This window comes from Neofelis nebulosa, chromosome 12, assembly GCF_028018385.1.
Source record: "Neofelis nebulosa isolate mNeoNeb1 chromosome 12, mNeoNeb1.pri, whole genome shotgun sequence".
In the NCBI taxonomy this organism is placed as follows: Eukaryota; Metazoa; Chordata; class Mammalia; order Carnivora; family Felidae; genus Neofelis; species Neofelis nebulosa.
This window is the reverse complement of record NC_080793.1, coordinates 39,975,510-40,119,688: the sequence shown is the minus strand read 5'-3', so window position 1 is coordinate 40,119,688 and position 144,179 is coordinate 39,975,510. Positions and strand designations below refer to the sequence as shown.

The 144,179-nt window shown below is 42.0% G+C and overlaps 1 protein-coding gene and 1 long non-coding RNA gene across 2 annotated transcripts; one reads left to right on the top strand and one right to left on the bottom strand.

The window, feature by feature from the left end:
* Positions 1-65,137: 65,137 nt before the first annotated feature.
* Positions 65,138-73,887, bottom strand: LOC131491797 (uncharacterized). The gene is made up of 3 exons (XR_009251645.1): positions 73,727-73,887; positions 72,250-72,408; positions 65,138-66,350 (listed from the first exon to the last, which is right to left on the bottom strand). It is a non-coding gene; the product is annotated as an uncharacterized LOC131491797 (long non-coding RNA).
* Positions 73,888-73,938: 51 nt separating this feature from the next.
* Positions 73,939-140,115, top strand: ACO1 (aconitase 1). Its single transcript, XM_058695146.1, has 21 exons — positions 73,939-74,095; positions 98,725-98,843; positions 99,874-100,042; positions 101,328-101,465; positions 108,608-108,677; positions 108,804-108,987; positions 109,459-109,598; positions 113,052-113,223; positions 116,362-116,462; positions 117,410-117,526; positions 118,658-118,817; positions 120,996-121,131; positions 122,456-122,540; positions 123,317-123,473; positions 125,141-125,265; positions 127,302-127,406; positions 128,098-128,240; positions 131,074-131,221; positions 135,458-135,580; positions 138,138-138,323; positions 139,260-140,115. The coding sequence occupies exons 2-21, from the start codon at positions 98,747-98,749 to the stop codon at positions 139,371-139,373; spliced, it is 2,670 nt and encodes an 889-aa protein (XP_058551129.1). The 5' UTR covers positions 73,939-74,095; positions 98,725-98,746; the 3' UTR covers positions 139,374-140,115.
* The last annotated feature ends 4,064 nt before the right edge of the window (positions 140,116-144,179 follow it).

Sequence of the window (144,179 nt, the reverse complement as noted above, 5' to 3'; positions counted from 1 at the left end):
TTCTTTCTAAAATGCAGTCGATTATATTTTAATGTAGATAATGTAATGAATTTAATGTGAATGAAAAAATTGCTAACCTTTAAGTGAACATATTTATCCATGCAATTATACATCATTCTATCCTTCAGTATCATAACCAAAACTTAAGTGATGCCTTTTTTTTTTAGTGATGTCTTCTTTAACTGAGAATATAAAGATGTTTCTGGTTTATTTGTAGCCATTTTCAGTTCTGCATTTTTCTGTTTTTAAAACCTATGCTCAAGAGCTTAACTTTCTCAGCAATTTCAGTTGTTGTTGTTTTTTTAAATGTTTGTTTATTTTTGAGAGAGAGAGAGCACAAGCAGGGGAGGGACAGAGACAGACACAGAATCCGAAGTAGGCTCCAGGCTCTGAGCTGTCAGCACAGAACCCAACATGGGACCAGAGCCCGACCTGGGGCCAGGGCCCAATGTGGGGCTCGAACCCACGAACCATAAGATCATGACCGGAGCCGAAGTCGGACGCTTAACTGACCGAGCCACCCAGGCGCCACCGCAATTGCAGTTTTGACAAACTCTTGAGCATTCAGGACTGCTGCATATGGTAATACACTGGTTATGTATTGACAGCCTTAGAAAATATCATTCATACAGATCATAAGGGCATGTGTAAAAATACCACACACCCTTAAATGAATCACGTATTGCTGGAAACAAATCTGCTCTTCATAAAAGCTACCAGACCTGGTGTAGATAAATGTTCAACCCCCTGGGATCAATGTCTGTATGATGTATAAATTGGTTAGGCCAACCTCTCTTCACTTTGAAGATTTTGATTTCTTCAAGAACATAGGGCTAGCTGAGATTTTAATGAAACGTTGTTTGAAACCATAAATATAATTATTTTACACTGCTGAAAGAGACAACAAGGAAGATGTGTGGACTTGAGTATGGTTTTAGAGACACATGTGTTTGTTTGGATGTTCTACTGTTGAGAGACCAGTAAATAGTCCAAAGCAACACTAAAGTCCTATCTTTGGTTTCTAAGTTGCACATATCATGATTCAAAGTTCAATCCACCTGAAAGAAAGATTTCCTACAAAGTAATATTAAATCACTCTCCTTACAAATTTGTTTTTAAATATAACACATTTAACTAATCACAAAATATTACATGCTCATTGCAAACAATTTTGGAGAGAATAGTGAGCATATTTTTAAAAGACCATCAAAATCACACATGCTATTACCATCCAGAGATAACCTCTTTAAATACTTTGCTGTATTTCTTCCCAGCTTTCTTCAAATGACATTGTGTGTATATATAATTTTTTCCACAAGTTCAAAATTATCCAGTTATATACTTATTCTGAATTTTAACATCATTAACATATTAAATACCTTCAAAAATATCACTTTTAATGATTGCATATTAGCATATTATCAGATGTTTTGGTTGCTTTTAATTTTTGACTATTATAAATAATGTGATGAATATCTTTTACATAAATCTTTGATCCCTAAAATTTTCAAGGAACCTATTAAAGACTTTGTCACACACTGTCAGTTTCCTTCCACAAAGTTCATGCCGATATAAACTCTAACCAGAAGAGCACAAAGACATTTGTTCTCTCACATTCTTGCCAACAATGGATTTTTAAAAATGTTTCTACCAACAAAATCAGATTCTCAAAGAGATATCTATACATACACATTCATTGCAACATTATTCACATTAGCCAAGATATGGAAACAACCTAAATGCCTTCCAAGGGATGCATGAATAAAGAAAATGAGTATAATGAAACATTATTCAGCCATGTAAAAAAAGGAAATCGTGCCTTTTGCAACAACATGGATAAATGTGGAGGGCATTATGCTAAGTGACATAAGCCAGAGAAAGACAAATACTCTATGGTATCATTTATATGTAGAATCTTAAAAAAAAAAAAAGCCAATTTCATAGAAACAGAATAGAATGATGGTTGCCAGAAACTGACAGGAGGATGATATGAAGAGATCTAAGTTAAAGGTACAAACTTTGGTGACTATATTCAAGAGCATGGTATTGTTTACTTGAAAGTTCCTGAGAGTATGCAGCCACTCTGGAAAACAGTGTGGAGGTTCCTCAAAAAATTAAAAATAGATCTACCCTATGACCCAGCAATAGCACTGCTAGGAATTTACCCAAGGGATACTGGAGTGCTGATGCATAGGGGCACTTGTACCCCAATGTTTATAGTAGCACTTTCAACAGTAGCCAAATTGTGAAAAGAGCCTAAATGTCCATCAACTGACGAATGGATGGATAAAGAAGTTGTAGTTTATATATACAATGGAATACTACTTGGCAATGAGAAAGAATGAAATATGGCCTTTTGTAGCAACATGGGTGGAACTGGAGAGTGTTATGCTTAGTGAAATAAGTCATACAGAGAAAGACAGATACCATATGTTTTCACTCTTATGTGGATCCTGAGAAATTTAACAGAAGACCATGGGGGACAGGAAGGGGGAAAAAAAGTTAGAGAGGGAGGGAGGCAAACCATAAGAGACTCTTAAATACTGAGAATAAACTGAGGGTTGATCGGGGATGGGAGGGAGGGGAAAGTGGGTGATGGCATTGAGGAGGGCACCTGTTAGGATGAGCACTGGGTGTTGTATGGAAACCAATTTTACAATAAACTTCATATTAAAAAAAAAGAAAGAAAGAAAGAAAGAAAGTTCCTGAGAGATCTTAATTGTTGTTATCACAAAAAGAAAAAGTATGAAGCGTTAACTATGTGACGTGATCATGTATCAATCAGTTTGATATTGTAATTATTCCACAGTGTATATGTATATCAATCATCATGTTGTATACTTTAAATATGCAATTAAATTTGTCAAATATTTCTCAATAAAGCTGGGGGAAATATTTCTATCACTCAGTTGATATTTACTGTATACCTGCAATGGGCCAGACCCTGGCTATGGCTTCAAGAAATGTAGTCTAATAGAAGAAACAAAATCACAAATGAGTGAAAGAATTGATAAACAAGTGAATAAATATAACATATTATGTTAAAATAAGAATGCAAAATGAGTTTTGGCTAAGAAAAGGTGAGGGAACTGCCTGAGAGGAAAAAAAAAACCAACCTGTGTTATAGCATGCAGTTACATAGCTCAGCTGAGAACTTCTCCCTTGAAAATATCTTCTAGATATTAATATGTATTGCTGATACCTATTATTTTAAATGTCACCCTGCTGAGGGGGCGCCTGGGTAGCTCAGTCGGTTGATCATCAGACTCTTGGTTTTGGCTCAGGTCATGATATCACAGTTTGTGAGTTCAGGCTCCACATTGGGTTCTGTGTTGACAATGCAGAGCCTGCTTGAGATTCTCTCTCTCTCCCTCTCTCTCTGCCCCTCCCCCACTGACTCACTCTGTCTTTCTCTCAAAAATAAACTTTAAAAAAAAGTTTTTAATTTTTTTTAACACATTCATTTTTGAGAGAGAAAGAGAGAGACAGAGCTTGAATGGGGGAGGGGCAGAGAGAGAGGGAAACACAGAATCAGAAGCAGGCTCCAGGCCCTGAGCTGTCAGCACACAGCCCAACATGGGGCTCAAACTCACGGGCCACGAGATCATGCCCAGAACCAAAGTCAGACGTTTAATTGAGTCACCCAGGCGCCCCCCCAAAAAAATTTTTTAAATGTCATCATACTGAGGAAGACCAGGCATACAGTTTCCAAAAGTTGGCCAACCACTGAGTGGATGCCAAACAGAACTTTAATCAATACCTTGTGCAGCCAAGAAAAAAGAATCTTAAGAATCCTGGGCTGGACGCAAAAACCTGTGACAAGTGTATGGATAGCAAATTTAAATATGGCCCAGTGGGTCACTTTCTGCTTTTCAGAGGCAGCCTTTTTTTTTTTTTTTTTTTAGACAGAGAGAGAGAGCAAGCATGAATGGGGGAGAAAGGCAAAGGGAGAGAGAGAGTATCTTAAGCAGGATGCACGCTCAGTGCAGAGCCCAATGCAGGGCTGGATTCCACGACCTTGGGATCACGACCTGAGACAAAATCAAGAGTTGGATGCTCAACCAAGCCATCCAGGCGCCCCTAAAAGGCATCCGTTAAAAAGAGGAAAAGAGGGGCACCTGGGTGGCTCAGTTGGTTAAGCATCTGACTCTTGATCTTGCAATTTGTGGGATCCAGCCCCACATTGCACTCACTGCTGTCACCACAGAGCCTGCTTTGGATCCCCTGTCTCGGTCTTTCTGCCTCTCCCCCGCCCATGCTGTGTCTCTCAAAAATAAATAAACATTTTTTAGAAAGGGAAAAAAAGAAAAAGAGAAAACACCTATTTAAAAAAAAAGAGTGAAAAGGACATGATGAATATTTTTTGATGAAAGTCACCGCCATTTTTGTAATCCTTCTAAAATCAGGAAAAATGTATTTAATTTGGAAATAATGCAGGCATACTAATATCTAAAATTTCAATGCACCTTAGGAATTTAACTACAAAACTTTGTGTAAGTTGAGGAAGGGCATGAGGCTCAAATCAGCAAGGCTCTCAAGTATAGAGCAGTAAATGTGGCCAAAAACGTTCAAAGAAAACACAGAGCAAAACTAAATGGAATAAAAATGAACTTAAAACACTGCCAAAATACAAAATTAAGCTTCCTTGTTCTCTCATTTTGCGGTTAATTTATCCCATTACAACCCTCTGACCTATAATTTACCATCAATTTCACTGTCAGGATTTTCACTGTTCTTTTAATAGTCCCTCAGTTGTATATATATGTGAACCTGACGGCATAAGTGACCTAGAGAGCAGCAAAAACAAAAACAAAAACACATTAAACCTAGAGTGATGCATTCCTGGAACTCTCTATAATTCCTCCCAATATTTAGAAGTGCTTGTGTTTGAATAATCCTGCTCTGGGCTATTGTTCAAGTAACAAACAGCAAAAATCTAGACATTCAAGGATAAGACTCTCAGATGATGTGTCTTTGCTTTAAGATTCAGTGTTCTGTACCTGTGGCAAATCACCTCACCTTTTTTAAGCCTATAAAATGTGTATTACCAAAATAATACTTAATCTCCAGAGTTGTGAAAATTAAATATGGTCTGTAAAAAAATTATAGCATATAGCACAACAGAGTAGTAGTGACACAATACAATTGTTTTTACTGTAATAATTACTTAACTATTATGCTTACAAAACAATTTCTAGTTTTCTTATATTTCATAGTGATCTCTTATTGAAATATCTGAGGAATTTTGATCATTCAGACCTTGCTTTGCCCAAATCCAAACCTTGAAAACTACAATTCTCTCCTCATGTCCACTTAGTTTCTAATAGTACATGATATTCCAAGTTCTAATGTTTCTGATTCCTCTTCTTAAGTGCATTAACCTCAATAAGGTTCATGAAATGCAAGTGAGAACACATACATTTATAGCCTGTAGAAATAGGTCATTTTCAAATGTATTACTCAGGAAGAATTTTTTGCTCTGAAGAAGTAGAGAAGGGGAGGAAGAAGGAAAAGGTGTGTCAAAAACCACAGGCACATGACCATCTCTGACGGGCAGGGTAACCATCCACTCGGACCAATGTTGACTCTGTCTTCTCTTCAGGACAGTAGAGTAAGTAAGAGAGCTTGTTGTGTAAGGATAAGGGCCTCTGGCTACAGAGTCTGGCTCGGCGATGGCATTCCCACAGTGCCTATCCTGATAATTAGGCAAGTGATAGGAAATTCTGTTTTAATTGTAAAGATGATGTCACTCTGCCTGATTGTTACCTACAGCTTTCTTTTCTTTTTTTTCCTGAAGCTTTCTAAAATGTGGAACACAGCAGAAAATCTAGAGCACTAAAATGAGGGAGGGAATGAGAGACTCTTGCAGATAGCACCAAACTCTGGAACCGAAGTTTACAGAAGCCCTCGTAGGAACCTTACGTCTAAGAAGCCATAAGCTTCTCAGTCACAATGAAAAGAGGCAAGATTCCAGAGGAAATCAAATAGTCAAATTTGTCTGAAGAGTGTTTTAAGGAATGGCCAAAACACAATATGTATTTGGGGACTAACTAAAATTCCTGGACCCAGGCTTTACTTATGTCCTTCTTCGCTTTGTTTTTCCCCATAGATTCTCAACCCAGAGAAACAGGGTAAGACCAGAAAGTCAGAGAGAGCAAAACTCCATTTCACTGCAGGATCTTATGCTCCGTGGAAGTCTGAAAGCCTGAGTCCCTAATTGGAAGTATAATCTGAGTCTCCTTCACAGCAAAACAGTTCCACTTGGGACAGCTTTCTTTCTAAGTCTGTCTTGCCAAATGAACTTAACCCAAAGAGATGTATTTGCTTACTATTCTCTTGGACAAACAGATTGTCGGTGTGCTTTGGCATTCTCAAATAGTAACCCTCATTATTTTTTCTGTTGTTATCCACAAACTTTGACATCTTCCTGTGAGTAGCATTATACATGTAATTCATCAAAGCTTCAGTTCCAACATAAATTCCTCAAACACACCTCGCTTGTGAAGTATCCTCACTGGCTTTCTTCTGTTATATCCCTCTGAGTTAACTTCCAGCTGACAGACCAAGATTTTTTTTCTTTTCTGTAATCATTAATCTTCACTGAAAAGCTGTTCAAATGCCTTCCAACAGCTTCAGGGGCAGAGCCTCCTGCTGGCACTAGTAACTCTCATAAATATTATTGGGATTGTGCATGTACATCAGGGAGAGATTTTTAACCCAAGAGAACATGAAAAGAACACCAGCAGGCTCATTCTGAGCTAGTATGAGTTGTGCAACTGAGCACAGTAGAGGATGCATGCAGGAAATTAGCCAGCAATTGAAAGGGCGAACAGGTGTTCCACGCAGCCTCTGCTTCTAGCGAGCAGTAAGAATGTCACACTTTATTGTATATTATTATTACCTATTATTACATCTTATCTCCTCCAGTAAATGACAAACTCCCTGTAAGAAGCATCTTTGTGTTATCAATGAAGTATTTCACAGATCGGCATTCCGATGTTTGCTGAATAAGTGAACTGGATGAGTGGATAGATAAGATAGGTGGATGGGTGAATAGCTTGTGAATTAAAGCTTATATTATTCACATATCAAAAAAGAATAGTCTCCAGCAAGAACATACTCCCCAATATCAGGATGAGTAAAATATTCCAAGCCTCTTTTAAAAGAACTATGACATTATTTGTGTTGTGTGTGTGTGTGTGTGTGTGCACACGTGTGTGCATATGGGGGACTATTTCTCAGAGCTACCCACATAGTTTTTGTGCCTGTTTTAGAAATTAAAACCACGACTGTGCTTTGAAAAAAATCTTGATGCTAGCTGTCTGGGCAGGTACTAAAGCCTTAGGAGCATCTTCTAAAGAAATACTGCCTGTAGAAACTAGTGAAGAAAGGGGCACTTGGGTGGCTCAGTCGGTTAAGCTTCCTACTCCTAATTTTGGCTTTGATCTCACAGTTCCTGGTATTAAGCCCAGCATGGGGCTCCTCACTGACAGCATGGAGCCTCCTTGGGATTCTCTCTCTCCCTCTCTCTCTGCCCCTCCCCCCTCAAAATAAATAAACATTTTTTAAAAATTAAAAAAAAAAAGGGACACCTGGGTGGCTCAGTCGGTTAAGTGTCTGACTTCAGCTCAAGTCATAATCTCAGTTTCTGAGTTTGAGCCCCACATCAGGCTCTCTATGTCAGTGCAGAGCCTGCTTTGGACCCTCTGTTCTTCTCTCTATATGCCCCTCCCCACTCACATGCTGTCGCTGTCTCTCTCTCTCTCTCTCAAAAATAAATAAACATTTTTAAAAATTTTTAATGTTTACAAAATTAACAAAAAAGAAATTAGTGAGGGAAGATGATGATATGGAAAAAGAAACATCTTTTTAAAGAATCATTTTAACAAACTGGGTCAAAAGGAATCTATAATATACTCCTTAAAAATTATAATTAAGTTAATGCTCGGAACATTAATGTACGAGCTAGAGAAGGGATAAAGCTCTTGTGGTAAAGAGATTATGAATATAGAGTTGTGGAATTAAGTTTGCCACATTTAAATATTCTTGTAAGAATCATATTCCAACAGAGTGCCAAAGTGCTTCTTCTACTTTCTTATTTCAATTTTATTCTCAGCAAGCTGGCCAGGTGAGCTTGCTGGTCTGTGATGATTCTCTATAAACTTACATAGTGACAAGCAACTCTGAGCACCATTTAAAACCTTATGCAAATTCTAGTCTCTTCCCCAGATATTGAAACTATCTGACAGAAAATTTAAAATAACTCTGATCAATTTGTTAAAAGGTCTAATTGAAAAGGTGGTAGATGGAGCACCTGAGTGGCTCAGTTGTTTAAGCATCTGACTCTGGCTTTCAGTTCAGGTTATGATATCATGGTTTGTGGGTTCAGGCCCCACATCAGGCTTTGTGCTGACAGTGAGAAGCCTGCTTGAGATTCTCTCTTCTCTCCCTCTCTCTCTCTCCACATCCCCTTCTCCCACTCTCTTTCTCTCAAAAACAAACTTTTAAAAAAAGAAAAAGAATCACTAAAAAAAAAAAAAGGGGTAGACATCCAAGTTCAGAGGGATAATTTCATCAGAGAGATGCTACAAATAAATAAAACAGTAATAAAGATAAAGATTGCTTTCAACTGTTCATCAGTACCCTCAATACAGCTGAGGAAAGAATAAGTAGACTTGAGGAAATGTCAACAGCCATTACCCAAACTGAAACCTAGCAAGAAAAAAATGATGAAAAACCATTTTTTAATTTAAATAATTTTTTAAATATGAAAAAAATTTAGAACATCCAAGAGCTGTGGAACAATATTCCAAAAGAAGAGAGAGAGAAAGGGCCAGGAAAATATAGTTAAAAAAATAAAAGCTAAGAAAAAATGATAATAATGGCTAAGAGTTTCCCAAATTAATGATAGTCATGACACAACAGATCTAAGAAGTCCAGAGTACAGCAAGCATGATAAATACAAATATATATATATATATTATATTCAAACTGCTAAGAACGATGACAATGAAATTCCTGAAGACAGCAGATATAAAAGAAACATTATATACAAAGGGAGAAAAACAAAAATACAGCAAATTTACCATCAGAAACATCCAAACTAAAAGACAATACCATTAAATTGATGAAAGAGAAACTGTCAACCTAGAATTCTACATCCAACAAAAATACCATTTAATAGGGAAGGAAAAATAAATACTTTTCACACAAAAACTGAGGAAATTTATTGCCAGCATATCTAGTCTACAAGAAATGTTGAAGTACCTCAGACATAAATAATACATTGGGCTTAAAACTAAATGTACAAAAAAAAAAAAAACCCCAAGAATTTTTAAGAATGGAATAAATGACAGGGCACCTAGGTGGCTCAGTCGGTTAAGCGTTCGACTCTTGGTTTCAGCTCAGGTCGTGATCTCACAGTTTGTGAGTTCGAGCTCCACATAGGGCTCCCTGCTTGGGATTCTCTCTCTCTCTCTCTCTCTCTCTCTGGCTCTCCTCCATTTGTACTCTCTCTCTCTCTCTCAAATATATTATTATATATATATTATTATATATTATATATTATATATATTATATATTGGGTCATATATACATATATATATATATATATATATATATATATATAAGCTTTAAAACTTTTAAAAAGAATGGAATAAATGAAGGTAAAATTAACCATTTCTTTTATTCAATCTAAAAAATAGTAACACTGCATTCTGTTTATAGCGTATGATAAAGTAAAACATATGACACAAAGGATGAGAAGGAGGAATTGAAAATATACAGTTGGAAGGTCCTTACTCCACACATGAAGCAGTATAGTATCATTTGAAGATACTATTAGTTAAATACGTACATTATAAGCCCTAGGTTTAATAAAACAAATTTCCAAAGAAGTATAAGTAATAAGTCAACAGAGGAGATAAAATAGAATCACAAAAATTTTCTAGGCAGAAAAGGTGGGAGAGCAAAGAACAGATAGAAGAAATGGAAAATAGCTAAAAACACAATAGATCTGAATCCAACCATATAAATAATCACATTAAATGTGGATGATTCAAGAAAAACAGTTACAACACAACAATTTTCAGATGGGGCAAAAGAGCAAGACCCAAATATATGCTGTCTTTCAGAAATCTACTTTATCTATGGAGAAAGACAAACTGTGCAAACATTATATAAATGAAAGCTGGAGTAATTATGTTAATATCAGACAAAGTAAACCTCAACAAAAATAAGACTGGGGATGAAATAGGACATTATATAGATGGTCAATCCTCCAAGAATAAATAGTAACTTATGTATGCACCAAACAACAGAGTTTTAAATATATTAGCAAAAAACTGATGGGACTGAAAGAGGAAATTAACAAAACCACAGTTACAGTTGAAAACTTCAATATTCCCCTCAGTAATGGATAGAACAACACCAAAATCATTAAGAATTACAGAAGAAGTGAACAACATTATCAATCAACTAAATCTAACCAATATATAGAAACACCACCCAACATCAGCAAAATATAGTTTCTTTTCAACTGTACATAGAACATCATATTCTTTTTTTTTAATGTTTACTTATTTATTTTTGAGAGAGAGAGAGCACGCAAGCAGGGGAGGGACAGAGAGAGAGGGTGAGAGAGAATCCCAAGCAGGCTCCATGCTGTCAATAGAGCCCAACACAGGGCTTGACCCCACAAATCATGAGATCATAACCTGAGCCAAAATAAAGAGTGAGATGCTTAACTGACTGAGCCACCCAGGTGCCCCACTTAGATCATAATCTAAGCCTTAAAATAACTTCAACAAATTTAGAAGAACAGAAATCATACAAAGCCTTATTATCACCAAAAGAGAGTGGAAATCTAATCTCCCCATTCAGTCTTTGCCGACTGGGGTGGCAGGGAATCTGTTTTTCCATATTTGGTTGGAGTAAGGTGGTTATTATCAAAAAGTTTTCTGTCTTGCTAAATTGCCTTTTTCCTAGTTATTTAGCTAGAGAGAACAGGCTTTTCATTTGTGCCCAATTGTCTTTCCCAGATGCAGGCTTCTTCAGCACCCAATCTGGGATATATGGGAGGCAAAAAGGAATCTCAGGAAATACAGCACTATGTCATTCTTTGGGCTCTAAGGTCCCTAAACAGTCTGCCCTTTTCTCTCCACCTTTTAGAGTATTTTTCTTATTTTTTAGGACAATTGTAGCATATTGTATTATATTGTATTATATTTATATTATATTATATTATATTATATTATATTATATTATATTATATTATATTATATTCATTATAAAAAGAGAAGATAAAGAGACCTAAATGGAGTTAAGGCTTCTATACTTCATTTGAACTACAAAAATGTTGACAACAGTAGATTGTGATAATTTAAGTAAGCATAACTTCAATCACTAAAAAATCTGCACAAAGAGATGTACTCAAAAACACTATATCTGAATAAAAATGAAATCAAAATTAAAAAATATAAAATATATTCAAGTAACTCACTAAAATGCAGGAAAAAGTAAACAGAGGAAAAAAACAGAAAAATAATCAAGGGGCAGGCTAAAGCACTAATATATCAAAATTGCATTAAACATAAATAGTCTAAATACAGAATTAAAAAACAAAGACTGGCAGAATGCATAAAAATGAAAATGGCCCAACTCTGAGCTATCTAAAAGCTCACTTCATTTAAAACTGATTAAACACAAAATGATAGAGGGATGCCTGGGTGGATCAGTCAGTTAAGTGTCCTACTCTTGGTTTTAGCTCAGGTCATGATCTCACAGTTTGTGAATTTGAGTCCTGATTTCTGCTCTGGCTGATAGTGTGGAGCCTGCTTGGGATTCTGTCTCACCCTCTCTCTGCCCCTCCACCCCCCTCCCTCTCTCTCAAAGTAAATAAATAAACTTGAAACACAAAATGATGGGAAAAGATATGCCAAGCATTAAGCAAAGAAAGTAAGAGTGCCTGTATTACTATCAGATAAAATAGGCTTCAGAGCAAAGAAAGTTACCAGGGACAAAGAGGGACAGTACATGATGACAGTCCACCAAAGAGATACAATAATCCTAAATGTGTATGCACCAAAAAATAGAGCTGCAAAATAAGTGAAACAAGAAGTGGCAGAACTAAAAGGAGAAATAAAGCAATCCACAATTTTAGTGGGAAACTTCAAAACTCTTCTTCTCTCAAAAACTGATAGAACTACTACACAGACAATCAGCAAGGACAGGGAAGAACTTAACAGCACCATAGACTAACAGGATCTAACTGACATTTATAAAACATACCACACAGCAACAGCAGAATATATATTTTTTCAAGTAAATGAGGACATAGACATGCATGGAGGCATCTGCTATACCCATTACACTTTCTCTCTTTGACCTTTTTCCAACAGAAAAAGTAATAAATACTTGCTAATTATAACCAGTGAAGTAATACAATACAATGTCATACAAAGATTAATCCAGGGGCGCCTGGGTGGCTCAGTTAAGCGTCCGACTTCAGGTCAAGAGATGATCTCACAGTTCGTGGGTTCGAGCCCCCGTCGGGTTCTGTGCTGACAGCTCAGAGCCTGGAGCCTGCTTCAGATTCTGTGTCTCCCTCTCTCTCTGCCCCTTCCCTGCTCGTGCTCTGTCTCTGTCTCTCTCTCTCAAAAATAAAATAAAAACATTTTTAAAAAATTAAGATTAATCATGGCTGACCCACTCCTCCACAATTCCAGCTTGCATTGTGGGTATGAAACATCTATAATCCGCTGAAAAAAATGAATCATCTCGACAGCTCCTACAGCAGCAAAGAGAATGAAGGACTCAGTAGAGCATACTGATCAAAAGTCCAAACTTTAGCATTCTACCTACCATGCTGGAGTCCCTCTCCTAAAACTTACTGGCTGCAGCTGAGATTTATGAATCCCCAGGTTCTCTAAGCCTCCTTTTCCTCAACTGTATAATGTGGATAAGAAGAGCAGCTACATTACAGGCATTCTTTTTTCTCTCAGGACCACACCATCTCTCACATCTGTTTCTCTCTGTTCTTTTCTTCCCTCTGCAGACCAGAAAAAACAAAATGGGGAGAAACTTGCCATATGCATGGTAAAGTTTTAACGTCCTTACTACATAAATTTCAGTAAGAAAAAAAATTGAATAGGGCAATAAAAACACTAAGAAAGAATATTAATAGGCAATTCACACACAAAAAATTGAAAGGGCCAAAAAAAAGGTATGAAAGCCTCACTTTTACTCAGATAACTAAAAGAAAAACTCAAATGGGCAAAAAAAACTCACCCTAGTGACCAAAGAATTGAAATTTAAAAGTATATGTCATTTTTACTCATAAAATTAGCAAAAATAAAATAAAAGTAGTATTAAGAATTCAGCATAATTTACATTTGTTTAGAACCACTGATCACTGATAGTGATTAAATCACCGATAGTGATATAAACTTTCTACAAGAATTTGGCAACATCTACTACAAACCTTTAAAGTAGTCATCACCCTTCTTGATATTTATACATTATTTGTACTTACTTTAGGAAGCTATTATGCTGCAGAACACATCAGAGATTCACATAAAGATTTATAAGAAGATACCAAGTTTTAGCTATAATCTACTGAAAAACTAGAAACCTAACATTATTTTTTTTAAGCTTATTTATTTATTTTGAGAGAGAGAGAGCCCGCACAGGGGAGGGGCAGACAATCTCAAGCAGGCTCCATGTTGTCAGCGCAGAGCCCAAAGTGGGGCTCAAACCCACAAACCATGAGATCATCACCTGAGCCCAAATCAGGAGTTGGACACTTAACCAACTGGGCCACTCAGGCACCCTTAGAAACCTAAATTTATAAGGAAAGCGATGATAAAATTAATTGTGATATGTGCATATATCATAACAGCCATTAAAATCATGTTTTCTAAAATTATCTCATGATAGGAGTAAATGAATATAATATAATGTTAAGACAAAAGCAGTATAGAAACCATACATATAATACATATGTTAAAAAGAAGTATATATAATATATATATATATATACACACATGTATATATATATACACATATATACATATATACATACATATATACACGTATATATACATATATATGTATATGTATATATATGTATATATATATGTACACACACATATATATATGTATATATATATATAGTGCCCTCCCTCAGAAACTAGCACAGTGCTGATACAAAATAGGAATGCCCAAATGTTAAATTTAACAAAGCGATTGCTTTTGTAACCAAAGAAACTTTAGTGAATTTTATTCTCAGTTATAATTTATTCAAGGAATAATTATTTTATGTAAGTGGCATTATAATTGATTGAGCCTAATTGAGCATTTCTCGGGTATTTCCAGAATTTCACATAAGTTTAAAATCATAAAAGAAGACACTATTACAGGGCACCTGGGTAGCTCAGTCAGTTGAGCGTCCTACTTTGGCTCAGGTCATGATCTCATGGTTTGTGAGTTCAAGCCCCACGTCGCGCTCTGTGCTGACAGCTCGGGGCCTGGAGCCTGCCTCGGATTCTGTCTCCCTCTCTCTCTCTCTCTCTCTCTGCTCCTCCCCTGCTCACACTCTGTCTCTCTCTCTCTCAAAAATAAATAAAGATTTTAAAAAATTAAAAAAAGAAGACACTGTTAACATTATAATAAATTAGAGGTTATGTTTTTTATTTCATTTTATTTTATGTTATTTAAAAATTTTAATACTTATTTATTTTTGAGAGAGAGAGAGAGAGAGAGCCCTCCGAAGTCAGAGGATTAACTGACTGAGCCATCCAGGTGCCCCAGAGATTGTGTTTTAAATATTCTTATTTTATATATTAGCTCTCATTCCAAAAAGAACTTTAGGTGACCTAAATAAAAACATACAATAACAGTTGTTTATATTTATCAAGTGCTTATTAAATGTCAGGTTTTCTTCTAACAACCCCATCATTCTCCCAATTTCACAAATGAAGAAACCGAGGCACAGTGCTTAGGAAAATATACAAGATCACACACCTGATAGGGGCACCTGGGTGGCTCAGTCAGTTAAGCGTCCGACTTCAGCTCAGGTCATGATCTCATGGTCCATGAGTTCGAGCCCTACATCAGGCTCTGTGCTGTTAGTTCAGAGCCTGGAGCCTGCTTTGGATTCTGTGTCTCCCTCGGTCTCTGCCCCTCCCCCACTCATGCTCTGTCTCTCTCTGTGTCTCAATAAATGTTTAAAAAAAATTTTTTTAATAAAAAAAAGATCACACACCCGATAAACGGATGAGTTAGGATTGAACTCAGACCCTCTGGCTCCAAAACCCACAGTCTGGGGACTGCAGAACTGCCTTGGTACACGAAGACACTGACACCGTCAGAATCAGCTACATTCTGATTTTTAACACCCGAGGTGATTTCTTCATATTCTATATCCAACCATTAAGTACAATGAATGAATTGAAGCACGAATCACACTGACCAAGGACTGAGGTGGACAATGTCTGGATTTTGAGCCCACCCCTCTTTCAACCCTTAACTTCTCTCCTTGTTGTAGCCATTTTCCCAAAACAATACCTATATCCTCATGTCCTCCTTGCCTTCCACCCCAACCACATTTATGAACAGGAAAGAATCATGAAGCTTATTCATTCTCAGGTATGAAATAACTGATATGACGTTGTTACCCCTGCCAAGGAATTAGGAATTTTTTTTAATGTTTATTTATATTTATTTTGAGAGAGAGAGAGTGTATGTGGGAATGGGAGCAAGGGAGGGGCAGAGAGAAAGGGAGGGAGAGAGTCCCAAGCAGGCTCCATGCTGTCAACAAGGAGCCCGACTTGGGGCTCAAACACACAAACTGTGAGATCACTACATGAGCCGAAATCAAGAGTCAGACGCTTAACCAACTGAGCCACCCAGGCACTGTGGAATGTGGATTTTTAACAAGAAATAGAGTCTTAAATCAAAAGACAAAACCTCTAACAGTGAGGGCTTCAAAGATTGACAAGGCCATGAAAGAGACAGTTGGGATATAGAGAATTTCTGGTACCACTAAAATTATATCCATAAAGGGACTGTCTGGACCTCTGAAAATAGCATGAGCTCGGGAGTCTACCATTTTCTAGCTGTGTGAACTTAGGAAATGTAATTAATTGGGCCTCTTTTTTTAAAAAAAATTTTTAATATAATTTATTGTCAAGTTGGCTAACATACTGTGTATACAGTCTGCTCTTGGTTTTTTCCCATGATTCATCGCTTACATATACAACACCCAGAGCTCATCCCTACAAGTGCCCTCCTCAATGCCCATCACCCATTTTCCCTTCTCCCCCCATTTTTTAATTTTTGAAGGACAGCATAGTACCTGCTTTCTAGGGATGTGACAAGATTTAGTGATAATGTATCTAAATTAGCACCCATAGTCTCTAGCGTAGGGTTAATGCTCCATAAATTATTGGTACTGATATTTAGTATTCATTTTGGCAATAGTATAAGTATTATCATTAGTGACATTAATTAACATTAATGAAAAGTACTGAAGCTAGCATCTAGATTTGAACTTTAGCTCTGCCACCTACTAGCCTTGTAAGCCTGCAAATAATACGTAATCAACCCAGACCCTGTTGGGAGAGGCAGTCCCCATGGGCCCTGAGCACCCTGCATGTTTTTGCTGGGTACGCTGAGAATGTAAGGCTCTTGTGGCTCTTTATGGGGCCCATTTCTCAGGGTTGTTTTTGCAGCCAGCAACCTTGAAGGATAAAGCAGTGTTTCCACTCAAAGAGTAGGCTTCCTTAGCGCTCACTGTGAGAACAATAAATTCTTCTTCTATAACACAACCCACTGCACATGCAGCGTCCACCTAGAGCCATCTATGTCATCCCATGGGGCTTGGAGGGCAAGGGGCGGTGGAGCCAACCCCATGCTTTCACTGTTTGCTGTGTTGCCTTTGCCTCTGACCTGGGTTTTTATGTCTGGTGCCAGCATCCAGAGAACAGTAACAGGCTGGCTTGTCTTCTTACACATATGGTAAAATCTCAGCGCCTTCAGAAATCATGAAAGCCTCTTAGTTTTCTCGTTTCCCACAGAAGAACAGCATCACCTGCCCTATCTCCCTCAAAGAACTATCAGAAAAGCTGAACGAAATATATATTCATGCACAGTGTCAATTTTTATGTAAGCTGAGAGACCAGCGGAACACAAGTGACTGCGGATCATAAGGGGACCCGTATGTGACAGCAATGAGAGACTCTCATAACATAGTTAATTTATTATATTGTGAATTCCAAGTCAGCAAGTGTCTATATTTTGCAGGCTCTATCTTGAAAGCATTCGCTGTGATTTTGGTACCAAGAGATACCAGATACTGAAAACAATGGCGTGTAAGTGATGCACTCCTGTGCATGTGTGTGACTAAACCTTCTGGTAAGTCATTAACTGAAACAAAGACAAGTCTCCAAAACATCAGCTTTCCTCTGTTGAGATATCATCATCCCTCCTTATTGTAGTTTTGATGTAATGACTCACATTTTCATTTTTCACTTACTTAGATGACCTTTATACTGTGGGGATTCACCACTAGTTTCTATAGGTACTTGGTCTTTTTCTTCAGGACTAAAAACCATGGAGAATCACAGAGAGAGTCAGATTTTCCCTGCTCCTCCTACCTCATGTGCATCAAGACCAAAGAAAAACACATCTGCTCTGAAACTTACTGCCAACTACAAAGAACTAATGAAAACCAGAGCCTCTGAACAGTACAATGCTAGTTACAGTCTGTATCTATCAAGCAATTCCTGGATGTGCAATGACCCATATGCTGAAACCTTCACATGGCCAGATGGGCGCTGCCCAAATTCAGAGAACCACTGAGGATCATTCAAAATCTCCATAACTAGTACCCTTGACATTTACCAAACCAGAAACTAAACCTGGCCCATGTGAAAAGTGATTAAGTGAAAATCATGAACACAGCTTTAATATTTCATAAGAAGCCTCTAATTCAAGGACAGCCTTTTGTTTCAACAGTAAACCAAAATGATCAGAAACCCATATGCATATGAGCATGATGAATGTTTTATTAATAACAAGTGGCCCAAATTGAGATCCAAACATATCTATCTGTAAATGTCAGATGAACTAGTGGGAGGCCCAAAGGAACTAATTTGCATGAATCTGTTTGTAAGTGACTAGGGTTTTTGGGGTTGTGGGGTTTTTTGCCTTGTCTTGTTTTTTGGTTTGGACTAATCAAAGACGGAGGTTCTGTGTGGCACTTTAAAGAAATCTGAGAAACGGACAAGAGAATATAGTACATGCCTCTCCCCTTTGCCACCGGACCCATGAGCACAGGCGGGACCGGCTTGTGAAGCACGGGGATATATCAGAGCATAAAGACCATAGCTTTGATTCCAAGCGACAGAATGAAACCTTAAAACATACAGTCTCCCTGGCAATCAGAAACTGTGTTCAATAGCTTTTGTTGCTGTTACACTAACCCTTTAACTGTGTGCCTGGTCTATTTGCTCTGGTTCAGTGATCCTAGACAACAGACTTTAATGTGAAAAACAGGTAAATAGCTCAGCAATACTAGCTGAACACTGTAACAGTTTCTCTGAGGTTTGAGGGCATTCTTTGCAACCTGCATTTTCTCATAATAATAGCCAATCAAGGGAGTGGAGGAAATGGAGGAAGAAAGGTGAGAGAAAGAGAATGAGAGAGACTGAGCAGGATCTAAGAACTCAAAATTCTTTAAGTACTGTTTTTCAGTTAGTCTTCCTGATTTTTTTTTCATTTCTGTTGTTTTCCTTTTTTAAACACTGATAAAATCCTACATAATTTTCTTTTTATGTAATTGCTCTCTTCCTAACCATAACAATGCCTGTGCTTCTGGTTTGGGTCACTACACCTCAGACACACACAGGCGCATCCTTCTCTTGGTCTTTTCAGGACTGCGGCACTGACCCAGGAGCCCTCTCCCGCCCAAGAGATGTGCATATTCTCAGCAGATCAACCGCCCGGAAGTGAGGAGGGCAAGGTCATGCCCCTCAGTGTCATGGGCCCTTGGAAAATGTGGACATTCCCACTGCAACCTGCAGTCTGATCCAGACAGACTGACCCTTGTAACACAGGAACCAGGAGCTCCTGGAGACACTCAGTTCCACAGCAGATTAGTCTGGAATAAAGGCTCAAACTTTCAACAACAAACTGCAGAGAGGAAGGAGACCATTGGACACAGTTAAGGCAGGCACTGCTTTGTTCTCCAGGGGAGTTTTCAGTAGGATGCATACACGTCGCACTTGCAACCATTTATAAAACTTGTAGCACGGCTGCCTTGGTGGTCAGAAGTCTGTAGTCACGGACTTGTTGCTTTAATTATGTTTTGTCACTGACATCACTCATCTGTTACACACCAGTATAATTCCAAACTCGACTGCAAACCGCCACTCCCAGGACTATGAGATGTGGTAAAATCCTCAGGTCAGCCTCCACAGGCTGAACCATTTCAAGGCAGATGCCACTTGTTTCTTCTTTTTTTTTTCTTTTAATTTTTATTTTGATGTTATTACTTATTTTTGAGACAGAAAGAAAGCACGAGCTGGGGAGGGGCAGGGAAAGAGGCAAACAAGAACCAAAGTGGGCTCCACGCCAACATTACAGAGCCCGACGCAGGGCTCAAACTCACAAGCCATGACATCATGGCCTGAGCCAAAGCCGAACCCTTAGCCGACTGAGCCACCCAGGTGCCTCTCACTTGTCTCTTCTTAGTGAGGGAGCTTGTAGTTGTCTCCCATGTGTTTCTGAATAATGTTCCTCCTGACACCTCCCTGAATCCTCCATTCAACTGCCGCTGGCACTCAGGGAAAGTGATGCTTGGTGCCATCCATGGAATGTCTTTTCCACCAAAGGTGAGTAAAAGAGACCGATGTTCTCCATACCTTACCCCTGCCATAATTCCCTGTATTCTGCTTTATCTACTTTAATACCACCCTCTGAAAAAAAAAATCTCCTAAATATGACAATCTTTGTCCTAGGTTTATGTCTTTTTTTTAATTAAATGTACATCTTGCCTCCCATGTTTTAGTATTCTAGTACCCTTGAGTAGCAAGGGTCATAAATTATAGCCAATAACATTAGAGAAGCTGGGCTCTAGTCTGGGCCCTGCCACCTTCCAGGTGGGTGATACTGGGCAATAATTTCTATCTCAAGGTGCTCACCTATATGGGGTAATTATCCTACCTCAAAGGCAGTCGTCAGATTATCTGTTATATTGTCAAATTCCCTCAGACCCTACAGAAGTCCTCTAATTGAACACATCTGGGACTAGAAGTTCATAGGTTAATCAAAAAAAGCCATAAATATGGAGAAATCTTATGAATTAATAATATATACTGTGGTAAGCAGAACAGTTGGCCTCCCAAAGATGTTCGCATCCTAATTTCCAGAACTTGTAAGTATGTTGTTATGTGACCAAGAGGAATCAAGATGGCAGAAGGAATTAAGATTGTTAATCAGATGATCTTAACATGGGAAGATTATCCTGGATTATCCCAGTGGACCCAATGTAATCACAAGCGTCCTTAAAAGTGGGAGTGGGAAGAGTGCCTAGGTGGCTCAGTTGGTTGAGTGTCCAACTTCAGCTCAGGTCATGATCTCATGGTCCGTGAGTTCAAGCCCCACGTCAGGCTCTGTGCTGACAGCTCAGAGCCTGAAGCCTGCTTCAGATTCTATGTCCCTCTCTCTCTGTCTCTCTCTGCCCTCCCCTTCTTGCGCTCTCTCTCACTCTCAAAAAAATAGAATAAACACTAAAAAAAAAAAAAGTGGGAGTGGGAAGCAAAAGAGGAAAACCAAAGAGGTGAAAGCACGAGAAGGATTCAGCCTCGCATTCCTGTCTTTGAAGATGGCCACAAACCCAGTAGTATAGAAGTCCCATAAAAGATGTAAAAGGAAGAGAAATGGATTCTCCCCTAGACCTTCCACAAGGAAGGCACCCCTGCTGACACTTTGATTTCAGCCCAGTGAGACACATTTTGGATGTGTCAATCACAGACCTTTAAGATAATATATTTGTGCTGTTTCAAGTCTCTATGTTGTGTACTTTGTCACAGCAGCAAAAAGAAACTAATACATATTAGTAACATTTCAGATTAAAACATGTAATTGTTCATTCACCTGCCAATCTTTTGATTTGACTATATATCAGAGATAAGAGTTACACAAAGTCCTTTTTTATTAAATAACATTCATATATTTGGCTACAATTTCCATTTTGGTTTCTTAAAATGAAGCAGGTATCTGCTAAAAGACTGTATCCAAATATAAAACTAACTCTTACAACTCATTCAGATGATAAAAAACAAACCAACAGAAAAAAGGCAAAAAAGTAGACATTTCACAAAAGAAGTTATAGGAGTAACCAAAGAGCATGGGACAAGATGCTCGACATCATTAGTCATCAGAAAAATGCAAATTAAAATCACAGTGAGATAAACTGCACACCACTAAAATAACTAAAATTTAAAATATTAAGTACTGTCAAGGATTAGAGTTTCCATTACACTGCATTTTTATTTTTATTTTTATCTTTAGCTTTTTAAAAATTTCTTTTTAAATAGCTTTTTAAAAAGTAGGGGGCTCCTGGATGGCTCAGTTGGTTAAGTGTATGACTTCAGCTCAAGTCATGATCTCACAGTTTGTGACTTTGAGCCCCGTGTCAGGCTGTGTGCTGACAGCTCAGAGCCTGGGGCCTGCTTCCAGAATCTGTGACTCCCACACTCTCTCTGCCCCTCCCCTACTCATGCTGTCTGTCTGTGTCTCTCAAAAAATAAATAAACGTTAAAAAAAAATTTTTTTTTAATTTTTTAAGTAGGCTCTAGGCCCATCGTGGGGCTTGAACTCATGACCCCAAGATCGAGAGTCACACCCTCCATCCAGGACCCCCTCTGCAGCATTTTTTTTTTTAATTTTTTTTTAACGTTTTTTATTTATTTTTGAGACAGAGAGAGACAGAACATGAACGGGGGAGGAGCAGAGAGAGAGGGAGACACAGAATCGGAAGCAGGCTCCAGGCTCTGAGCCATCAGCCCAGAGCCCGACGCGGGGCTCGAACTCACGGACCGCGAGATCGTGACCTGAGCTGAAGTCGGCCGCTCAACCGACTGAGCCACCCAGGCGCCCCAGCAGCATTTTAAATAACATATTTTGGGGCGCCTGGGTGGCGCAGTCGGTTAAGCGTCCGACTTCAGCCAGGTCACGATCTCGCGGTCCGTGAGTTCGAGCCCCGCGTCAGGCTCTGGGCTGATGGCTCGGAGCCTGGAGCCTGTTTCCGATTCTGTGTCTCCCTCTCTCTCTGCCCCTCCCCCGTTCATGCTCTGTCTCTCTCTGTCCCAAAAAAAATAAAAAAAAATAAAAAAAAATAAAAAAAATAAAAAAAATAAAAAAAAAAACATTGAAAAAAAATAAATAACATATTTTGTTATCTATTCTTAGAAGTTTCAGCAATGGTTCAGCTGACTCTACAACTTACTCAAGAAGCAAACTGATGGATTTTCCAAGAGAAAATTGATATATATTTTTAAGACTAAAGTTATCTTTAAGATGTATATTCAAAGTAGGGCGCCTGGGTGGCCCAGTCAGTTAAGCATCTGACTTCAGCTCAGGTCATGATCTCCAGGCTCTGTGCTAACAGCTCAGAGCCTGGAGCCTGGTTCAGATTCTGTGTCTCCTTTTCTCTCTGCCCCTCCTCTGCTCATGCTCTGTCTTGCTCTGTCTCTCAAAAATAAATAAATGTTTTTAAAAAAATGTTTTTTTAAAAAATATGTATATTCAAATAAAAATAGATCCGATGAGCATGAAATTTCTTTCCCATAATAGTATTTCAGGAAACAAAGTAGCAATATCAATAGAGTCTCAAGGAAAGAATATTGTGACCCAGAATTACTGTTCATGTGAAAGGAAAAAAAAGAAACCAGTGAAGAAATGGCAGTGAGCCATGTAACAGGAAGGAAGAGGACGAAGAAGAAGGGGAGAAGGAGGAGGTAAGAGAGGGAGGGAGGGAGGAGAGAAAGCAATGAAGGAAGGAAAAAGTGAGGGAAGAAGGGAAGGCGGAAACATATTGCTTTGAATATATTTAATTAAATAGGACATGTATCAAAAATAATCCTTGAGGGGCGCCTGGGTGGCGCAGTCGGTTAAGCGTCTGACTTCAGCCAGGTCACGATCTCGCGGTCCGTGAGTTCGAGCCCCGCGTCAGGCTCTGGGCTGATGGCTCAGAGCCTAGAGCCTGGAGCCTGTTTCTGATTCTGTGTCTCCCTCTCTCTCTGCCCCTCCCCCATTCATGCTCTGTCTCTCTCTGTCCCAAAAATAAATTAAAAAAAAAATAATAATAATCCTTGAGAAAAGGAAATGTGACCAAAAATTCAGTAATAATTACGTGGATCTAAAAGATTATAGGGGTACCTGGGTGGCTCAGTTGGTTAAGTGCCTGACTCTTGATTTCAGCTCAGGTCATGATCTCACAGTTCGTGAGATCAAGCCCCACATTGGGCTCTGTTGCTGACGGCGCAGAGCCTGCCTGGGATTCTCTCTCTCCCTCTCTCTTCCCCTCCCCCCACTCTCTTTCTTTCCCTCTCTCTCATAGTAATTAAACATTAAAAAAAATAAAAATAAATAAAATACTACATATGTTTTAGGGGCATCTGGGTGGCTCAGTTGGTTAAGCTTCTGACTCTTGATTCCAGCTCAGGTCATGATCTCGTGGTTCATAGTTCATAGTCTCAAGCCCCACGTTGGGCTCTGCACTGAGAGCACAGAGCCTGGTTGGGTTTCTCTCTGTCTCTCTCTGCCCCTCCCCTGCTTACATGCATTCTCTCTTCTTCTCTCTCAAAATAAATAAACTTAAAAAAATTAAATTAAATAAAATAGTACATAGTTTTCAGACCTTAGGATATAATTAACGATGTGAGAGGAGAAAGTAAAAGCACACTAAAAGTTCTCAGCTTTTACTCTCTGTCATATGTGAAATGTTATAAAATTTCCAAAAATTGAGGACTTTGATACAATGATATGTTATATAGTCATTAAAAGTATGTAGTTCTGATTAAAGATAGCACAATAAACCCATTTCCCTCAGGTCACATGGACCAGACATGGTTCCCATGCCCAAACCTGGGCCCATTTGCAAAGACCAATCGTGAGGCATTCTGGGTTGGGAGTGAGGCTGACCTTCTTGGAGAACAAGAGGGCTTTACTAGCCCCACATCATGGTTCTGTTTTCAGGAAAGAAAAGATGGAAGGATTGGCTGTTTAGAAACCAGTGGTTAGTGTCAATGTCCTCCAGCCCAAGATCACAAGGAACACACCCAAAGCTGAATGAGCTAAGTTTAGCGCTCATTGCAGTGAGGGAGAAGGCACGGCATAGGGGACCGCGGGGCATCTCAGTAAGAAAGAGTGAGAAAGGACTAATTACAGAAGTTACCCAAGGGCTAGGTGATTTGGGGGAGGGCTAAAGGCAGCAGGGTTCACAATGGATTGGATGCTACCAGGAAACGAGGGCAACTCTAGCCTTGTTGTCCTAGTAAATCTGACCTATCAGGCAAGCGATATAAACCAAAGCCAGAGCTGTGATAGCCACTCATATTAGCCAGGAAAGGAGGATGTTCAGTACTTTTGTGGTTTGTTTTTGTCTGTACTTGGAAAATGATCAAGTTCTCTCATGTATGTTTTCTCTCATTTCACCGTGGTCACAGAATTCCCTTGTGTGACGTGGATAGATGTTCGGTGAGGTCATTTGTGTCCAACAGGAGAACACTGTGGCCTCATTGTTCAGTGTCCTGCCAGTCCCTGAATGTCAGGAGTGCCTTGCCTCCTTTTCCACAGTTTTATCCAAATGGTGGGGTTGAGGGGAGAGCTAATCCTGATGCCATTATTTGTACCTAATACTTTTGGTGCTGTTCCATATGACCAGTAAGAGGCACAAATGTGGCAAGATTTCAGTAACAACTATTTCAGTTTACATAGTTTGTATGTAAACTAATGAAACAGTTCATTTTCTCTGTGTGGGAAAATGACCCCCTCCCACCCCTCGGTTCCCCTAGAGCACCACTAGGGCGTTTCTGTTTGCAATAAACATATAGGGTTTTATTTACTTGGTCCTCCCTAACACTCACAAATATTGATTTATATCAGTTGGTTTATTTAACCGGCAAACAAAAGAAAGCTTCCCCAAATGAACATCTCTAAGCCAAGTTTCTGGCCGGAGAGAATATGCTTCCCTTTCAGTTATAATTCTCTCCCAACAAGGTACTATCAGGGGAAGCCTAAGAAACAGCATGTGCCACTCAGCTCATTGTGGCTTTAGATCAAGCCTCAGCTGTAACCAGAGCTGAGTTACAAAATACAGACACCAATGGAAACAAAAGGTTCCATTTCCACTGGAAAGAGTAGCTTCCAGATCTCGGTGGGCAACAAAGAGAAAAGAATACTTCTCAGAAATTGAACATGAGGCTTTTTCTCTCTCCGGTTTACCTTCAGAGCGCTGCCATTCTGAGTTTTCCACCCATTTGAACCTTCTCAGCTCAAGGAAGACAAAATAAGACTAAACTGGCAATCGTTGAGTCAGACAAATAAATCGGGCAACTATCTTCTACAGTCTCCTAAGTGGGACACAAAAGACAGCCAGAGACACAAGTCAGGCTAGCGTGCCTCTGGGGAGCTAGAGAGCCCCAAAACCAGGAAAGAGTTGGATCTCGGCTGTGCCTGCCCACCCAAAAGAGCAGAGACAGCCAGTAGGCAAAGCTCACTTGTCTGAGGATGTGTTTTGTGGAACAAGCGAAAGTTGGAGAAATCACTCTCCTCAGATTTCCATCCTTTTCCCATTCCCTGCCACCTGCACTATCATAGGCTTCTCTAACCCGGGTCAGTTGGTCAGAGAGGCCCTTCCTTCTGGTTTCCAGGACAGGATTCCATGACAGAGCCTTCCAGGAGAAACTTCACAAGAGGTTGAGCCCCGCTTTGTTTGTCAGCAGGAATCCCACCACCTCCCCCCCACCCCCACCAGCCCCTGACAACAGGAATACCTGATGACCCATTTACAACCCTGGGTCTAATGCAGCAGGGGTCTAATGAAGAAAACATGTGACTCTTCATCCAGGGTCATGAGTTCAAACCCTACATTGGGCCTAGAGCTTACTCTAAACAAAAACAAAAACAAAACAAAACAAAAATTGCTACAAATCTCAAGGTAGTGCCTGATCCTGACCCTGTCACCCAGGCACTTAGGATCTGCCCTGGGCCAGGTGGTAGACCCCGTAGTCACAGCTTCCCTTCTGTCCTCTCTACCCCACCCCATCCCTTGCCCTGTGTAGGGACCAAGGGCAGTACCCCAAAGGCCACTTTGGCATGAAGATTATTTTGAATTAAAAGCAATCAAAAGCCAACAAATTCAGAAGAAGCTCTTTATCTCCCCTTCAACTAACAAAAAAGAATTTAGACAGAAGACATTCCTGAGGAAGAGAACTATCACTATAGACAACTATATTATAATATGAACTAGGTATAGTAGACAGGGAGGAACCTAGTGAGGCTTGTTTCATCAAAGTCCTCTGTGTCCTGTCATTTCCAAGCAGCCCAGCAAACACTTGGTTACCATTTATTCTTTTTCATCTTCCTGTGAGTTGCACTCCTTCCCTTTGAAGTCTCAGACCCCTATCCCCTTCTCCTTAGTTCAGAATGACATAAATACCTCATTTTGCCTGCCTTTCTAATTTCATGTCTGTGTGGCTTCCTCATATATACAAAATTAAATTTTATTTTCTCCTATTAATCTGTCTCATGTTAATTTGATTGTTAGTCCAGCTAAAAGGACCTTCACGGACAGAGGAAATTCTTCCTCTCAACACCTGAAGCATTGATCCAGACTCTGGGACATGACTTTTTCCTTGATTTTCCTGCCTTACACTCCCACTGTTCCCTAAGACCACCTGAGCCCAAGGAAGCCTGATTAAGACCCAAAGATCATGCCAGCCTCTTCTGGGAGACTGGGTACTATCTCAGCTCCCTGCCTCTGGCTAAGCACCTAGTTTAAACTGACCTTTCCTGACCCCTTCCAAAGCCAAACCTGTCACATTTATTCTGACCTGAACCTGAGGTCTCACACCCCTCTATTCTTCATAATATTCTGTACTGATTGGTAAACAATAAAAATCAGATTCACAGTCTCAGCTATACAAACCTCAAACTAATGAGGTGATATAATCATGTCACAGTGAAAAAAGGATATGGGGTACATGTAACAAGAAATCATTTGCTGTAACAAGTCTGAGCCCAGTTTCTACCCAATGTTGGTTGTGTAGGTGGCCCTTGACAAACGGGGAGCACGTACACATAAAATCAAATGCCTGCCTGGAAAATATCTGCATGTCAATCATGTGATTAATCAACTCCGCATCACGGCCACATTATATATGTCATTTTATATGTTAAAGTTTAAAAAATGCGGACCCTTCTAATGTGCAGTCTCTCCCGTCCTCTGCTGAGTGGTAAATCATGGTTCCAGGAGCTTGCACTTCCTCTCCCTCCCCCTTTCTCCTGGAGGGTTCTGAGGGTTACGCATTTGCCCTTCAGCAGTGATGAATGGAGTGTTGTGCCAATGCTGGGCGCCACCATTATTCATGTCCCCATCCTCTGTCCAGGCCTTTAATTGCAGCATGGTGCAAGTAGAAGCAAAAACTGTATTACAGAGGAAAACTTTCATCTTCCTGATTATAATAGCTGACAAAAGGCAGGCTCTTCTATTAATCTTGGGCACCTTCCACCAGAGGGGCATCCATTCACTCACCAGATTCATGCAGGACCCATATCGAGCCAGCATCACACGCAAACAGAAGATGTGGCTCTTGGGACCCATAACTTCAGCCAGAAGAAGCCGAGCTGATAATCATATCACTCTGTGGTCACATCCTTAATCGGCCTATTATGGGGCATAAATTAAGAATTTTACCGGAGAGAATCTAGGTCTCAGAATTCCTGACTGCAGGGACCCAGATGAGCTCTGCTGAATAAAAAGTTTTCCAGCATATTCTAGCTCTCTCACTGCAGCCTATTATAATCCAGTTCACGCTTATTCAGAAATGCCCTGGATTCGTCAGAGTCCTCTCTTTCCTCCCTTTTTAGTTCTTAAAGCAATATTCAAAAGACGGTATTCAGCTACACAAATCATATCTAAAGGATATTGGCCAAAGATCTATTGTTCCATATGTATAATTATAGTGATTTTTTGTCATAATTAACAAAGAGACAGACAAGTGGCAAGCCCATCAGACCACAATAAAAGCATCAATTTGGGGGGCGCCTGGGTGGCTCAGTCAGTCAGTTAAGCATTGGACTTCGGCTCAGGTCATGATCTCACCTTTCATGAGTTCGAACCCCACATAGGGCTCTGTGCTGACAGCTCGGAGCCTCGAGCCTGCTTCAGATTCTGTGTCTCCCACACTCTCTCTGCCCCTCCCCTGCTCATGCTCGCTCTCTCTCTCTCTCTCTCTCTCTCTGTCGAAAATAAGTAAACATTAAAAAAAATTTTCAAAAATGAATAAATGTTTAAAAAGTTTTTAATAAAAAATGAAAAGCATCAATTTGGGTTACAAGACAGTCCATTACTGTAGTTGATCATGGTTTCTATGAAGTCTTGGAGCCACAAAGGTTGTAGTGTCAGGAACTGACCATTTTCAGACAACAAGCCCCTTTTCTCAAGAGCTAAAGATAAATCTTTTCCTTTGGTATGTGGGACAAAATTGGCTATGCCACCTCATGGTGGGACACAAAAAGAGGCAGTCAGAAGAGGTGCCCAGGGGCTCCTGGGTGGCTCAGTAGGTCGAGCGTCTGACTTCGGCTCAGGTCATGATCTTATGGTTCGTGGGTTCAAGCACCATGTCAAGCTTTGCACTGACAAGCAGAGAGGCTGCTTTGGATTCTGTGTCTCCCTCTCCCTCTACCCCTCTCCACTCTCTCGCTCTTTCTCTCAAAAATAAATAAACATTAAAAAATTTTTAAAATGGGCGCCTGGGTGGCTCAGTCGGTTAAGCATCCGACTTCAGCTCAGGTCATGATCTCATAGTTTGTGAGTTCCAGCACCGCATCAGGCTCTGTGCTGACAGCTCAGAGCCTGGAGCCTGGAGCTTCAGATACTGTGTCTCCCTCTCTCTCTGCCCCTCCTCCTCTCTCTCTCTCTCTCTCTCTCTCTCCAAAAATAAACATTAAAAATTTTTTTTAAAGATTAAAAGAAAAAAAGAAGGGTGCCCGTTGGTGGAAAGTGCCAATTTTGAACACTTTGAACAGTGGCTTCTTATTCTATCCTTGCAATCTCCTTTTTTATAGAAGCTATAGCACGTGCCTGCATGCGTGTGTGTGTGTGTGTGTGTGTGTGTGTAGAGACAGAGAAAAAAAGTTAAAACAAACTTTAGAGAGTTTCTATCCCTTGCCAAGCATCTCACAGTCTAGTCAAGGAGATGGACAAAAATTGCACTAATTGCAAAACAGCATATTACACTTTATGATGGAAAGGTCGTGCGGGCACCAAGGAGGGAGTGGTAAACGCTGTCAGGTGAAGGCAGAGAAGACTTCATGGAAAAGGTGATGAATAAACTGACTCCTGAAGAATGAGTAGGAATTTCCAGATTCCTTATGGGGTCAAGGCCATTTCTGCTTAGCTTGGGTAAGCGGTTCTCAAACTTTAGTCTGCAAGTTTATTAAAGCACAGATGGCTGAGCCTCACCAGCAGAGTTTCTGATTGAATAGGTCTGAAGTGGTCTCACAAATTTGCATTTCTAACAAGCTCACAAGTGATGCTAATGCTGAGAACTGGGGCTTAGGTGCAGGGTGAGGAGCAGAAGTGGAGAAAGATACGCTGGAAAATAGGCATGGCCTGGATCATAAGGGATCCTGGGGTCCACAGGGAGACCAATCACTCTCTGGACAGTAAAGACCCACTGACACGTGTTAAGCCACAGACTGGAGTAACTGTAATTGTGTTTTCAGAGGTCACCTTTGGTGCAGGTGTACAGGAACAGGGTGGTTATAACTGGGTCTCACTCAGGAAATGAAGTTAGAACAAAAGCCCCAGGGAGTGATAGGAACATCTAGGAAGGATGTGAGGTTACTTTATGTGAAAATGAGAACACTCGCCTGGTCTCCTGAGCTCTCCTCTCAAAGCAGGGAAATAAATCAACTGTCTCCTTTGCATCTAGAAACTCTTATTCTTTTTCATCCCTTATTAAAATATGCATGATGTATCTTCTGGGAATGGACACACAGATTTCAGTATCATTTACTTAACTGCCATAGTTTGTTAATTCTTTTTTTCCAAGAAATAAAAGGAAACATCCTTGTTTACTGAAGTCAGAGTATCCTGGTGGGTCTTTCACATGCACCTCTGTTACCTACAAAGCCCTGGGTTAAGGGTGCCTGGGAGATGAAAAGGGTAGGGTTAGGGGAGCCTTTGTGTTTCCAGTTTGGGCAGAAGATGACCAGAAAAGGTTGGAGCAGCACAGACTAGCCATGTAGAGGAGGCGGGGGCGGGGGCCGGTGGCAGTGGCAGAAATACCAAAGGTTGGTGCACCTGCAGGGAATAAAATGAGGGTTTCCAGGAAGCCCCAGAAGTATTTGGTAGGCGACTGACTTTCTTCTAGAATATGTTGGATGGAGGAAATATACAATATTAGCAGTAACATTAAAAAAGCTAACATTTATTGATGCTTACTGTCTTAGCCTGGGTTCCCCCTAAAGCAGAGCATGAAACAAAGGCTCACCTGATGGTGGTTTGGGAATCGGGATATGAGAAAGCAGGGGTGCAGCACAGGGAAGTAGCTTGGGAGTAGAAAAAGCCAGTCCCAGCTTCGGATAGAACTGACCCCTGCCGTGGGCCGCCGCTCACTTGACTCACAGGACCTCCCGAGAAGATTTTTTTTTTAATTTTTTTTAACACTTATTCATTTTTGAGAGACAGAGTATGAGTCGGGGAGGGGCAGAGAGACACAGAATCAGAAGCAGGCTCTAGGCTCTGAGCTGTCAGCACAAGGCCCAACGCGGGCTCGAACTCACGAACTGGGAGATCATGACCTGAGCTGAAGTCAGATGCTCAACCGACTGAGCCACCCAAGTTCCCCTAAACCTCCCAATAAGCTTTATGAAATGCTTATCAAATGTCTGTCCAGGTAAGAAAAGGGGCAGGTTTCATTCAGGCATTGGCCATCTTCCCCCAGTGGTCAAGGGCTGGCCTGCAAGACATTATTAAACCCCTTGAACTTCTGAGTCACACACACAGGAGCACCCACTGCAAGTATCAGAGAAGCCTGGGCAGAAAGTGGGAGTGCTGAGGGGCTGTCAGCCTGCACCTGCACCCAGTGGGTGAGGCCTATGTGGAGCTGGTCACCACACAGCAGCATCGGGGGTGAGGCTGAGAGCCTACGTGATGGAACGTGAGTGTCCAGTACACTGGTGATGGGCCAGGTCCAGGGCTAAGGGCCTCACATGCATTCTTTCATTTAACCCATAAGACAACCCTGTAAGGCAGGCATTGCTATCCCCACAGTACAGGTGAGGAAATGAGGGTTAGAGACTCAAGACGGTTAGCAAAGTTAGTCAGGCGTGAACTCAAATCTACTTCTGGCTTCAGAGGTCATGCTTTCCCACAATATTAGGCTGTATCCAACACATTCAGCTGGATGGTAACTCGGAAAGTCAGTTTAGGAAGCCATATCAACAATCTTTAAAATGCTTATTAATTGCATTTCTATCCTAGAAATACGACTTAAGGAAATCATCAGAAATGTGCACAAAGAATGATGTTTACCCCAGTCTTATTTATAATGAGATAGGTACATGTATGTGTACATGTGTGTATATGTATATATATGAGTATCATGCAATTATTTAAAATGACTATGAAAGAATATAATCCAGTAAAGAGAAAAAATATAGCCCACAGAACATATGTCATGAGCTTAACAACATAGAAAACATAAAAATATAGAGAAAAAACAGAAAGGAAAAGTAAAAAATGTGAAAGTAGGTAGTAAGATCATGTTAAAACTTTTTTCTTTCTACTTCTCATAGTTTTTAAGTTTTCCACCAAAAAACAAAACAAAAACAAAAACAAAAACCTATTATTTTGCATTGAGGAGGGCACTTGTTGGGATGAGCACTGGGTGTTGTATGTAAGCGATGAATCATGGGAATCTACTCCCAAAACCAAGAGCACACTATATACACTGTATATTAGCTAACTTGACGATACATTAAATAATTTAAAAACCCCTATTACCTTTGGGATAATTGGCATTTTTTATTTTATTTTAATAGGCAGTGGGGGGAGTGACTGCTACCCACCAGTGGTTCACCCCCAAGGGCTCTAGGTCACCTTCCAGGACCAGCGGGGTTGGGTTGTCTGTCCATCCTGCAAGTTTGCTGTCCCTGAGGAAGAAAGGGTCCTTTGTAGCTGAGAGAAGGTTTTGTGTGCTTTACAAATAATCTCCTTCAAAACCTTCTGCTTGGAGCCTAGACCTGTATCTCCACTCCCGGGCTCCAGAGATATCTCTGTCACCCAAGGCTGGGCACCACCGCAGCCTGGGCACCACCGCAGCCTGGGCACCACCGCAGCCTGGGCACCACCGCAGCCTGGGCACCACCGCAGCCTGGGCTCTGCTCTAATAAGTCGTGGAATGCTTGTGTCCGAGATCTTAACTGGGGGCAGCCCTCCTGAAATGAGCTCTGTCCCAGGTGAGGACAGAACTGTTTCTGTGGCATTCCCTGAAGTCCAGGAGTCCTCCTGGTGGAAGAAGATGGGAATGTGGGACGGGAAAAGGGCTCGGGACCTGCACCTTCCTACCCTTTACTAATATCTCTAGTGCTAGTTTTACTTTCACACCCTGGCCAGCCCAGTCTCCCTCACTCCCAATGGAGAGAGAGATTCTTACACCAATACGATTTCCCACTTCTGAGTCTGCCAATTAAGTCCCTCCCTTCTCTTTGCTTTTTTTAGGGATACAGGTGACCCTTGCTACATTTTACTCATAATTGCCGTGTGGCCACTTCCATTATTATTTTGTTTGTGGAGTCTTATTCCCTCTGCTTACCTCCTAGAAATAAGTCCTGGAGACCCAAAACTAGAAGACTACATGCTCAGAATGGTCATGGCCCAGTGCTTCACAGTGATGTCTCAAAAGCCCACATGGTTCCCTTTTGTTCTTTACTAAATAATCTGGGCTATGTCAGGGAAAACAGTTGCTTGGTCAGGTGTCCAATGGAGGAGACAAGGCTGTAAATTCTGGCTATCACCCGAAGCATATCTGCAGTTCTATCTTTCTCTACATTATCAGACATCAAAAGATACTCTGACTAGAGAATCATTTGGAAGAAATCTTGAAACCAATCATTTGCTAGTTCAGTGGAGGTACAGCATATTTTAAACAGCATTTCTGTGTCTACAGGATTTCACACATTATGAGGCCCATGTTCCCCAAGGAGATGTGAGATCAATCTACCCAGCATCCTTTCCAGTAATATGATGGTAAATATTTCACAATTAGTTTTCCAGGGGGGGCAAAAAGCCCTGATTTGTATCACTTGCCAATTTTCAGGGTGTAAATACTCCTAGTAAGGCCATTTCAAATCACCAATAATTTTAAAACTGGCCCATAAAAATCCTTGAGACTTAACATTCAGCTCTCAGAAGCTGGTTTGAGCCACTTCAACAGACCACTGGACAGGCACGTGACTTAGACCCTGTAAACAGATGCACCTGCATGAAATGAGCTTTGAAGAGAAAAATACTAGGAAGCAGTCTCCACATGGACTCTATCTTTTTGCAATGTGGCAGAGGAAGTGCCCTGTTGTGGAGTGTGGAAGCCTGGTTGTGGTGTCCAGTCCGAGCACCAGCAGTGTGAGCTGCTGTGTCTGTTCCCATGGCACCGGCCCTAGGGTCGGCCCTGGAGCAGACCTGAGGTGCACCTGAGTGTTGTTCCTGACTTCATGGCCTCCTGGCTCACCTACAGGTTCTGTGAACTTGCTCATCTCCTTTAATAAATCTCTTTTATGGTTTGCCTGAATAGAGTGAATTCTCGTATTTGCAAATATGAGCCCTAGCTGCTTCTGTTTGAGGCAGAGATAGATTCTTGGAAGCGTAATTAAATATCGCTTCCATTACATCTGTCTTCAGAGTTTATGATTTTCCCCGTCGGGGTGAATTCAGGTTTCATTCGATCCCCTGTACTCCCATTGATGGCAATCGTGGACAGAAACCTCAAACTCGGATTACTCAACAGCTCCTGATGCAAGAAAGGTGCGGCTTTACTGTTCAATGAAGCATCTAATAAGAAGGCCTTGCTCTCCCAGAAAGCCTCAGGGAGAGGGAGGGATAATTCCTTTGACCTCAGCAGTGCCAGCTCTCACATTCACCAAAGACACTGTGGAAAACTCTCTGAAGAGCAACACAGGAACCATGCAATTATCCACTACGTACATTTTGATAACCGCTCCCAAATCATTGATTCATCAAACTTTACCTTAGATATTATTCTAGCACTTTAGGAACCTCCCACCTCCAAGGCACCTTCAATTCTTGCTAAAAATTATATATGCCTTGCCAGACCTCCTGAAGACCAGGAATTTACATTTTCAACTTGTCCTTAAAATTTCTGAGAGCCAAACTTATTTATGATCAGTATCACACAAAAAAAGGGCAACTCCCCCACCAAAGAAAAGAAAAAAAAAAAGAAAAAAATATATATATATATATGTTTAAAAGTTTAACAGAAAATCCTAGGTATACAATACAGATTACATCTTTAGACATTCACGCATAACATTATCATGAAATGATTAATAAATAAATTTTAACCCATAGTTTCAGGCCAATAAAGTTCTCCAAAATGCCTCACGTGTGTGAAGAGAAGCTGAGTGGAACCCAGTGCATTTCCTGGAAGTCACCACCCTCCCCCAACTTTTTCTCCATATCTACAGACCTCCTGTCTCCCGTGGTAGTTTCCAAAAGAGAACTCTACCCAGCAGTTTTGAAATTCTGCTGCTTCTCATCATGCCTGAAAGATATTGTGGAGTTAAAAATAACAACAGCTGAGCTTGAAGGTCTGTTTACAAAACACCAGGCTAAGCACTTTGAATGGATTATTTCACTTAATCCTCACAGCTCTGTGGTGTAGGCACAGTCATTATCCTCATTATATAGATGAGGAAACTAGACACAAGCAAATTGTCCAAGTTCTCAGGAAGGTAATGGCAAAGGGAGGATATGAACTGTGGGAATCTAACTCCAGAGTCTATACTCTTTTTTTTATTATTATTTATTTTCAATGTTTATTTATTTTTGAGAGAGAGACAGTGCAAGCTGGGGAGGAGCAGAGAAACAGAGGCAGAGGATCCAAAGCAGGCTCTGCACTGTCAGCAAAGAGCCCAACACAGGGCTCAAACCCACGAAATGCGAGATCACGACCTGAGCTGAAATCAGATGCCCAACCGACTGAGCCACCCAGGTGCTCCTGGAGTCTATATTCTTAAGGACTGCACCACACTAATAGTAGCTGACAGTGGTCAGATCAAAGACAAGCCAAGCAGTCTTAAGAAAGAAGAACAAAGCAGGAGATATCACGCTCCCTGATTTCAAACTTTACTATAAAACTATAGTACTCAAAACAGTGTAGTACTGGCATAAAAATAGATACAAAGATCAACAGAATAGAATACAGAATCCAGAAATAAACCCAGCTTATGTGGCCAATTAATCTTCAACAAAGGAGGTAAGAATATACAGTGGGGAAAAGACAGTCTCTTCATTAAATAGTGTTGGAAAAACTGGACAACTATACTCAAAAGAATGAAACTGGACCATCTTCTTACACTGTACACAAAATAATGTAAGTAAATGTAAGACTAGAAACCATAAAAATCCTAGAAGTAAACATAGGCAGTAAGCCCTTTGACATCTAAGCAGTATTATTCTGGATCTGTCTCCTCAAACAAAGGAAACAAAGGACTACAGCTAGGTATATCAACTAGGACTACATCAAACTAAAAAGCTTTTGCACAGCAAAGGAAACCATCAACAACACGAAAAGGCAAACTACTGAATGGGAGAAGATATTTGTAAATGATATAATCAATAAGGGGTTAATAACCAAAATGCATAAAGAACTCACATAAGTCAATATCAAAAAAAACAAACAATCCAGGCACCTGGGTGGCTCCATCAGTTAAGCATTTGGCTCTTTACATTTCAACTCAGGTCATGATCCCAGGGTTGTGGGATCAAGCCCTATGTCAGGCTCCATGCTCAGTGTGGGATTCTCTTTCTCCCTCTCTCTGTGCCCCTACCCTGATCATATGCACACACTCTCTCTCTTTCAAAATAAGCTTTAAAAAAAAAAATCCAATTAAAAAATGCTCAGAGGACCCAAATAAACATTTTTCCAAAGAAGACACACAGATATCCAACAGACATATGAAAAGATGCTCAACATCACTCATCATCAGGGAAATACAAATCAAACCACAATGAGATGTCACCTTATATCTATCAGAGTATTCTGGCTATTATCAAAAATATAAGAAATAACAATTGCTGGTGAAAATGTGAAGAAAAAGGAACCCTCCAGCACTGTTGGTGGAAATGCAAAATGAGGGCAGCAACTATGGAAAACAGTATGGAGATTCCTCAAAAAATTAAATACAGAACTACCATATAACCCAGCAATTCTACTTCTGGGTATTTGTCAAAAGAAAGTGAAAAATCCTAATTCAGAAAGATATATGCACCCCTATGTTTACTGCAGCAATATTTACAATAGTCAAAATATGGAAACAACCTAAGTGTCCATCTATAGAAGAATGGATAAGGAAGATAAAATATACTTACACACGCGCACACACACACACACACACACACAGGAATATTACTCAACCATAAAAAGGAATGAAATCTTACCATTTGCAACAACATAGATAGACCTAGTAGGTATTATGATCAGTGAAATAAAGGCAGAGAAAGACAAATACCATATGATTTCATTTATTTGTAGACTCTAAAAAACAAACAAATGAACAAACAAAACAGAAGCAGACTCATAGATACAGAGAATAATCTGAGAGTTGCCAGAGAGGAGGGGGTAGGAAGATGGGTGAAATAGAAGAAGGAGATTAAAAGGCACAAACTTCCAGTTATAACATAAATAAGACACAGGGATACAATGTACAGCTTTAAGAATATAGGTAACAATGGCAGCTTTATACGGCGACGGATGGCAGCTAAGTTCACAATGTTGATCACTTCATAATGTATCTGAATGCTGAGCCACTATGTTGTATATCTGAAACTAATATAATATTGGGGCTTTTTTAGTTTCAAGTTTTTATTTAAATTCCTGTTATTTCACAAAAACAAATATTACATGTCAACTACACTTCAATAAAAAAAGAAAGAAAGAAAAAGACAGAGGTGGGACGCTGGGGAATGACAAGTGCTGCAAGGAAGCTGCTTAGTGTACACAAAAGGACCTCCCAGAATGTCCAAGGCTTGCAGAAAATCTTGAAGGGTTTTACAGGGGCTGGGTGTCCTCATTAGCTAGTGAGGACTAGTCTGTGACACAGGGATGGGAGCAGCAATTGTGACCCCACTCACAGTTTGTGGCCCGAAGAGTCAGTAAAGTGGCTACAGTTCTTGCTACAGAGAACAGATTCTGTCATTGTCATCTGATCCATTTGTTGTCTTTGTTATAAAAGCCAGGTGTAAGAATACCTTCTAGGGTTTCTGCTGAAAAGCGTTGACCCGGGGTGCTCACTGAAGCAGTCCCAGACTCAATTCCACCTCCTCCAATGTCTTGCTTTTCAGGTTTCACAGGAACTAAAACCCTTCCCTTGAATCGGCAGCACAGACCTGGGCTCAAATCCTAACTCTACCACACAAGGTCCACCACCTCAGGCAAGTTAATTGACCTCTCTGAACCTGGTTTTTCATCTGTAAGAAATTGATGAACATTCTTAACTCACGAGAATGAGCATGAGAATTAAATGAAAACAGCATTTAGCAAAGGTCCTGGCTACGAGCAAACGTTCAATAAATAGTAATTACTTGGACCATCACACAAGCGCACACTTCTTCCCAAATCATTTATTCATTAATTCCTTTATACACAAGTCCCTTCAACAAACACTTCTGAATTCTGTACTTTTGCTTTTTGTACACACATATCAACGGGACGTGGATAGATGGAGGGTGTGGGTATGTGTTATCAGGCCTGTGCTTACTTCCTTTGCAAAAGCAGTATCTGGAAGGTATAACGCCCACAGTGCAGTCTGTGTTCAGACAGACATGGACTGCAGTCAGGCCTAGGGCATCCAGGGAAGCAAGCTATCTCTTCTTTTGCATTCCCTACCTTTTCTCTCCAAACAGCAAGAACAGGGTTTCTTTTCACATGGGAATAAATGAAATGCAGAAAGTTTTGCTTCCATTCACAGCCTCCCTCCCATCCCTCTGCCATCTGAGCACTGACTGCCTGGCTCTCTGTGTGTCTCCACACTGTGCTATATTGAGACCCTGCCTGTAATAGAGAGAAGTAAATCAAGTCCATATTCAAAAGCCACACTGAAGAGCAAAACAAACTCAGACACAAGACTGTGCCCATTCTGATGAACAAGGACCGCCAGCCTGGTGGGCGAAGGTAAGACTGAATGATGCCTGTACATAGATTTCATTTTCTGCCTTTCCCCCAGGGCCTCTTAGCTTGGCTTTTTTCATGTATATTTTTGACATTTATTCATAGGGATAAATGGACTGTTTGATCTTTCTGGATTTCCCTTTCAGTGACTAACCAAGACAGGAAAATATAGAAATACATAATTTCGAGCCCTCAAACCACTGGTTGCATCTGCAAAGATGCAGATAAGAAATGAATACTCTCTTCTTTGACCAATATTTATCATGTCTTCTACAGCTTGCTGCAAGCTCCCTGCCCTCAGATTTCATGGACTACAGCAGGGCTTTGCAGCCTCAGTACTATTTGGGGAGGGATCATTCTTTGCTGTGGAGAACTGTCCTGTGCATCGCACGATCTGGGCAATATCTATAGTCTCTACTACTCACTGACGCCATAGCACTCTCGACCAGAGCTGTGCCAACCGAACTATCTGCAAACGTTGCCAAAATGTCTCCTGGGGGACAAACCCCCCCTCACCCCGGTTGAGAACCACAGGACCAGAGAGACATGTAAATGAATACCTATCATGAAATGAGAAGGCGGTGACTGGCAGAAACGTGTCAAGTGCTACAGAAAGAGAAACTCCTTCCACCAGGAAAAATAAGGAAAACAGGAGACGACAGCTGAAGCTGAGCTTAGAGCTTTCGTTGTCAGAAGTAACTCCCCATTTTGAACTCAGATTCGCCTTCTGACACCACTACCATCCTTTGGTCTAGATTCTCTCATTCGATACAAAAACGATTTGCCTATACAAGTATTTGCCAGCTCGCATGATACTGTCTGGGTTTGCTCTCTGGTCTTAAAGGAGAATTCCCGGGAATGGGGTGGAAAATCACCGGTGGAGCCTCAGCCATGGTCCATGAAGACAGGAGGGCAAAGAAGAATGCAGATCCTGGGAGACAACCTGAGGAAACAAAAGCGTATCATCTATCACTAAGCATAAGCATCTATGTTTACTTTAAAAACAAAAGTCCGGACAAGAACTTCAATGATCCTTTGCAACTACATGGATGGAACCGGAGGGTATTATGCTGGATGAAATCAGTCAGAGAAAGACAAATATCATGACTTCATTTATATGAGAACTTTAAGAGACAAAACGGATGAACATAAGGGAAGGGAAGCAAAAATCATATAAAAACAGGGAGGGGGACAAACATAAGAGACTGTTAAATATAGAGAACAAACAGAGGGTTACTGGAGGGGTGGTGGGAGGGGGGATGGGCTAAATGGGTAAGGGGCACTAAGGAATCCACTCCTGAAATCACTGTTGCACACTATATGCTAACTACCTTGGATATAAATTTTAAAAAACAGTAATAATAAAAATTTTTAAAAAGAACTTCAATGATCCGATACATTTCTCTACTATGAAATGAAACAAAAGTGAGCTCTAGCTGTTGAGTTTTCTGAAACATCATGAGTTTAAGCTAGTGAATTCAACACTCAGAAACCCTACACATGTGGCCAGTGCTGCTTGCAGTGATGTTCCCTTTGCTCTCCTTCCATGTTGTAACTGTTTGCTCCTCTTGAAGCTAAAAGAAGTTCCAGATGAAATGGCAGGTGCTTAGATACTCACTGCCAGATGCCATTCACAGCAAGCAGCCCCACAGCCACATTGTCCCATGTGAGCAAATTTGTGTGGGTGCACAGGAGCCCATTTAATTGACTTTTAATGCTGATAAATCCACAAAGTAAACATGGAGGGACTGGAGGGAGGCACTCCAAATAATGGAGCACGAACCTCTAAAGATCCACTCATGTCAAAATTCACTTTTTCAGAACTCCACAAATCAAAGGCTCACAATGATCCAAGAAGTATTTATTGAAGTACTGAATCTGGGTAAAAAGGGTGAGCTTCATGGTATTTGAACTTGCCTATCACAACCCTACTTTGAATCAGAAAGTTTGCACCGTTATTTGTTGAACAAATGGATGCAGTTTGCTCTGGCTGATTAAGCATCAGTTGGGCTATAAGATGGCTGAAAAATCTGCATTAACAGCAAAGCGACAATTTCACCATCCACAAACCCAGCTTTGGCAGTTACGTTTCCTTCCACTAAGAGAATTGACACAGCAATTTTTCTTGTGGCCTAATGGAGCTCACGTAGATCCTAGGAGATGACTTTAATAAGGAGATAATCTGAGGGGCACCTGGGTGGCTCAGTCGGCTATGCATCTGACTGCGGCTCAGGTCATGATATTGCAGTTTGTGAGTTCAAGCCCCACGTTGGGCTCTGGGCTGACAGCTCTGGAGCCTGGATCCTGCTTCGGATTCTGTGTTTCCCTCTCTCTCTGCCTCCCCCCTGCTCACACTCTGTCTCTCTCTCTCAAAAATGAACATTAAATTTTTTTTAAAAAAATAATGTGATAATCTGAAAGCTTAAGGTTAACACCACACGTACTGACTGCTTTGTAAATTCTTGACGTGCTATCATCACTAGTTTCACTAGAAAATGTGTCCATGGGCTTTTGACTGGGCTTCTGCCACTGAGCTTAGAATTATAAAATAAGAGTTGCAGGGGAAGCAACAAATAACTCTCCTCTGTAACTACTACTTCTGCTGGGATGTAAACCCTACACCCGAATGAAAAAAACAAACGTTAAATTGCCTACAACTGTTAGTTGTAGTGATTCAGGACTTTTCACACTTTTTTCTTTTTTTTTTTTTCCAATTCTTTTGCCAAGAGTATAAGTCCCTCTTACATTATCTCTGACTACATTGGTTGCCATGGTTTTCTAGCTTTCACTACTTCTGGAAATAAATAACCCATTAGATGTATGTCATTGTTAATTTGTCTCTTTGTATCAGACAGATAGGTGATTTGTAGCCTGGATATCAGCACTAGTTATCCTGAGTCTCTCTTAGTGAAAAGTTGGCACCAGAATGTTTTAGCAAAATATATAATACCCCGACTTCCGTTTAGGAGATCTGTCCTCATGAAAAGGTGAGTATTGTTTCTTAGTAGTGAGTCAATCTTGCTTGCTTCTATTGTTACTAAAGATAATTTATTTTATTAATAACGTTTTGTACATTTTCTGTACTATCTTATGTCCAGGCCCCCTTTTTTATAGACACTGTAAAAATTAAAATTAGCCTCAACTGTTTCAAAACATCACAAATTCCAAAGTGATAGACTCCAAATGAATGTTTAAAAAAAAAATTACATGAAAATGATTATTACAGAATATCTGGGTGGTTTTTTTGTACCTTCTGAACTGTTTTTACTCATGACACTTCTGACATCAAATATATGGGTTTGTTTTTTTTTTTCCCCACACCAACCAACTCTCCAAATCTCCAGACACCAACTGGTTGCCTACAACTCAATTCAGTCTTGACATGGTCTGGAGTCCACTCCTGTCTGGAATTAGAAGAGATCCCACAGGCGAAGGGTTCAGCCCCATAAGACTACCCCCCACTTCAAATGCCAATCACAAGAAATGTCAGGGCCTTCCTATACTTTTGACTGACCAGCTATAAATCAGAGGTCCCCATGACCCCCTCATCAGTGTCAAAGATGATTTGCTAGAACAGCTCACAAAACTCAGGAAAACAGTTTACTATTACTGGTTCATGATTTTCAAAATGCAACTCTGAAACGGCCAAATGGAAGACATGCATAGGACAAGGTATGGGGTGAGCAGCGCAGAGCCCCCTCCAGGCATACTGCCACCCTCCCAACACCTCCAATGTGTTCACCAACCCAGAAGTTTTCTGAACCTCGTGTTTTGGAGGTGTTTATGGAGGTTTTATTAAGCTGGCATGACTGACGAAATCACTGGCCATTGCTGAGCCCCTCTCTCCTTCCCAGAGGTCAGGGGATGAGTATGAAATTTCCAACATTCACCACACCTTGGTCTTTCTGGCAACCAACCTCCACCCCGAAGCTATCTTGGGAGCCCAGCCATCAGCCATCTCATCAGCATACAAAAAAGACACTCTTATCATGCCAAAGATTCCAAGGGTCTTAGAAGTTCTTGTGTCAGGAAGGAGGGAATAAGACTAACATATAACATAAGATGTTTTTATCATCCCTATCACTCAAGAAATTCTAAGTTTTAGGAGCTCTGTACCAGAAACTGGGGACAAAGACAGATGTATCTATCTATCTATCTATCTATCTATCTATCTATCTATCTATGGAGAGAGAGAGAGAGAGAGGGAGAGAGATCTTATTATTTCATGGTATCACAGAGGTACATCAATTCTTTCAAGTTGCAGAGATAATCAGTCTACAATTTGGTGGGTATGAGTCTCCCAAATGACCTCAGCCCCACGCAGTCCAGGATCCAAAGAGAATTCAGCATGAAAAAATATGGTTTTGTACCCACTAGCAAGAAAGGAAGATGGGGCAAAAGTTAATCTCCCAAGGGGCTAGGTCCTATTTCTCGTCAAAAGTAACTCAGAAGCTCCTAAATCAAGACCATATTCCCTTTTGGTGTCATGAAGAACTTTGTACAAAACCTTGATGTTGGGACTTCCCATACATCCACCCGCCCCACCTACACCATCTCTAGCTCAGTGGCACCCTTGACACGTAATACTTGTTAGTGGCTTTAGGCCCTCATCCTTGCACTATCAGCACATACCACAGAAAGCTCTCAATTGTGTTGAAATAAACAGGACTGAAGTTATTTGTTAAATGAGCTGTTTATGCACAAGCCTGTAATCATAACAACTTGAATGCAGAGTGAGACATCTGAGGGAACAATAGGTCATTGTGCCTGTCCCAGGCTAAACCCAGTCAGTCTGACAAAAAAAAAAAAAGAATAGCAGAGCTGAGGGGAATGGCCAAGAATCAGAACCTTCAGGGAGGTCACATACACCTAGGCCACTGGCCAATCCAGAGAGAGTTCAAGAGGCAACAACACACATTAAGATTATTTGCCTTCCCCATTGGCTTGGGACATAGCCTTGATTTCCAATGTTCCCTGAATCTGTTTATTCTTTGATTCAACATTCAGCAAGTCCATATGCAAAACCGCCTTCTGAGAGATACAGGGATAACTAAGGCTTTCTAGAGCCCACAGAGATCCTCTGGAGATGGACATAAGTAGCCACAACACAAAATCAAATGGGCAGAGGTCATAAGAGGGACACAAATGAAGTTCTCCTTGATAAGAGATCTGTTAATAACCATCTTCCAACCTGATTTTCATGAAAGAAGTTCTTTCTCACTTGTGACTTTCTGAATATATCTGCACAGAAGAAAGGAATTATGAAGGCTGCTCAGACTGGTCCCTCCCCAGTCAACTCCACTCATCGTTAGGTCTCAACTTATAAGTCACTTCCTCCAAAATATCTTCTTCGATCCTTCCTAGGTCCCTGCTACATTCTCCAAGGTCCATAGGATTTTCCTAATCATATACTTAATATTATGCTTAATTATTTGCTTAATTTTCTGTCCCTATAATTAGATTAAATTCCATGAAAGGAGAGCTGCGCCCTGTATCTCTGCTCAGGGTTTGGTGCACAGTAGGCATGCAGTGAACATTTTATACACATTTATCAATCAATCAACACATAGCACATTTAAAAAGCCTCAGCAAAAATCAAAGGGGAGGAACACTGAGCAGCAAAACTGCTCAGCAATCTAACTGGACATGAAAATGGATTAATGCAAACTTTTAACACAAAATATAGAATTATAGACTATAGGCCCTGCCCCTCATGCATGGAAAGAGGTTCAATGGTGCTGGCAATAAATCACAGATCGTTTGAAACCAAAAATTATTCAACATTTTTTTTTATCCCTACCTACCATTAGTTTCCCACACACACACACACACACAATACTTTTTTTTTTTTTTAATTTTTTTCAACGTTTTTTATTTATTTTTGGGACAGAGAGAGACAGAGCATGAGCGGGGGAGGGTCAGAGAGAGAGGGAGACACAGATCAGAAACAGGCTCCAGGCTCTGAGCCATCAGCCCAGAGCCCGACGCGGGGCTCGAACTCACAGACTGCAAGATCGTGACCTGGCTGAAGTCGGACGCTTAACCGACTGCGCCACCCAGGCGCCCCTCACACAATACTTTTTAATAGAACCACTAATAAATTCGGAGGAGAAACCATGCTCTGACTTTCATCTCCTCCTTCTTCTGCCTTCCACCTTCTGGGAGGCTTGAGAGAGAGACAATAGCCAGAAGAAGAAGGAATAAAGAGAATGAATAATCCCTGTGCTTCAGGTTTTAGCTGTCAGTCTCTCACTAAGGATCAGAATCCTGCCCAAGATCTGAAGAACCTGGGGTTCTGGCATTCAGGGTTCTGTATCCCCAGTCCTGGACCCTCTGCTCAGGAAGCTTCCACATAAAGGCTGCCTCTCCACCTAAGAACAAGGCTGCCAGGGGATGTCAGGTCCAGCCAGCATCCATCAGCATCACTGAGTGTCATACATACCTGGACAGCCACTGAATGTGACCCTGAGCAGGCAAATTAGCACTGGGATGCAAAAAAAAAAAAAAACCAACCTGTGCTGCACTTTTCAATGAAAATGCTCCCGTTTGATCTCTATAAGGAACAGTGCTTTTCTACAAGCCTGTCACTGCATGTGATGCCTCTATTACATACACAGCCTCTGGCAACATGGACAAGGCTGAATCCCTGCCCAAAATCAAAATGTGCCAAGGCAGATCAAAACATGAAGCAGGGCTTAAGTTGAGGGGGAGAGCAATTCACGAGCACAGACATCTAACTCTTAACTCTTTCTTTGCTTCTATCCTTAGTTTCCATTTGGACTGTGGATACCACAATACCACCCTCCTCCCTGCTCCTCAAACCCATATCACCACCAAAAATCACCCAGATTCCACAACATCATACAATGCATTCATTGGATTCTAGCAGAGAGGCAATGGAAACACAACATGACATCTTCCATTTCCAAACAGAGCCCAAGGAAAGCATTGCCCCATTGACAAATGCTTGCTTTCAGGCGCTCCCGCTATCCCCAGGTGGTTCATATGCACACCCAGTGGGAGACCGGCACTTTCCAGTCTAGAACAGCTGTTCCACTGAGCCACCCCCAGAAGGATGCCTCAACCAAAAGCCAATTTTTTATGGCAATGCCCACTGATTAATAAAGCATGTGCAAAGAGACAGCCCTCCAAATAATTAGCCTTCCTTTTGCAGATCTTGGGAAGTCATGCCCGATCCAAGCCTGCCTGCAATTCTGGCTCCTTAACCAGCACAGTTGTGAGCAAATAAGAGCTTTTGTTATAAACTTCAGGTGTCTTCGCTAAAGCACAGGTGAGAAATGTAGGACAGAGTAACTTCCAGCTCTTACCAGAATGCAAACATGCTTCTCTCTTGAAGCTGGAAGGTACCAGTGGGGTGGCCATAATGCTCCTAACTAAAATGAAACCACATTTGGGGAGGAGTGAGAACAAGGACTGATGTTAGACCTTCCTGAATCTATATTTGAGGAGACATGAGAAAAAGGACTGACAATGAACCTTGTTGGGATTGATTCTTGCAGACGTTTAAGGAATAATGGGATTTTTTTTACTACAAAAGGAATTAATGTTCACTGTAGAAATACAGACAAGCATGGGAAGAAAAATAAATTAGTGATAATCCACTTTCTAAAAGTAATCACTATTAAGATTTTACTGTAATTCCTTTCTTCCACGCATGAGTGTATGTGTGTATGTGTATTTTTTGTTGTGAGTACTATTTTGTAACTGGTGTTTTTACTTAATAAAAACTACTATGTTAATTTTTTGCACAATTTTTAAATGTTGTTTTATTTATTTATTTTTGAAAAAGAGCATGAGTGGGGGAGAGGTAGAGAGAGGAGAGGAGGACAGAGGATCTGAGGCAGGCTCTGTGCTGACAGCAGTGAGCTGTATGTGGGGCTCGAACTCATGAACCATTAGATCATGACCTGAGCCGAAGTCAGACACTCAACCAATTGACCCACTCAGGTGCCCTGTTCGTTTTTTAAAGACCACAGGGGCGCCTGGGTGGCTCAGTCGGTTGAGCGTCTGACTTCGGCTCCAGTCGTGATCTCACAGTCTGTGAGTTCGAGCCCCGCGTCGGGCTCTGTGCTGACAGCTCAGAGCCTGGAGCCTGCTTTGGATTCTGTGTCTCCCCTGCTTGCGATCTGTCTGACTCTGTCTCAAAAATAAAAAAATTTAAAAAAAAAACATTAAAAAAAAAATTAAAAAAAAAAGACCACATTTATGGGTACTAAAAATAGCTCACATTTATTAAACCAGGAACACTACTGTATTATCTCTTGCTAAAAGACAAACTGAGGCATATTAAAAACTTTAAGAGTTTATTTGAGCAAAAAATCAGTTCAAATTGAACAGCACTAAACAGAAAGTGGACAGGAGTTCACCAACAGGAGCCAAAGGAAAGACTTATATGCATAGAGAAAATGCAGAAACAAAGTAAAGGAGTTATTGATTGGCTACACCTTGAAGCCTGGCTGGCTATTTGGGACTGGTTGTCCTCAGCATTTTGATTTCATAACTGAGGCATTTACAGACTTAGATTTTGGTTTGCTTGCAGAGGGTTAGAACCACATCAGTCTAATGGTCTCCTTGTTTATTTAACCTAACATTCTTAATCTTCACAAGGACTCTCTGAGTTGGATACTATTAGATTTTGCCATTTTTTTAGAAGTTTTATTTATTTGTTTTGTAAGGGAGCATGCATGAGCAGGGGAGGGGCAGAGAGAGGGGGAAAGGGAGAATTCCAAGCAGGCTCAGGTTGTTAGTGCATAGCCCGACTCAGGGCTCGATCCCACGAACCGTGAGATCATGACCTGAGCTGAAAGCAGGAGCTGGACGCTTAACTGACCGAGCCAGTCAGGCACCCCAGATTTTACCATTTTTCAATGAGGATACAGAGATGTAGAAATAAGACAGGTGGTGTCTCTTGTCTGCTCCTCCTTTCCTTCTCCTCTTGCCCTTATTCCATCCTCACATCAAGAGACAGAGACAGCTTCCGGTGCCTTCTCACAGCTCCACAAAACCAGCTAGATGAGGCCATGTGGAAATAGGTCACCAGAGAGATCTTCCAGGACCATCTCTGCCAGGGCAAAGCAGACCTCCAGGAAACTCAGCCGTCAGACTTCCAATGACAGCTTCCTGAAGGCTCTCTGCCCTGCTTCCACCCAGTGTGGGACCTGGACTCAGTTTAATACAAGCGGGGAAGACACACAGCACCAATTTCTATGCGTGTTCTTTCTGGCTTTTTAGCTCTTGTTTTGAATTATTTTATCTCTTGTTTTGATTTCTTTGTCTTCTGTTTCTCTTCTCTTTCACTCTATTTTCATTAGCGCTTATGTCTTTGAAAGACAACTTTTGTTTCCTTTGTTCACTGCACCTCTCCCCCAGCTCACCCCAGTCCCCTCCACCAAGCAAGGGTTTCTCAGCTTCAGTTCTATAGATCTCACTCTGGTCGAAGAGGTCCCCTTCCTTTTTCCCTTGGTTTAGCATGCTCAGTCAAGGCTGCTTCTGGTACCTGCTTCTGGAGAAGCCAATGACACCAAAATGGACAGATCACTGTTCCAGTGTAATAAAGAGATGGTGGGAAATTATCCCACCAGGAAGAAACTGCTAGCTGCGCGCACACACACACACACACACACACACAAGCACACACTCCCCTGACCAAGTGAAAGCTGTTTCCCTTACTTTGAATTTATCTGCATCTTTCCAGCTCTCATTTGTTCCGATGCAACCCAACCCAATGTGATGTTATTACACTAAAGGGTCTTTCCTAGAGCCTCTCAGTCAGCATTTTGCTTCACAACAGGTTATATTTCACAAATGCAAATATAAGTAATGTGTGCAGAAAGATTACAATGCACCCTACAGGTACCATCTGGAGTCTGTTCTGCTTAGCTTTCCAACAAAGGCCGAGGTATTCTAAGACATTTCACTGCAGTCCAACCTGCTACCTAGAAACCAGGCTGCCTAATTTCACTTGTCACCAATAACTCAGGTTTAGGAGTCAAAGCACTGCAAGCAGTTTAGAGTGAGGGGAGGGAGGCAGTCTAAATGCAATTCATTTTCCTTTCTGGGCTGACTCTCCAGCCAAGCATTAGGGAGCACTTGTTTTTCACTTTGATTATATTCCCTTACCATTCCAGGGTCTTCAGCTCCTCCCATCCCTTCTCTGTGCCCTGCTGCCCCCCCCTTTTATATATGCATACACACACACACACACACACACACACACACACACACACACGAAAATCTACACCTAAGATTACAAGGACTTTCAAAATGTACTCACTGATAGGAACCAAGTGCTGCTTATAATGGGTTTTTTGTTGTTGTTGTTGATGTTGTTGTTATTTTTACTATAATAGAAAACAGAGAAGAGAATTAAAGACAGATAGAGCTTATAATAAGGACAAATCCCTATGTAGCTGCTGAGACTCGACCACTGAAAATCTCCTAAGAGGCCTGGCAGCCTCCATGGGACTCATCTCAAAGGTTTGATGCATTAGGGTCCTGAATTATTGGCAGCATCTCCTGAAAATAATGAAGGATCCAAGAATGCAGACTGTGCTATTCACTGGGTCTGCTTTCTAGAAGTATATCCAATCCTGACCTATCCTCTAATGGTAACGTTGGGGAGCTATTTCATAGACATTAGTGTTGCAGTGAACAGTGAAGAGGCTCCCATCTGAATAATGTCAGATCAAAATTGTGTTGCTGCTTCACCTCAACACACAGTCTCCAACTCCAGGCAAAATGATAGTGGCACAACTCTGCTTTGCGTCGAGCTAGGAAAGAATCTGCATGATTTTTTCAAGGATGACAGAAACATCCAGAATACGTCAGGACACAAATATCTCACTGAAGACAGAGTGCACAGGATTAAGACAAAGTCTACAGAGAAATCAGAAGAATCATTGATTTGGGAAGCTTTCAAGCAGGTAGGAGCAAGAGGCAAGGCTTTAAATAGCTACTGCTGGCTATAAAAATAAGTGAACTGTAAATTCTTCTGACTGGAGGTTTCCTAAAACAGCAGAAATAGAAGTATTCCTAAAATCCTAATACAGGGAAAGTCACTCAAAGAAATACTTCTTAAGGGAATTGATGCATTAAGAGGAAGCATTTGCAGACTAAAAGCCACATAATACACAGGGGTTGCATCCTGACAGGATACTTGTTAAAAGAATCCATTTGCGGCTCCAATATTGAGGGTCAGTAATTTCTCAGAAAAAGGTTAATGGAAACAAAACAGAATTCAGGGCGCATTCTCCCAATCAGTGTGCAGAAGTATAAGCAAAAGTACACCCTTAGCATACCCTCAGGCTATAGAAAGCAAAATTACTGCAACATTCTATTTTGTAGAATGTGCAATCAATACCATGAAGAAGAGAGGGAGGCCAGATGTAGGGGGACACTTGTGTGTGTGATTAGGCAGGTGGACAAAATCACCCTGTCACTTCCAGAGAGGCTGCAGTGATGCCCTTTTTGAAGGCAGAGAGAACGAATGTGAATAAACCAAGTGGTGACTGGATGGAGCTAAAGAAACTTTCTCAAACCAGCTTCCAGCCCCAGAAGCTACTCCAAAAAATTTATAAACATGTCACAGATGAACAGAGATTAGGGAAAGCTGATGGAGAATGAAGCCATGAAACCTAATGGCTGTGGTCCATATCTTCCCTCCTGGAAAGAAAGGGAAACGTGATCTGAGCCACAGTATTCTAGAAAGGTTGGGATGGGGGAGTCTGGCTTGGCTTTCATGGTATAAAGCAGCAGTGTTCTTCTCTGGAACATCACAAACAATGAAAGTACCAACAGAACAAGAGAAGGATCAAGCTAGAGAAGATGCGAAGAGAGTCTAGAATCACCAACAGGACACAGGAACATTGAACACAGAGGTTTGGAACAGGATGAATAAGCAAATATGAGGCTAGAGGGAACCCTTCCAGAAGGGGATATCAAAGTTAACCCGTGTCCAAGGACTTTTGAAAAAGACACCACTGCATTCAAGAGGCCATATGGATATCCACACAAGTCAGCCACAGCAGATAATCTGTGTCCTTTGGCTAAGGGTGGTGCAGGTGCAGGCTGACCATGCATGGCTTTCACCACCTGCTAGGCTCAGGGCCAAGTGTTCTGCATGCAACATGTTATTCAGTCTTCCCAGCAGTCTCCCATCCTCATCAAACCCCTCAGTCAGAGAAATAACATCCACAGAGAATTGATGGATTCTGGATTGTATCCTTCTGTTAAACTAAACAATCAGAAAGCTACACTACAAGGGATGTTTTGGGATACATGGTGCTCACCCTCCACCTTCCACCTCAAATTCCTTTAATTAAATCATGCTGTGGGACTACCCATCAGCTGACACTGTAAGCAGTAGTCCTGTGAAAAATATCACCGGGTTAATGTAAGGGTATTACCTATTGGATTACACAGTATCCCCTTCATGAGTCCCCAAGAAACACAACTCCTGACCTTAGTATTAAGGATTATTATAGTTTCCCTAGCACAGGGCATGCTTTTACTTTATAGACACTGGGCCATGCAACTAATCCTGTTTGCTGACTTGCATGGGCTGCTAGGAAGCTCCAGGCCAGATTTGTGGCTCAACTCAAGGCATGCTATTCCTCTAACTTCATTCCATTCTTTCTTGCTCCACTTTTCAAATATTTATGCTTATCTTTTTATCCTATAAAATTATATACATTTTTTAAAACCCAGTTTGTACAAGATCGGGTATAAACACATACATACATACATACATACATACATACATACATACATATATACATTCACGTGTACAGATCTAAAAGTGCTATGGCCAAATTGCAAAAACAGTGCAAGTACTATGAGGTTCATGTACATATAATTGAAATTAGAGAAAATCCTGTCCCCTGCTAAAAGTATTTCTTATTAAAATTTATAAGTAACCCAGTTCTCCTGCTTCACATTTTTATTGAGCAAATCCATTTTCAACTTGCCAGAAACCTGAATTTCTTTAGTCATCATAGAGGAGCCAAGCCTCCTGATTTATATGGAACAATCTCTCCATCTATTGGCACAATTTAATATTGCAGATGATATCTTGAAATCAAACATTCCCTTATTACTTTATGTGGATTTTGTTTCCTTCATTAAGTCTCTCAAAAAGTTTCCACTGTCAATAGTTAAATTCATCTCCCCTGCATTAAGCTCTTTGCCTGCCAGAATTAATAAACCTATAGAAATTAAAATCACAGCATTATCACTGAGCTGAGAGGCTTCCTGGATCACAATCTTCAACTCCTAAAGGAGGTCAGGCCAAATTTTCCAAAATAAGATATAAAAGAATGAAGAAGTATTATGCATATATTTAATATAAACCATTTTAGGATGTGATCATCATTTTAAAGTCACGTTTAACGGTTGAGTGAAAGGTTGGACATGCCAACATTTTAATCCTCATTTGGAATAGCTCATAGGAGACCAAACATATGGGCATCCAAATGTGCCGATCAGATTTAAAAGTCTGTATCATAGACTGATATTGACTTGAGACAGAACCAGTCTCACCATTCCTTGCCCACCAGCGAATACCTACCTTTGAGTAAATCCCTTCACCTGACAAGGCAATCCCACTCGTTAACAAAATACATCACCCTTGAAGTGTTTTTAAAGCATAAAATGTTCTCAAAAGTCTCTGTGATATTGCAATCTCTCTATGACTCTATATATCTGCAGTGCATTTATTTTTATGTACATCTCTCGTATTACTACCCTACAGATCTAAGCTTAAAACCCAGTCTTCCACTTATACAAAGCATGTAGCCTTGAGTTAGTTTAACCTCCACGACCTTCTTTCCTTATGTATATGCGAAAATAATACCAATTACCTGCTGGTGAGGATTAAAAAAGATAATTTAAAAAAATATATGTGGCACTCAGCAGACACTAAATAAATGGTAGATTTTAGTAGTTGTTGCAGGAGAAGAAAGGGCTTTGTCACATTTTTCCCCTAAGTCCCTTAACAATTCAGTACTTTTCAAATTGAATCTCTGGCCTGAAGAAACAACTTTAAGAGGATCTGAAAGCAGAGAGGTTCACCAACAGCAAGAAATAAGGGCCTTAATGAAAACTCTGAAGGAAGGAAGAAGCAAATGGAAGTAGAATGAAAAATAAGAGCAGAAATCAGTAAAACAGCACACAGGAAATCAATAGAGAAAATCAGCAAAACCCAAAGTTGGCTCTTGGAAAAAAATTCAAAAAAATTGGTAAGTCTCTAGCCAAGGTAACTAAGCAAAAAAAGAGAGAAGACACAAATTACTAATATCAGAAATGGAAGATGGGACATCACTCTAGATCTCACAGAAATTGAAAAGAGGTCTCACAGACCTAAATGTAAAATCAAAACTATAAAACTCCTAAAAGATAACATAGGAGAAAACCTAGATGCCCTTAGGGATGGCAATGATTTTTAAAATACAAAACCAAAGACTTCCTCAATGAAATTAAGAATTGATAAACTGGACTTGATTAAAATTAAAAACTTCTGTTCTGTAAAAGACAATCTCAAGAGAATGAGAATATACACCACAAACTAGGAGAAAATATTTGCAAAAGACGCAATTTATAGAGGTCTTGTTATTCAAAATATACAAAGAACACTTAAAACTCAATGATAAAACTCAATAAACAATCTGATTAAAAATGAGCAAGACCTAAGAGACACTTCACCAAAGAAGAAATACAAATTGACAAGTAAGCACAGGAAAGATGTTCAATATCATATGTTATTGGGGAAATGCACATTTGCACAACAATGAAGTAACAATACTTATCTATTAAAATGACTAAAAGCCAGAACAGTGACAACACCAAATGCTGGAGAGGATATGGAGCAAGAGCAATTCTCATTCATTACTGATGGGAATGCAAAATAGTACAGCCACTTGGAAGACAGTTTGCGATTTCTTACAAAACTAAATATATATTCTTTCACAAAATCTAGCAGCTGCACTGCTTGGTGTTTACCCAAATGAAATGAAAACTTATGTCCACACAAAAACCTGCATACAGATGTTTAAAGCAGCTTTATTCATAACTGCCAAAACTTAGAAGCAACCAACTTGTCCTTCAATAGGAGAATGATGAATTAAACTGTGGTACATCCAGACAGTGGAATACTACTCAGCACTAAAAGGAAAAGAGCTATCAAGCCATGAAATGACATGGAGGAAACTTAAATGCATATTACTTCATGAAAGAAGCTGATCTCAAAAGGCTGTATGCTTTCAAATACATAGCATTCACAGAAAGGCAAAACTCTGGACACAGTTAAAGAATCAGTGGTTGCCAGGGATTAGGGGAGAGAGAGTGATGAATAGGCATAGCACAGAAAACTTTTCACTTGCCTTTCCACATAAATTTTAGAATCGGCTTATTAATTTGTACAAAAAAAAATCCTGCTGGATTTTATTGGTTTTGCATTGGATCTCTAGTTCAATTTGAATAGAATTGACATTTTAACAAGTATGAGATTTCAAATCCTTGAACATAGTATCGTTGCCCATTTATTCAGCTCTTTCCTTGATTATATTCATCAGTGTTTGGTAGTTTTAGCATATAGATCCTATCCATATTTTTTGAGATTTATACCTATGTTTTGTATAATTTTTGTGCTATTGCATATAGTACTCATCTTTAATTTCAACTTCCAATTGTTCATTGTTAATACATAAAAATGTAATTGAATTTTATATATTTACCTTCTATTCTAAAATCCTGCTAAACTGGGGTGCCTGGGTAGCTCAGTCAGTTGAATGTTCGACTCTTGATTTCAGGCCAGGTCATGATCCCAGGGTCATGGGATCAAATACTCTGTCAGGCTCCATGCTGAGCATGCAGCCTGCCTAAGATTCTCTCTCTCCCTCTGCCCCTCTCCCCCACTCATGCACTTTCTCTCTAAATAAAATATTTAAAATAATAATAATAAAAATACAATCCTGCTAAACTTACTTGTTAGTTCTAGTAATCTTTTTGCAGATTCTTTGAGATTTTCTATATAGTTGTTCATGTCAGCTGCAAACAGATTATAGTTTTATTTGACTTTACGGTTTGTATGCCCTTTATCTTTTTGGACCCAGAACAAAACTGAATGGAAGTAATGACAGGGGACACTCTTGCCTTTTTTCTGACCTTACAGGGAAAGCATTCAGTCTTTCACCATTAAGTGTGATGTTTCACTTAGCATAATATTTCAAGATTTGTCCATGGTGTAGCATGTATCAGTATTTCATTCTCCAAACAAATGGATTTATGGATTGGAAGAATCGACATTGTTAAAATAGCCATATTACTGAAAGTGATCTATGAACTCAATGTAATCCCTACCAAAATTCCAATGGCATTTTTCACAGAAATAGAAAAAGCAATCTTAAAATTCATATGGAACCACACAAAAAAACTCCAAATAGCCAAAGCAGTCTTGAAAAAGAACAACAATGTTGGCAGTATTACACTTCCTCATTTGAAACTACATTACAAAGCTAGAGTAATAATAACAGCATAGTACTAGCTAATCTGACACTTTAAAAATTTCAGATTTTCAGCTTTTGCCTTATCTCCTTAACAGCATATAATGACTATCTCAGTGCTTTATACTTTCAGACCATCCATGCCAGCAATTTTTTTTTTCTTTCCTGCTACTGAAATGTGTGGCATCTGGTTTCAACTATAATTTTGATCAAGGCTAAATCAGGAATATTTTGGTCTTATAATTATATTTACAAATTAATATTCAAGAATATACACTTCTAATGAGTATCAATTTCTCTCATTAAGTTAACAAAAAAAAATTATTGGTAGTATCCAGCATTGTGATGGATCCCAAAAGACAGTTATTCTGTCTCAGCCAGTGGAAATTTGACCTAATACAAGTTTTCTAAAGAATGATTTGGGGGGCACCTGGGTGGCTCAGTCGGTTAAGCATCCGACTTCATTCAGCTCAGGTCAGGATCTCGCGGTCCGTGAGTTCAAGCTCCGCATCAGGCTCTGTGCTGACAGCTCAGAGCCTGGAGCCTGCTTCCGATTCTGTGTCTCCCTCTCTCTCTCTGACCCTCCCCCGTTCATGCTCTGTCTCTCTCTGTCTCAAAAATAAATAAACGTTAAAAAAAATATTTAAAAAAAAAAGAATGATTTGGGAACATATTTTAAAAGTTTTCAAAGTGTGCAAACCTTCAACCCAGCAATTCTTCTTATAGGAATTTGTGCTAAGAAAATAATTAGATATTTAGTCAACATTTTATGCATAAAAATGTTCATCTGTTCATAAGGGAAAATAAGAAATTTTTTAAATCACTAAACATGGGAAATGGTCAAGGGTTAAATAAAATACAATCTATTTGTGTGATATAATATTATGCAATACAAAAATCATGCTTTCAATTCAGTTTCAATGACCTGAGAAAAGTTTCTAATGTTATGTTTTGAAAAAAAAAAAAAAAAATGCAACATATAAAAAACAGCTACTATGCACTCCCTACTTATTGAGGTAAGCCGGAGACTGATAAAATGAAACATATTAACAGTGATAACTCACCATGGGTGATAGGATTACGGGCAGTTTTTAATGGAGTGTGTGTGTTTGTGTGTGTGTGTACGCACACATCTAAGTATATTTTCAAAGTTTTTGGCTGCGAACATGTTTTACTTTTATACGATGGTGAAAGTGATGTACAGAAGTGTTCTTAATTTGACCTCTATTTAAACCACTTCTTTATTTTACTGCACAGCGATAAATGTCTCCTTCAAGAATACCTCATTTTGTTTTCTCCAAAAGTTGCAAAAACAACTTAGATAATGAGCAGTTTATTTGCAGTAATAATGTATTGGCACTACTTAGGGAACTAGTTCACAGAACTTTTCCCTATGGCAAAACAAAAATGTCATACACAGAGGTATTACAGTGTTTATGCTAACTCTGGCATTTTATACGCTTGAGCTCATTATTATTCTCATTAATTTTGTGATTGTTAATAGCACTGCTATTTATATGATGACTTAACCTTTACAAATTTATATCAAAGATTTCAAAACTCAATGGAGAATGTGTCTAGAATGTAAGAGGATGTATCTCTGAATGATTTTCCCCAGTGGGGAGCATATTTTGATCCTTAATGTATTTAAATAATTGGGACGCCTAACTATAGAAAAATTGAGAAACACTATTTTATCAGTAAAAGTATGAAAATTGGAAATGATTAACTGGCTTTCATAAAAATACGTATGAATGTCAAAAATATATATGAAATGAAAACAACCCAAGGGAGTATTTTCTACATGTTCCCTTTTGTGAAGGTGATTTTCAAATAAGCAAAGAATATGAACCTTTTAACAAAGAACCCTTATTTTAAAGCAAAAGCTATCCTAGGCTTAAATCTGAGCAAGACAAACTGAAAAATTCAACAGGATAAAAATATGGAAGATCCTCTATTTTAATTGTTAGGAATGCAGTGAGGACCCCGCTGTTCACTTTTGCCAACAGATGGTTTAGGCAGTCTTGCAGTCATTTTATCCCTGGTCACAGAGTTGTTCTGTGTCAGCTGTGTTTCTGTACAGTTGTCAAGTGTTTTACAAGCATTGTTAAAGCCATTGTATATGATGAGCATAAAAGCAGTAGGAACCATTATATCTTCCATCTTTTTCTATACTTTAGAAGAGTTCATAAAGCATGATAATTACCTGTTGTTGAAAAGTAGAATCTGAAGGCAAAAATGTAAAAGTCTAACAAAATACCAGATCTGTTGCTGAGCCCGTGGGGAAACAGGCCCTCCATGGGAGAAATGCGTAATGGGGCCTCCACACCTACAGACAGTTGACCAGCAGAGATTATAACCTTGCTGCCTCTCAGTTCCTCTCTTACTCTGCTCGCTGATGCTGGGCCAGGCTTCTCAAGCCACCTTTCAGGCTCTAAGTCAGGATGTATGGCTAGGGGCACCAGAGGGAGTCTGAGAGGCTGGAGGAGGAGGCTAGAAGGGACTGGGCTCCTTCCTGCCTGTATGGGGGGTGGGGGTGGGGGGCTTCCTGTTTGCTTGCAGTTCCCAGGAGACTGCGCTGCGATGCTTTTCACCCTGACAGCACCAGTACCTTCCCAAGTGGCAGCCAAATACAGTTTTCAGTTTTCCCCATAGTTGCAAACTCCTATCTCCCATAGAAACATCAGAATCAGGGGCACCTGGGTGGCTCAGTCGGTTGAGCGTCCGACTTCGGCTCAGGTCATGATCTCACAGCTCGTGAGTTTGAGCCCCGTGTCGGGCTCTGTGCTGACAGCTCAGAGCCTGGAGCCTGCTTCGGATTCTGTGCCTCCCTGTCTGCCCCAAGCCACTCGCATTCTGTCTCCATCTCTCTCAAAAATAAACATTAAAAAAAAAAAAAACTAAAAAAAAAAAGAAACATCAGAATCAGCTGGCTACCGCCTTCTTCAAGATCCGGGCCCTGTTTCAAACTCAGAACCACAGCACCAGGGAAGCAGCACCACCTCCACAGAGGTCTGAGTTGCCATTCCATGGGATCCCTCCTCAAAGTTTCCTCAGCCGAGGACTAGTACAGGCTTCCAACATCTGCTGCCTTTTTGATTCCCTGAAGTTCTCTTTTTACCCTTTCAGCGATTTAATTAACCCCATACCTAGTGAACAATTCTTTATATTAAATTCCATCGGTTGAAATAACTGATGTGGTTTGTTTCCACACTTGACCTCATCTTTGAGTCAGTTTGGGCTCTATAACAAGTTACCATAGACTAAGTGGTTTAAACAACAAGCATTTAGCTCTCACAGTTCTAGAGCCTGGAAGTCCAAGATGAAGTCAGTCAGTCCTGAGAAGGACCTCCTTCTAGGCTGCAGTCTGCTGACATTGCATCCTCGAGTGACAGAGAGAGCTCAAGCTACCTCTCCAGCTCCACCCTCTCCAGTCACCTCCCAAAGGTCCACTTCCAACTACCATCACATTTGGTGGGGAGGCCAGGGGTCATCAAGATTTCAACATATGAATTTGGAAGGACACATTCAGTCCACTGCACACCCTAACTCACACAGTCAAGAGTTTGGCAATATGTAGAAAATTGACATGGACTCACCCTTTGACCCATCAATACCACGACTGGTTCTCCAAGCAAAAAGACATAGGGTCTAGGATTTTCTTTGAAGTGCTATTTGTAACAGCAAAGATTGGAAACAAAAATGTCTATCAATGGTACATGCACATAACAGAGTATTATAAAGTCATAAAAAGGAATGGGAAAAGTCTCCATATACTGCTACAGGGTCATTTCCATGAGAAGTGGTTAGGCAAAAAAAAAAAAAAAAAAAAAAAAAAAAAAAATTTGTTTTAAAAAACTATGGAGGAGAGGAGAGAGGCACCTGGCTGGCTCAGTCAGTTAAGCATCTGACTCTTGATTTCATGATTTCATGATTCGTGAGATCGAGCCCCATGTCAGGCTCTGAGCTGACAGCACTGAGCCTGCTTGGGATTCTCCTGCTCTTCCTCTCTCTCTGCCCCTCCCCAGTGCACATACTCTCCCTCTCCCTCTCTCTCTCTCTCAAAATAAATAAATAAACTTAAAAAAAAAATGGGGAGAAAACATGCATATGACACTTCTATTTACCTATAAAAGAAAAATATAAAAGCATATTCACCCATTTGCTTTTGTTAAATTAGGGACACCTGGGTGGCTCAGTTGGTTGGGTGACCAACTTCGGCTCAGGTCATGATCTCGCAGTTTGTGAGTTCGAGCCCTGCATGGGGCTCTGTGCTGACAGCTCAGAGCCTGGAGCCTGCTTCGGATTCTGTGTCTCCTCCTCTCTCTACCCCTCCCCTGCTCACAGTCTGTGTCTGTCTCTCAATAATAAATAAACATTAAAAAAAAAAAAAAGGAAAAAAAAAAGAATGTAGGGGCACCTGGGTGGCTCAGTCAGTTAACCATCTGACTTCAGCTCAGGTCATGATCTCACAGTTCATGAGTTCAAGCCCTGCATCTGCCTCTGTGCTGACTGCTCAGAGCCTGGAGCCTGATTCAGATTCTGCATCCACCTCTCTCTGTTCCTCCCCCACTCGCGCTCTGTCTCTGTCTCTCTCTCTCTCAAAAATAAACAAACATTGAAAAAAAATGTTTTTTAACAATGTAATAGACACCACTTACTCCCCCTCAGGTTTCTCTCAGGAATTTGACAAAAGACTTGACTTAAAACAAGTAGAACATAAAACGTATGACCCACAAGGAAAGGTATGGCCATAGACAACCCCTCATACAATGGAAACAAGCCAGTCAAAAAGAAATGACTAGGCAATAGAGTTACCTAGCCACTAAGGGTCAGATCTGAGAAGGAGGGAAGGAAAGGGACAGACCAAAACCCTGTAAAACAAAGTCCCTTGCTTATAGTCGTTGGCATTCACTTTGGAATGCCCCCTCTCTGTAAAGAGAGCTTTCCTACTATTCTTACTTTCTGATCTTACATTCTAATAAACTTTTGCCTGCTACTCATTTTATTTTGTGTCCACCCTTTCATTCTTCGAAGCAGCAAGACAAGGAATCCCAGGCATTAAGGTAAAAAAAATCCTCCAACGGTAGGAAAGAATAGATTGAAGAAGATTGAGATAGAAGCTAGACTTCTCAAAATATACCTTGTTTTATAGATTTGACTTTGAAAGGTTCTGGTACCAATTCCAACGTGTGTGTGTGTGTGTGTGTGTGTGTGTGTGTGTGTGTGGTAGTTGGGGAGGGGTTTCCCACACCATTAAGCAATTCTCAGACAGCACCTGGGTGTCCCACAATTTAACTCGATTCTGACACTAACAACCCGGAGATAGCATCAAATCTCACAGGTTAAGGGCTCAGTCCTACAACACTTCCCCCACCCCGCCCCCATTTCAGAGGCCAGTCACAAGTCCAGGTTGTGACCTGTGCTTCTGACTGACTGGTCATATGTACTGGAGGTTCCAACAACCCCCTTCTTAGATTCAATTAATTTGCCAGAGCACACAGAACTCAGAGAAACATTTTACTTTCTAGATCACCAATTGATTACAAAAGGATATAACTCAAGAAGAGCCAGATGCAATAAAGCATAGAGCAAGGTATGGGGAAAGGGTGCAAAAGCTTCCATGCTCTCTCCAGATGCACCACTCTCCTCAAATCTCCACATGTTCACCGAGTCTGAAGCTCTCCAAACCCTGTCCTTTGGAGTGTGAGTTTTACAGAGGCTACATTACATAGACACTGCTGATTAAATCACTGGTGACAATTGATTCAACCTCCAGTCCCTCCCTTCCCAGGCCTGAAAGTTCCAACCCTAATCACATGGTTGGCTCCTCTGGCAACCAGCCCCCATCCTGAGATGCTTTCCAAAAGCTGCCTCGTTAATGTAACAAAAGACACCTTTATTGCTCTTATCATTCAGTAAATTCCAAGGGTTTTAGTTGCTCTGTGCCAAAACTGAACAAGGACCAAATGCATATTCCTCATCTCAAATCACAATATTACAACTTTGAAACAAAAAATAATTTGCATAATCATAAATCATACTCTTAACTAAAATTGACATTTTTTAATGATGTATTTTATAAACAAACAAAAACGCCATCCACTGAAAAGGCATTGTTTCTACAATGCCAACCCCACAGCCAGAATCACCCATAGGGTGCAGATTATGTCTCTAAATACCATTTTCCAGTAACAGGTACAAGGTTCTAGATCTGAAACAGAAAATATACAAAGTGAATGAGGAATCTCCTATTATACCAGAAAGCAAGAAAGATATCAAACACAGCTAGGTTATGTCAAAAAGACTCAGGAGCCAACTTGAAGATATTCTATTAGAACATCTTCATTTCCAACCCCTAATGATTAATGAGTCTAGGAAATGATCATCAAGGCCTACTAACATCATAAAAAACAAAAAAGAGAGACAACCAGATGTTACATACTTCCTAATAAAAGTATACAATATCATCTATGAAGTATTCTTGTGCAAAACACACAAGCATAATGTAATCAAGCTTCAATATACATGTACCTATGTGCAGGAGATAGAAGAACATATTAAATGGAGTGCAATTAGCAAAATCCAGGTGGTAGAACACCACAGGACAATTATTTCAACAAATAAATTGCAAGAAGAAAAGAGAATGTGTAAATTAACAGAAAAGATAGCAGGTGAAACTTAAACAAACAAATTGTTTTTATAAGACAATTGGGGAAATATGAATACAGGTGGCATATTATATATTTTGGGATTATTTTACTGTTTACTATGTCAATATAATAATATTGTGGTTACATTTTTAAAACAATTTATGATTCAAGAATGAAATTGTATAAGGCCAGGTATTTGCTTCCAAATTATCAGGTGTGGGGAAGAATTGGGTGAGGATACAGTAAAAACAATATTGTCCAAGGGGTACCTGGATTGCTCAGTTGGTTGAACATCTGACTCTTGATTTTGGTTCAGCTAATGACCCCAGGGTCATGGGATCCAGCCTTGCATCAGGCTCCACACTCAGCGTGGAGCCTGCTTGAGATTCTCTCTCTCTCTCTCTCTCTCTCTCTCTGCCCCTCTCCCCCACTTGCATGCTATCTCTCTCTCTAAAATAAAAAAACAAAACCAAAAAAAAATCCAATATTGCCCAGGACTTTATAATTGTAGGGTCTGGGACATAGGTATATGGGGGTTCATTACATAATTCTTTTTACTTTTTCATATGTTTATATTTTCCATAATAAAAAGTCTACTTAAAATGCAAAATCATCTGAGTTAACATTTTCGGATGTAATTCTTTGATAACTTTTCCTATTACTTGCATTTTCATTTCTTCTAGAGTCAACTTTTGGTAGTTTATAAGTAATGCTGTGAACAAAAAAATTATTCATTAGCATTTTTCTTAGAGAATAAAATAAATAGATACATTCTTTAGAGTGTAAGACTATAGGCAAACCGGACTATGGGAAGAACAATCGTGCCCGATTAAAAAAAAAAAAAAGTTGAGGAATTTCTTGGTTACATCTGAAAGAAATGAGGGGAGAGAGAAGAAAGAGAGTAGGAACAGGAAGGAGAAAGGCAGCAGACGGCTATGCAAGGTGTGATTAAATCCAATGAACACAAATATAGTCTTGATAATAACATCGAACGTGCAGTGAGCATTCACAATGTGCCACTTTTCAAAGCACAGTACACATATTAGCGCATTCAATTTTCATTACAACCCGATGAAGTAAGTATTGTTATTACCACTGCTTTCAAAATGAGGAAACTGAGGCCCAGAGAAGGTCAAGCTTTTCCCCACGTTGACAGAACTAGTAAACACTGGAGTCAGGATTAAAACCCAGAACGAAAGGCAATATGGCTACCGGGCCTGCACTCTTTAGCCATTACTCTTCAGGGCAGAGTTGAGAAAACTGCCCACAGGCCAAGCACAACCAGTAGCCTGTTTCTGTACCTTTTTTTTCCCCCAGGGGGCTGCCCTGCTTAGGGCCGCCGCAGGCCGGCTGCAGGGGTAAGAGTGGCAGCCGCAGGTGCCCGCCGAGCCCTCCGCGCCTGGCCGGGGGCTCACCTGCGACAGGGAGACCATCCGCACGACCGCTGGTAGCCTTCGAAGCTCTAGGTGGCTGTCAGCTGCCGGTAGGCCCTGGAAGCCAGAGGTTGCACCGCCCAGAAGGCCCAGGAGGAAACCGCGGGAAGGTAGGCCCCGCCCTGTGCCGCCAGCCGCCCCGCCCACCGTAATCCAGCCCGGGGCGCAGGGCAGGTAACTCTCACGCATGAGGAGGGGGCGCTTCTCCTGCATCCAGCATCTCGTCTCCCAGGGCAGCCATAAGCACAGCCTCCCCCTCTCCCCCCAACATACATCTTGAGAGCTAAATGTTTTGGGGGTTTTAAAAGGTTGTAAGACAAGAAAAGAAGGATGAGAAGGAGTAGTGTATGTGTTCACAGAGACTAAAATATTTGCTATCTAACCCATTACAGAAAAACTGACCAATCCTTTCTGTGCTCTCAGCGGTTTCCGTGAGCACACATGGAAAGGGGGTTATATTGCCCCCTGTTAGATGTTGCTGGGAAAATAAGGACAGCCCCCGTGGATGCAGGAGTGTGGATACTTAGAAAACTATGAAGCAGCCACAAAATCTCAAAGCATGAGCAGGTTCTGGGATTGTCACAAGCAAATAGAAGTGGCATTTGAACGAAAGTCAACCAAAATCTCTGAGGGGGGGAAGGTAGAACTGATATAGATTGTATATATATTGGCCAGAAACTTTCTCTTTATGAGTTTCAAAATTATTTGCATAGAATACTTTATGTATTGTATTAAATTATTTTAACATCTATATTTGTAGTTATGTATCTCAATAAGTATTTACACATTTTAACTCATTTGTTAATTTGTCAGAGATTAGTATATTTTATTTATTTTGGTGCAGTTCTCACAAGTAGTCAATTACATATATTAAATAATTCATTAATATTTTATGTTACTAATTTATATTTTCTTTAGTTCTTTTTCCTAATTTCTTTTTTTGTTTTAATAACTACAGAACTGAAGATTTATTTGCCACTATATAGAGCTTTAGTTACATTCAAAATATTTCGGGGGTGGGGGAGAGAGAGACTTGTGATGCTTTTTTAAAAATTATTATTAATGGAGGAGCATCTGGGTGGCTCATTCAGTTAAGTGTCCAACTCTTGATTTGGGCTCAGGTCATGATCTCACAGTTCATGAGCTCGAACTCCACATGGGGCTCTGTTGTGTCAGCACAGAGTCTGCTTGGGAATTCTCTCTCTCTCTTTCTCTCAAAATAAATAAGTAAGCCTTAAAAAAATTATTATTAATGGAGCAATATTTTCTCAAAATAGCTCTTTAGAAGTATAAATAAAACAAATATACTAGACCATAAAACAAAGCAGATTCCAGCAATGATTTTAAAACAGATTATATTACAAATGAAATTCTATAATTGTATATATGTGCTGCAGAGTAATTGGGAATGGGAGGCAGATATAGAAGTAACAAGATCAGCCATGAGTTGATCATTGTTGAAGCCAAGTGATGTCTATATGGGGGCTCATTATACCAGTCTCTCTAATTTTGTAAATGGCTGACATTATTCATAATTTTAGATATTTAAAATAAAGCTTAAAAAGGGACTACATAGAGAAGTTCCAAATTTCAAGCTTGGCAAAATTTGGGGCAGTTGCAAGACAAGTTTAACAAACAGATTTTTTTTCTCAATGTGAAAACAAAGCTACACAACTAAATTTGTGCCTGGTGATTTCAATCAAATATCAAAGCATCCCCCACTCCCCACAAAACAATATAGATACTGTCAGGGTCTGGGATTTTACTCCTATTACAAGGTACTAAGATCCTGTTATCATTTTATAAATACTGGAAAAAGACACAAGACTCGTAAATCACAGAAGAGGACTTTATTACTCATGACACAACAAGCAGCATGAGCCTTATCCCAGATCCCATGGGGGTAACATAGAGGGGCCCAGAAGGATATAATACATACAATGAGTTTGTATTGCTAACAAGGAACACACTTGGGAATCTACTGTTTTTATAATAAGTGGTAAAAAAGCCTGTACTTTGAACCCACATGTACCTATGACCCAGCCTCAACAATTACAAATTTTTAGATGATATGGTTCACCTACACTCTCACTCAATTCTTCACACACACACCCAATAATTTAGAAGCAAACATATGACTTGATATAACTTCAACCCTCACAGTGTTCACTATAAACACAACCCAGAGAAATGGCATTAGGAAAGAATAGTCAGGAAGGAACTTGAATTCTTGGCATACCTAGCAAAAATGTGCAGGGATGTTCAGGACCTGTGGAAGATTGTTTTCCCCATCAATCCACCTATTGCCCCTACCTGTCTTGGCTTCTAGCAAACTCTCACAAAAGTATGTCACTCTATTGGCCATTCTGATTACTTTAACCAACAGAGGCTAGAACTAAATTTCTCACACAAGGCTACTATCATCGGGACTCCAAACAACAAGATGAAATTAACCTCAAGTATTGACCTCAAATATGCCTTCCAGAGTCCTGAACCCAGGTGACTATCCCAGGGAAGACCAGAGGACTCTATTTCAGACAGTCAGGATGTAGTCTAGCCTAAGGCCCATCCATTATTCATTTCACTAACCTGCTGATCTTTGGTGTCATTGCCAATAATTACAGGAGGCAATAGATGAGCCAAAAAACAACCTCTATCCCTAATGGAGAGAGATTCCTTGGCCCATTTCTAGCCACATACAAGCATATAACCCAAGTAGGCACAGGTCACTCCTAACAGGATTTGTCATTAAACTTGATTTGGATCAACATTGCTACATTAGCTTGGTTAAGTCACACGGGCAGTGTCACTGAATGGTTGTAATTTCCTTTTCTATATGTGGCATATCCCTCTCAAGCATCAGAGAAGCACGTGATTTTGTAACAGAATGAAGTGAGGTTGTGCCAGTCCATGTGTTTGTACCTGTCTGCAGGGGCTCCATGTTGAGAGCTGCTATTGACGCACAGGCACAGCAGTATCATTTATGATCAGCCACATGCACATCCTGTCAACTGCATTTGCTGTTTGACTTGAGTGATGGTGTTCGATCTAGGCAACAAAGAGAATATTTATGGCCTCTTCCCTTGTATATCTGTAGTCTCAGATGTTCCTACCACAGGTGCCAGGGGTGTTTAATCCATCAGTCTATAGTCTTCCAAGGGGTGGACCAGATAACAGACCAGGCCGCTAAATCATGGCTACTATCCCAAGAGTCAGTAAAAAATATGTTTCATCATAGGGAATATTGGCCAGAGTTATGAAAATGGCCTTGAGTTCTATGCAGTGAGTGAATAACAATGCCAATTTTCAGTATGGCATATACGGAGCAGCAGTTGAACAGCTCCAGCCTCCCCTCTCCCCTAACAGGTTTGAACTTAGCCAGACCATCAGTGAACCAGGCCCCAGCATTAAGGTGCACCTCTGTGAACTAAGGACACCATTGAGCCAGTGGCTTTACTTCAGGTGGTATCATGTGAGTATAGTTTCCCCAAAGCAACAGCTACCACTTTTTCATATAAACTGAGATGCTGCTAGGGCCAGGCTACTTGGTCCTTAAATACCCAATTTCCAAGTGCGGAAAAACTTTCCAATTTGACAAGTGAGATATATTGGGCCTTTTCCTTATTGGTTGTCAAGCGTGAGTTAACCGACCCAAAATGGAGACCTCAGGCTGCGGAGTCACAGGTCTTTATAGGTCTTTTTTTTTCTTTTTTTAAAATATAATTTATTGTCAAATTGGCTTACATACAACACCCAGTGCTCATTCAGTTTCTCAAGATCCACATGAGTGAAAACATATGACATCTGTCCTTCTCTGACTGACTTATTTCACTCAGCATAATACCTTCCAGTTCCTTCCACATTGCTGTAAGCAGCAGGATTTCATTCTTCTCGTTGCCAAGTAGTATTCCACTGTATATATAAACCACAATTTCTTTATCCATTCATCAGCTGATGGACATTTAGGCTCTTTCCATAATTTGGCTATTGTTGAAAGAGCTTCTATAAACACTGGGGTACACATGCCCCTATGCATCAGCACTCCTGTATCCCTCGGGTAAATTCCCAGCAGTGCTATTTCTGGGTCGTAGGTAGTTCTGTTTTTAATTTTTTGAGGCCCCTCCACACTTTTTTCCAGAGCAGCTACACCAGTTTGCATTCCCACCAACAGTGCAGGAGGGTTCCTGTTTCTTTTTCGACAAGAGCTCGGCAACAGGTCAACAGCTGCGTCTACTTCCCAAACCCCAGCTTTTTTAAAAGAGGTGCACTTGGTGCCTGGGTCGGCAGGTGGCGATGTTGTACTAGGGAATTGCCTTTCTGACTTGTGCAATAGCGGTCTAAAGCTGTGATTTCCTTTTCTTCTCAGATTTTATATTCTTTTTGCTAGACCGCCAGTAAGAAGACAGAGATTACCTCTCTACCACAGTCTTCGAATAGAAGAATCCCTTCTGGACTTCGTAAGTATTCACAATGCAAGCACGTACAACATAAATATCAGTTATACGTTCGACAATGAAAGACAGTAGTACATTGAATCAGCCCAAAAAGCCCGCCCAACCAGGTCACTTTAATTTTCCTTCTTCACAGAAAAAGTTGCCCAAACCCCATCAGTTGATTTTTGGATGCTCCCCCCACCCCCAGCCCCCAGTAAGGATCCCAATCTTGGCAGTACTAACGTTTTGGGTAGGATCATTGTTTGGGGAAGGCATCCTGTGCACTGTAGGATATTTACGGCATCCCTGCTCCTATCCACTAAATGCCAGTAGAACACACCCTCCCTCTTTTAGTCGTGACCATCAAAGATATCTCTAGACATTGTCAAATGTCTTAGGGTCGGAAGGGGGGACTAAATCACCCTGGCTGAGGACTACTACACTATGGGAACATGGACCAATGGATTAAGAAGCCTAATAGGCATATAAAGGGAAGTCCAGAAGGTAAGGGGATGCAGATAGGAGAGGAGGAAGACAGGCTTTGGAGGATGGCTTGTTTTTAAATCCTTGGTCTCCTCAGAACAGTCTTGGTACCAGTTTCCTTGCTCATATTATGCAGCTTCCTCCACAGTCCTCAGTGCCTTCAGCTACCCTTGCATCCAGCACCCCAACCCCCTCCACTGAGCAGAATTGTAACCTGGGCAATTATGCACAACAGAGCTAAAAATATTTGAGCTTCCCCCTTCTTGAAGTTCCCCAAGCATACTCAGCTTTTTCCTGAAAGCAGCTGAAGTTGGGAAATGGGGGAGGGGAAGGGTCAGGAGGTGCAGAGGGACAGAGCAATTCCTTGTCCATAAACGAGGCCTTGCATCAACTTCCAGTTTCAAGCCCACAGCTTGGGCTCATCCAAATCAACACTTGTTTTTGATCCACTTAAGTTTCTATCTCCATATTGTTGACAGCATTTATTTAAACTTTGGGGATTCCTTGACTCAGCAGCTACAGCCACTTTTGGCCACCCCACTGTCATATAACATCCCTTTCTCATTCTACTCTCGAGGAGAGTGAGCACAACCAAAACATCGTTTGGGTAAATTGTTTCAAGCCTGTTTCTTATCACTTAGCTTCTAAATATACATTAACAGGACGGCAGTGGAGGACACTTACTGTGCCCCTTGATCACCACTTGGGTAAAAGCATTTGCTACTAGATCCTGGAAGTCCTCTCTTGCCCACTAACATAACCCATAGGGTCTTCCAGAAAGGATTGTCTCTGCCAGCATCCCATCACGTCACCAAAAGTATCAGCAACTAAGATTTTACCGTACACAAGCTAATAAATAAGCCTCTTACTGTTTCATGGATGTTGGCAGAAGACACAAGATTCTTGGGTCAGAGATAAAGTATTTTATTACTCATACACAGCAAGTAGCATGAAAATAATGTCACATTGGTTCCCTGTGGGGACAACAGGTAGAGGGCCCAGGTGGACGCTATGCATACAGTGAGTCTGCTTTGTAGCTTAGGAAAAATGAGTTTGGGGAACACACTGCTTTTATAGTGACTATAAGACGGGTCAAAAAGAAATACCTGGAATGAAGGACAAAGTGACTAATGGGTGGAAAAGAATGAAGAGAGCACAAGGGCATAGGAGCCGTAGTAAGATTTTTAAATAGTAGTTAATCTAACCCATGAAAGCAGTCTCCTCATAAACTGGAAACAGAAATGAGCCCAACTAGTGACAAATTTGCTGTTTTTCTAACTCTCATTTGTTGATGTTACCAAACCATTTTCTTGGAAAAAAAAAAAAAAAATCAAGTCAGGAGCAGCAGCTTCAGAACAATGACATTACTGCCCCCAACTTCCAATATTTCCATCCCCCACGATGAGGAGCATCTTTACCGATGTGTGCCTAAACTACAGGGCTGCATCAGGGGTTTTTTATACTATGATTAGGGAGAAGAAGCCCTGAAAATAAGTGAATAAGGAATTCTAGACGGTGATAGACCAAAGTTCTCTCCTAGAACACTGATGTTCCTCTTCTTTTCTGCAGAGAATAAATGATTTATAGCCTCAGAATATCCCATGATTTCACTTAAATAAAATTCTACATCATTGCATCGAGGTTAAAAGCACCAGCTCTGGAGTTATATCACCCTTAGTTCAAACCCCAGCATCACCATTTGCCAGTTGAAGTGTTAGAATCATCCTGAATCTCACTTTCCTTATCTGTGGAATGGTAAGAATGTCACCAGCCTCAAAGGGTTGTTGTGAAGATTCAATGGGACATTTGATCACATTTGGCTTTTATCACTATTTAGGTTGGGGGGCGGTGGCAGTGTTAACTATAAAACAGATGGCCAGCGGGTCTGGGGAAAGCAGCTCAAGGATTCAGGCACTTGGGCGGTAAGAAAAGAAGCACAAACATTAAGTACAGGAGAGGCGTGGAAGGGGGTACCAGTTGGATACTTGGGACGGAGGGCGAAGATGAAGTTAAGCACTGACTTTCCTTATTATCAATATATAGCATTTTTTAAAGGAACAGAAAACATTTATTTCAAACTTCCTCTAGTATGAGGAAGACACATTCAGCAATGAACGTAGGTATTCTAGAGTGCCCTCAAGCATTTCAGGAAGGACCACCTTATGCTTCACTCATTGCCAGATGTTCCCCTCTGTACTGTGCTAGAGAACACTGAACAGAGTGTAATGGAGGAGGGGGGCAGAAAGAAAGTGACAGTAAGAGTCAAGAAACTCATACTGAGCACCTGCCATGTGCCAGGTTCCAGGTTAGGGGTGATGAACAAAGTGACGTGGTCTCGCCCTATGGAGCATGTATCTCCAGGTAGCAGCTCCCTGGTGCCAATCTGTGGGCCTGCTGGAGCTGCATCACCTGTAGAACTTAAATTCCTCAGACTCTGAGCACAGATCCTACCCCTCACCTAATTAATCAGACATTCTAGGAGGTGGGGAACACCAGAAGCAGTATTCTTAATAGGTGCTCTCTGTGATTCCAAGAAACACTCAGTTTGGAACCACCACTAGTGTTTCTCAAAAGGTGGTCAGACTGTCAAACTCAGTCTCTCCAGGAGAACAGCATATGAATGTGCTCTCAGACCGCCTTTCTCTGACACCATTTCTTTTTTCTTAAATAATATGTGTGCAAGGGGCACCTGGGTGGCTCAGTCGGTTGAGCATCCGAGTTCGGCTCAGGTCATGATCTCACAGTTCATGAGTTCAAGCCCCACGTTGGGCTCTGTGCTGACAGCTCAGAGGCTGGAGTCTGCTTCGGATTCTGTGTCTCCCTCTCTCTGCCCCTTCCCTGCTCACGCTCTGTCTCTCTGTCTCTCAAAAAAATGAATAAACATTAAAAAAATTTTTTTAAATAATATGTGTGTGAGTGCATTATAAATTGGAAAGCATGATACAAAGTTAATTGGGTACAGTTTTTAGGACCTTTCTATACCAAGGAAGTCCAGTTTATACAAGTAACTGAAGTCAGTGTGAACTACAATAAGGCATTCCCCGGAGCATAACAGGTCTCTGACCACATCTTCATGGTTCTACTTATAGTAGCAGAAACTTCTGGCAGTGAGGCTACTAGAATAGTGCAGTCACCTCAACTGAAAGTCCTTCTGCCACTGGCCCCTGGAGTGATCTGCGGTGCCTGAGCAGCTCCACAACTGGCTGGCTGGCTTCCTCTCACAAGGTCCATAAGGTTTATACATTCCTCTAGACCTCTCGCAGAGTCTTTTGTACCATGGCAGAATGTTTATCAGGTGGGCCCTGTATAAGCATAGTAATATGGTTCTAAAGCCCTTAAATGTTTAGCTTTTGCAACACACCATAAGACCCAAATTCAAGATGTGAGATTCAGAGTGAGGAAGAAACTGGATGGGAAGGAGGGGATAGACTGATGGTTAGAAAAGATGATGAATTCTCATTTTAGATGTGAAGAATAGCAGGTGTCTTTGGAATATCCAGGTGGTGAGACTCCACAAATGGCTGGAAATAAAACATGTGGAGACCTGAAGAGAGTTAAGAACAGTGACAGAGACCTAGCAGGCTTCAGCTACAGGTAACAGGGAGTCTGCACAGAGAAAATAAATGTATAAAAGCTCATCAGCATATGGAATCACATGTAAAGGGAGAGGAGAAAAAGTATAGTGAAAGAGCCTAAGAAAGAGAGATCAAAGAGAGGTGATGAGAGCAGAGGGCTCTAAAGCCAAAAGGAGGTTAAAATTTCAAGGAAAGACTAGTCACCAGTGTCAAGTAACACAGAGCAGTCAGTGAGGACAAGAACAGAGGACAGGCCAGTGGATTTGCATGTCACTGGTGACTTTCTAGAGGGGAACAAAGCCGAGTGATGTGGGTACTACAGGTTTCTCATGCTTTCTCAAAGTAGACTGTTCCTATGAAACCAAAATGGCAGAAAGCAAAGAACCAATTACCATTAATTTCTGTGGTCAGCATTCCCAGACCCAAAATACAGCTTCTCTTAAGCTTTTCCAATACCTTAGGACACATCTTACTAATGAATGCACCAAATAAATCCAGATACAAGCACAGATGCTCACAGACACAGTCCAAAGCTACAGCGGCTTGATGCTGAGGTGCTGAGCGTAGTTCGCAGGAAAGGAGCTTGATGGGGCCCCTCTCATCTGGAACAGCTTGCTGCAAAATAAACACTGAATGTTATTTTCACTTTTCATCTTTTTTGTAACAGCAAAAATCCTCTTCAGATTTCTTTCAGTTAGCGAAAACAGGTACTAAGGTAGGTCTTTCATAAAATCAAAGTGGCAGAACACCAACTCTTAAATGTGTTTCCTTCATGGTTTTGACCAGTGTTTATTAATAAATTCCAGTTCCCTTTAGAGTTTTGATTTCATTATTTTCTGCCAAGGATTATCAGTTATTGTGTTATATGCCTGTTATCATTGAACATTATCACCTAACTTCCAAAGGTTTTCTATTATTATTATTTTTCAGAGTTTGTGGTGAACCTCTGGCATGGGATAGACACTCAAGGAAAATTTGTTCAAAGAATGTGCAAAGGAAGAATGAATGAATGCGAATTTAGAAAGTGTGTGGAAAGAAAGTCTTTTCCCATATTGGAAATATAGTAAATATCTCATTTTTCAAAGTTAAACACAACCCTTTATATTTAAAAACTAGATATAATTAAGGATAGCTTGTATCCTAGAATAGTATAATGAGAAAAGTATGGACTTGGGAAACAGACAGGCATGAGGACTGAATCCCAGCTATAGCATTTTGTATCTGCAAAATGGGGTAATATTTTTCACTTCACAGGACAGATGGCAGAGTTGATTAAGATATTGAAAGATCCAATCATACGGCCCTACACAGAGGAACAGAATGGTAACTAACTGGTACCAATGGGAATTAGTATTAGCTATTAGCTATTCATCTTATAAGCTGTTTATTCAGATACTCAAGATAGAAAACTACAGTAGTTTTCCATATAAATCGGCAGGAAAACCTCACCACCTTGGATCTAGAAAGATTGAATCACTTCTTTCTAGTCAGCTTTGCTAGAGAGGGTGCAACTCGAATCACCCAACAAAAGCAGGTCTGGTGAAGAAGGTCCATTCAGCGTCAACTCTCGGCCATTTCTCTCATTTCTAACCGGTGAACAGCCTGCATTATAAATCGTTGTCACACGTTAAAAAAAATTTTTTTTTACAGCAGAAACTGCATTCATAACCATGGAAACGTCGAAGTCCTATTATATTTCAGCGTGGTTCCGAGGCCCACTTGGCACGCTTTGCAAGGAATTAAGGCGGGAGTAGAGGTCGGTGGTGGGCACAAGGGGGTGAGAGGGGCTGGCGGTGGGGACAGGGGCCAAGTGACCACACGTACTGGAGCAGCTGAAGAACGAAAACTCTCCCTTTATGGCCAAATCATTTTTTAACAACTACATTTCTTCCCCACCCCTTCCTGGCGCGAGCCGGACAGTCACACCCTATACCTCAAAGCGAGCGAAAGTCACTCTGCTCCCAGGACCGGGCCCGCCGAAGTGGTACGGGCCCGTGCACGCGTCCGCCTGCTTCCTGCGGCTGGGCCCTTAGCCTCCGCCCCCTCCCGCCAGGGGCGAAGTCTCTCCAGCCGGGCGGGGCGGGGCAGCCGGGAGAGACTCCGCCCCACCTCTCGGGCCGCTACCCGCCGCGCCGGGGCCCCGCGCCCCCCGCCCCGCCCCTGCTCCGCCCATCAGCGGGTGGCCCCGGGGGACGCAGGGGGAGGGGCGCGGAGGTGGCTGCCCCTAGATCCACGCAGAGCTCGGGTGCGTGCCCCGCACTTGACGCCTGCCCACGCTCAGATCCCGGCCGTGCACTTAGCGGTGAGTATCGGCCCGGAGGGACGGATGTCCCGGGGAAGGAGCGCCGGCCCCCCTCTTCCCGGAGGCAGACGGCGCGAGCCTCTTCCGAGGCGCGTGGAGCGGCCACGGGCTGGGTAGAGGCCGGGGAAGGCCCGGGGGAGAATCGGGGACGGACTGGCTCCTGGGGACTGACCTCTCCGCCTTGTCTGCAGCCTGTGCCGCGCGGGGGACAGGGTTCAGGGACTGGAAATGGCTCTCCTCGTCTCTCTGCCTCGGCTGTGCACGCCGCCGGAGAGTCCTCACAGAGGTTGTGCGGGCCTCGCTGGGAGTCCTAGTCCAGGCTCTAAGGCCGGCCGAACTGGAGAATCCTCACCCCAAGGAGGGTGTGCGTTCCTCACTGGGGAGTCCTAACCCCAAGAAGGGTGTGCGGGTCTCACCAGAGAGTTCTCACCGCGCCCGGGTTTGCAGGATAGGGAAATCCACAGCTGGCAGATTGGGGAATCCACACCAAGTAATAAGGGGAAAATGGGGTGAGATGGAAGGGTTCGGCACAGAGCCTGCCCTAATGAATTCAGAGATCCAGGAAGGAGAATGGGCTGCCTTTCTTAATTCAGCCAGATATCTGAACGGCACGTCTTTCCTGCAACGTACTTAACATACATAAATAACCCTCCTCAGAAGCCTGAGGACGAGGGGTGGGCGGGGGATGGGCAGCCTCTTGGACAGCTGTTCTCAAACTTTTGAGGGGGCTCAAAAACCCCTTTACACTTAAAAACTAGCATACTAAGCTTTCGTTTATGTGGGTTATATCTTTTGATATTTACTATATATATAAAACAGAAAGTTTTACTATGTTTAATTGATTTTTTTTTAAATAGTGGACCTATTTATATTAACAGAATTTTATTTTCTAAAATAGAATGTTACTGATAAGAGTGGCATTGTTTTATAGTTTTGCAGTCTCTTTAATGTCAGGTTTAATAGAAGTCAGCTGGATTCTTATATCCGCTTCTGCACTCAAGTCTGATGCACTGTCACATCTTGTAGCCTCTGGAAAACTCCACTGTATACTCCTGAACACGTGACAGAGGAAAAGGCCAATTGCCTTTTGGTATTATTATGAAAGTTGTTTTGACCTTGTGGATTCCTAGAGTTCCTGCACCACACTTTGAGAGCCACTGGTGTAGGAAATGCTCTGGAGGCTTTAATCATTGGTCCTGCTTCTTGTTTGGCACGTTTGCTCTAAATGGAAACACATACAGCACCCCATGCATGGACAGTGTTAACCTCTGGTATTTGGGACCAAACTTGACCTCACTGTGGCAATTTTTAGTAGTAGGTCTCCGCATAAGAGATGATGAGTCCCAGTGGCCTCCTGAAAATGCAGCAAGGTTCACAGATGGCTAGTTGTTCCTGTGCCCCAAGAGCTGATTTGTCTGTGCATCCAGATTGCGGCAGTGATGTGGCAAATAGGACCTGTGGGTTCAGCCAAATGCCCATGGGGAGCCTGTGCCAAGTGTGTAGGGGTTTGTGTGAGAGTTACCAAGTAGTCAAAAAGTCATTTCCAGAGAACACTGCCTTCCTTTCTGCCATGTTCACTGCTGTTTTTAGCTGTGTAGCCTTATTGGAATATCATGATAACCCAATTGTGGCATTCATTCACTTTCCACTTTCAGAGATGTGCCACCTTGAGTGGCCCTTCCTCAGCTCCTACCAGAAAGCAATGTCCTGCATCGTGGTGTGTGGTAGGTGGGATCCCTCACTGGATTTTTCCTTGGCTTTATGCTCTGTCAGAACAAGTTCCAGATAGAAATTACATGCATATATACATCAAAGGAAGACAGTTCTCTAACTCTGTCCTCCCTTTTGCTCCTCCATCCACAGAGCTTCTCCTGCTCTGATGAAGCAGCTTGGATACTGCAGCTTATAGTTTAGAAATGTTGCAAGCAGGGATGCTTGGGTGGCTCAGCCGGTTAATCGTCTGGCTCTTGGTTTCAGCTCAGGTCATGATCTCATGGTTTGTGGGTTCACACCCCACATTGGGCTCTGCAGACCGCGTGGAGCCTGCTTGGGATTCTCTGTCTCCCTCTTTCCCTGCTTGCTCTCTATCTCAATCTCAAAAAAATAAACTAAAAAAGAAATGTTGCAAGCATACGAGCATGTTGCATCTCTTGTTGCCCTGGCCACAGATGGGAGAAGGGAATGGGATCTAACCTCTGCATACCTGCCATGTTCTTGGAGTAAAGCTCCACTTTGATGGTGGGGTGTCATTCCTTTATCCCTTGAGCACATATTTATGGACTGTCTACTTACCAAGTGCCCAGTTCTATACTGGACACTGGGGAAAATAGCACAAACAGGCAGTCCCTCTCTTTCTGGAGTTTACAGTCTGGTAGCCTCAGCATCTGCTGGTTAATTGAGACAGGCCACTGTCAAGTGTTCGCATGAAACCTGGTCTTGTGTGAAGAACACTACCTCTCCCTGATGTGAGCTTCAAAGCACATGCTGAAGAAGCCTGAGCCCCAAATTGTGAAGATAATGATAAAAACCAACATTTATTACCATGGGCCTGGCAAAGAACTTCCTTTGCCTTCCTTCCTCTACTCTTCCTTTTATGAAGGACATAACTCCCTGTGAAGCAGCCAGACTCTACTGGGAAATGATTTCCAGCCTGGTTCCAGTCCCTGGGCCAACCTTGGGCAAGACACTGTCTCTGGGCCTCAGTGTCTTCATCTTTAAAGTAGGCGGTTGAGGGGTGCCTGGGTGGCTCAGTCGATTAAGTGTCCAACTTCAGCTCAGGCACATCATGATCTTACAGTTCGTGGGTTCGAGCCCCGCATCAGGCTCTGTGCTGACAGCTCAGAGTCTGGAGCCTGCTTCAGATTCTGTGTGTGTCTCTCTCTGCCCCTCCACAACTCTCTCTCTCTCTCTCTCAAAAATAAATAAACATTAAAAATTTAAATAAAAAAATAAAGTACGTTTGGGCCACTGATGTCCTGAGGAACCAGTCGTTTGCTGGAGCTAGTTTGCACTAGCATTTGTGGCCATCTCTTCCCAATTCTGTGTTCAGTGACATCACATTTTTTAGCTTGAGGTAAGCCATTATGGAACTATTGACACCATGGAGATCAGCAAATGGTATAATCCAGGGCTCCCCTGTGGCCGAGAGCAAGTGATTAAACGTTTACCAGCACACCATTGCTACTGTCAGAGCCAGGGCACTTTTTTTTTGTTTGTACAATTGACCCTTGAACAACATGGAGGTTAGGGGGACTGACCCCTCCTACGCAGTAGAAAATCCAAGTAAAACTTTTAACTCCCCAAACACTTAACTATTAATAGCCTAGTGCTGACCAGAAGCCTTACCAATAGCATAAATAATTAATGCATAATTTTGTGTGTTACATTAATTATATGCTGTATTCTTATAATAAAGCTAGAGAAAAAAAAATGTTAAGAAAACCGTAAGGAAAATGCATATATTTTACTGAGAACATTTACTTTATTGAGAACAATTTGTAGATAAGTGGACCCATGCAGTTCAAACCCTTGTTGTTCAAGGGTCATCTGTATTTAAAAAAAAAAAAAACAACAACTCTTCAGCCTGGACAAAGACACTAAATATGGAGTATGTGATTCAATTCCTCCAGAACTTTTGGTAGGGAAAAAACAATCTGTTTTTTACCCTATTCTAGAATGTGAGTCAGCAAACGTTTCTGTAAGGAGGCAGAGTATTTTAGGTTTTGTGGGTTCTACAGTCTCTTACTACTCAGCTCTGCTGTTGTAATGTGAAACAGCTGAAGACAGTATGCAAACAAATGGGCACAGCTGGGTTCCAATAAAACTTTACTCACAAATACAGGTACTAGGCCATAGTTTGCAGACCCATCTCAGAATGTCAGAACAGGAGCCATGCTTCAAGGAGGTAATTTCATGGAAAAGGATATTCTTTAGGACTATATCCATGAAGAGCAGAGACTTGATACTCTAAGACAGATATAGCTGGAAGTGGCAACTGCAAAGGATTTGGAATCAATCGAGAAAGAATCCATAGTAGGTTGTTTAAAGCCAAGTATGTTCACGTTTTGAGGACACAGCCATGTATGGTGAGTAGGGGAAGGTGTTTTTATTCCCAACTGCCATTCAGAAGCTGTCTCAGTCTAAGCCAGCATGTGAATTTTGGGTGTTGTTATGCAAAAATCAGTAGTGCATCTAATAGGTATTCTGATTCCAGGGAGAAGGACAAAAGTAATGTTTAAAAAAAGGAAGGAAAATCCTCATTATATGTGTTTATATTTTATATACTGTATATATACATTATATATATGTATACCTACATACATGCATATTTGTATGTCTGTATACCTAAGGTATGTGGCTGTGCTATTACTTTTCCATGTATTTTTTAAATGCTAATTTTTGAGAAGGCAAGCATGCATGCATATGTTGGGGAAGGGGGGATGGGTAGACAGAGATGGGGAGAGAGAATCCCAAGCAGCCTCCGTGTTGTCAGCACAAAGCCCGACGTGGGGCTCGAACCAACAAACCATGACCTCATGACCTGAGCTGAAGTCGAAAGTCCAACTGACTGAACCACCCAGGTGCCCCTGCTCGTCCATGTATTTAAAATAGGTAATGTTTGGAAGTACCTGTAGCTAGTTCTTGGCAGTGAAATGGGGTAGAAGAAAGCTGGGAACTTTTACTTATTACTCTTTGTAATACTATGTGTATGCGTACCCTTCAACATTCATGTATGTATTCATGCTTTTCCAACCTAAAAATAAAACAAAAAAACTAAGATCCCAAAACCTATATTTTTTAAAGGAAAACAGGACTATTTCTCTGGTGACCATGTTACTACCACCCTTTCTCCCCCAATAAAACAAATTATTTTGGGGCACCTGGGTGGCTCAGTTGGTTGAGCCTCCGATTTCAGCTTAGGTCTTGATCTCATGGTTTTTGGGTTAGAGCCCCGCATCAGACTTGCTCTCAGCACAGAGCCTGCTCCAGATCTTCTGCCCTGCCCCCCCTGCTCACCCTCACTCTCAAAAATAAAACATTAAAAAAAATTGTTAACATATTATTTTAATTGTCACATCACAATTCTGAACTAGTATATATACTAGTGTATATTAGTTCAAAATAATATTGGGAAAGAGGACTTTCAGAGCAAAACATTTTATTAAATGGTATTTTTTTTTAACCCCCTATCCAAGGTTACAAGTACCAGTGTTCCTTAGTGGACTCTTACGCAGCCCTTAAACTAGTGCTGTAAAATGTTGTTTCATGAGATGCCATGAAGTACAGTTTTTACATTTAAAACCGTGTTCCCCACGAATATTTTCCTGTGATCCTGTTTTTATGAGGAGAGAAAGCAGGTGCACGTATACGTGGGTGAACACACCCACGGACAAAGGCAAAGGGTTTGCCAAATGCTGAGTAGTTTTCTCTTGGTGATGGGGTACCACTGATTTTTTACTTTTCTTCACTTTGCTTATCAGTATTTCTAGCAAGTATTAAACAGGTATTAAATTTTAAAAATTTTTTAATTTTTTTTTTTACTTTTGAGAGAGAGAGAGAACATGAGCATGGAAGGAGCAGAGAGAGAGGGAGACAAAGAATCCAAAGCAGGCTCCACACTCTGAGCTGTCAGCACAGAGCCCGACTCAGGGCTCAAACTTACAAACTGTGAGATCATGACCTGAGCTGAGGTCGGAGGCTTAACCCAGGTGCCCTAAGTATTAAATTTGATATAAGCATTAAAATTGAACAACCGTTACATTTGATATGACCAAAAATAATCACCCAGTTACTTAATACAAAGGGACAACACAGTTGCCTTCATTTTTCTTAGACTGAGTTACTCCTTACTTGCCTAGCAGCAGCTGCCTCTCCCTTTCTGCCAGTGAGAAGTAGAGGAACAAGTATGGAGCAAAAGGTGTGGAGAACCAAAAAAGGGTAGCTGATAGACCTTAGTCACATGGTGCCTTGTCTGCTTCCCTGGGGAGCAGCTCCAACCTCAGCCCTTTCTTCTCCCTCCAGCTGACCCAGAGGTCAGAAAGGTCATAGGAATCTCACCGTCACCTGAAAAGCCATCAGCTGACCATTTCCCTAGGTTGATCGGCTTGCATTTCTTGCTTAGCTGTTTTTCAATGCAACATGTCAAACATAGACCTGGAGAGTATAAATCCCCAGCTTCAACAGTTATGAACATTAACATTTGGCCTATCTTTCCCCCAAATTCACTTCCTTTTTTTCCCCCTATTCCAGGAGATAGCATCTTATTTTCAACTGTATAAATTAACAAAAAATTATTCTTTGTTGGGTCTTTTTAGTAAAAAGCATGCACTGGTGCTGTAGCAAAAATCTCTACATTCTGCCCTAATGTCAGCCCAACTGAACAACTGTGCAGTCCTTGAATGCTTGCTGTGTTGTCCTGCTTCACTGCTTTTGCATTTGATCTCCTCTCTGCCTACGAGTCTAAATCAGCCTTCCCTCATTCCTTCTCCCAATTCTCTATAAAGCCTTTCTTGATTCCCCTGGTTATAGCTGTGTCTTTTCTGTGACCTTCCTTATAACGCTTATCATGTTACTGTTACTTGTGTGCTTATCTTAGTCTCCTTGTTAGATAGTACTCATCTTATAAAACTCTTATAAAACAGGGAGTGTTTTCCTTATCTCCCTTTCTTCTGTGGTACTTAGCAAAGCTTAATGCAGAGAAGTTGCTCGGAAATACATATGCTAAGTTAATTTGAATTGAGTTCATTAAAGAAAATTTTTTATTATAAAAGAGATGCACCACATTCAAAGGAAAATGTTCAGAGATGGCCTAGGACCGAGAACTTTTCATCTCACCTGCAAGGATTTTAAAAGAGTTTAAAGAATTGTGATGAAAAGAATCCTCCATTTGAACCAATATGAAAAGGCAACTTTTTATGAGGAAGATAATTTTTCTTTGTAATCTGTTGTCATTTTTTTTCACATATATATCTGGAGGCTGTAGCTCTTCTCTGATTTTATTTTATTAATGTTTGTTTATTTTTGAGAGAGAGCATGCATGAGTGGGGGAGGGGCAGAGAGATAGGGACAGAGGATCCAAAGTGGGCTCTGTGCTTAAAGCAGATGCGGGGCTTGATGTCACAAACCATGAAATCATGACCTGAGCAGAAGTCCGACATTCAGCTGAACCACCCAGGAGCCCCTCTTCTCTGATTTTAGAATGCTTTTTTACCCCACTAATTAAGAGTGAGTCTGATTATGTTTTAGAATATCCATTGTGTTTTAAGATACAGATTTAAGGAGCCCACAGGTGGCTTAGCTGATTTGGCTCAGGTCATGATCTCATGGCTCACCTTGTGAGTTTGAGCTCAGAGCCTGATCTGTCTCCATCTTTCTCTGCCCCTCTCCCGCTTGGGTTTTCTCTCTCTCTCTCTCTCTCTCTCTCTCTCTCTCTCTCTCTCTAAATATATAAATAAACGTTAAAAAAAGAAGATGTAGATTTAAACCTTCAGTAAAAGAAATGGGCTACTTTTAGGACCCACGCGCCCCGTGAAGTAAGTTGATAGCAATCTCACGGATAATGGTAGCTCACAGGTATAGAGTTCCAATGTACACTGTGCTTTCACCTATTCCCTTGTTTTATTATCACAGCAGCCCTCGTGAACTGGGCACAGCAGTGCAGGGCAGGTATTATTACCTTAAATCTGCAAAGAAGTAAACTCCGGTTTAGGGAGATGGAGTGAATCTTGCCTGTGGTAAAAAGTGGCGACTCTGATTTTAAATGTGTATTGGAAACCATAGGACTTTGGGATTGGGTGCTGCAAACATGCAAAAGTAAGAAACTGTCTTTTTCAGTACTATATGTCTTTGGGGGACAGACCAAGTTTTGGAGGTTAAGTATGGATCCCTTAATGCCATAGAACCACCAGAGTGATCTCATACTTTCGGAACCAATCATTTCTCAGATTCCTCTTCTGCCTTAGTGGTTTGTTGTAAAAGTCAATCCACCTTCTATTGAATTAGCGCGGCTGTTGTGCGTGAATGCTGGTGTGGTTTTCATTCCCTTTTCTTGACTTGAAGAGAGCTCTGGACAAGCCCATATTTGGATAGTGTGACTTGCCTGGGCTGTTGCTCAAATAAACGTGTATGGAGGACTTATTCCTTATCCTCATCATCCTTTTACAACCATTATTGTAAAATTACAAAGCACAGTACACACTGTAGCGTAGTTCATGAAGAAGGGGTGCCAGTCTAAGATTGTCCTCCTGCACGATCAAGGAAAAACAAGAAGTGAATACATCATTGCTGACGGTCTGTTATATGCAAGAGCTGTGCTAGAACAGTCATGCCAAAAGTACAGTTCTGTACTCGTGGTGGCATAAAGACCAGCCGCGGGTTTGGTTTTAAGGGTGGTATGTTTCATAAAACCCCTTATTTGCTCAGTTAAGAATCAGTTGCATTTTAAATGCTGGTTTGGCTGTGTTACTGACATCAACGTATCCTTTCAAAGTTACCTATCATGCAGATTTTGCCAAAATCAGGGATATTTTAGGGGAAATAGAGGTTGACTAGTCTTAACATATGTACCTTCGAGTGTGAAATTTGTTTTAATACGAGATTACATTTTTTAAATCCAGTTGGTTAATTTGGGTTTTTGTATAAGGAGTGACTGTAAGTTCTATCACCTATGCTGCCTACTGGGAGGAGACATGGAGATAGAATCAGCCCTGGCATCACAGGGCCTGAGTTGAACTCCCAGCTTGGCCACTGACCAAGCCACAAGGCCTCGGCAGGTTACTTAACCCCTCCAACCCTCAATCTTGCCAACTGTAAAGTGGGATGGTGATGCCTTTCTCACAGGGTTGCTGATGGACCACATTAGACAACATGGCTGAGGTGCCTGGTACCCCACAGGCACTCTGCACATGTCACTGGGCTGTAGTGCTCATGGATTGATGTAGCGTTCATGGCACGATGCCTACACATTGCTGCCGTTCTTCTGAACTCTTGTCCCAGCCCCGAGCTCCTGAGCTCCAGATCCACCTATGCAACTGCTTGCTGGATGTCTTCATCCCAAGGTCACTGTAGCCAAAACCAGCATCTTGGCTCCAGTCTTGGTCATTGGCTCTGCCATTTTGTACAAATGAGGCACATAGGAGCTATCCTAGACCCCTTCTTCATTTCTCACCCTCAGTCCATTCTGTTTTTTTTTTGAAATGGTAGAACAGTGTTTATTTGTAGATGCCATGCTTACCTCAGTTGAAAATCATACAGAATCCACACAAACTATCAGAACTAATGAGGATAGCAAAATTTCAGGATAAGGGCCAAATAAAAATAATTCAGTTGTATTTCTGTATGCTAATGACAAACAACCAGAAATTGAAACATATTTATTTTTTGTGTTTTTAAATATTTATTTATTTTGAGAGAGCGAGTACACATGAGCATGAGTGGGGGCAGAGCAGAGAGAGAATCTCAAGCACATTCCAGGCATTATGACCTGAGTCAAAACCCAGGTGCCCCTTAAGTTGTGTTTTTTTTTTTCTTTTTTTAAAATTTTTTAATGTTTTTTTTTGAAACCATTTTATTTAATTTATTTTTTAAATTTACATCCAAGTTAGCATATAGTGCAACAGTGATTTCAGGAGTAGATTCCTTAGTGCCCCTTACCCATTTAGCCCATCCCCCCTTCCACAACCCCTCCAATAACCTTCTGTTTGTTTCCATGTTTAAGAGTCTTTTATGTTCTTTCCCCCTCCCTGTTTTTATATTATTTTAGCTTTCCTTCTGTTCATCTGTTTTGTATCTTAAAGTCCTTGTATGAGTGAAGTCATGTATTTGTCTTTCTCTGACTAATTTCGCTTAGCATAATACCTTCTAGTTCCATCCACGTAGTTGTAAATGGCAAGATTTCATTCTTTTTGATTGCCAAGTAATACTCCATTGTATATGTATACCACATCTTTATCCATTCATCCATTGATGGACATTTGGACTCTTTCCACACTTTGGCTATTGTCGATAGTGCTGCTATAAACATTGGGGTGCATGTGCCCCTTCAAAACAGCACACCTGTATCCCTTGGATAAATGCCTAGTAGTGCAATTGCTGGGTCGTAGGGTAGTTCTATTTTTAGTTTTTGAGGAACCTCCATGCTGTTTTCAAGAGTGGCTGCACCAGTTTGCATTCCCGCCAGCACTGCAAAAGAGAGCCTCTTTCTCTGCGTCCTCACCAACATCTGTTGTTGCCTGAGTTGTTAATGTTAGCCATTCTGACAGGTGTGAGGTGGTATCTCATTGTGGTTTTGATTTGTATTTCCCTGATGATGAGTGATGTTGAGCGTTTTTTCATGTGTCATTTGGCCATCTGGATGTCTTCTTTGGAGAAGTGTCTATTCATGTCTTTTGCCCATTTCTTCACTGGAGTACTTGTTTTTTGGGTGTTGAGTTTGGTAAGTTCTGTATAGATTTTGGATACTAACCCTTTATCTGACATGTTGTTTGCAAATATCTCCTCCCATTCCATTGGTTGCCTTTTAGTTTTGCTGATTATTTCCTTCACCGTGCAGAAGCATTTTATTTTGATGAGGTCCCCATAGTTCATTTTTGCTTTTGTTTCCCTTGCCTCTGGAGACGTGTTAAGAAGTTGCTGCAGCCAGGGTCACAGAGGTTTTTGCCTGCTTTCTCCTTGAGGATTTTGATGACTTCCTGTCTTATGTTTAGGTTTTTCATCCATTTTGAGTTTATTTTTGTGTATGGTATAGGAAAGTGGTCCAGGTTCATTTTTCGGCATGTCACTGTCCAGTTTTCCCAGCACCATTTGCTGAAGAGACCGTGTTTATTCCATTGGATATTCTTTCCTGCTTTGTCAAAGATTAGTTGGCCATACGTTTGTGGGCCCATTTCTGGGTTCTCTATTCTGTTCCATTGACCTAAGTGTCTGTTTTTTGTGCCAGTACCATACTGTCTTCATGGTAACAGCTTTGTAATACAGTTTGAATTCCGTCCATTCTGCTTTCTTAATTCTCACTGAGATATATTGCCTCTGACCTCTCTTTCTGACTATAACCTGCCTCCCCAACACCAGTCCACCATCCTTCTCCTGAGGCAGTCCCCCAGACTACCAGAGTGATCTCAGAAAATCAAATCAGGTCTTGAAGCATCCAGACTAGAATTCTTTAATGGTGCCCCTGTCTTCAGGATAAATCTGAACCTTTTTGTGAAGCCCCTTGTGGTGGGGACCCTGCCCCCTTCCTTTCCCTCCTCACTTAGCTCTGCCCACATACCTCCTGTACTTCATCCACCTGGGCCTGCTTTATGATTTCCACAGGGTCACACTTCCATGCCTTTGTGTGCTGTGTTCTCTGCCCCAAATATACTTTCATTGACTCCCTCCATTCGTGAAGTTCTGGTTTTGCCTGTCCCTGGAGGTCTTCATGCCCCGCCTCCCAGGCTGGATTAGCTGTTCTCCCAAGAGGTTTCTTTATCACCATTCACCACTGCTGTAGCATGGATCTTATGATATTGTCATTAATTCCTCCTGTCCAGTCTATGTGTGACTGAAGAGCAATGGGGACTGTGTTCCTTTATCCCTGTTGCCTATAAATGTCAAATGTATGGGGGCGCCTGGGTGGCTCAGTCGGTTAAGCGTCCAACTTCAGCTCGGGTCACGATCTCGCGGTCCATGAGTTCAAGCCCCGCGTCGGGCTCTGGGCTGATGGCTCAGAGCCTGGAGCCTGCTTCCAATTCTGTGTCTCCCTTTCTCTCTGCCCCTCTCCCGTTCATGCTCTGTCTCTCTCTGTCTCAAAAATAAATAAACGTTAAAAAAAATTTAAAAAAAAAATGTCAAATGTATGAATGAATTTACATCCTGTCTCTTAGACAATCCAGAGAGGCCCAGGTGCCAAATATGTCTAATGCTATTTTATTGTTATGTCTTTGATGCCATGAAAGGGCATTTGCACATAGATGCCATGCCACTCTCTGGGCCACTGAGATAGGGTGAAGGCTTAGCTGCTTAAGAGGTAGGCTTTAGAGTGTGATGGACTTGATTTTGAGTTCCAGCTCCCCCTTTCAATACACCTGATATTTAGCTTCGGTTTCCAGCTCTGAACCACATCACTGAACTGCTCTGGGGAAAGAATGTGATGGTCAGAAAACAGGAGCATCGGGTCATCCTGACAGTTGTCTTTCTTTTGGAAAATCAATAAATATATGGGTTTATACCTCAAGCTTCTGAGAACTCTGTTAGCATGAGTCATCATTCTTAAGTCCAGTTCTGAGGTGAGTGAGGGTTGATGACCTCAGAAACTTGGGAAATTCATGGAGATAAATGCTGCCCTCTTGAGACCCTGGCAGCCTGACACCCTGCCTCTTGTAGCGACACTCTTTCTTTCTAGTTCCTAAAATTTGAGTTAGAAAAGTTCATTACCAAACATCTATACAATTTGTTCAGAAGCTTGAGGAAATCATGCAGCTTTTCTTAAAGAATGGATATCAACTAGGCCTGCCCCATAATGCTTTTAAAAACACAGTGGTCTGCCCCTACCCCGCTCCTCTCGCCTCAAAAGTTAGATGCAATAGGGGGTCGCCTGGGTGGCTCAGTCAGTTAAGCGTTCGACTTAGGCTCAGGTCATGATCTCATGGTTTGAGCCCCAAGTCCGGCTCTGTGCTGACAACTCAGAGCCTGGAGCCTGCTTCGGATTCTGTGTATTCCTTTCTCTCTCTGCTCCTCCCTCACTCATGCTCATTTGCTCCCTCTCTCTCTCTCTCTTTCTCTCAAAAATAAATAAACCTTAAAAAAAAATTTTTGTAAGTTAGATGCTATAGGACTTGGTTCTGCAAAATGTCACTTTTGGGGTGTCTGCAGGTGTCATTTTTGAAGCCCCACTGATAACTGTGGGTTACTGCAGGGTAGGAGACCCACATTCCAAGAAGAGGCTGAAGACTGACCTTTATGAGGAGAGGATGAGATCAGGAGCAGAGGGCTGGGTCAGGACGCCTGGGGGGCCCTGCCCTGCTTCTTCCTTTCTGACCAAATGTTTTATGACCCCACGATGACTTTCCTGGAAGTATAAATTCTGAAGTTGACAAGCCCTTTTGTGAAACTGCTTCTATTAGACCACAGTGATATCAAAAATTAAAACTATTTCTGTTCTTTTGAGTTTGTGCTACAGCAGTTAATTTAAAATGAACTTAAAGAATGTGTCAGGTAAGCCTTCCTCCTTAGGAATTACATATGATGTTGTGCTGTCTTCACCAGCAAGCCTAGAACTGGGAGTCTTGACAAGGCACAGGGGCTATTCCCTCAGACAGTGCAGTGGCCATGGCCCCTGTCCCCCAAATCCTGTCTGTTGCCTTTGGCAGTGGTTGTGTATGTCTGCTGAGTGAGTCATGATCATCTTAATGATACATCCTAAAAATTTCCAGTGTTACTTAATAATGAAGTTCAAGGAAACAGAAGGGTTAGATTTCAGGAAGCTAGCTACTTTTTAAATGTAATCTAGTATTTTCACATTATGACTTAATTTCATATCAGACTTTAACAAATTCCAGTGTTGGGAATCTACAGTTAATTTAAACCAAGCGTAAAGCTAGGACAGTACTTTGTAGTTTGTCTTCAGTCACGGTCCCTACAGTGGCCAAGTCTGCTGCCTCCCCACCATGTCTCCTTTTCTGCCCTCATTCACCTTGCCCTGGCCTCCTTGCCTTCCTCAGACCCGCCTCAGGGCCTTTGCACATCCTGCCTATCCACAGAGCTGGTCACCATCTGACATTCTGTTTGTATATCATTTAGCTGTGTACTCTGTCTCCCTCCTCATGGAAGCACCACACAGGCAGGGCCTTTGTCAGTTTTTTACTGGGTGTATCCCCAGTGCCTAAAACAGTTCCTGGCACATATTAGATGGTTAATATAAATGTGTGTTGAATACATGAATAATGAAGCATAGAATTTTTTTCACTCAGAAGGGACTTTTTAGGATCATCAACTAAACTTACGTTACAGGTTAGGAAACTGAGTCACAGAAAGGTTATATGGCTCATTCAAAATGGAACTCAATCATTTCAAAACTGTGACAGCTCTTTTTAAAAATCTAGGAATATATGTGGAGCCTTCTGGGCAGTTGTCCGATGATATGGAAGAATAAGTGAAAATAGACTGCTTATTTAAAAATTTGGCAAAAACAGGGGCACCTGGGTGGTTCAGTCAGTCGAGTATCTAACTTCGGCTCAAGTCATGATCTGCAGTTCATGAGTTCAAAACCCACGTCGGGCCCTGTGCTGACAGCTCAGAGCCTGGAGCCTGCCTTGGATTCTGTGTCTCCCTCTTTCTCTGTCCCTCTCCACTAGCACTCTGTCTCTCTCTATCTCTCTCAAAAAATAAACGTTGAAAAAATGTTTTAATTTAGTAAGGAAATAAAAATAAAAAAGACAAGCAAATTGTGTGATGGCAAAACTTTCTGACACAGAAGCAATCTTATTCATGTTTACAGACAAGGGTGCACGTTGCATATAATTATTGCTCAAGAAAAATGGGCTGATGGATTTGGTTATATTGTTGCACAACAATTCCTTTCTGCAAGACCCTCCTTCTGCACTACCTCTTTCTTTGTTTACATTCTGTCCCAAAATAGATTGTTGCTCTTAGGGCTTCTTATTCAAAATTCTTTCCAAGTACCCCATTTAAGAGATTTCTATGGGTAGTTTTTGTTTTTGTTTTTTTAGGTGACCTGGTCTCTGGGAAAATCCGGAGATATTTAGTTATTCCAGTTGTCCAGATGTAGTTACATCAAAGAAAGCAAAGAGCTAATCTTTCTAGTTCTCTACTTTGTGAAAAAATCCACTTGACAAGCCATGGTGGTTTGCTGGCCTGGGTGGTTCTGACCTCAGTCTTATTTATGCTTACATAGACATCCTTGGAATCTCGGCTTTTGACAAAAAGTTGTTTATAAGTAGCATGATATTTAGATACACAACAGTCAGTTTGGGAGTGGGACCAATTAATTTCTCTTTAAACAGAAAATAAATGAAGCATTGCTAATCCTTATAGTGAACTGAAATGAACTCTAGAGATGCAGTGACTTGACTTTGACTTCAGAGTTGGGACCCGTGAAAATTCAGAATGGGTGTATTTAGGAAAATGTGAGGAGGGGAGAGATGGGAAAACCACATGAAATACAGAAGAAACCTCTTTCTGTTGTCTGGATGGATTTTAAAAGCCCACCCCTGTGTGCCTTTAGATATCCTAAATAATGTGGAGCGTGTGTTGTCTGTACTTTATCCATCACTCTCCACTAATCTCTTGGAAACTCTTTGAAACTATACAAGCTCTCCTGGAAACTGATAGGCACACTCCCCACCCTCCAGAACTAAACAAAACCTCTGTCCTCCCCACCCCATTACTGGCAGGGGTCCCGCTGCTCAGGCTCACTCCTCTCCCCTGCTGGTTGATTGTGGGGCCCATTCATACTGCCCCTCTTTCCCTATCCTAAAACAACCTAAAAAGATTCAACTCTGATAACAGAAGCAGCTAAATCTTGGATTTCTATACTCCAGAGTCTGGAAAGTGACTTGAAGAGGTGCATCTTACTGGATCTGATCACTAGCATTTAGCTAAAGTCAGTCGACCTCTTCGCGCATTTCTGCAAATCTGGCTGTGCCAAATGAGCATCACGGTGTGGTGTTCTGCAGGGTGTATGGTCCGAGATGTTCCTCTGGCAAGAGTGATGGGTCAGCAGTGTGCTGCCCGTGCTCTGTGTTCAGTGTCCTAAAACCCACTTGCAAGATTGCTGCCTGGGCTTTGGAAGTTCAGTCTGGGTAACAGAGAGCAAAGCTCACTGAACCAAATGGGGGTTTGCCCATGATTTAAGCTAATGGGGCCTCTTACCTTGCTATAACCAGCTAGGTTCAGGATGCACCTCGGCATGGGGTCAGACTGTACATCAGACCTTAGAGCTGCCCAAAGATTTTAGGGGTCCCAGAGCCAAGTCTTATCCACACTAAGAGCTCAGTGAAGTCCTCCTCCAAGGAGAACATTTGGTCACCAAAGGCCATCTGGGTATCACTCAGTTTGGTCTGTGTCTGGCAGACTGACACTTTACAAAAGAAGAAATTCAGGTGTCAAAGAGACAGATGAAAAAGTGTCCACCTTCACTGGCAATTAAAGATACGCCCAAGATTAGCTTTTTAATCTTTCCATTTGGCAAAGAATTATGTTGCCTAGTTGAGGCACCTCCATTCACTGCCTCAGAGAAGGGTCATAAATTGGCACGGCCTTTCCCAGGCCACGTGGTGATGTTTAACACAATGGAGACATGCAAATCCTTTCACTCAGCTGTCCTACTTCTAGGGACCAGAAGCTAGGAATTTATATTAAGGAAATGGATTGAGGACCTACTCAAAGAAGTGTGTACAAAGGTTGCAGCATTGTTTGCCTGTTAATACCTGGAAACTAAGTATTTTACTAATGGGAGATTCAAGTAAATTGTTGTATATCTAAATGATAGATTTTTATGGTGTAATTAAAAATGATATAAAATATCACCTGATAGCCCGATAAAGATATATTGCTGAGTGAGAAAAGGCAATTTGCAAAACACTGTGAGGTCTAATCCATTTTTTAAAGAAACCTAAATACATTTATTTCTTTTTTTTCCAATATTTTTTAATGTTTATTTTGAGAGAGAGAGACAGAGTGCGAGTGGGGGAGGGGCAGAGAGAGGGATACACAGAATCTGAAGGAGGTTCCAGGCTCTGAGCTGTCAGCACAGAGCCCATCGTGGGGCTCGAACTCACAAACCATGAGATGGTGACCTGAGGCAAAGTCGGACGCTCAACTGACTGAGCCACCCAGGCGCCCCAAAATCCAAATACCTTTAAAAGTCATGTTAGATGAAACTCCAAACCATGGTATTACAGGTGACTTTTATTTTCTTCTTTTTGTTTATCTGCACTTTGTAATATTTCTGCAATGATCATCTTTTACTTAGTGTAATATTTTTGAAGTTCTCACCAGCCTAGAAGATATGGTTCTGCAGCAAGTTTGGTCTCCTGCTGGGATTGCAGGACAGTAGGGTGATGGGGAGAAGGGGGGCTGGAGGAGGGCTGAGGAGGGTGGTGAGAAGGAAGGGGTCCAGCTTGGATTCATACTTGTGACCTGTATGACATATGCAACTGTCATACTGATCTGTCTGATGTTAAATGTGAACCATTTACAAATTCTTGAGTGAACCGTTTCACTGCATCGTTGGACAACAAGGACGTAGTTTGGAGGAGCAGAGTGCGTTTATCTAAAGAGTAATAGTCACAAATTTACTTTTAAATAAATCCTCATCAGACATTATTAAAGAAAGAACCGTATGTTGTGGTTTCAGGAACTTTATGAAGTGTTCTAGCTTCCTTTCAAAAGATAGTTTCTATTTAAACATTTATCTACTTAAGGATAATCAATGTTGACTTTATTTTAGATCTTTTTCTATTCATTTCTATATATGATGGTATGTGTGTGTGTGAATGAATATATACTAATAGTCTTGAAGTTTTTAAATTAGATTCTCATATATATATAATTCAACTTTTTCTGTTTCATTTCTATTAATGTGAGTCTTTGCTCACATTTCTTATGTTGAATCTGAGTAAGGAATTGTATGTTTGATATTTATATCAATAAAATTTATTTGCCCTTACTTGTCTGCCTCTCTTAGAAAAAAAAAAAACTAGTTACCCAGGGTAGATTATGAAAAACTTAACTCTAAGTTGTTTTCCCAAAGTTCAGCTGCCAGTCAGTTCTCTGGTATTTTGCACCACATGGACGGCTCAGTCAGTGATTAGAGAACTAACTCACAAAAGTGCCAGAAGACTGTGATGTGCCTAAGTGGTACTTTTTTAAACTTTACTTTTGGAGGATTTTGAGCATACTTTTTATCCCTGCCAGAAATTTGCATTTCATTGGAGAGAAAATCAGCTGTATCTTCTTCCTTGGTCTACCACTCATAAATCTAGTGATCCCACTTTGCTCCTGGGGACCTCTGTCTCCTGGTCAGGAAAATGCTATGGCATCTCTAAGTTCTCTCCAGAAGGCTCAACATTCTCTGATTCTGTCTCATCACCTGCATAGCATCTAGGGCCAGGTGTCCCAAGGGCATGGTGGGGGATGGGTTAATGCCACGCCACATATGCACAAAAAGGTGGTGCCTCTCTGAGTCCCCTGCAGGTGTCCAAAATTGAGACCAAAGGTTGGTTGGCAGCAAGACTGTGGTTGGGGAGGAACCCCAGCTCTGAACTGCCTGCACCTATTTTGCCAAGAGCATGGTTCATTTGTTAAATTAGATCTGTCTGCCTATGCCTAATGTTTAGTGTTTTTAGTAATTTGCTTTAAAAATCTGGTGTTCAGTACTCTTTCCCCAACCTCTCCTGTCCCGGCACAAGATGTACCTGAGGGGATCATGACAATGTACAAGTCACCCAGCTGGTATTTCAGGATGGGTTAGCTTTGAAACACACTGTTTCTCAACTGAATAATTCTCTTCATTTTAAGAGTGTGAGCTAAGTGTAGAGAAGGGTTTCAAGTACAGTGCAAGTGTCTGTCTTTAAATTCCTTTTGTATAAGAACTGTTCATGCGTCCTACTTGATTCACACACCGGGGCCAATGTTCAGCGGTCCTACGGTCCTGAACACAAGGTTCATGAAGCACAAGTTCTGAATGAGCTCTAACATCACTGCTTAAAAGATATCATTTCCCTTTCTTAACTTTCTTTTTCTTCTTTTTAATTTGTTTTCTCTTTTCCTCTATGCAATACTATCTTACTCTGTGGAGCAGAAAAGGTAGCACCCATGCTTATTTCCATGACAGTAACCCTCACCCTTCCAAAAAGAAAAAAACTAGGATAACACTCCACCCGCTCCCCAAAAAAATCCACAACAACTCTCTCTGTTCACTCCTCCCTTTTATTAGTATTGAATGGGAATTAGGTGAGGGGCGCCTGGGTGGCGCAGTCGGTTGGGCGTCCGACTTCAGCCAGGTCACGATCTCGCGGTCCGTGAGTTCGAGCCCCGCGTCAGGATCTGGGCTGATGGCTCAGAGCCTGGAGCCTGTTTCCGATTCTGTGTCTCCCTCTCTCTCTGCCCCTCCCCCATTCATGCTCTGTCTCTCTCTGTCCCAAAAATAAATAAAAAATGTTGAAAAAAAATTAAAAAAAAAAATGGGAATTAGGTGAAACAGAAAAAAGGCAGGAACAAAACAGAGGGAAGGGAGGATGGCAGATATGAAAAGAAGGGAGTTGAAATGGTGGGGGTCTGTGCTTCCTGTGCATGTGGGAAGTAGGCAGCGCTCCCTGGCCAGCTGGTGGGGTTTCTAGATGAAACCCAGACCTCGGGGAGTCTGCAGGATTTGCAGTAATACTTGAGGTTTGAGGATGGGATACGAGTCTGGCCAGGGGAAGGCAGACCTAGGAGGCATTTATGATGCCTAGATTCTACTTTGGATCTGGACTGTTCCCAAGCCAAAGGTCTTTCCCTTCTACCCTCCTTGGAACACAGTTGTTTTTGGCTTTCTCTTGGGACTGCTAAAGCATTGGGAGCTCCTATAAAGTGATTTTAAGACAGGAGTAATAGCATGAGTGAAACCTGGAAGGGATTTCCAGAGCCCTCCAGCTTTTTGAAAGGACAGTTTCCCAGAAGCAAAACCAGTTTTTGGTTGCTGCTATTGCTTGTCACTGACCTGTGACTTAGTAAAAGTGGCAAGGGGCATGTGACAATGCCCAGCTCAGACTAACGTGCTGGGTGACCCTGGAAAAAAGGAAAAGCAACTCCAGTATTCCAAACTGAGTCTCAGCAGGAGGGTTTCTCAGGCCCATGAATCTCTCCTGTTTTGTTTTTTTGGGTTTTTTGTTTGTTTGTTTGTTTGTTTGTTTTTAGCTTTGGGGTTGGTCTGTGACCTCTACACAGCACCACCTTCAGAACCAAAGTTGCTGCACCTGGGGTGGAGGAAGTCGCTTGAGGGTGGGGTGGGAAGAGCCAGGATTTCAAACCTGGCTCTGCCTCTAACTAGGTGTATGTCCTTAGGCAAATTGTTGTATCTCTCTGAGCTGCAGTTCCCTCGGCTGTAAAATGGAAATAATGATATGCTTTAGCTTACAGAGGTGTTGCCAAAATTAGAGAAGATGGTGTAAAGCATTGGGTATATTTACGTACCGGTACCCGTGTACTTATGTGTTGGTACTTAGTAACTGGTGACCGATTTCTTTCTCTTTTAGCTTCTGCAAGTAGAATTTGGTTCATTGATTAGTGAAATTAGACAATTGTCTAGTTGGTTTTTGCATGCGTACAAGTTAGGGAGTGACAGAGAAAGAGGGAGACAGAGGACCCAAAGCTGGTCCTGTGCTGACAGCAGAGAGCCCGACACGGGGCTTAAACTCACTCGATCATGACCTGAGCCGAAGTCAGACGCTTAATCGACTGAGCCACCCAGGCACCCTGACAATTTTCTAGTTTTTAAGGAAAAGGGGAGGCAGGCGGTAGAGCACTTTTTACACAAGCCATCTTCCCTAGGAGCTCTGTCGGTCACCATATCTGTCCTGAAATACTGGCAGGCTTCATGGGGTGGTGGGAACAGCAGAAATTGTGTAAGGTTTTCAGAGTTCTGCCAGAGTTACGGGGCATTCGTAAGCTATAGGGAAGTAAATTGACACATTTCATCCTCTGCGTCATGGCAAACGGGTACAACTTACAGTTGGTTTAATCGTAGACTTTTGGCCAACTTGAGGCACCTGTCCCCATTAGGGTTTGACACAGAGATAGGGAAGAGTCAAAGACTCCAGGCTTTTTAAAGATGTGAATGACTCACCCTGCCCCATTCTGCAAGGGCCTCCCACCACTTCCTCTGGCTGGAGAGATTCTCAAATGTCCCACAGCCTCTGTGGAGAGGCTCTTCCTGACCCATTTCCCAGGCAGGCCAAACAGCAGTTTCACTGTTGCAGTTGCTACTGTGTGGGGTAAAAAAGTTACATCTAGGGGCAATGGAATCGGTAACAAGTCAAAGGGAGAATAGGATTATTATTGCCTTTTTCAATTTACGTCCTCAAAATTCCAATCAGTGGAATTATTAGTCTTGTTTTCTGAGCCCACCAATTTGTAAACTTCTACCGACAAGCCAGCGTATTTCTTACTAAACAGTATATTTATAGGTTGTTTTTTTTTTTTTCCTCCTGACTGGCTCCTCATTTAGTGGGGATGAACAATGAGTATCTCACATCTGTGTAGCACTTTAAGAAATGTGCTCTGTCCTCCGGGACACATGGGTGGCCCAGTTGATTAAGCATCCAACTTTGCCCCAGGTCGTGATCTCATGGTTCATTGGGCTCTGTGCTGACAGTGCAGAGGCTACTAGGGATTCTCTCTCTCTCTCTTGCCTGCCCCTCCCCCATTCATGCTTTCTCTGTCTCAAAATAAATAAATAAAGATAAAGAAATGTACTCTGTCTTCAAAGCCACAGTGTTCCTTCCCAAAGCAGTCCTAAGATCCTCCAGCCTTCCACACGTAGGGTTCAGTTGTATTTCTTCTGCCCCATGATTCAGTGATTCTCTCCGTGGCTGTTTTCTCTAGCTTTTGCCTCTTCTTTCCATCCACCACTTTTCCACGTCAGCTGCCGCCATCCAGTTGCCCACGCAGGTTACTTCTCACCTCCTTTCTCTCTGTAGTTGCCTACCTGAGTTTTCTCTCTCTGATTACCCTGCCATTCTCCAGTCTGAGACATCTGCCAGGTGGGGCTGGGACACCTGTCACGGGCTGGCAGTCCAGTGGTCACATAGAGCCCACAGGCGTGTTCGGTTTAGCCGTCATGCTACAGACTCACACTAGAAACATTTAGTTACCAACATTTCTAAATCAAGAGAGTTCACGTAGAAATCCCGACTGCCAGACTTGCTTGAAAAATTGGATGATCTGTCAACAGTGGGCTGGGCATTCCTGCATCAGCTCTAGGCTGGAGCCAAATGGCCACTGCCCCCCTTAGACGGCACATTCCACCCAGGCCTGCTCCCTCCTCCCACCTCCCCCATCAATTCTGATTCAGTAGCTTAGGGGTGAGACTCAGGAATCTATCTGTATTTTTAACCAGAACTATCCCTGGGTAGTTCTAACTCAGATGGTCTAGGGGCATATGTTTTTATAAACACAGTTTCCCTTGCTGGCCTTTCTTTAGTTTTGGTTCCAGAGTTCCCAGAGAAGGAAGTGGATTGGCCCAGATTAGGGCAGATAGCTTTCCCTCTCCCTGACAAAATGGCAGCCCCTGCAAAACCACGTGGAACTCGGGGAAAGAAGTCATTGCCGGCACAGAGATGCTGGCAGACAACCTCACTCTGTCCTCTGCATTCTCTAGTGCTCCTGACAGGTGTCTGGCTTGTCCTGTGGCCTCCAGCACTGCTAACTCCAGGAAGGCAGGGGCTGCTTCTCAGTCCACTGCCTCTCCCCAGAATTCCCTAGCCCTGGACTTTAGACAGAGGATATACACAAATATCTATTTCTTTTAAACTTTCGGTTAGTTTTCAAAAAGTTATATGGGTAAAAATACAACATGGGGACATGGGTAAAAACACAAACAAAATGAAAGGATGTGTAGTGGAAACTGAGTCTTACTCCTAATCTTGACTTCGAGGCCCCTGCCCTTCTTAAAGGAGCCAGTCGCTTTGGTGTTTTCATGAAGCTATGGGCCTGTCTAGGGAGAAAAGAACCTCTTGTAACTTTTTATCCCCCCAAACGGTCATTTCCTGTTACAGACACACCACATTTTATTGTGCTTTGCAGATACTGCATTTTTTATAGATGGAAGGTTTGTAGCAACCCTGCTTTGAGCAAGTCTGTTGGTATCATTTTCCCAGCAGCATTTCTTCACTTACTGTCTCTGTGTCACATTTTGACAATTTTCACAATATAGCAAACTTACTCATTATCATTAGATTTGGTATAGTTGTCTACAATCAGTGATTATGACTCCCTAAAAGCTCAGATGATGGTTAGCATTTTTAGCAATAAAGTATTTTTTATTTAAAAAAATTTTTTAATGTTTACTTTTGAGAGAGAGAGAGAGAGAGAGAGAGTACGAGAGGGAGACACAGAATCTGAAACAGGCTCCAGACTCTGAGCTGTCAGCACAGAGCTCGACGTGGGGCTTGAACTCATAAACCGCAAGATCATGACTTGAGCTAAATTTGGATGCTTAACTGACTGAGCCACCCTCCTGCCCCAGCAATAAAGTGTTTTTTAATTAAAGTATATACATTGTTTTTAAATAGATTAATGTATAGTGTAAACATAACTTTTATATGCATTGGGAAACCAAAACATTCTTTTGACCCACATTATTGCAATACTTCTCTTATTGTGGTGGTATGAACTGAACCCATATGTCCAGAGTTTGCACATATTGTTTTTTCATTTTACAGTAATATGTTGATCATTCCATATTAGTCATCCTCAAATATGTTGAATATTTAAGTATTCATAAAACCCCTGAATTAATTGGGGAAATGTTAGTATTCTTGTGTTTTGTTTTTGTTTTTTTAAGATTTTAGTTTTAAGTGATCTGTACACGCCTCAGAAATGTTACTATTCTTTTTAATTTTTAATGTTTTTATTTATTTTTGAGAGAGAGAGAAAGAGAGAGAGAATGAGCAGGGGGAAGGGCAGAGAGAGAGAGAAAGCCAGGGAGAGGAACAGAGAGAGGGAGGCAGAGGATCCAAAGCAGGCTCTGCTCCAACAGCAGAGACTCCAAACCGGGGCTCGAACTCATAAACCATGATATCATGATCTGAGCCACCCAGGCGCCCCGGAACATTACTATTCTTATCTCAAAATTGGGAAATGGATTGGTTGAAGGATTTTTGCCCCAGGGGTAGGACTAGAAAGCAAGTTTTCTTATTCCTTCTCTACTTGCTATTCCTACTGTGTTTTTCTCTGAGTCGTACATTTATGTTATTTGAAATTGCTATTTATCTGTGTGGTGGAGGCCAGGAACAATTACTTCCCTGGTTCACTGCTTATAATCCTGCCTGGAGCTGGGGTAGAGGGTCTCCTCCACACTCACTTGGGAAGTAAGTTTAGGCCTTTACACCCCACTGCAGTAACAGAGATTCCTTGATGTGAACACTTTGTTGCCACCTTGTGCAAAGTGAATCAGGAAGACTTCAAACTACCATGTTTCTTTCAAATGCTGCAGAGACTGTTACAACAGGAAATAGTGCTTTCAAGCCCCCACTTCCAAAGTTCAAGTTTTATACAAGTCCATGTCATCTGCTATGACCTTTTACCTCCTGTCAGGCAAGACATGAGTCCAGCTCAAAGGGCCGGTTTGTATCTTCAGGATTTACCATAAGACACGGTATATCTTATTAGTGGAAGAATGTTGGAAAGTTGTAGACATAAGACAAAAGTGTGGGATTTTTATGGTCTCTCAAGAGGTGAATGCTAGCTTTCACGATACCTTCACAGAAGCCCATTTTATTTGCTAAGAATATAATTCTTGTAGTCGTTTATGTCCTGCCTTCCTCCTGTGAAAAGATGAGTGATGTCTTGAAGTGATATCTACTGTGATTGTCAAAATAAATGAGGTCCAATTTGACAGTTAGAAATTAAATGTTCCCTTTTCTTTTCAGGGACACGTGGCCTTCGGGAATCATGAGCAACCCATTTGCACACCTTGTTGAGCCTTTAGATCCTGCACAACCAGGAAAGAAATTCTTCAATTTGAATAAACTGAAGGATTCAAGATATGGTAGGTGCATGGCTCTATGATGTTAATTGTTCTGACAGCAGTTTGAGTCTCGTTTGCATAGTAATTAAGCTATGTAATTAGCCTTTAGGAGATTTGAAAGAGGGAGTAGCAGAAATGGCTGAATGGTCTTGAATTAAGCACACAAACTCACACACCTTTTCTTACGTTGCTCATTTTTATGTTGGTAATGATTATATACATGTGACATTTATATAACACTTTATAGTATATAGAGGGTTTATACATATATATTACATCATTTGGTCTGCATAACAACCCCTTGAGGTCATGTTTATAAAATGTTAGAAGTCCTGAGGAAGCTGAGACCCAGAGAGGGTCAATGACATGATCAAGAAACAACAATGTGGGTAAGAGCAGAGGACAAAAACATGTCTTTTTTATCCCAAATCCTCTGCTTTTCTACCTTTGCACTCTTGTCTTTTCCAAATAATATTGGTGAATAGTTTTCATAGATCAGGAGTGAACATTTCTTTTATAAATAAACAGTTTTTGTTCTGAACTGTTGTTGTATCCTTGAACCCACTACCAGTAGCCATTCTGCATGGCATGTGGGCTTATATTTCCTTTGAAAGGTGTATGTGACCAAACTTTGGTCTTAATTACATTAGTTGTAAAGAAGTTATTTTCTCATTTCTTGAACACTAGTGTTCATAAGAAATATTACTGTGTGTGTGTGTGTGTGTGTTACTTGCCAGCACACAATATGGTAAATATCTAGGCTAACTTCTTTCATGATGACTTAACAGAAACTATTAATGGAATCCAAGGTAAGGCAATCATTTATTGTGAAAGAATTAACTTTTTCTATTACTGAATGTCTCTTCAACCCATTCAGTATTCTTACATATCGAACTGTTGAAATCAATTTAAATTTACCCTCTTTCCCTGTTGGAAAAATAGTCTGATGCTTCATATCAGGTTTATATGGGGACTGGCTTTAAAATAGCTCTTATAATAATGTGTCTCATGACTTGTGTTTATTTTGTTATACTTTTTTCTTTTTTTCTAGAACGCTTACCATTTTCTATCAGAGTTCTCCTGGAGGCAGCCATTCGGAACTGTGATCAATTTTTGGTGAAGAAAAATGACATTGAAAATATCCTAAATTGGAATGTCATGCAGCATAAGAACATAGAAGTGCCGTTTAAGCCTGCCCGCGTCATCCTGCAAGACTTTACGTGAGCCTAATGTCACTTCACTTCCCTGTTCACTGCCTCCCTTGCCAGCCTTTAAGGAAAGGTTGAATCACACACACACACGCACACATGCTATGACTGTATAATTTATCACCCATTATCCAGACACTTTTTTTTTTAATTTTTTTTTTTTCCAACGTTTTTTATTTATTTTTGGGACAGAGAGAGACAGAGCATGAACGGGGGAGGGGCAGAGAGAGAGGGAGACACAGAATCGGAAACAGGCTCCAGGCTCCGAGCCATCAGCCCAGAGCCCGACGCGGGGCTCGAACTCACGGACCGCGAGGTCGTGACCTGGCTGAAGTCGGACGCTTAACCGACTGCGCCACCCAGGCGCCCCTATCCAGACACTTTTGAAAACGAAAGAGGTCTGTTATCCTGGACAGCTAGAGATTGTCTCCGACAAGTGGGATGTGTAGTCACTCCACTTCTTCCAGTGGCAAAGGTCATTGTTTTTGGAGATCCTAACCTTAAGTATACTAACAAAAAGTGGAAGAAATAGCATGGAGTAGGGCTATCTTGGAATCTTCTCTCCCTCACATCCTGTCACCCAGATAGCCAGGTCTGAAACAGCTGTCCTTAGAATATCAATATGCTGTGTCCTGAGGGGAGACTTGTAGTTCACACGGCCTGACCTGTTGCCCTTAAACCTCAGTTCACATCCTGCTATTCCTGGGAGTCTTTATTCCCCATCGTGGCCTGTTTTCTGAGATCTTGCCTTTCCATTTTTAAGTGATGTTATTTTATTCCTTATAGAGACGAAATTTTACTTTACCAAAGGACAGTCTAGAGGACAAATTTTATACTCAAAATAATAAAAAGGAAGGATTCACAGCATTCTTCTCTGAATCACATCCATTTCTTTAAATTTGGTTGGAGGTTGGAGGTTGGAGGTGAAATCCGTGTATCTTCTATAGGCCTTTGTCACCCACCCCCCCACGTGAATGGGAATCAGCCATGGCAGTAACAGCCCCACTGTTAAGTGCACATTTTACCACGGTCTCTATTGTGTTGTTTACCACAGACCGTATGTGTTGTTAACTTTAATGCAAAATTGCATGTAGAGATACCACTCAGTCATGGCACTTACTACCAATTTCTGCTCAAGGAAGTGTGTTTAGAAACTTCCACTTTTCTAAGGCATCTATTGTTAGCCCCACTGATGAGTTTGTCTCATGGCCAGTATTGTCACTGGAGGCAAAAGGTGAAAAATCTAAGTATACTTGTTTAACAGTTTTGTTTTCTGTTTAATTCTCTCTTTTCTTAGGGGTGTGCCAGCTGTGGTTGACTTTGCAGCAATGCGCGATGCTGTGAAAAAGTTAGGAGGAGATCCAGAGAAAATAAACCCTGTTTGTCCTGCTGATCTTGTAATTGATCACTCCATCCAGGTTGATTTCAACAGAAGGTGAGAGATTAGGATGAATACTTGGGTTTTCTGTTTTGTGCAGAATCTTGGAGATCAAGTCTTCTTTGTGTGTGTAAGTAAACAAAAGAAGAAAATCTTTAAAATATGTATTCAGAAAAACTCAAACTTAATACAGATTTTCCAGTGAAGATTTTGGGGGGGGATGGGTGGGGGGTTATTATGTGTGGGTTTTTTTCTATTCACTTCTTTTGGGGCCCAGGCTAAAGGAGAAAGCACCTGGTGATCACAGAGGCTCAAGAGGGCAAGTGGGAACCCACAATATCTCTTGAGGCTTAGATTAGGGCTGGCAGATTAGAATGCTGTCTATTTGCAATAATATTAATCAAAGCAAGACACACAGTCAAGCCCTAACTCCGGAGTGGGAAGTACACTCCATCTGTTGTAAAAGTAAGTGCAAGATTATACAGCCAGGGTTTGGATACAAGCAGGGCAACCAGGTACTGCTAAAAGCCTGATATCTTAACCTAGAAGAATAACTAAATATAGTTATCATCAACTATGAGTGCAGAAGAAAGAACTATACCACATTCAATGCTGGGAAAATTAGTTACTTGATAGAGCAGGTCCTATGAATTAAAGCACTAGTATTTTTTAAATTAAATCATCAAAAACTTTAAAAGAAATATAAGTATGTATATGTCTTGATGAGAAAGATCTTTCTAAATTTAAAAGCAGTAAATGAAGCAAACAAGGAACTATAGATTTAATGACTTCAAAGTTAACGGTAAATATCTTTAAAATATTTGCAACAAATACAACAAAGGGCTAATATCTTTAATATATAAACCTTGTGTATAATCCATTAAAAAATCGTAAAACCCAGCAGATAAATGGGTAAAGGAAAGTGGATGTTTCATAATAAAAGGAAAAACAAATGGTAAACACGACATAAATCCTTTTCAACTTTACAAGTAATAAAAAAGTAGATTAAATCCTTGAGATACCATTTTCTCCTATCAGTAAAGATTAGAAAATAAACATTAATTATAAAGGTGTCATGAGGGAGACACTTTTATGTGCTGCTGATCACACTGAATTAGAAATGATGAAGGCAGCGTGTATTAAGATTATTAGAAATCACCATACCTTTCATCCTGGAATTTCCACTTCTGAGCATATCCTTCACAGATACCTGAAATTCAGAAATAGCTTAATGACTACATAGTGTTCATTAAAGCATGATTTTTAATAGTGAAAACCTAGAAGCATCCTAAACGTCCAACAAAGGAGAATGATTAAATTAAGGTATGTCCTTGAAGTAAATTATTAGGTAACATTTGCTGTTACAATTATAAAGCGTTTAATAACACTTGGAACATGCTCATGTCTTAGATCAATGAGCCAAATATAAATTGCTTGTATAGCGTGATTTCAGCTAGATGAAGAACTATACAGAGATTAAAAGATTGGAAAAAGAGATGCCAAACTGCTAGATGATTTATCTCTGGGATTGTAACTGTTCTTCATTTTCACAATAAGAAGCTATTGGTTTGGTTTATTTATTATTTTTATTTTTAGAGGCAGAGCGTGAGCAGGGGAGGGGCAGAGAGAGAGACAGAGGATCCAAAGCAGGTTCCATGGTGACAGCACAGAGCCCGACGTGGGGTTCAAACCCACAAACCACGAGATCACTACCTGAGCTCAAGTCGGACACTTAACTAACTGAGCCACCAGGAGCCCCGGAAGCTATTGTTTTTAAATTAAAAAGTCACTTAAGATAGGAAACAAACCACTCAAAGAGAGAGACAGAAAACTTTATTTGCTTCCTTGGGGACTTAAGTGGGTTCCATACAGCCTCAAGGGAACTGTAGTAGCTGGTCATTCTCAAGTTAATGTCAATATCCAAGCCAGATAAATTCAGGATAAAAAGACATCGGCTTTGTCCCCTGAATTGATGGTTCTTGGAACAGACTGGAGATTCGGCAGCTGTTCCCTTTCCTTTGGACTCTAAACTCATCCTTAGGCAATTTGTCTTTTCTTTTTTTCCCTCCGTGAATCACATGAGCTCAATTTAATAGTTTGGTGTCAAAAGGAAGAATAAGAAGTACATGGATAGAATGTTACTCTATTTGAGGGTAAGGATATTTCCTAACACCCCACTTCAGAAGTTATAAAAGTAGCCTCGCAAAATCATTGGCAACTTTATCTTTCTTGAAGATTCTCACTGATGTTGATAATTTACCTTTATTTCACTGCCTGCAAGGGGAAAGTACTGGTGGAGATAGGAATTGTTTTAATGTCTGAAGTCTTTTGACTGAAAATTCAAAGAGCTCCTGGCTATTATTAAGCAGTTAATGAATCTGAGTCATCACCAAGTTCACTGTGATTTTTTTTTCCTTGAGACCCATCAACTCTGATTTCAATTTTTTATGGACCCTTTACATTTATACCGTAGTACTGAAAACATTATTATAAAAACAGCAAAGTCCAGGGGGGAACTTTGATCCAAGTTGATATCCAAATCTGGCAAACACTTTTTTTGTTCTTTTTTGTAATTAAAGAGAACATTTCTGTTAGAAGTATTTTCATTGGTGGTGTTTTGTTTTTATTGCTTGAGTTTGGTTTTGCAATTTGACCTCCCAGGCTCTTTCCTCATTTTTGTAAGGAATTAAATGTGATATGTCTCAACTTCTGTGGAACTGTGTGCTGTGGGCTTATTTCCAGCTATTTCCAGAAATGAACTCAAAAAACTGTGGCAGGGTGCTGGGATGATAAAGGTTCTCGTTTAAATATTTCCGAGCTCTTTGCCTTGCTTGAATAATAATAATTGGCCACACACCATTTTTAGGAATGGAGGGTCTAGCTAACTCATTATTGTAAAATTACAATAATCATTCAAAGTTACCTCAAAAATAACCTTTGCTTTTTAAAATCCCAACAAGAATATCAAAACAACTTCTGACCAGATTTCATGAGTGTGGAAGCTCTCTCCTCTGTAAATAACTATAAATAACTCTGTAAATAAGTTTGTGAATTTCTGGAGTACCATTAAACGTAATAGAAACTTTGATATACGTCCAAATCTGAATTCAAATTACATAACTAGGGAGAAATTTCCTCTTTAGTCATATTCAGAAACTTTATTAAAAGCTCAGTAGATTGGTGAATTCAGGGAACTTCTGAGTTCAAATTCAAATTCTAGGTCTGTTCATTCATCCCAGTAACTAGAAGTGTTCATTGAGCCAAGGTTAGAATAAAAAAAGTTTTGTTTTAAATAGTAAATAGGTTTTTACCTAGAGTTAACCTATCTTAAAACAGCCTGAGCATGTCTGGCTTCTGCTTGTCCTGTGAATATGTCGTTTCCAGAATTCTCTGGGGTGAATGTTCCCCTCCCAACCCTGCTTCTGCTGTGAGAGGCTCTGTTGTCCTTCCGCTGCTGGAGGCATGAGGGGGAGGAACCCTGACTGGGTGTCCACAAGTGCTCCGAGTAGAAGAGCCACGGGCACCAGACACAGGGCCACACAGGGAGTCTGGAGGGTTCGGCCAGCGGTATCACTTGATCCAGGGTGCGGACCAGGGAGGGAAGAGCTGGAAAAGGCACAGAGAGAATACAGGAGAGAATAGAGGGTGCAAAGGCATGAGGGAAGTGAGGTTTGGGAGAATATGAGGGCTTCAGCATGGCTGAAGTTAAAGTTTGAACCAGGCGATAGAGGAGGGCTTATAAAGGAAGTTTGAGAGGTGGCTGGGTGGCTCAGTAATTTAAGTGTCCTTACTCTTAATTTTGGCCCAGGTCATGATCTCACAGTTAGTGGGTTCCAGCCCCTCATCGGGCCGTGTGCTGACAGTGTGGAGCCTGCTAGGGATTCTTTCTCTCTCTCTCTCTCTCTCTCTCTCTCTCTCTCTCTCTCTGCCCTTCCTCTGCTCTCTCTCAGTCTTTCAAATAAATAAATAAGTTTTTTAAACAAGGAAATTTGAGGTTACGCTGAAAAACTTCATTTTTTTTTTAATTTTCTTTTTAATGTTTATTTATTTATTGAGAGAGAGAGCAAGCCAGGGAAGGAAACAGAGAGAGAGAGAGAGAGAGAGAGAGAGAGAGCGAGCGCATCCCAAGCCAGCTCCGGGCTGTCGGCACAGAGCCGGATGCGGGGCTCAAACTCACGAACTGTGAGATAATGACCTGAGCCAAAACCAAGAGTCAGACATTTAGCTAACTGAGCCACTCAGACGCCCTTGAAGAACTTTTGTGTTTTATTTAGGGAAGAGATTTGTACTTTACTGAGAAATGGGAGGCCATTGGCAGGTTCAAGAAGGGTCATGATAGGGGCGCCTGGGTGGCTCAGTTGGTTAAGCATCCGACTTCGGCTCAGGTCACGATCTCGCGGTATGTGAGTTCGAGCCCCGCATCGGGCTCTGTGCTGACTGCTCAGAGCCTGGAGCCTGTTTCAGATTCTGTGTCTCCCTCTCTCTCTGACCCTCCCCCGTTCATGCTCTGTCTCTCTCTATCTCAAAAATAAATAAATGTTAAAAAAAAAAAATTAAAAAAAAAAAAAAAAAAAAAAAAAGAAGGGTCATGATAATCTATGTTTTAGAAAATGGATGCTGGCGACGGTATAAAGGTAGGTTGAAGAGACTGACAGAGGAGCCAGTTAGGCCTTTTCTGGAGGGGAAGTCAGTCGCTAGATGATACAGACAGATGGGGACGGGGATGAGGATGAGGTTCAGGAAGCAAGGTCATGTGTTAGGGTGTGACCCATTGAGTATGTGGTGCCTGAGGTGTTCCTGATGCAGATAGATGCCTGGGATACATTGGAAATGTGGACCCGGACCTGAAGAGACAGGTGGGAGTCAGAGGGATGGAGCCCTCAGTGTACTGGTAAGAAGGTGGAAACGAGTGCCTAAGGGAGTAGCTGTACTGATCCAGAGGATCCAGAGGCTCTGTCCTTCCAGGGGTAGCACACTTGTCCTGCCTCGTTCCCCTACATCACCATCTCCTTTCTCTATTTCTACCTTCTCCTTTTCTCTCATGCATACACACACTCACAGACATTCATACAGTACATCAGGGATCACCTTTTTTTGTAAAGGGCCAGTAGTAAATATTTTAGGTTTTGCTGCCTACACACTGTTTCTACTCACATATCCTTTTGTTTTCAACCTTTAAAAATGTAAAAATTATTGCTTGCTTCAGGGCGAAACCTGTACAGACACTGGGCTGGATTTGGCCCGCGGAGTTTGTGGACCCCTGCTCTAAAGCACCCTCAGGAATTGATTCCCTTAAAGCAAGTGACACTTAACCTTGGAGAATATTCACATCAGGAGAAAGAAGTCAGTGTCGTAACTGAGTGTGTAAATGTGTAAACTGAGTAAATGCTAAGTGCTTGCAGCCCTTTTCTTCCCAAGGAGCACCTACCTGTCTTTATCTGGCTGACTCTTCTTCATCCTTCAGACTGGATCGGTGTCATCTTCCTCTCGAAGGCATTCCCGACCCCCAGTCTGAGTGTGTGACCCTATCTGAGTGTTCCCCTGGCACTCTGTACTTCCTGTATCATGGCATGATGGTCACACTCCCACAATTGCCTGGTTGTTTCTCTGTATCGCTCACCAGGCTCTGGGCACCAAGTGGGCAGTGCATCGGCCGCTGTTGCACGCTCGTATTCCCAGCGAGTGGCAAGGATGGGCTCTGTGGATCACGAATGAGTGAGGAAGAGGGTGGAGGAGAAGTAGAGCACGGCGGTTAGGGGAGAGGCCCCAAGGCCGTCAGACCTGGGCTCAGATGATGGCTCTGCAAGTGTCCGATGTCTGGCCTTGCACAATTTAGCTAACCTTTCTGCACTTTGGCTCCTGCTGTTACTACGATTGTGGTGGTGGTGGTGCTGACCACGACCACCACCGCTGCTGCAGTCTCTACCACTCCAGGAAGGCCGCGTGGCGTAGGGACTCAGAGGCCGCCAGTTCATTTCCAGCTCCACCATTTACTAGCTGTGTGGTCTTGAGCAAGTTTCTTAACTTCTCTGGTCTCAGTTTCCTCTTTTGAAAGATGTGGCTGATTGTTGCATCTAACTCAAAGGGTTAGACTGTGGAGACTGAGAAAATAAATTTTAAGTTTAGAAGAGTGGTGGCTTCCTAGTAAAGTCAGTAGGTGTTTACTATTAATGAATGAAGTCTGACTTGGGTCTTACCTGTTAATTTTACCACCCTTTCCTGGGTTCACTCAATCCATGATATACAGTTTATGAGTGCTTTCTGTGCTCAAACCTGCGAAGTTGTAACTATGAGTTGTTCTACTTTGACTCAAGACGTATGTAATTTGATTATAAAAATCCTGGAAGAGGCTTCTTGATTCCCTGCTCTGCCTGCGTCTTTCCTATTGGACTGAATGACTTCGAGTAAACTCCAGCATATCATCTGTGCTTTATAGATACTCTTGGGTGGCACCATCCTCCTCAGAAACCTCTCCGGGAGCTAGGAGACTGATTTTATTTTATTTTTTATTTTTTTATTTTTATTTTTTTTTGGGACAGAGAGAGACATAGCATGAACGAGGGAGGGGCAGAGAGAGAGGGAGACACCGAATCGGAAACAGGCTCCAGGCTCTGAGCCATCAGCCCAGAGCCTGACGCGGGGCTCGAACTCACGGACCGCGAGATCGTGACCTGGCTGAAGTCGGACGCTTAACCGACTGCGCCACCCAGGCGCCCCTAGGAGACTGATTTTATAAAGGCCTGTGCCTCCTGGCATCGCTGTTTCGCTGTCTCCCAACATAAACAGATGAAAATGCCAGCCTGGACCAGGCTCAGCTCAGAGAGGTGTCATAACAAGGTCAGGCAGGATGAAGTACAGAGACCAAGGTTCTTTAAATCTCTAAGCTGCTGTTGTCGTCATAAATGTCCAGACACTGTTCCTAAAAGTCAGGCTGTGTGACTAGACTAGCTATAACTTGAATTCACTTAATGTTTGTTACTCACCATGTTTAAAGGTATTATAGAGATCACTTGAACCAAATAATAATTACTCTTTTTACTTTTTCTGATTACCTCTCGTTTCCCATGTAAATAAACACAATCGGTATCACCCAGCAAGGCCACAGACGAAATTGCCAGTTGGTTTCTTTATCACTGAGAAGTCTGACCGGTAACATTTTAAGCCTTAAAATTTGTACATTCAGCTTTTCTCTCTGACAGGGCAGACAGTTTACAGAAGAATCAAGACCTGGAATTTGAAAGAAATAGAGAACGGTTTGAATTTTTAAAGGTATGGGCGGAGTTTACTTCCATTGGCTGGTTGTTTATAAACGCGGGTACGAGGGGGAGGTACCAAGGAGCTGGGCTGCATGGAAGTGCATCGGATATTCATTGCGTTCTTTCCGGTCCATCCTAGTGGGGTTCTCAGGCTTTTCGCAACATGCGGATTATACCCCCTGGCTCAGGAATCATCCACCAGGTGAATCTGGAGTATTTGGCAAGAGTGGTATTTGATCACGATGGCTTTTATTACCCAGACAGCCTTGTGGGCACGGATTCGCACACTACCATGATTGATGGTTTGGGAGTTCTCGGCTGGGGTGAGTATTGTTCCAGGTTCCTCTTCCACACACACTGTTCTGCAGTGTGTAGCCTAATTCACACTGATCCCGTTATAACATCCCAGTAGCACGACTTTGTATGACCACACATATCAGAGAGACATTTTTGTCTGCTTTATTTACTGCTGGATTTCCAGTGCCTAGAAAAGCACCTCACAGGTACTCAATAATAATGTTTGGAAGAACGAACTGGAGCTGTTTGTTAAAAATGGAGACTCCAGAACCCCACTTTCCAGTTGGTATAGAACCAAAGGGATTGTGATACTGCTGTTTTGGGGACCACACTCTGAGAAGTGCTTATAAAAATTCTGTAGAGGGAAATAGAAAAAGATAACTACTCATTACAGGATCCAAATCTACACTAGGAAGACATTGTAATGGGGTTGAATTATGCCTGAGGGATATAGTAAGGCATGCTGAAAGCATTCTTCTGCCCTGCCTTCCTTGCAGGAGTGGGCGGTATCGAAGCAGAGGCAGTCATGCTGGGTCAGCCAATCAGTATGGTGCTTCCCCAGGTGATAGGCTACAGGCTGATGGGAAATCCCCACCCTCTGGTGACATCCACTGACATTGTGCTCACCATTACCAAGGTAACAACTTGCCCCCTCTTCCATGGTCTTGGGCAGTCACAGTGACGGGAGGAAATACAGGCTGGCGTCCATCTTGGTTTCTCTGTGCACTAGGAAACAGTATGTTGATGATTTTTAAAAAGAGATGAGGAGAGGGTTCTTTGTTAAGTTTTAGATAATTATGTTCATTTTACTCTTCCATGGCTGCATGGATCCTTTTCTTTAAAAGGGTACTTTGAAATTGTGAAATAGTTCAGACACACAGAAGTTGAAATGACATTGGCATGCACCACCACCCAGAACTAATAGTTGGTAACATTTTGCCACCTTTGCTTCAGAGCCCTCTCTGTATGTATACTTTTTATGAGATAAAATGGGATATTTATGGCTAAAGCCATCCTCCACATTCTTAGAAATAATGGCTATCCTAACGTTCCAAGACTCATTCCCAAGCATGTGTTTATACTGTGACTACATTTTCTCACATGGTTCTTCTTTATATGTAAATAGCAAACTGCTCTATGACTTTAATGTCTAACTTGTTTAATTCCCTCTATGTATTCTAAATTACAACAGATGTTTCTCCAAGCTGGAAATACTCCTTTTTTTTTTTCTTTTTCCTTAGCTTTTGCAAGAAATAATGGGGGTTTTTTTGGTGATTTGCTTGCTTTGCAAAAAGAAGGCCGTTTCATTTTGAAAGATTATTGGAAAAGTGATGGTTTTTTATTATCACAGACATTTTTTTCTGGTTGTACAGTTTGGAGGCTTGGAGTGTTAGGGATGGCCACTATCCTGTTAAAGGCCAAAGATGTTTCTCTTTAATCTTTATGGAATTTGGAATCACGTTTATTTGAACACTGTAGCTTTTTTGAGAAGTCTGTGCATTATTCTTTAAATGTAGAATAATGTAGGTCTTGCCCACAGAATTTGGCAGAATCCCACATAACCAAAAGAGCCTGACGGTTGTCCACACAGTTCATGAAACTGGCTTCGTGCAGGGCCATGTCAGTCACTGAGGCCCCAGCCCTGGCTGATGGCGTGTATGGAAAATATATGGGAGTCAGTCTGTCTAGATCTTTTGGTTACATTTGACTTGTACCTCTGTTCAGGAAATTTCTTCATTATACCCTTGAAAATAATCCATTTATCTATCCGCTTAAACTAGTGCAAGACCATTTAGGTTGAAAGAATTTATTTAATTTTTAGCACTTCCAGTGATCTCCTTAGAAAAAGCCCTTCTCATTTTAGAAAATTTTTATTAATGTTGATATTTGTGATTTGGGCGTTAACTTTTTCTTTTCTTTTCTTTTTATAATAATTATTTTGATGTCATTTTATTTTTTTATTTAATTATTTTTTAAATTTACATCCAAGTTAGCTAGCATATAGTGCAACAGTGATTTCAGGAGTAGATTCCTCAACGCCCCTTACCCATTTAACCCCTCCCCCCTCCAAAAACCCCTCCAGTAACCCTCTGGTTGTTCTCCATATTTAAGCATCTCGTATGTTTTGTCTCCCTCCCTGTCTTTATATTATTTTTGCTTCCCTTTCCTTGTGTTCATCTGTTCTGTGTCTTAAAATCCTTATATGCGTGAAGTCATATGATATTTGTCTTTCTCTGACTAATTTCACTTAGCATAATACCCTCTAGTTCCATCCACGTAGTCGCAAATGGCAAGACTTCATTCTTTTTGATTGCTGAGTAATACTCCATTTTGTGTGTGTGTGTGTGTGTGTGTGTGTGTGTGTGTGTGTGTGTGTGTGTGTATATACCACATCACCTTTATCCATTCATCTATCAGTGGGCATTTGGGCTCTTTCCATACTTTGGCTATTGTTGATAGCACTGCTATAAACATTGGGGTTCATGTGTCCCCTCGAAACAACACACCTGTATCCCGTGGATAAATGCCTAGTAGTGCAATTGCTGGGTCGTAGGGTAGTTCTATTTTTAATTTTTTGAGGAACCTCCACACTGTTTTCCAGAGTGGCTGCACAGTTTGCATTCCCACCAACAATGCAAAAGAGATCCTTTCTCTCCACATCCTCACCAACATCTGTTGTTGCCTGAGTTAATGTTAGCCATTCTGACAGGTATGAGGTGGTATCTCATTGTGGTTTTGATTTGTATTTCCCTGATGATGAGTGATGCTGAGCATTTTTTCATGTGTCGGTTGGCCATCTGGATGTCTTCTTTGGAAAACTGTCTATTCATGTCTCTTGCCCATTTCTTCACTGGATTATTTGTTTTTTGGGTGTTGAGTTTGATAAGTTCTTTATGGATTTTGGATACTAACCCTTTATCTAATATGTCATTTGCAAGTATCTTCTCCCGTTCTGTCGGTTGCCTTTTAGTTTTGCTGATTGTTTTCTTCACTGTACAGAAGCTTTTTATTTTGATGAGGTCCCAATAGTTCATTTTTGCTTTTGTTCCCCTTGCCTCTGGAGACGTGTTGAGTAAGAAGTTGCTGCAGCCAGGGTCAAAGAGGTTTTTGCCTGCTTTCTCCTCGAGGATTTTGATGGCTTCCTGTCTTACGTTTAGGTCTTTCATCCATTTTGAGTTTATTTTTGTGAATGGTGTAAGAAAGTGGTCCAGGTTCATTCTTTTGCATGTCGCTGTCCAGTTTTCCCAGCACCACTTGCTAAAGAGACTGTCTTTCCTGCTTTGTCAAAGATTAGTTGGCCATAGGTTTGTGGGTCCATTTCTGGGTTCTCTATTCTGTTCCATTGATCTGAGTGTCTGTTTTTGTGCCAATACCATACTGTCTTGATTACAGCTTTGTAATACAACTTGAAGTCTGGGATTTTGATGCCTCCAGCTTTGGTTTTCTTTTTCAAGATTGCTTTGGCTATTCGGGGTCTTTTCTAGTTCCATACAAATTTTAGGATTGTTTGTTCTAGCTCTGTGAAGAATGCTGGTGTTATTTTGATAGGGATTACATTGAATATGTAGATTGCTTTGGGTAGTATTGACATTTTAACAATATCTGTTCTTCCTATCCAGGCGCATGGAATATTTTTCCATTTTTTTGTGTCTTCTTCAATCTCTTTCATAAGCTTGCTATAGTTTTCAGTGTAGACATCATTTAGATTTACAGGAGAGTTGATGTAAAGAATACAGGGAGTTTCTGTTACCTTTCTTCCAACTGCCCCAAATGTTAACATCTCACATAACCGTGGTACATGAAATCAAAATGAAGAATGTGGGTCCAACACTGCTAATGAAACAAGTAACTTCACCAGTGTTTTCAGTAATGACCCTTTTCTGTTCCAGGATTCAATCCAAGATTCCACACTGTATATAGTTAACATTACTTTTTAAATTTTATTTCTTAGAGTAATCAAAAATGTGTTGGGCCACTTCACTGTTTGTGTTTACGTACCAGGCTAGTTTATAAGAATTGTAAGGAGCTAGTTCTGCATTTTAAATGTGGGCTGTCAAGTCTCAGACTTTTCTATTGTTTTGCTGCCTAGCACCTGCGTCAGGTTGGGGTAGTGGGCAAATTTGTCGAGTTCTTCGGGCCGGGAGTAGCCCAGTTGTCCATTGCCGACCGAGCTACTATTGCGAACATGTGTCCAGAGTACGGGGCGACTGCTGCGTTTTTCCCAGTTGATGAAGTTAGTATCAAGTACCTGGTGCAGACAGGTAAGTGCAGAACTGCGAAGGCAGAAGCCCTTTGTAAAGTTTCATAGAACTCTGGGGATTGGAGAACTGCCTTATGCTTCTGTCCCTTGGAGTGCACAGGGTCAGACTTACGGTGTTTCTCCTTTTCTCCGTAGAGTCAGAATGGTTGTTGGGATTTCAGAAGATATGAGACAGACACTGTATGGCCAGTAGAAAGAGCTCAGGTGTTCTGGAATCCAAGTTAATGCATGCTGGTCTCTACTTCTAGTTATTTGACAGGAAACAAGGGATCTTAGTAATGAGAACAGCTGTCATGTGCTGGGCACTTGCTATGTATTTGCTCTCACCCTCTTCACAGATCTGGGGTAGATTGATAGATGAGTTCATTAAACTAATCGGAGAGAAGACTGAGGATCAGAGAGAGATGTAGGGTATATATCCAAAGCCAATAAGTAATGGAGCTAGAATCCAAAGCTGAGGCTCCAAACAGGACAGCATTCCAGGACACCTCTGTCTGGGCTGTCCCAAAGGTAAAATGAAAGACCGCATGTGAGGGCACCTTGAAATGTTGGCGGTTTCTTGACTCTGTATGTATTTGTTTAGAGATTTGACTTGAACTTGGAGAAAGGTTTTTTGGGTTTTTTTTTAATTTTTCAAATTTATTTTTAAAATATTCAGTCATTTATTTAACACATTATCAACATCTGATCTAGGTGTCAGAGATACAGCAGTGACCAACATAATGTCTCTGCCCTGGTGGAGTTTCCATTCCAGTGAGGGAGACAGGCGTGAACAAATAAATAAATGCATACATATGTATATAAGAGAATGAGGAAGAAGGCAGGGGAGGTGGTTGAAGTAGCTGAAGGGTGCTAATTTATATTTCGGAAGGTCAGCCAGGGCTCCTGAAAGCAGTTTGAAGAGATGCTTAAGTGAAGTGGGGGACAAGCAGTGGGAAGTGGTGGAGGAGGCATTTTCCAGACAGAGGAACCCAAGTACAGCAACTCAAGACGGGACAGTCTCCGTGTGTTCAGACAACAGCCGAGGGAGTGGGGGGGCCTTTGCGGCTGGAGCCCAGGGTCAAGGCCATGGGAGGGGAGGTCAGGGACCAGATCCACACAGGGGCTTGCAGGCCATAGTGGACAGTTAGAAATTTATTTTAAATTCTAAATGTTCTAGGAAGCCACCGGGTCATTTTGAGCAAGAAGATCACATGAAACAATTTTATTTTTAATGGCTCATCCTATGTGGCAGAGGTGGAGGGACCTTTTGTTTTCCAAATGGCTTTTTTTTTTTTAAACATTTTTTAGTGTTTATTTATTTTTGAGAGAGACAGAGAGAGCACGAGCCGGGGAGGGGCAGAGAGAGAAGGAGACACAGAATCCGAAGCAGGCTCCAGGCTCTGAGCTGTCAGCACAGAGCCCGATGCAAGGCTTGAACCCACAAACCATGAGATCATGACCTGAGCTGAAGTCAGACGCCTTAACTGACTGAGCCATCCAGGCACCCCCAAATGACTTTTAAAATTACAACTGAGTTATTAAGGAGAAAAGAACAGACAGACTTGGGCCTTCTCATCAGTATCCAGTGTTTACTATTGAAAGGTTCTAATGGCTGATGTTCCTTTTGAGATATCAGGAACAGCAGGCATCAAAGGTAAAGGCTGGTCAAGGTAAAGGCAAACGCAAGGACGGGGCAAATGCACACACACCTCATCATGAGGGTTTGTGAGATGTTTACAGACTTCAAGTTTCATCCAGGTCTTCTCCCTGATTGTCCTGAGGAAAACCCTCTGGAAGTAGTTAATATTGTGATAAAAGTGGTCTTTTAAAAATGTTTTTATTACATATGACCGTATTGAAATTGATTGAGATCTCCCTTACTCCCCAAAAAGTTGAAGTGAAAAAGGTAGAAATAAAAGAACAGAAGAAATGGTTGAGGGAATTGACCGAGAGAAGGGGAGGGTTGACGGGGAGGAAAAAGAGGGGAAAGCTGCAAAATACACCCAGAGATCAGATTCATTTCTGTGGCTGTAGAGGTGGCCACCAAGCTGCTTAGTGATCTGGCACCAAATTTGCCACATCTAGTGCATTGAAACAAACATACTGCTTCAGAGAAGTAGAGCCCTTTCTCACGCTGAAAGCTAAGAGAATTTTCTTCTGTGCATCTTCAGAAGAGGATGGCTGGGTTGTACCAAACGTGATAGATACATACATTCATGAAGCTCAGCCATCTTTTAGGAGGTCCAGGCTGAAAGCGGGTAACTTTTACAATCCAGCTAAAACAAACAGGCAAATAAACAGGCTCATCTGTCATGGTCCAAGAATCAAGCTCTCAAACAGTCTTACTTAACTGTCAGAGAAATGAGTGGAATGTGTGCCCATTGGGTATTGCTCCGTGAATATTGTCATCTACAGTCAGGATCTAGATAAAACAGCAGAGAGGCACCTGGCTGGCTCATCGGTAGAGCATGTGACTCTTGATCTCGGGGTTGTAAGTTGGAGCCCCATGTTGGGTGTAGAGATTACTTGAAAATAAAATGTTAAAAAAAAAAGAAAAGAAAAAAAGATACAGCCAAGCATTGAGGGTCATATTCCATTAGGAGTTAAGACTTGGGACTTTGGAGTCTTGAGCCACTATTTCCTTATCTAGAACTTGTCTCATAAGGTAATGATAAAGATTAGAGATGGAGATGATACATTTAAAATGTTTAGCACATAGTGCTGGGCAGACGTGAAGTGCTCAGAGCTGGTGGCAGCTTGAGAAGATTGCTATTTTCACAAGAATAATGTGGAGTGCTGAGTCTGGTCACTTGAAGGCAGAGGCTTCGGTGTGCTTTAACAGTTAACTAAGCCTTAGGTCCTCTGAATGAAGGACAGTGACCAAAGAGAGGAGAGTACTTACAGATAGGACTAGAATCTTCTTCAGCACATAGTCCAGATCAGTTCATGGCCCCTGATAAACAGCAGCATCACCCAGAGAGTCAAAACGTTAGACTGAATGTTGAAATCGAAGCAAAGCTTTTGGTGTGTGTGTGTGTGTGTGTGTGTGTGTGTGTGTGTGTGATGAACCTGACTTCTCTAATTGCTGGCGGAGGCTTTAGTTTCACCAGGAAATATTAACACCTGTTACTTGTTATTTCTTAAAATGCCCACTTAGGTCGTGATGAAGAAAAAGTAAAGCAAATGAAAAAGTATCTTCAAGCTGTAGGAATGTTTCGGGATTTCAGTAACCTCTCTCAAGACCCAGAGTTTGCCCAGGTATGAGAGCACCTTTCACCAAGTGTGTGTTTCCTCTTCCTTGAGCCTGTGATTTCAGTCGTGTGTGTTTTTTCTTAGGAGGTGTACTTGTAGGAAATTAGTCACTGCCAAGTCATCACAGAAGAACATGTTAAAAGGCTGAAAAAAATCAAAAAGATAAGGAATTGTAAACGTAAAATAACTTCTTCCATTCCTCCTGGCCATTAGGCTGAGTGTGCGCCCCCTTTCTGACCTACCCATTTACTCCTCTAAGGTGGAAAACCTTTGAAGAAGGCCTTTGCCAGAGGGAGTAAGGCTGTTTAAAGGCTAAGCTCATTGTTATTATAGATGGAAAAGAAATGGAGGTCAAGTGTGGCAATTAGTTCTGATTTATCCAGTGACTTACCTTCATTCATTTTCTCAGGTGCAAACCGATTCCCAGTTTTTCTTTTCAAGAAAGCCCGGAGGGTAACCTGGATACAGGCCCCTGGTTTTGTTTCATAGTACACTGAGAGAAGGAAATATGCACTTAGACCAAGGCCCATTTCCTGGCATTGATGACTGAGTGGCCACATCCTACCAATTCATTTTAGCAAAAAGCACAATGGTGTATGTATCATTTTAGAATAAACCCATCTCAAACTAAGCTAAGCCTTAAAAAGAGTGTAGGAGCTGCTTTGGAAAGGTGGATGCATAAAAGACACCAGCCAGCAGCTACAGCGCCCACCCTGGTCATCCTGAGAGGTGACAAGTCTTCCTGCCTGTCCCGCACCACTTACGTGTCCATCTTGATCTTCGGAAACTCATTCTTTAAGTATTAAAAAGAACATTGACTCCTTGCTTATGAATGTGGTGGTTTAGTTTGTTTGGTTTTGTAGCTGTGGTGTTATAAATTGTCTGACACAACCGGAGTGTTTTCTCTGAGGTACAGCGTCCGCGCCTGAGTCCCTTCTCTTTTGGGTGGACAGGTTGTAGAATTGAACTTGAGAACAGTCGTGCCTTGCTGCAGTGGACCAAAAAGGCCTCAGGACAAAGTCGCTGTGACGGACATGAAAAAGGACTTTGAGAGCTGCCTTGGAGCCAAGGTAGGGTCCGGGAAGGCAGGTGGAAGTCTACCCAACCCTGCCCCGTGCCCGATCTCTTAGTGCCCACGCTGCTTTTCACCCTCTAATGAGGAAGCTTCCTGAAGCCTGACTCTGAGGGCGTTCCTTCTCCATCCTGAAGTCCTCAGTGCCTCTCCCATTAGCCAAGAGCCACACAACTTCCTAAGAGCACTTGACCACCTGTGAACACAACTCATCCCGCCTTTTTAAAAGCATATCTGCTTTTCATATGACTCTCACGACACTGTCTACTCGACTTGCCCAAGCTTTTCTGGCCATTTTACTTCTTGTTCATGCCCTGCCTCCACCCACCTGCATCCATCTTCACCCTCTGTGCATGTCCTAATCTATCAGCCCCTCCATAGCATGGCCTCACATCCCATAGCAGAAAGTCATCATTTGAACTTCTGGCACTTGGTCTGAGATGGCATCCATGTTCTTAAACCTACATTGCTGGTCCTTTACATTTCCCTTATTGGATGTCCCTTGTTGGACTGTATGTTTTGAGTATAGGATTTGTGTCAGAATCACCTTTGTATCCCACAAAGTACCCAGCATAACATCTTGTATGCAGATTTTCAATGAACATCTCCCCACATGATGATTACGGTATGTGGTGGGTTTTATCCTTGAGCCACCAGCATTAAACCAAATGTTCAGCTGTACTTTATTTGCCTTATTGATCATGATTAGTTGAATCTGACCAAAATGTATATATATATATATATACACACAGTGAAAAGTTCTCACTTTAGAAGAAAAAGAAATACTTTGGTAACCATAATTTTAAAAGCAATTTTTAACAAAACATAAGTATGTCAGCTAGTGAACTCTGAAATGCTAGAGAAAAATTAAAGTTCTCTTTATTGTTTTTAAATATTTATAAAAGGCAGTCATAATTTCTGAATCTTGATCTACTTTGAAGTCCTATTAATATTTACTTCCTTCTCATCTCAAAAATGGAAATGCTAAAGCTACAAATTTAGTTTCAAGTTCGTCTGATTAACTCAATGACATTATTGTAGAGTTTAATGGATAGGAACCAAGGCCACTGATTCTAATATGATGGAAACTTAGAACTTCTTTTTTTTTTTTCTCTCTCTCTCCCCATAGCAAGGGTTTAAAGGATTCCAGGTTGCTCTGGACCATCATAAGGACCATAAGACATTTATATATAATAATAGTGAATTCACCCTCACTCATGGTTCCGTGGTCATTGCTGCCATTACTAGCTGCACAAACACCAGTAATCCATCGGTGATGTTGGGGGCAGGTGAGTGCATTTGAATTGGTCCCCATGGTCATGTGGACGTGTGGGTGGAAATCTTTCAAGACACGACCCAGGGGCTTAACAGTTCTACATGGCCAAACATTGTCTTTTACCAAGGCAGAGATTTATTGGCCCAAAAGTGTTTACACAGTAACTAGTGTCCAAAGCCAAGTATTTAAAGTAGAATACATAATGCATACTAGTCTTTAGGATTAACACAGAAAATAAGTAGAAGAAAGCCAAAAAAAAAAAAAAAAGATGAATTTTTGGTAAAGCTTAGAATCTTGTGTTAGATTCTAGAAGGAAAAACAAAAACAAAACCTGTTTTCATATCAATATCACAGACTATTCTCTGTAAAACCCCTATTGGGCCTTTTCTTTTTTTTTTTTTTTTTTTTTTTTTTATTTATTTTTGGGACAGAGAGAGAGACAGAGCATGAACGGGGGAGGGGCAGAGAGAGAGGGAGACACAGAGTCGGAAACAGGCTCCAGGCTCCGAGCCATCAGCCCAGAGCCTGACGCGGGGCTCGAACTCACGGACTGCGAGATCGTGACCTGGCTGAAGTCGGACGCTTAACCGACTGCGCCACCCAGGTGCCCCAATTGGGCCTTTTCATACAGTAGACTTCGTCTGTCTTTGAAGTGCTGTCCGGTGCATCTGACTTAGGGCACAGGGCACTGGTTGATAAAACTTCCTGGTCTGTTAGGCAATTCTGGTTAAGCAGTTAATAGTGACATACAGAGTTTAGTTAATAGAAGGCTCTTTAGTGGGAATGCAAGCTGGTGTAGCCACTCTGGAAAACAGTATGGAGGTTCCTCAGAAAACTAAAAATAGAACTACCCTACGACCCAGCAATTGCACTATTAGGTATTTGTCCAAGGAATACAGGTGTGCTGTTTCGAGGGGACACATGCACCCCAATGTTTATAGCAGCACTCTCAACAATAGCCAAAGTATGGAAAGAGCCCAAATGTCCACTGATGGATGAATGGATAAAGAAGATACGGTTTATATACACAATGGAGTATTACTCAGCAATCAAAAAATGAAGTCTTGCCATTTGCGACTACATGGATGGAACTGGAGGGTATTATGCTAAGTGAAATTAGAGAAAGACAAATATCATATGACTTAACTCATATGAGGACTTTAAGAGACAAAACAGATGAACATAAGGGAAGGGAAGCAAAAATAATATAAAAACAAGGAGGGGGACAAAACAGAAGAGACTCATAAATATGGAGAACAAACTCAGGGTTACTGGAGGAGTTGAAATCATTGTTGCACTCCTGAAATCATTGTTGCACTATATGCTAACTAATTTGGATGTAAATTTTTAAAAATAATAAAACTTTTTTTTTTTTTTAAAAAGGAAAGCTCTTTAGTTTCCAGTTGTTTTTTTATCATTCCCAAGAGTTCCTGTTGTGTCCAAAGACCAAGGTCATCACAGAGTTCTTTCTTTTTAAAGTGCACAAGTACGTAAGGAAAACCTTTGTCCAAGAATTCTTCTCTTGACACCTAAGCCTTTGTTGTCTGGATCGAACAAATTTCCTTAAGACAAGTCACCAGCTTGTCTGTAGCTTTTTGTGTCTTTTGACCCCCACTCCTCATTTCTTTCCAAATTCTATGAGATGTTCCTAAGAGAGCACCCAGTGCCCCAGTAATGGTCTCTGTTACTTGCCAAAAATCCAGGAGCCTAGAGCTGGTGATTTTCTGCTTTAAAAAAAAAAAAATCTGAGGACTAGATTTTTACTCTAGACTGTATTCCTCACCTACCAGTACACAATTCATATCCCTTTAAAAAGGGCCCTTCCAATTATAATTTTCATCCAAATAAAACGTAATTAGAAGGATTGCTTTCCCTCCAAAAGTTAAAAACTTATTCTGTAATATATTCCTGAAAGTTTTTAAGTTTACTTCTTTAAAAAAAAAAAAAAAAAAAGCCCATCTCTTTCTTCGTTTTCATGACTAATTTTGAGTTTACTGCATACGTGTAAATGACTTTGGGCCAGTGAGCTTTTGATTTCTGCTAGGCAGCAGAACTAGAAAGCACCATGAATGGGGCTTTGTCAGGCGGTGGCAGGAAATACAGACGGAAGGACCAGTCTCCTTGCTGAACTGTCCCTGGCAACTAGGCTAGGTGGCCACCCTACCCGATGTTGGTGTTCACTATTTCACAGGATTGTTAGCAAAGAAAGCTGTGAATGCCGGTCTGCACGTGAAGCCTTACATCAAAACTAGCCTGTCTCCTGGAAGTGGTGTGGTCACCTACTACCTGAGAGAAAGTGGTGTCATGCCTTACCTGTCACAGCTTGGGTGAGGAAGAATTTTCTTTTACACATTGCTTTTGTTGTATTTTGTTCCACATGTATCTTACGGTGTCACCTTGTAACACACGTCAGCCTATCTGATGGTATCTAATTAGTCTTGTCAGATGGTGAGTAGACTTCAGCCCTTACATTCCAACAGAGTAGGGCCCTCGTGTGGACACTTGTGCTGGTTGTTCATCATACAAGGGTACCTATAAGGGCAAAGCAGGACTGAAATCCAGCCTGTGGCTTTGCTATGACACTGCATCCTTCTAGAGGAGAGGCTGCCATTTCTCAATTGACAGAGGTATGCTGTGGGCTAACATTGGCTCTGCACCTGAGAGACTGCCCTTAGGTATGAAAATACTTAATTACCAGGACTAAAAATGTTTTAATTCCTTGGTGTAAACTAGTCATTTGTTACCAAATACAATTCCTCCAGTTTGCCCACTGTTCCTAATTTGGATGAGAAAGATTTTATCCATGTATCTCATTAAAGTCAAAGTCCTTGGGATTATACAGAGTAGTAAATACAGAAATTAAATGGCATATGTGATTTCAACTTTTAAAAAATCTAGATCATTCTCTCATGGTTCATGGTTTTGAACCCCATGTCAGGGTCTGTGCTGACAGCTCAGAGCCTGGAGCCTGCTTCAGATTGCGTGTCTCCCTCTCTCTCTGCCCCTCCCCCACTCATTCTCTCTCTCTCTCTCTCTCTCTCTCTCTCTCTCAAAAACAAATAAACATTTTTTTAAAAAAAGTCTAGATCATTCAGTTGAACTCCTTTTTACAATTTACTCGAAAAAGAATTTATTTTATTTTAGTTTTATTTATTTGAGAGAGAGAGAAAGAGCAAGCAGGGGGCAGGGGGAGAGAGAGCAACAAGGAATCCCGAGGAAGCTCTGTGATGTCAGCACAGAGCCTAACATGGGGCATGATGCCATAAACTGTGAGATCGTGTGACCTGAGCTGAAATCAAGAGTCAGATGCTCGACCAACTGAGCCCCCCAGGAGCCCCTCAAAAAAGACTTTAATTCAATGATCTCGAATGGATGAATAGTATATTAAAACGCTCTACCTGGTTGGTCAGTCGCATGTTGACTCTTAATCTTGGGGTCATGTTCGAGCCCCGTGTTGGGGGGTTAGATTGTGCTTAAGAATAAAACAAAAACACCTTTAAAATGCTCCTGAGAATGAAAGCTTTCTAGAGACAGTGCTAAACTTACTCCATGTGCTGCTGTTCTCCTTAAATCAGTAGTCTCTAGACCTGTCATCGGCAGAGAGGCTCGCTGAGAATCATTGCGCACCCGTGCTTCTCTCCCGGCACTTAGGTTTGATGTGGTCGGCTACGGTTGCATGACCTGCATTGGCAACAGTGGGCCCTTACCCGAAGCTGTGGTAGAAGCCATCACCCAGGTAAGTGCAGAGGAGCCTGTGGGGCTTCAGAGCTGTTGTCTCCTTTCATAAGATGTGCGACCAAAATGCCGGTCGTCTCAGGAAGGTCCGGGGAAGCAGGGAATGGATGCCGTTGCACGTATGGTCTTTGGGGGCAAGCCAGCCTTACCAGCTGTCTAGCTTGTGCGGCACATTTCTCAGCCGTAAATTGGAGATGATAATAGTACATGCTGTGAGCACGGAGGTGATAATGAACATGCCGGACTTTGAGTGGTGCCGGCACACAAGTGCCCGGTCGGTGCTGGTGTTGACTGCTGACAGCTCCAGAACTGTGTGTTCCTGGTAATCTGAAAACTGGCTCAGAGTCAGGGCTCCATGCAAACAAATCAAAACTAAGTTGCATTGGTTTGATTTTTTTTCTTTAAATTCTGTAGCTTTGAGAAACACTATTTGGTTTGCTTTGCAAACATAGGTCAGTGTGGCTTCCTTGAGCTTTCAACTGTTACAGACTTTCCCTCCTGTTCTCAGGCCCCAGGCGGCAAAGTAACCAGGATGCTGCCTTCTGACTGACCTGGGATTTTCTCATGACCAGAAACCATGTCTCTCTGTGTCTTTTGACCCAGAGTGTCTCCCCAGGGACAGCCGTGCGTGTTCTTTTCCCCGCACCCAGAGGACCAAGTGAAAGAAGGGTTTAAGGAGCCTCCTCCATTGATGGGAAACTTTAGCAGGTGGTCTGAGACAAAAAGTCCAGGTAACCTCTTCTCTGCGTGAACTGATTTTTCTCTTGCCGGACACAGGGAGACCTTGTAGCTGTTGGAGTACTATCTGGGAACAGGAATTTTGAAGGTCGAGTCCACCCCAATACCCGGGCCAACTACTTAGCCTCTCCGCCCTTAGTGATAGCATATGCAATTGCTGGGACCATCAGGATCAACTTTGAGAAAGAGCCACTGGGTAAGATTTCGTTTGTGTGGTTACATTTGTTTGTTTGATTTTTTTCCCAGGGAATCTGAAAATCTTATTGGAGGAAAATAACTGCTTTCATTAATAATTAATGAGGCAAAGAACTAACAAAGATGAGAAGGAGTCTTTTCTTTATTCCCTCACACACAGGGAAGACCTACCTGAAATACACAAGAATTAACTGAAGGACAGAGATAACAAAAGGAAAGAAATAAGGGGCACCTGGGTGGCTCAGTCGGTTAAGCAGCCAACTTTTGATTTTGGCTCAGGTCAAGATCTCAGGTTCATGAGTTACACACGGGCTCCGTGCTAACACTGCAGAGCCTGCTTAGGATTTTCTCTCTCTCCGTCTCTCTCTCTGCCCTTCTTCTGCTCATTCACTCTCTCTCTCTGTCTACCTCTCAAAATAAATAGATAAATAAAACTTAAAAAAAAAAAAAAAAAGGGCTCCTGGGTGGCTCAGTCAGTTGAGCATCCGACTTCGGCTCAAGTCATGATCTCGCAATTCATGAGGTTAAGCCCCTGTCGGGCTCTGTGCTGACAGCTGGAAGCCTGGAGCCTGCTTCAGATTCGGTGTCTTCCTTTCTCTCTGCCCCTCCCCTGCTCACACTCTGTCTCTCAAAAAACATAAATAAACATTAAAAAATAATTTAAAAAAATAAAAAATAAAACAAAAATTTTAAAAGCAAAGAAATACAAAAAGGCATAGAGAGCATGCTATTCTGGCTTCTTCCCTAGTTCTTCTCTTTCTAGCTCCTGCTTTTATCTAACGATAGGCACTGTTTTAACACATACTCTGTGGAAACACATCTCACACAGTTCACCTTCCCCAAATTTGGACAAATGATGCTGTGTTTCCTTTCCTCTGGTGGTTTTGCTGTGCCTTCCCCAATCTGTTCTGAGTAGATTAAATAATGTGAAAACAGTGCCCCTTAAATTAACTTTTTGGAAATCAAAACTAGAGCTATAATTGATCCTCATTATATGGTAGATTTGATATTGCAGATTTGCTTATTCACCAAAATGTATTTTAACCCCCAAATCAATACTCACCTTGCCTCCAAGGTCATTTGCAGACACGCACAGAGGGGTGACAGCTTTGAGTCACTCAACGAGCGTGTTCTCAGCTGCATCCAAACTAGGCAGGGTTCCACCTTCTTGTTTCAGCACTCCTACTGTCAGCAAGTATCCTGTTCATGCTCTGTGTAGTGCCATGTTTTCCCACATTTTTGTGGTTTTGGTGATTGCACTTTTAAAAATAGTCCCCAAGCGTAGTGCCGAAGTGCTATCTAGTATACGTAAGCCCGAGAAGGCTGGGGTGTGCCTCGTGGGAGGTAGACTTAGTTCAGGAAAGAGTTATCGTGTTGCTGGCTGTGACTTCAGTGTAAACGCATCAACAAAATATATTAGATAGGGTGTCTTTAAGCAGAAGCACATGTAAAGCAAGATTATGTATTGATCTTGCCGAAAACGTTAGGCTTGAGGCCCTCAGGGGCCTAACCCGCATCCCCTGGGGGCAGCGACTGAGTCTTCACTACTCAGTGTTTGCATGGATTTTACAGAATATTGCTACCACGGAGAACGGGATTTGACTGTATGTGATAATGAAAATGGGGTATTAAATTCATTTTTTCTCTAATAAACTTTTTTTCCCCCAGGAGTAAATGCAAAGGGACAACAGGTATTTCTGAAAGACATCTGGCCAACCAGAGACGAGATCCAGGCGGTGGAGCGTCAGTACGTAATCCCTGGGATGTTTAAGGAGGTCTACCAGAAAATAGAGGTGAGGTCCCCCCCGACCCTGCCTCTACACGTTTAGGGGAAAGCCGTTCCTTTGTGGCCTCTCTGCAGACCTTGAGGCTGATGGGGTGGAAGCTATGGAGAGTAACATTTACTTCTAAAGATAACCAGGGGAGTGGTTCTCAGTCGTTTCTCCTGAGACTCACATTTTTACAAAACCGCACACTCCCCAGATGTTCCCAGATTTGCTCAAGGCCCCAGCTTTGGCAGTAGCCTCGGGAAGAGAGGCCTTAGGTTGTGTGTGATTCCTAGCCAGCTTGCCCGAACCCACCCCCCCCCAGACACCCTGGGTATTGTGTCAACTGTGGTTGAGGATCCGTGATGTCTACTAGAGTTTGTCACTGAGGTAGAGGTGTAATGCACCCTCAGAATTATTTGGATGCTTAAAAAAATTTTTTAAACCCATTCAGTAAAAAGCCCCAAACTACCAAACTACTGAAATAAATAAAACTTTTTGTGCAGTTTACAAACAGGGAGAAAATGTGTGGGGCTCAGTATCGTTTTCGGAGACCCTTGGATGTTATTCTTTCTCTGCTTTCTGTGGTTGGGTGCCTTAGGGAGTGCTGACTGGGGCTTGGGTTTGAAATAACAGAGCAGACTGTCTGGGGAGAAGGGTCAAATGGGGGGTCATATTCATGCACCGTGCCCTCCCACGAGTTGCACATTGGGAAGTGGTTATGAGCAAGTTTGTTGGGCATTGGGTTGAACGCATTTCTCCAAAGGCTGAGGTAATGACCCTGTGGAGACATTCAAGTTGATTTTAATGCATAGCAGCTGTCACTTGCTATCCAGTGTCCGTGTGACCTAGATGTCCACTTCCCCAAATTTTCAGAGAGTAAATAATTTCCCCTTTGGTACAGTCTGAATTATTGCTTCTTAATACTTTGTATATGGATTAGTTTTCTGTTGCTGCCCAACAATTTATCCTAAAACTTAGTGGGTTAAAACAGCATTTATTATCTTACAGTTTCTGTGGATCAGAAATCCAAGTGTGGCTTAGCCGGGTGCCTCTGCCTTCACAAGGCTCCAGCCAAGGTGTCATCTGGGGCTGCAGCTCATCTGAAGGCTCAGCTGGGGGAAGACCCCCTTCTAAGGCCACTCACATGGTTGTGGGAGGATAATGTGCCTCACAGGCTGTTGGGCTGAGGGCCTCAGGTCCCTGCCTACAGTTAGCTGGAGGCCCCCCTCATTGCCTTGCTGGTGGGTCTCTTCACAGCTCACAGCATGGTACTGACTTCCATCAGAGCAAGCAAGAAAGGGAGAGAGAGACAGAAGGCTGAGTCTCTTTATAACCCAATCTTGGAAATTAAGTCACTAGGTTCAGCCCACACTCAGCAGGAGGGGATGGCTTAAGGGTGTGAATGCCAGAAAGGTAGGGGCAAGTCCTTGGAGCCATCTTAGGGGCTTCCTGTCACAGTGCATATGTATATTTAAGTTATTTGCCATGACATTGTCTTAGTATAAAGGAACTCTTTTGTATGGCTGGAATAAGAACTGTTTTGGGGTTTGTTGTACCAAGTGGAGTTGACACACAATTACGTTAGTTTCAGGCCCCGTACATCTCATTGCTCACCACAAGTGTAGCTACCCTGCATCCCCGTTCATCACTGTTACGATACCACTGACTATGTTCCCCATGCTGTGCCTTTCATCCCCATGGCTCATGCATTCCATGACTTGGAGCCTATACCCCCCAACCCCTTTCACCCCTTTCTGCCCATCCTTTCACCTCCCCTCCCCTCCGGCAACCATCAGTTACTTCTCTGTGTTTATCAGTCTGCTTCTGCTTTTTCTGTTGGTTTGTTCATTTGATTTGTTTTTTAGGTGCCACATACAAGTGAAACCATGGTATTTATCTTTCTCTGATGTATTTCACTTGGTGTACTCAGTGTTATGCTAAGGATGGTTTTTATTATACTCTTAGAACATTCATTTTTTGCTTACATGTTAAATATTCCTTAGAATGGAATGTGATTCGATTTGCTTTTCTTTCTTTTATCTTTTTGTATTTTTTTAAAGACTGTGAATGAAAGCTGGAATGCCTTAGCAGCCCCCTCGGATAAGCTATATTGCTGGAATCCCAAATCAACATACATTAAGTCACCACCGTTCTTTGAAAACCTGGTATGGCTTTTTTTTTAATGTTTAACAAAATCAGTTTTCCAAATGGTTTCCTTATAAAGTCTACTTTATTACCCTGTGCCCTTGCTTTGTCCACCCATTCCATTGAAACCTGTACAAAGCCGAACGGATGATGCTGGGAGAATCTTGAGAAGCTGGGATATTTGGCTCTAGTGAGCCTACAGCTTCTGTGTCTGGGGCTTCTGTGTGGCTGTTAGAGACACCCTGGGGCTCCAGTGCCACCTGGACATAGACTCAGAAAAGTCTGCGGAACTGACTGTTCCGGGAAGACATCCCCAGGCCTGTTCTATTTAAACCTTATACTCAGAAATCAAGGGAGATCTTCTCTACAACTGATGAACCAGGAGCCTGTGACCCCCTGCGTGGGGAGAGGGTGGGAGGAGAAGTCGGGATTCTCGTGTCCTCAGCTTCTGAGCTCCGTGGATGTGGACATAAAGAATGCCACCTATGGCTGCATCCCTGTTGGTTTTGACAGAATAGTGCCCAACTTTGCCTCCCTTCAAGGGTGGGATGTGAGTGTTCTGAGTAAATTCACCTTACTTTTCTAAATACCCCTGACAAAACTAGGACCCCTAGTTCAGGTCCACAGACCATTGTTGTGACTGTTGAGACTCCCTTGGTGACTTGCTAGAGCAAACCTGGGCCAACACTGATTTGCTGTATGCTTTGCTAGACTTCAGATATCCAGCCGCCTAAGTCTATAGTGGATGCGTATGTGCTGTTAAATTTGGGGGATTCGGTAACAACTGACCACATTTCTCCGGCTGGAAATATTGCAAGAAACAGCCCCGCTGCTCGCTACTTAACTAACAGAGGGTAAGTGTGAGTGAGGGAAAAAAAGACTAAAAGACAGAAATGGAATGAATGAAGCCAGTATTTCTCTTTTGAATCAGAGTCTGGTTTTCACTGAACGCTGAGGCTTGAAAAACAGTCACCCTTTCTGTTTGCTGCTTCCAAGCTTCCTTGGGAGATTCCATCAGCAAGGGAGGGGACCTTCCTTCTAATGTCCCCATGAGACCCAGCTGTCGTTCCCGCCCCAGCTTGGCTGCCGTGAGGGTATGGGCTCTGCTCTCCGCCTGTGTCGCACTCGGCAGGGATGTCACCTGAGGTGCGTAGCCAGGTCCTGGTTGAGAGGAGGAATTTCTGAGAACAGTGGCTGACACATCCATTTGCCAATCCTTCAGTTTAGACTGATTTTAACAGCTATTATACCAGTATTATCTCTTGTCACCTAATACACCGATAGTAATTGGAGTCGTTCCCAGATCTGACTTTCCATGAGAATCATCTGGGGAGATAAAAATTCCGGTTCCTCTCTGCACCTCCTGAATCATCTTCTTCCGGGATGAAGCCCAGAGCTGATCTGAAGAACAAAATCCAGCACCTTCTTCTTCTTTCCCTTTCCTTGCCCTTCCCTTTGCTTTCTTTTCCCTTTCTCTTTCCTTTCCCTTTCCCTTTCTCTTGCCCTTCCCTTTCTCTTTCCTTTCTTTCTTTTCCCTCTCTTTCCTTTCCCTTGCCCTTCCCTTCCCCTTCCCTTTCCTTTCCCTTTCTCTTGCCCTTCCCTTTCTCTTTCCTTTCTTTCTTTTCCCTTTCTCTTTCCTTTCCCTTGCCCTTCCCTTCCCCTTCCCTTTCCTTTCCCTTTCTCTTGCCCTTCCCTTTCTCTTTCCTTTCTTTCTTTTCCCTTTCTCTTTCCTTCTTCTTCCCTTCCCCTTCCCCTTATCTTCCTCTTCCTCTTCCCTTCCTTTCTCTTTCCTTCCCCCTCCTTTTTCCTTCCCTTTCTCTTCCCTTTCCCTTCCTTCTTGTGTTTTGTTTTGTCAGTGGGAGAGGAAAACTGCCTTGCCCTCACCGCACTTGCCTGGTAGCTGACCTGTTTTCTTCATACATCCCCCTCCTACTGTGCTCCACTCAGTCTCTGCCTTCTCCTAGTGCATCCTATGGGACAGTCATGTGCAGAGCAAGACTATTCCATGTTCCCCAGAAATGTGAGTGTTGAAGGTTTAAGAAGATAGCCCACCTCTAGCGGAGGTGATATACAGGAGTCTATGTCAAGATTTTTTTTTTAATGTGGGGCAACTATTGTATTAAATGTACAGGAACTTTCTATACACAGACGCATATGGTAAGGTTTTAAAGGGATATGATTGTACTTTGAATGGGAGACAAGCGTCCATCAGCAAGCAGAGACAGGCAGGTGATATTCAAGAGGTGTCAGCGAATCCCTGCCCTTCCCCCTCATCCGTGCAGCTCAGTCTACACTGGCGATTGCCTTGTTTATCAAATGTTCCAGGCAAAGCCAAACGCCTTTCTGCCTGATGGTTTGAGCTGGCTGTTTTTTCCTCTTGGATCCTCTTCCCCCAAATAATCTGCCTGGTTAACTCCATTGCCAATTCAAGTCTTCCTCCATGAGGTTACCCTGCCCGTGCTCTTGTTCTCTTTGCTTTGATCTACTTTTTTTTTTTCCCTCAGTTATTAACCACATTCTAGTAACACTAATAAACAGTGCTCTTTTTTTTATTATGATTTCTTTGTCTCCACCTTTTAGAATGTAAGCCCTGCAAAGGCACAGATCTTAATCTGTTTGGTTCATCAGTGTACCTTAGGCCCTTTGAATAGTTCTTGGCCCATAACTGGTGGTCAGTAAATGTTGAGTGAATGAATGAATGGGAGAAAAGAATTCAACAGCAAACAGAGAAACAGAGATTGAAGCTGAATACAGAAACTAAGGAAACAAGCCGTGACCAATACTTTTTTTGATTGGTGATTGTTGACAATCTTTTGAGAATGGGAATCGTAGGGAAATGAATGAAGGGAAATACAGTACATTCCCAGAAAAATGCACATATCCCCAGCATTCCAGATACAATTTCAGGAGTTTGTAGATATGCTCACCTACTCCTAAAGCCCATTCACACCTTCTCTCAATCTTCAAATTACATCTCATCATGAGATCAGATCACCACTCAGACACACTTCCTAGCATTTTCAGAAACAGCCAGGGAGCCGATCGCTGTGTTAATTGTAAGCTGTTGTCCCTGCCGTCACAAAGTGTCCTTTCACTGGGGCCCACAGACAGGATTTTTCTTTGATTTCAGGACAAGGAATAGCTGTTCTGCCTCTTCAGCATTGCTCTGATTTTTATCTTATGAAAATCGTAAACCACGTTGCCAGTCGTGTGTCTGCCCAGCACACTGAGTTCGTGAGAAGTAGATCTCCTTCCTGTTAGTTTACAGAATGTACCTTGTGTTTCCCTCATTCTTGGCTCCACCTGACTGGCCTATACTGATTATTCTTTCTGTTTTCTTTTTCTTACCTATTTTTAGTGTTTTATCTTTTGTGAAGTTCCCTAGGCTACCCTAATGAATAAATAAAATAAATACTCAATAGAGTTCCTCCTGGTTTTTTACCCAGGTTTATGAGACTACAAGTTAACCTGAGGAGAATGTTGATTTCTGCCTTTCAGTGCCCCACTTCTGACATCTGCCTCTACTGTCCTCAGCAGATGTTAGGAATAGCTTTCCTGCCTTGAAGAGCAAGGCTTATTAGATTAGAGAGCTATCTAGGTCTGTGGTTTTTCTCTTGTCTTGATGTAAGTTAAGTTTCACCTTTGTTCCGTTCACTAAGCCAGCTCCTCTCCCGCTTGCATTATTAGCTTGACTCCACGAGAATTCAACTCCTACGGCTCCCGCCGAGGTAACGATGCCATCATGGCACGGGGGACATTTGCCAACATTCGCTTATTAAACAAATTTCTGAACAAGCAGGCACCACAGACAATACATCTGCCTTCTGGAGAAATTGTAAGTATTGTGTCTTCTGCTTGGTTGAGAGGCCGGCATTTGTCAGGCTCTGACTGAAATTTCATCGGTTCAGGTATTTGAGGAGGGAAATTCCAAGTTAAGGTCTCCAGAGGCTCTTTATCAACAAGCACTGTTGTATGACTTTATTAGCATTTAATTTCACTCACCACACCACTAGAAAAAAAAGGGCCCTCGGAGGCCTGCTAGGGTCCTAATGGGAGCCATTTGGAGTTGGCCCTGTTACAGCGGGACTTGTTGAGCCACAGATGGGAGGCATGTGAGAGGTAGAGAAAGTCTACATTTTGAATCGGACATACCAGCTGTGGAGCGTTCATTCAGCAAGTTATTTTCCTCTCTGAGCCTCATTTTTCTGACCTGCAAAGTAGAATGATACCTGCCTTGTCCGGCTCTGAGGCTTACACTTAAATGGAATGACACATATGACGTGGCAGATACTCTCTGACACATGCAGTCCGTCCTCGACATCCAGCAGATACTGCAAAGCTGCTTGAACACTGTTTAAGTTACTTGAGAAATAGCCCTCCCGACTTACTTAACAATAATAGTAGCTAGTATTTATATGGAACTTACTACATCCAGGTACTCTTCTGAGCTCTTTGTATATATTGATCTATTAATCCTCATAACAACCCTCTGAGGTAGGTACCGTGATTGTCCGTGTTTTAAGATCCCAAAAGTGGATATTAAAACCTAGAGAGTCTGGCTCCGAAGTCAGTGTGGTCTACCGCCACCCATATGCCTCACTTGTAACAGATGATATTTTAGTAAAGCAGACTCTTCACAGATAATCACTAGTCACCAGGACCCAACACAAAGTCAGTGCCCAGTAGATACTTGTTCAGTGAAGAACAGGGACGATAAACTATTCAACGAAAAAAATACAATTAAATGGTCGAATGCCCAAGAGACCAAGGGGAAAAGGTGTGCAGTTATAGACACTGGGAGGCCTCCGGTATACGGCCGTCACAGTGAACCCCTCTTATTTTTACAAGTCCTGCCATGGCATAGAACTTCTGGTCAGATGTTCAGTGCCTCATCTGAAATAAGGAGACCGAGATGAACCGACATTTGAGCCAAGCCTTGAACCTGAAAGATAGACATACACAAAGAACAGGGTGTGGGGAGGGAAAGAAGATAACAGAGATAATGCAGGGAGCAGAAGAAAACTGCAAGAAAAATACTGTCTTCTCAGAGTGCTGAAATGATTTTCTTTTTTTTTTTTTTTTTTTTTTTTTTTTTTTTTTAAATTTTTTTTTTTCAACATTTTTTATTTATTTTTGGGACAGAGAGAGACAGAGCATGAATGGGGGAGGGGCAGAGAGAGAGGGAGACACAGAATCAGAAACAGGCTCCAGGCTCCGAGCCATCAGCCCAGAGCCTGACGCGGGGCTCGAACTCACGGACCGCGAGATCGTGACCTGGCTGAAGTCGGACGCTTAACCGACTGCGCCACCCAGGCGCCCCCTGAAATGATTTTCTGTTGGTGGTATAAGGTAATCAGAAGACAAAAAGGACTTTTCATAAAAAAATAATAATAATAAATATGGGCTCTTTTAATAATTAAAAAAAAGCCCCTAAAAAATTTCACAGGAAAAGTTGGTTAGTTGAGAGAATCTCTCAGAATATAGAACAGAAAGACAAAGGAAAAATTAGAAAATATAAGAAAATTCAAGACGGAGATGAGGAGGCTCGGCATCTGACTAAACAGAGAGGCTGAAAAGAGAAGAGAGGAAAATATTCAAGAAGTAACAAGGAAAATTCCCCAACTGCAAGATCCGACTCCAGATTACATCCACTGAATGCCCACATGATTACGGGAGAACAGCTCCAAGTCACATCATTGTGAAGTTAAGTGCAGCAGAGATAAGAAGAAGATCTACAAACTTCAAAAGCAAGAAAAACAGCTTATGTGTAATGTTCTGGGGATCAGAAGTGCTCAGAGCAACACTGGAAACAGACTGGTTTGCACCCCAGGATTCCATGTCCTATGTTAAAATAATAACATATTCAGATTCAAAAACTTTAAAAATACCCCTCAATCCCTGTCTCAGGAAATGACTTGGTGAATGCGTTTTACCAAAATGAGGGAATAAGCCAAAAAGGGAAGATGTAGGATCCAGGAAAAGAAAATGCAAGGGATCCCCAGGACGTTGGTGAAGGAAGATTCTTCCATAACATCAGTGCACCACATCTAGAGAAGAATCCGTCTGAATTGGAATAGGACTGAAGCTTGAGGAGTTATCCCTCCATGGAAAGGATGTTTTCATCTTTATTTTTTAAAATGTTTATTTCTTTATTTTGAGAGAAGAGAGTACGTATGTGTGAGCGCACACACGCAAGCAGGGGAGGGGCAGAGAGAGGAGGAGAGAGAATCCCGAGCAGGCTCCGCACTGTTAGCACAAGGCTAACAGTGGGGCTTGATCCCATGAACTGTGAGATCATGACCTGAGCCAAAACCAAAAGTTGATGCTTAACCAGCTGAGCCATCCACAAATCTCATGGTTGGTGAGTTTGAGCCCCACATCAGGTCAGCCTGCTGTCCTTCTCTCTCTGTCCCTCCCCTGTTTGCTGTCTCTCTCAAAAATAAAAAATAAACATTTAAAAAATAAACAAAAATAAAAACAAATGACATACTTCCTGATACATTTGAATGTCCTTAGAGAAGATTTGTACTTTAGGCAGAGTGTTTGAGGATTCATTGATGGGTAGGGACATAGAAATAGATGAGTGTGTGTGCATGCACATACACACACACACACACACACACACACACACACACACACAATACCAGTGGGGATTTTTTTTTAATTGCCAAAAAAGGAAATCATAGTATATTACATGACTCAGCTATAAATAACATTCACATAGTCAAAGTAATGCAAATACCAAATACTGACTTACCCAAAATGTCTGACATAATTCTATTGGGAGGTTGGGGAGAGGGGACCTTAGGGGAATGGTAGTTAGCCAAATCCCCATTGAAGCAGGAAATTGGTAGATAACAAAATGGAGAAATGAAGAACTGGTGGTTTCAATATAACACTAGAGCCATAGAGGAGCAATAGAAGAAAACAACAAAATTTTATGTCCTCTTCTTTAGAAGAGAGGGAGAGTGCAGGGAGCTGTTGCTGTGTAAGCTCCCCAGATTCCCAGAGGGCCATGTAGAACTAACCAGAGGCGCCAGCAGCCCGCCAAAATAGTAATTTGTGAAAGCTTACTTCGGAGTTTGATTATACACCTTTCTAGAGCTTCTTTTGAAGGAAACACTCTTCTGAGGGATTTTTTTTTTTCCTTAAGTAGCCAGGAGAAACAATTGCTTCATTACTTAATCACGAGCAACGATATCACGTCTTCCTGAAGTCTTGGCTCCGCAGAACATTCAGAGTTCTTGTGAAAAACACATGAAATTCTTTGTGTTAGATGTTTCTCATGTACACTAAAATATTAGTCCTCTCCTGTCCTTTATTCATGGAGGCTTCTACTCCCTACTGTCTCTGCCTTGACTTCCATGTAGAAAGGTGGCTAATAAAAATTTGCATTTTTTATGATTTTAGAACATGTTGCCTTCTTTGTGTTTAGCTACCCTTCCCAAGGGACCATGACTGAGTCTCTGAGTCAAATCACAGGTTTAGCTGAGATTCTCTGTTTTTTAAGCTTTAAAATAGTGTAATCAGGGGTGCCTGGGTGGCTCAGTCGGTTAAGTGTCCGACTTCGGTTCAGGTCACAATCTCGCAGTCCGTAAGTTCAAGCCCCACGTTGGGCTCTGTGCTGACAGCTCAGAGCCTGGAGCCTGGTTGGGACTCTGTGTCTCCCTCTTTCTCTGCTCCTCCCCTGCTCGCACTCTGTCTCTTTCTCAAAATAATAAACATTCAAAAAAAAATTTTTTTTAATTGTTTAATCAACGGAAGAGGGGGAAAAAAGTCTGATCTTTCCCTTTTTTTCCCTTGGTGCCTTAAGATTAGAATGTTTTTCTAAAACGAGGACAACAACCAGGCATTTCAGTTAAAAGAATATACAATTCACCGGTAGGGGTAAATAGATGGAGTTAATTGGAAATTTGTAAATCAGACAACTGATTGGTTGAGTTTCTGTTGGCTTTGTGTTGACATGGGCCACTGAAGACCCTTCTGACCCTGCACTTACCAGGTGCCACTGCCTGTGTCCACACTCTGTGCCTTTACCGCGTCTGTAAAACCTTCCTTTTCTCTTCCTCAGCTTGATGTGTTCGATGCCGCGGAGCAGTACCAGCAGGCTGGCCTTCCCCTGATCGTGCTGGCTGGCAAAGAGTATGGCTCGGGCAGCTCCCGGGACTGGGCGGCCAAGGGCCCTTTCCTCCTGGTGAGTATGATGGAGAGAGATCCCAGCAGGCGAGCTCAGGAAAGCGTGTGATGTTTGTGCAACTGCTTCATGGTGGACCTGGCTTTACCTCACTCAGTGAAGGGTGACCTAGAGTTGAACTGGTTCCTTAGATCGGTTATTCATTTTCGGGAGACCATGGATCTTTGGGGTGTCTGTAGAGCAGTTGGGACGAGGGTCTGTGAAGTCTCTGAAATTCTGTTGAAAAGGGTATATGTATGTCTTTGTTTTGTAGGGAAGAATTTCATGGTTTCCATGATATTCAGTTTGAGGATCAGAAATGTATCTCAGGCGGTTGTCCCAGGAGCGCAGTAAGCCTGGGCGGCCCATCCTGTGTTGTCAGTCAGGAGGTTCACAGAAGGGGAAAGTAAGGAGCCTGTGCTTTGGACACACGCGGGAGCGCACGTTTTTACAGTCGCTTCTCACTGCCCGTGAATCAGCTTGTAGACTCCCGAGGGAAAAGGCAGCGCTCTCTGGATGTAGACAGGCAGCTCTTTAGAACCTTCTACCATTTCAGGGCCTGACCCTCTGGCGGCGTCCCCATGGAGGGGCCATGCAGGGAGCAGGCAGCTTTTACCTCCTGAGCATTTGCTGGAAGAGCCTTGCAGCCCAGCTTTAATTCTCGGGGTTGGGTGAAACGCCATAGCCAGTGTCAATCCAAATGATTTATGGCTCCAGCAAATTAAGCCTTGGGAAGCACTAAGTAAGTTGACATCCACTAAATAAGTTGATGTCTACAGTAAAGAATGTGGTGTCTGGCAGGCTGCCCTCCAGAAGTCCAGGATAATGTGTTTGAACATCACACCTACTGTGTTTTTCTTTTTTTTTTTTTTTTTAATCCATCCTTTTGCTCTGGCACGGGGCGGGGGTGGGGGGAGGATGTTCTCTGATTACTTGGTAATATATCAAAAGCCTGCCTTTTTGAGAAGCTGCTAGAAAGAACCGGAGAAATGACAGAAGAGGAAAGGGTTTTAGGAAGAAGGCTGGGAGCTGGTGGTAGAAATGAGACCCGGTGCAGCACGCAGCCAGAGAGGGAACCGTAAGAGCTAGCGGAGGGTAAGAGAACCGGCACGCAAGGGGCTCCTAGGAGCCTAGACCTCTGTACAGAACGGCTCCAGGTTCGGGCAGCCCAAGCTGGGCTGCTCAGCAGTGCTGGGCTGTGCTCCTGGCTGAGGGGGACGGACGACTGCGGTCTGCGGTGCCGCGTGCCCCTTGCTGGGAGCTAGGCACATGCACAGGACCACCCCCCTCCTAGTGAATATGTGTACGTAAATCCAGACGGAATATCTGCTGCTCTGAAGAACCTGTTCTTCTGCTATACACTTATTTTTAAATGTGGAAACACTTGTGGGATTTTTAAAAATACCTATGCCAGGATCTCATGCCCAAAGATTCTGGTTTAGTTGCTAAGGAGAAAGACCTGCATGTGGGCATTGTAAAAGCCTGCCCGGGTGATGTGAATATGTGGCAAAGTTTGAGAACCAGTGCTTTGTGTCTACGGCTCCCGCATCTTACAAGAATCACTAGCTTCCTCCCCTCCATGCTCCCTGCAAGAGGTCCTGATCTGGGGTAATGCCTAAAGAACCTACATTTTTAACAAGTTCCCAGAATGATCCTCATGCAGGGGGGCTTAAAAGTATACCCTAAAGGGGCACCAGGGTGGCTCAGTGAGGTAAGCGTTCAACTCTTGATTTCGGCTCAGGTCATGATCTCAGGGTCGTGAGACAGCCCCGAGTTGGGCTCTGCACTGGGTGTGGAGCCTGCTTGAGACTCTCTTTCCCTCTCCTACAGCCCCTCCCCCCTCAAAAAAAGTGCACTCTATGTATCAAGAGCCCGTTTAGGGGTATCTTAATATTATATTACAATTAACATTTAAGAGTGGGGTGTTCTAGTTAATCAAGGATCCTGGCTTATTGAGCACTGCTGTATATTGCCACTTCTAGTTCACCAATACAATGTACTTTACAGGAAGTCTTAATATCAAGACTGTATTTAGTGCAATTCGGTCCTTGAAACAGGAATTGTAAAAGCACATCATTTACTTTCTCGATAGTATGTTCTGGAAGTTGCCTTTTTGGTTAAATCTTTTGTGTCTGCACCTATAGTAGCAAAATCCCAGGGAAATAGAAGAAATGATTATGGTGTTTTGTGGTGTAGAATCCAGATAACAATGAAAGTTTGCTAAGAGATGTTGTATCACAAAGCAGCTAAGTGTGTGGTCAAACTGCATGGGTTCCAATACCAGGTACTCCACTGACTGCGTGGGTAAAGTGGGGACAATAATGGCCTCTACCTCCCAGAGCTGGCAGAGGGTGGATTGAGAAAATCCATTCACGTGCTTTCACGTGGCCTGTACTTATAGGCAGTCAGTTCAGACTATCTACTGTGTTATTTATAATTAGAGAGCAACTTTATGTAAACAACCAGTTGGTACTTAGAAAGAATTTAGGTGTGAGAAGACTTAAGAAGCCTTTTGTAAAGTTTCCTTGTAGCTAAAGAAAACTGGAACTGTGTCCAAAGTACTGTCTTGGCTCCTCAGGGAATCAAAGCCGTCCTGGCAGAGAGTTACGAGCGCATTCACCGCAGTAATTTGGTGGGAATGGGGGTGATTCCCCTCGAATATCTTCCTGGGGAGACTGCAGACATCCTGGGACTCACAGGGCGGGAACGATACACCATCATCATTCCAGAAAACCTCAAACCACGAATGAAAGTGCAGGTCAAGGTAAGCTGAGCCTCTCCGCACCGGGCCCAAGTAAACAGGGCTGTGTGTTTATAATCAATCCCGTCAGAAGGAAAGGAGTAGAGTTTGGAAGGAAGAAAATCACTCAGTAGGACTGCAGGGAGAATGGCAGCTGTTGACTGATCACTTACTGCTTGTTTATGCGTGTGGTCACCATCACTTCCTTTCTTACCCTCCAACCAGCCCCGCTGTCTCCTCTGTGGCCCAGTCTCCCTTAGCCCAGAGAGGGGTGGGGGAAGCTCAAAGACCGCACATTGTCACATTACCCAAAAAATACCTTTTTATTATCAAAATGTGAACAGACACACCCCATCCCTGAGCCTCACCCCAGGCCCCAGATTTTGATTAGCCCAGAGGTAAAAACGATAGCTCCCTGTGTGAGGTGAGGCCAAGTGCCCCGCACTGCCTACGGGACCACCTTAATGAGACTTCTCCTGACCCGCAGCTCCTAGAGAGGGTTAGAAAATACCATCCAGGGGCACCTGGGTAGCTCCATCTGGTAAGTGTCCAGGTTGGGCTCAGGTCATGATCTTGGGGTTTGTGAGTTCCAGCCCCACACTGAATGCTTGGGATTCTTTCTCTCCCTCTCTCTCTGCCCCTGCCCCCACATTGAAGTGCGCGCATGCTCTCTCTCTCTCCCTTTCAAAGTAAATAGAGAAAACGCCATCCCGAACATCGTTAGTTGCTGCTACCCCAGGAGACCTGGTTCTCTGTTGCCTGTCACCGCCATCACTCATACGCCATGATGCTTCCCTGTGCAGAGAAGTCCACTGGGGTCTCGTCCAAATGCAGCTTCTGATTTCCTGGGTCTGGGCTGGAGCCCGGGACTGCACGCGGCAGCCCTGAGGACAGGGTGGGTGGGTGCCCCTCCCTGCCTAGCCTCCTCCCTCACGGATTCTCCTCTGCTTGTCATCACAGCTTGACACCGGGAAGACCTTCCAGGCCGTCATGAGGTTCGACACCGACGTGGAGCTTGCTTATTTCCACAACGGGGGCATCCTCAACTACATGGTTCGCAAGATGGCCAAGTAGGTCACCTGCACCTGGAGCTGCACCAGGAGGGAGCGAAGTGCCACCGGCCGGCCGGGCCCTTGGTGCAGAGCACCCCCCTCCACGTGTGGGCCTCCCCCCAGGGGTGCCGCCTTGCACACATGCACGTGAGCACGGACGTGTTCTGGTGCCATCCCTCCAGGCACAAAACGAGCAGTTTCTGCATTCTCTATTTTTGTGAATCTTTGGCTCTCTCTCTCTGGAATTTGGAAGCTCAAGTGGTGGCAATGTCAGTAGTGCCAGAAGGAAAACTGAGCTTGTCTTTAAGGAAACTGATTACAGGATGTTGATTTTTTTCACTGTCAGCCTGTTAAGTCTTCTCAGAAGGTGTTGCCTGTCCTCTTTCCTGTTTGGCTCTGCTCCCCTCTTTTCGGTGAAACCTTTCCCTTGAGACTCCCTGGCCTATGCATAGTATGCCAGAGTTAACTGACATGGGTAGATGAGAACTTTCTCCCACTTCAGATCACAGTAGTGATTGTGACTCCCCTGCCCCCTTCTTCCTTCAGAGTGAATGATCCAGACAGCTCAGATCAGACACTGGCATTTTTTGATTATGTACCTTTGGATGGATCAACACTAAAGAAATTGTGACATTTTTCTTTTACTATCTTCGAAAATCGTCCCCAGAAAATTTTTCAGTTAAGAGGAGGACTTTGGAGGTGGTTTTGGAGAGAGACTTAGAACATTTGTAATTTGAAGAAGATTAAATCTATTTTCAAGCAAACCTTTTTGACTTTGGAATTGAATTCTGTGGTATGTGAGGCTTCAGTCTGGGCCTGCTTAGAGCAGAGCGAGTCTCAGGCTACCAGCATCCTGAAGCCTGGGTGACGTTTAACCTCTCCTGCTTTTACAACCGCATCCACGCTATACAGGTGAAATGGAAGAGTTGGGGAACCAGGATTTCCCTGCCCTGGTTGGGAGCAGACAAGAAGTTAGTAGGAGCAATAATGTAAGTGTGGTGAGCAGATCATCATTTTTTTATTTTCGTGTCCTATAGTTTACGTCCTTATTGTCATTGACGTCATTTTGGGGCACATGTCTCAGCTGCCGTAACAAAATATCATAGACTGGGTGGCTCAAACATCAACAATGTATTTTCTCCTTCCTGGAGGCTACAAGTTAAGATCAAGTTTCCAGCCACTTCATTTCCTGGTCAGAGCTTTCTGTCTTAATGCATGTGGGAGGAGACAGAGAAAGAGCTGGCTCTCTGTTGTCTTTTAAAGATACTGATTTTATCAGATCAGGGTCCCAACCCCTGGACCTCATTTAACCTTAATCACTTCCTCAGAGGTCCCTTTTCCAAAGAGACACACTGGGAGTTAGGGCTTCAACATAGGAATTTTGGGGTGGGGGACAAAAGACATTCAGTCCATAACAGGGCACCTTATAGCTCACAAGTTAGTCTCCTTCTAATGAATTTTAAATCTCAAGTCCAGCACGCAGGGAATGTGGCCAGGCCATCAGAACACCCGGGATCAAGTCCCGTCTCTACCTCTTCTAAGATAAGGGACAAGACAGGTTATTGAGCATCCCTGCCTTTGAGGTCCTGGGACCTAGTTTGTGCTAAGAAAAAATTACAGACATAACCTTGTTGTATAAAAAAAAAAGCCTGTGACCTTCAAATAAGGATCAGTCCTAACATAAAAACACAAAGAAAGGCTGAGAAAACAGACCTCACTGCCTCAGCTCTCCATGACTGAGCTCCCGGAGAGCTGTGTGGCTCCCCGAATCCAGTAGCTATGCGGAGACAGATTCTTGTGGCTAGGACTTCCAGAACGGGGTCCCTTCACTTCCAGACTCCTCTGCCTCCAAACATACCCTCTAGCCTGTTCATTAATAAAACGTCTTGCCCCATGTCCCAATCTTGGCCACAACCGGATGGAACAAGTAAACTTCTCTGGCCTAGTTTCTCAAGAAGGCATCAGTCTCCCTGCCAACTGCACGTATGCTGCCCTTGCTGGTCCCAGGCCTCCCGCCTCTCCACGGGAGTCTCATCTCCTTTGTTCTCACAGCTTTCCAAATCCATCACGCCTGCTGCCTGCTAGGAAACCGTGTGTTCTTTGGTGTGCACCCTGAGGTAACTGACAGACTGATCCAATGCAGCAAATAAGCACGTGTGTCTTTGGCTCTGAGGCAGCCTTTAGTACGTGGAGGGAAAGCTAGGGGAAGGGTGCATTAGTCACAGCTCTTACTGGCTAAGAAGCACAACTCAAACTGGCTAAGCAAAAATATTAGTCAATGGTAATAATAATTGGCTCATAGAACCTGAAGAACAGAGGTGGCCACGGCCCTAGGCTTGATTGGATCTGGTGACTCAAACCCAGGTTCCCTCCTTATCCTCTCCCTCACTTCTTACCTTCCGTCTCCACTGGCCGCCTTCTTCAGGGCTGCTCCACGTGCAGGGGATGTGGTCGCTAGCAGCTCTGGGCTGGCAGTTACTAGTTTATGAACTTAGAGATTTATCTGCCAGTATTTTGTAGGCTGAAATTGGGAGTTTTCCAAGTCGCCAAAATGGAGAACCGTATTTGTGGCCCCGTTTCCCGTTCAAGGTTATGTGAGGACAGGGTGGTACCCGGCAGAGTTATGCAGGAGCAACGGAGAATCACTTCTGGAAAAGAGAAACTGAGGTTCCATGGCTGCCTTCTGAGGAAAATGTTAAGTGTCATGACCACAAACAGAATTTAGCGCCCGAGTTTTTGTTCACCTGGACAGCCTAATTATCATGAACAAAGATTATATAATTATAGCTGATAGTTTTAATAGTTTTAATAATTTGTATCCCAAGAACTGAGGCCTATGCATTAAGTACAGATTTGCTGCGTGAAACCATATAGTTTTATTACATAGGGTAATAAAAGAGTTACTGGTTATGATCCTGAAATTAACATTCCAACTTGGCTCTGGTTGTTTAGTCCACGTCCGGGCTGGATACCTGCTGTTGTGCTTCTGCAGGACGTTAACGGTGTCCCATGAACAACAGGCTTCCAGGGTCAGTGTATTTGGGAACCGCTGGGTTAAGTGGGTCTTGTTAGCACAGAACCGACACAGTGACACAATGACCATGTAGGCTGTAAATCACTCACTGGAGGGGCAGGCTGGCAGCAGACCGTACAGGAGCCCATCTGCTCACAGGGTATTTTCTTCAGAGCGTCTCACAGCGTGTGTGTTCCACAGGACGTGCTGGAGGAAATGCTGACCTGATGGTTTGTCTCTTTAAATTCAAGTAACAATATCAGTTTTAAGGACAGGAATTGGCCCTTGATGCACAATCAGGCATTTCAAGAAAAACCCATCACAGTGTCAGCACCGGCAGGGGCCAACGAGAAACCAGGTCCTGTGGGTGCATAGCGGATTGTGTCTGAACCACCTGATGAACTTCAGGAAGTGCATGTGGCTGGACGCCCTGCTGGAACGTCGTAATGGAAGTGGGGCATATATACCCCTGAAAAAGACTCCCCGATGGGTTCTGGCATCCAGCCTTTGACGGAGAAATCCGATGACCTGCATTTAGCCATCAGTCAAGAGTTTGCAATTCTTAAAACCCTAAACTGCCAGGTTTTTTCCATTCAGTAAATAGTAACTGAGGACCTAACTCTGTTTCAGGCTCTATGCTTGGCCCTGGCTTGACTTGGTGCAAAAGTCCTGTAAGGAAATCCTAGGTTTTTTGTTTTGCCTTCAGTCTGCCTTCTGTTGGCTGAAGAGAGGATAACTCACCTTTATCCAAACTGAACCATGTAGATACTTGAAAGAACTTTTCTCAAATCTCCAATAGGTGTTTTCAACATCCTATTAAAGTTCTTAAACAACAGCATCCAAAAAAGGCAATCACATATCAAAAGAGGTACTTGTGAGATTGTGATTTATATAAGAAATGTGTATTTGGCTTTCCTCCCCATTTCTGGCACTGAGCTCCTAAAAGCTTTGGCATTCCCTAAGTGACAAGCAACATCCCTAAGTGACATCTTGTGATGTTAATGACGTGACTTTTGGACCACACCTAAGGATGGGGGCTGGTTGCCAGGACAACCAACTCTCTTGAGATTAGAGAGCTAGAACTCTCAGTCTCACCTCCTGACCACTGGGTAGGGGAGCTGGAGGTTGAATCAATCACCATTGGCCAATAATTTGATCAGTCATGCTCATACAATAAAGCCTCCATAAAAAAAACAAATAATTTTGTTTGGAGAGCTTCTAGTTGGTGAACAGGTAGAGAGTTGGAGAGGGCATGGGAAGTCCCTGCCCTTTCCCATACCCTGCACTATGCATGTCTTCCATCTGGTGGTTCCTGAGTTATATCCATTTCTGATAAACTGGTAATTTAGAAAGTACAATGTCAGTTCTGTGAGCCACTGTAACAGATTAATCAAATTCAAGGAGGAGGTCATTGGGACCCCTGATCTATAGCCTGTCAGAGACACAGGTGATTACCTGGACTGGCAATGATGCCAGAAGTGGGAAGGGGCAGGGCAGGCTTCTAGGACTGAGAACCCTTGACCTGTGGGATCTGAAGCTATCTTCCAGCTTGACAGTGTCAGAACTGGGTTGATTTGCAGGGTACTCGGCCAGTGTCCGACAATTACTTGTTGGCATGGGAAAACCCCCAAAGCTGGAATTGGTGACCAGAACCTTAAATAATCTAGTAAAATATAAATGGAAAGTGAATAAAACTCAAGCAGGTTGGCTTAAGTAATCCGTTTTTATTGTGTCTAAGAATATTACTGAGAGTAACCATTACCATACAACTCCTATATATATATCATGTACTTTTCATACATTATTTCAGTTAAA

What these genes read in the sequence shown, in the direction of transcription:
- ACO1 (XM_058695146.1), top strand. Translation starts at nt 98,747, where the DNA reads ATGAGCAACCCATTTGCACACCTTGTTGAGCCTTTAGATCCTGCACAA. An exon ending in TTGTGCTCACCATTACCAAG is followed by an intron (nt 109,599 to 113,051) that starts GTAACAACTTGC and finishes TTTGCTGCCTAG; the next exon opens with CACCTGCGTCAGGTTGGGGT. An exon ending in TGGTAGAAGCCATCACCCAG is followed by an intron (nt 122,541 to 123,316) that starts GTAAGTGCAGAG and finishes TGCCGGACACAG; the next exon opens with GGAGACCTTGTAGCTGTTGG.